At 43.1% G+C, this 133,191-nt stretch overlaps 9 protein-coding genes across 18 annotated transcripts; 7 read left to right on the forward strand and 2 right to left on the reverse strand.

The window, feature by feature from the left end:
• Window positions 1-11,036: 11,036 nt before the first annotated feature.
• Window positions 11,037-12,499, forward strand: rasd2a (RASD family member 2a). Its single transcript, XM_015974775.3, has 2 exons — window positions 11,037-11,736; window positions 11,838-12,499. Exons 1-2 carry the CDS (start codon window positions 11,229-11,231, stop codon window positions 12,356-12,358), a joined length of 1,029 nt encoding a protein of 342 aa, XP_015830261.1. The 5' UTR covers window positions 11,037-11,228; the 3' UTR covers window positions 12,359-12,499.
• Window positions 12,500-14,132: 1,633 nt separating this feature from the next.
• Window positions 14,133-25,576, reverse strand: rsad1 (radical S-adenosyl methionine domain containing 1). 3 transcript variants are annotated; one of them, XM_054737870.2, is made up of 9 exons: window positions 25,224-25,576; window positions 25,019-25,152; window positions 17,379-17,583; window positions 16,929-17,294; window positions 16,526-16,589; window positions 15,432-15,579; window positions 15,121-15,175; window positions 14,926-15,029; window positions 14,133-14,484 (listed from the first exon to the last, which is right to left on the reverse strand). In XM_054737870.2, the coding sequence occupies exons 1-9, from the start codon at window positions 25,350-25,352 to the stop codon at window positions 14,421-14,423; spliced, it is 1,269 nt and encodes a 422-aa protein (XP_054593845.1). In that variant the 5' UTR covers window positions 25,353-25,576; the 3' UTR covers window positions 14,133-14,420. The 3 variants fall into 3 exon arrangements, with proteins under 3 accessions (XP_054593845.1, XP_054593844.1, XP_015830256.1); XM_054737869.2 differs by having other exon boundaries at window positions 14,133-14,502; XM_015974770.3 differs by lacking the exon at window positions 14,133-14,484 and adding an exon at window positions 14,516-14,757.
• Window positions 25,577-29,703: 4,127 nt separating this feature from the next.
• Window positions 29,704-31,161, forward strand: LOC129160829 (GTPase IMAP family member 9). The gene is made up of 2 exons (XM_054737871.2): window positions 29,704-29,722; window positions 29,938-31,161. The coding sequence occupies exons 1-2, from the start codon at window positions 29,704-29,706 to the stop codon at window positions 30,963-30,965; spliced, it is 1,047 nt and encodes a 348-aa protein (XP_054593846.1). The 3' UTR covers window positions 30,966-31,161.
• Window positions 31,162-33,115: 1,954 nt separating this feature from the next.
• btr02 (bloodthirsty-related gene family, member 2) lies at window positions 33,116-37,751 on the forward strand. Its single transcript, XM_015974771.3, has 7 exons — window positions 33,116-33,260; window positions 36,005-36,280; window positions 36,352-36,429; window positions 36,496-36,735; window positions 36,811-36,937; window positions 37,015-37,041; window positions 37,121-37,751. Exons 2-7 carry the CDS (start codon window positions 36,008-36,010, stop codon window positions 37,663-37,665), a joined length of 1,290 nt encoding a protein of 429 aa, XP_015830257.1. The 5' UTR covers window positions 33,116-33,260; window positions 36,005-36,007; the 3' UTR covers window positions 37,666-37,751.
• A 202-nt stretch (window positions 37,752-37,953) lies between these two features.
• cldnk (claudin k) lies at window positions 37,954-39,912 on the forward strand. The gene is made up of 2 exons (XM_015974772.3): window positions 37,954-38,238; window positions 38,868-39,912. The coding sequence occupies exon 2, from the start codon at window positions 39,025-39,027 to the stop codon at window positions 39,670-39,672; it is 648 nt and encodes a 215-aa protein (XP_015830258.1). The 5' UTR covers window positions 37,954-38,238; window positions 38,868-39,024; the 3' UTR covers window positions 39,673-39,912.
• A 5,906-nt stretch (window positions 39,913-45,818) lies between these two features.
• Window positions 45,819-57,505, forward strand: hgs (hepatocyte growth factor-regulated tyrosine kinase substrate). Of its 8 annotated transcripts, none has more exons than XM_015974761.3 (20): window positions 45,819-45,975; window positions 48,694-48,778; window positions 48,872-48,947; window positions 49,109-49,201; window positions 49,970-50,093; window positions 50,230-50,282; window positions 50,385-50,453; window positions 51,385-51,509; window positions 52,293-52,404; window positions 52,485-52,586; window positions 52,669-52,764; window positions 52,839-52,877; window positions 52,977-53,141; window positions 53,229-53,442; window positions 53,527-53,699; window positions 53,787-53,927; window positions 54,003-54,186; window positions 55,521-55,651; window positions 55,735-55,917; window positions 57,281-57,505. In XM_015974761.3, exons 1-20 carry the CDS (start codon window positions 45,939-45,941, stop codon window positions 57,398-57,400), a joined length of 2,322 nt encoding a protein of 773 aa, XP_015830247.1. In that variant the 5' UTR covers window positions 45,819-45,938; the 3' UTR covers window positions 57,401-57,505. The 8 variants fall into 8 exon arrangements, with proteins under 8 accessions (XP_015830247.1, XP_015830250.1, XP_015830248.1 ...); XM_015974764.3 differs by having other exon boundaries at window positions 53,232-53,442; XM_015974762.3 differs by having other exon boundaries at window positions 52,488-52,586.
• Window positions 57,506-59,316: 1,811 nt separating this feature from the next.
• On the reverse strand, window positions 59,317-60,939 carry zgc:103625 (methyltransferase-like 26 B). Its single transcript, XM_015974769.3, has 7 exons — window positions 60,807-60,939; window positions 60,527-60,729; window positions 60,288-60,450; window positions 60,144-60,203; window positions 59,992-60,059; window positions 59,663-59,741; window positions 59,317-59,579 (listed from the first exon to the last, which is right to left on the reverse strand). The coding sequence occupies exons 2-7, from the start codon at window positions 60,727-60,729 to the stop codon at window positions 59,532-59,534; spliced, it is 621 nt and encodes a 206-aa protein (XP_015830255.1). The 5' UTR covers window positions 60,807-60,939; the 3' UTR covers window positions 59,317-59,531.
• A 3,043-nt stretch (window positions 60,940-63,982) lies between these two features.
• mrpl12 (mitochondrial ribosomal protein L12) lies at window positions 63,983-73,095 on the forward strand. The gene is made up of 5 exons (XM_054737868.2): window positions 63,983-64,182; window positions 65,192-65,390; window positions 65,481-65,555; window positions 66,881-67,018; window positions 72,607-73,095. The coding sequence occupies exons 1-5, from the start codon at window positions 64,124-64,126 to the stop codon at window positions 72,721-72,723; spliced, it is 588 nt and encodes a 195-aa protein (XP_054593843.1). The 5' UTR covers window positions 63,983-64,123; the 3' UTR covers window positions 72,724-73,095.
• Window positions 68,863-71,334, forward strand: LOC107383248 (E3 SUMO-protein ligase ZBED1). Its single transcript, XM_015955766.3, has 2 exons — window positions 68,863-69,845; window positions 70,117-71,334. Exons 1-2 carry the CDS (start codon window positions 69,008-69,010, stop codon window positions 71,115-71,117), a joined length of 1,839 nt encoding a protein of 612 aa, XP_015811252.2. The 5' UTR covers window positions 68,863-69,007; the 3' UTR covers window positions 71,118-71,334.
• Window positions 73,096-133,191: the final 60,096 nt, after the last annotated feature.

Here is a 133,191-nt window from a genome sequence, read left to right on the forward strand (position 1 = left end):
GCAGAAAGCAAAGCAATGTGAGTGGATTATGGTTATTGATTTACTGTCATGTGCACTCTACCGCCCCCTAGCAGCCGGGCTGTGAAAAAATCAGATTCACAGATTTTATCTAAGGTTGTTCTGAACTGCTTTGATGTATTTTTCTGATCAGAGTCAAAACTCACAACCATAGTTTAAAACACACACACACACACACACACACACACACACACACACACACACACACACACACACACACACACGCACACACACACACACACACACACACACACACACACACACACACACACACACACACACACACACACACGCACGCACGCACGCACGCACGCACACACACACACACACACACACACACACACACACACACACACACACGTTTGGACCCTCCATTGACCTCCATTCATTTTATTTTTTCATTTCTGTGACTGAACTGTGCCTTACCCAAACCCCAATCCCATCCATAACTAATGCTGTTCTATTCCTAACCCTTACCTGAACTAAAGTTCATTCACACCATATCACTAAAACCACATTTTAGGGTATTTTGTCATTGTGTGGACCAGCCAAATGTCCCCACAATGTGAAAATGTCCACACACCACCGGTTAAAAGTTAAAATGTGTCCACATGGACCTATAAATACAAGTAAAAAATTTGCATAGTAAGAATTTCAGAACAAAATTACTGTAACTTGTCATTTGTGCTACTTTTCCAAAATTGTAAATCAGGATCAAAGACATTTTTTGTCATATTTTGATAGGAAAAGGCCTTGTAAAGGCAGAGCTGTGTAAAAGTATTTGTCCTCTTACAGATGTCTTCTCTGTTTACTGTTTCACTTAGACTTTTTGGATCAGCAAACACATTTCAGTTGAACATAACTTCATTCAGTTCAAATGTATGATGATTGCACTTCAGAAGAAGAAGAAGAAGAAGAAGAAGAAAGTATCATTTCTATAGCGCCTCTCAAGATAGAAATCACGAGGCGCTTCACAAAAAAAAGTAAAAAAGAATTTAGAAAATGGTTAAAAATATATTTAAAATGAGCAAAAATTAGACAATTGTGATTAAAAAAATGTTAAGAAAGCAAGAGAGTGAACAGGAAAGAGGGAAATCAGTGGATCCTGAGGAAGGTGGAATAGGTGGGGAGAGCAGAATAGAGAGAGAGAGGTGAAGAAGGTCATACAAAAGCCAGCTTGAACAAGTGAGTCTTCAGCTGCTTTTTAAAGGAGACCACTGAGTCCACTGGTCTCAGGCTCAGGGGGAGAGAGGTCCAGAGTCTGGGGGCCACAGCAGCAAATGATCTGTCACCTTTGACCTTTAGCCTGGTGCTGCACAACCAGTAGGCTTTGGTCACTGGACCTCAGGGACCTGCTGGAGGTGTAGGTACTAAGAAGTGTGGACATCAAGCCAGCAGTTTCTTATTCCTTTCAACGAGCTGCAAATGCTTTTGGTCATTCCATAAAAACTGTATTTTATAACTTTGTCATTAGCACCTTTCATGTTAAATTTAAATGCTGAATAATCTTTAACTTTAAAAATCAAGTAGTCCTTATTTCATTGCTTGAGTCATTACATACCAGAATATTAACCTAGTTGTCAAAATTTCTGAAGCAAATTTCATGCATTTTTTTATGATTTGTAGACATTTTTAACCCCCTGTGAGAGGGGTCTTAATGGAGGCCATCTGAACAGGATAATGTGAGTTTTTCCAGGATGCACCTTGAAGATTTTGATGCCAACTGGATGAAGGTCTCATGGTCAGATGAGACCAAACTGAACTATTTGGCCTCAACACCAAACGGCACACCCCGCTTAAATCCATCACAGCTCACCATCCTAAACACCATACCTATAGAGCATGGAGGTGGCAGCATCCTGGTGGGGGAAGGGTCCTATGGCTCTCGTTAGGGTAGAAGGACAAATGGAGCAGAATATCGTCCAGTTCTTGAAGGAAAACTGCTTTCATCAGCCAGAAAGTTGAAGATGGGAAGAAGATTCACCTTTCAACATGACACTGACCCGAAGCACACAGCTGACCTGACCACACACTGGCTGGAGGAGGACAAAGGTAACGTCCTCATGAGGCCCGGTCAAAGTCCAGACCTAAACCCCACCGCCGCTCGCCATCCAGGCTGACTGAACTTGAACGGTTCTGTAAAGTAGAGTGGACCGATACGGGTCAGTCTAGATGTGCTGAGATGATGGAGAAGAATCCCTACAGAATCAAGGCTGTTCAACAAACTATTGACACTGGGGGGGGGGGGGGGGGGGATCCTTTAATAATCTCAGTGTTTCTACTGGGGCAGCAGTAGCTCAGGAGGTTGAGTGGCTTGACAAGAAATCAGAATGTTGCAGGTTCGGTCCTGGCTCCAGACAAAGAACTCTGCTGTTGTGTCCTTGGGCGAGACAGATAGAAAAAGTTTCTTTCTGATTTTCAAAGGAATGAAACACCTAGCACTGAACAAGACATGTAGATAAAAAGAAACCATTCATTCACAATGGCCTTGGTTTTGTTCTGAGGAGTACAGAGGGACAAACGTCTTTAGCTGCTCAGTGACTTTACACAACGTCCTTCTACTTACAGTGTTCCTCTGCTCCATCATATTTTAGAATACCCGAACTTTGTCGCACGTCATTGAATTCTTGTTCTTTTTCAGAGTGGGATCCTGTATGAACCCTGCATGTGATTGGATGGAGGTCTGATGCACACAATATGAGCAAGGTGATTGTTCATGGGGGGGGTGGGGGGTGGGGGGGGCGGTATGGAGAAGATTCAGACCCTGTCAATTTTTCACTTTGTGTTATCTTGCAGCCTTTTGCTAAAACCAATAAAAAATATATATTTTTTCCTCATTAATGTACACGCAGCACCCCATATTGAGAGAAAAACACAGAATTTTAGGAATTTCTCTAGAGTTGTTTAAAAAAAAGACAAACTGAAACATCACATGGTCCCAAGTACTCAGACCCTTTGCTGTGACACTCGTATATTTAACCCAGATGCTTTCTGTTTCTTCTGATCATCCTTGAGATGGTCCTACACCTTCGCTGGAGTCCAGCTGTGATTGATTATACTGTTGGACTTGATTAGGAAAGCCACACACCTGTCTAAAAAAGACCTTACAGCTCACAATGCAGGTCAGAGCAGGTGAGAATCATGAGGTCAAAGGAACTTTAACCCAATTGAGCAAAACAGAGAGACCTAAAAATGGCTGTCCGCCAATGTTCACCATCCAACCTGACAGAACTAGAGAGGATCCCCAAATCTTGACCCTAAAGACTCTTGGTTTTATTAGAATAGAATAGAATAGAATAGAATAGAATAGACTTTAGTGATCCCACAGTGGGGAGATGCACTTGTTACAGCAGCACCAACATTTAAGAGAATAATTTGAAGAAAAACAATAACAAAGGTACTTGTATACACATAGGCAGTAGTCTAGTATTGTAACCTTTGACCACTAAAAACCATGAATACACAGCAAAGAGTCTGAATACTTAGAACCATGTGACATGTCAGTTTGTCTTTTTTAATAAATCTGCATAAATGTAATAAATTCTGAGTATTTCTATCAATAAGGGTGCTGTGTGCATTAATGAGGAAAAAATTTATTTGATGGATTTAAGCAATTGGCTGCAATATATACTTTCTGGACCCACTGTATTTTTGGACCTAATTCTCTTCAACACGTGTAGGTTTTGAAGCAGGGTTCCCTTCAGATGTTGTTTATTTACAAATGTTGAACATTTTGATCAGCTTGACAGCTCCAGAGGTGGGAGCTGCCACCAGAAGAAGAACGCTGTGTCCTCTCAGCTGCTGGCGGAGAGTCAATGAAATCTCCATCTTAACTGAGCGGTTTAAAAATCACATCCCTGTTGAAAAAAGTGATTTCACCCATCATGAACGCGAGCATATTTTACCAGAAGTCATTTAAAAATAGATGTAATATATACAGTCCAGGCCAAAAGGTTGGACACACCTTCTCATTCAACGTGTTGTCTTTATTTTCATGACCATTTACATTGGTACATTCTCACTGAAGGCATCAAAACTATGAATGAACACATGTGGCATTATGGACTTAACCAAAAAAGGTGAAATAACTGAAAACATGTTTATATCCTATTTTCTTCTGTAACGTGATGAAGGAGCTATTTCCACCAAGGTTATTTAATCTTGTCCACAGTCCCTTTGACACAGTGCCAGAGTGCATGAAATAGCCTCAAGGTCATGCATTCACTTCTAAACTGTTTACATTCCAGCAATGAAGACAGAAGATGAAGACTGCTTTCTTTTCTTTTATTAAAAGCCAAATAACTCTATTTTCAATAAAGCTGATCAAAACAACTGTTAGTCAAATAATAACCATGTGACCGATCTGTGAAATCACAATATTATGATTAATATGTTTTAATAAGTAAATGACTTATTCTAGTCACTAGACACGCTGATACACTAAGGTAAATAATCACATGACACATTGCTGTCGCTGATCCAATCAGAATCTTCCCCATCTGAAGCAGAGTCTCTGGTGTTTATTTAATCTGTCAGCTTTGATTCGTCCAGAATCATAAACATCCAGATTAATAAAACAGTCCAACGCCATTTTAAGTTCAGTATTCAACAAGATCTCAAGATTCCCTGAAGTTCACCGCATGCTAAGTGGAGTATGGCAAGGCCATCCATACTCCTCTTTTTAAGCTAAGAACTGCCAAGCTGGGAAAACCTGTTGTTATCAACAAAACAACGGTTCCTTCAGAATAAAAGCTGAACCCGCTGACCCAAGGAGGGTCCTTTTTGACGCTGTGTAACACCTGTCGCTTTTTACCTGGAGACTATCCAAAGACTGGTTTGTCGTGCTGTCGGCGCTGTTTCATCGGCTCCAGTACCAGTGGAAGGTCGTGAACCTGGCATCCTGATCTGTACGGGAGTCTCACTGAAGGGTATGTGGATGCGACACAAATGGCGTCTCATGTTTTTATGATCACGGTTCAAACGTTGAGCAGTTAGGAGCAAGACATCATCTCCCACTCAGACTCGCTTCTCCGGAAATGGAGGTTCTGAACTGACATCGCACCAACACACACTCCACCTCACATTTCATTCCAACAAGCATCCATCATTAGAGAGTTAGTCTTGTTAAACTGTTTGAAATCATTTCGATAATACATTTTCCTAAACGTTTGAAAGTCTCTCTCTCTTCTCTGGTCTCTCAGTTCATGCAAAGTTCCCTGTAATAAAAAGAACCACTCTTCTGATTTAAATAACCCAGTGTCCATTAGATGGGATCCATACTCGATATGGATCTTTAATGTCTATGGTCATTAATTAAATTGTAACTCTTTAACACTACACTTCAAAATAGCCACCCTTTGCTCTGATTACTGCTTTACACACTTTTGGCATTCTCTTGATGAGCTTCAAGAGGTAGTTACCTGAAATGGTTTTCCACCAGTCTTGAAGGAGTTCCAAGGTGTGTTTAGCCCTTGTTGGCCCCTTTGTAAATGGTCATGGTCATGGCCTGTACTGTAGATCTGGGCACAGTAGTAGCTCAGGAAGTACAGCAGGTTGTCCAGTAATTGGACTGTTGCAGGTTTGATCCTGGCTCTCATCAGAGAATTCTGCTGTTGTGTCCATGAGCAAAAAGCTTACCCCTCCCTGCCTGCTGCTGGTGGCCAGAGGGAATGATGAGCCTGTGTATGGAAGGCTCGCCTGTGTCAGTGTTTGTAGCTGTGTGGCTACATTGTAGCTCATTCCCACCAGTGTGTGAATGTGTGTGTGTGACAGACTGTAGTGTAAAGCGCTTTGAGTCCTCTGACTCAGAAAGGTTCTGGTTCATCTCACTCATCTCAGCCTTTTACAGCAATACACGAGAATGTCTGCTACAGAGGGGAACAACAGGCCAGTTAGCTGTTCAAGAGAATGAAAATGCTGCAATTTAAAGAGAAACAAAAACCATTTTGATATTATTGGCTGCTATTGAAATTAATATGTAACATCAAAGGTTTTCTGTATTGGTTTTTACTCGTTTGACACAACTTTTGCATATCATGCATATACATTAAACCTTTAAGCCACTTCTCCTCTCACTCCTAATGTCAAAATTTGATAGATCTAAGGTTCTGAGACAATTTAGTTTGTTTCGCACAACTGGCCTAACTTAATTTGGAGTATTTTGGTTAAAGTGCCATAAATTCATCACACACTGGTGAAATTGATCCCTGCATTTGAGAGATGATCCCGACCGGGAATTAAACCCACATCTCCCAGTCCCAGGGAGGACAGGCCACTGAGAAGGTGTTATAAGTTTTAATGGTAGGAGATGTTATTAGTTTTTTAAAACGATTTTGTTTTTTCTTCTTTATGGGGGGAAGGGTGTACAGGGATGTACATAAATCATACTCTGGAAGAAAAAAGCTCAGATGTTCCTGTTTCAATACAGAGAAATACACTGGAAGAGAAAGTAGCCTCAGACAGCGGCATTTGGATTCTTACTTCATGACATTTGGACATCTCGCCTCTGATTAGCTAACAGCAATGTTGATGTTGTACCTCCACAAATCACAGAACGCCTCTCACTAAACTGTCTGCTTGACCCTTACCAATCTGGGTTCAAAAATGTTCACTCTACTGAAACAGCGCTGCATTTGACACTGTCAACCATGGCTTCCTTTTGTCCATACACTAGTATGGACATCACAGGGAAAGCTCACTCCTGGTTTGAATTGTACCTGACAGGACGTTCTTTCAGTGTATCTTAGCTCGGACGATCTTCTGCTGTTCATCATCTTTCCACAGGAGTGCCCCAGGGCTCTGTCCTAGGATCTCTTCTCTTTGCTACATTCACCACCTCACTGGGTGAGATCATTCTATCACATGGCTTCTCCTACCACTGCTATGCCGACAACACCCTGCTCTATCTGTCAAATTCTGCCAGATGACCTCACAGTCTCTGCACTAATCTCGGACTGTCTTTCTGACATATCAACATGGATGAAATCCCACTATCTCCAACAAAACTGAATTACTTGTCATCCCATCGAAACCATCCATACAGCACAATATCTCAATCCAAAGTAATTCTCTATCTCTGGCTCCTTCAAAGGCAATTCGAAACTTGTGTGTTGCGATGACTAGCTGACCTTTAAAGATCATGTTGCCTCTGTTGCTCATTCATGCCACTTTGCGCTGTATAACATACGAAATATCAAACCATACCTAACACCATATACCACCCAGCTCTTTGTGCAATCTACTGTCATCTCCCGCCTCGATTACTGTAATGCCCTTCTAACTGGTCTTCCAGTCTGTACTGTGAGACCTCTTCAAATGGTCCAGAATGCAGCGGCACATCTGGTCTTCAATCAGCCAAAAAGAGCACATGTCACCCCTCTATTCGTTGAGCTTGATTGGCCACCACTAGCAGCACGCATCACATTCAAATCGCAAGCACTAGCATACAAAGTCCTGAATGGTACGGCTCCCATCTACCTGAATCCTCTTGCAAAGGCTTACGTCTCGGCCCGGCCACTCCGGTCATCATGGGATTGTCAGCTAGCAGTGCCTACACCACGCTCAGAACAATCCAGACTCTTCTCATGTGTCATTCCACAGATGTGGAATGACCTACAAAGCACTACTAGAACAGGGGCTTCCTTGTTGGTTTTCAAGAAACTCCTGAAGACCCAGCTGTTCAGAGAGCATCTTCCAAACTAGCACCCTCCCTGCACCTGTCCCCTGCTCTACTGCACACTCCATGTTCACTTCCCTCTATGATTGATTATGCTGCCTCACTGCCAACGAGGACTGACTGAATAGTGTTTGTTGTTAGCCTCAAGGGCAACCTGATGGCTTGATTATCACCTGTAAGTCGTTTTGGACAAAAGCGTCTGCTAAATACATGAACATAGACAAATAACGCAACCATTGAGGAGTTCTGCCATGCGGTGGAGTTGCTGACGCTAATAGTTTGCTTCTACGAGCCAAAACGTTGCTGCTGTTTCCTGGATGCTAAAACAACAACAGCTTTCCCTGTTGTGAATCAAAGATGGGTGAGTCCATAAATTTTAAGTGACAGTGTGACGTAGATCTGTCAGGATTTTCTAATCTAAGAGTTTCATCGTCTATTTTCTGTCAGAAGCTAATGCAGGAGATGGGTGTAGGAGAATATGTTCATGTTCAGCCTGCATGAAAAACTCAGAGTAACAGATTATAATAAAAAATAATAAGTAAGAATATGTTGTTATTGAAGGACGTCTTTAAACAAAATTATTTTAACATTGTTTTGTATCTGATGCAGAAACTTTTAAAATCATCTGATACATAAATTCTACAAAACCAGATGTTTTCCAATATTGGGTAACTGGTCAAATAAATGTGTTAGACTATATAAAGCTAGATAATCTTTTATTGTTAGATTTAGGCTTCATTTACTACAGCATCACTGATGTGAAAAATCACAATAGAAGTTAAACTCTTTTTGCACGAGGATTTTTTGGTTGAATTTTGTTCTTTTATTTTTATATCTGTAATAGCTTGAAGATAGTGCAGTAATAGAAAAAATAAATAAATAACAAATGCAAAATGAAGATTCGTCATCATCGTCTTCCTCCGCTTATCCGGGTCCGGGTCGCGAGGGCAGCATCCCAACTAGGGAGCTCCAGACCGTCCTCTCCCCGGCCTTGTCCACCAGCTCCTCCGGCAGGACCCCAAGGCGTTCCCGGACCAGATTGGAGATGTAACCTCTCCAGCGTGTCCTAGGTCGACCCGGGGGCCTCCTACCGGCAGGACATGCCCGAAACACCTCCCCAGGGAGGCGTCCAGGAGGCATCCTGACCTGATGCCCAAACCACCTCAACTGGCTCCTTTCGATCCGGAGGAGCAGCGGTTCTACTCCGAGTCCATCCTGAATGTCCGAGCTCCTCACCCTATCTCTAAGGCTGAGCCCGGCCACCGTACGGAGGAAACTCATTTCGGCCGCTTGTATCCGCGATCTCGTTCTTTCGGTCATTACCCAAAGCTCATGACCATAGGTGAGGATTGGGACGTAGATCGACCGGTAAATCGAGAGCCTGGCCTTCTGGCTCAGCTCTCTCTTCACCACGACAGATCGGCTCAGCGTCCGCATCACTGCAGACGCCGAACCAATCCGCCTGTCGATCTCCCGATCCCTCCTACCCTCACTCGTGAACAAGACCCCGAGATACTTAAACTCCTCCACTTGAGGTAGGACCTCTCCCCCGACCCGGAGTTGGCAAGCCACCCTTTTCCGGTCGAGAACCATGGTCTCAGATTTGGAGGTGCTGATCCTCATCCCAGCCGCTTCACACTCGGTCGCGAACCTACCCAGCAAGAGCTGAAGGTCAGAGCTGGATGAAGCTAGGAGGACCACATCATCCGCAAAAAGCAGAGACGAGATTCTCCTGCCACCAAACTCGACACACTCCACACCACGGCTGCGTCTAGAAATTCTGTCCATAAAGGTAATGAACAGAACCGGTGACAAAGGGCAGCCCTGGCGGAGTCCAACCCTCACCGGGAACAGGTCCGACTTACTACCGGCTATGCGGACCAAACTCACGCTCCTCTGGTAAAGGGACTGAATGGCCCTTAACAGAAAGCCACCCACCCCATACTCCTGGAGCGTCCCCCACAGGGTGCCCCTGGGGACACGGTCATAAGCCTTCTCCAAATCCACGAAACACAAATGAAGATTATTTCAGGTAATTTTTGTACTCCCTCTGAACCATTTTGAATATTAATTTTAGTTTATTTGTACAGCTGTGGACTGTTTATTTCTTATTCATTACTGGCATGACTGGTATTTGCTTTGCAAGTGTGTGTGTGTGAGTGTGTGTGTGTGTGTGTGTGCGCGCGCGTGCGTGTGTGCGAGTGTGTACCCATGCATGTATGTGTGTGTATGCAGATGTTGGACAAAACAAATGATAATCTTGACAGTGAATCTGTGATATGAAATGAATTTGTGGCCAGTAACATTTGGGATAGGGAAGTCTGCCTTTCTGGTGAAACTGGAATCTCCAGATCCATATAACAGTCCCACTTCCATCACCAGCTTTTCACTACAGCAGTATGCCTGTGGGTGCAGCCTTGATCTCCCTGCAGTCTAAATTATGGGCCATTCCCATCTGTACCGGGTCGGCCCGGGCCGAGTAGCCCCATTCGGCCCCAGCCTGGCCCGGTTGATTCCACACATCCTTGCCTTAAGCCCATGTGGGCTGATTCTACCCACCAATCAGAGGCTTGCTCTAATGGAAGGTGTGCATTTGCTGTCAGCAGTGGGTGTGTTGGCCCTGGTCGGCCTGAAGCAGACCCCCTCGAGAAGAGGGCTGAGAATGAGCCTTGGTTGGCCCGGAAAAATACCAGGCCACCCAGATATGTAAACAACCTACACTACCCGGCCCGGGCCGACCCGGTACAGATGGGAATGGCCCAATAGATTCAGACTTTTATTGTATAAAATAATAATAATAATAAAAAAAGTGTTTTTATTTTCATTTCAATTTAACATGTCTCCCTTACTGCCTAATGTTGCAGAGCGGCCCAACTTACTGAATAATAAAAATATACTTGATATCATTATGTCAAAGCTGGGAGTGCTGCTGAGGACTCCTCTTCAGGTTCTGATTTACAAAACAGAGATTCTGAAGCGTGGGTCGTGATCATAAAATAAATCCTTCAAGGACAAAAACACTGCAGCACTGTTACGTCAGATTCTGCATTTGTTTCCAACAGGATTCGTGTTTCTGTACAAAATGTAATGTGATGATTCAGGTAAAACCCCTACAAACGAAGCAAATGGTGATATTTGTGATTGCACTTCACAGCTGTGTCATGTCTGCAGGGAGATGAGCTGTTTTCTCTCTATCCATTAGTCCATCCATTCAGAATGAGGCAGGAAACGCCCGCACGTTAAAAATGGATCATTGTCTGTAATTACAGGCTGGGACAGAGCAGGGTGCCTTTTATTTATGCAGGTTAAATCCGTTTGTATTAGACTAGTCTGGGATCTGTTGTTTTCCATAAGGAGACTCGTATGGTTCTATAAAAGGCAAAATTTCAGAGTGACACTGATGACGCAGACGCAGTGCCCGCAGTGGTATAAATGAGAGAGCTCTGCTCTCTTCCAGAGGACATGGGGGGCAGCTGAGAGCTGATCAGATCCTGAACGGCTCTCGGTGACTGGAAACGCCTCACAGAGCTGAGGGATGAACACAGCAGTGACGGTGCACTTTCCCGTTGATGGCATCCTCGAAGTGTTCAGCTCTTTCACCGAGCATCAGCAGTCAGCTCTCCATAGCGCAGCGCTATTTCCGCATCAAAAACTCTCAGATATCTCCAAAACGGGCATGGGCGTCATCAAAACTGTTAAAGAGTGCTGGAGACGGCAGGAGATGAAAGTGGTGACGCGTAGGTCCTCAAGTTCTGGAAACCAACAGGCATATCGACCTCCCCCAGAGCCCCGGATTCTGGAGTCAGGGGTGACCAAGCCCAGGAACCGGCACAGAATAGTTGTGCTCGGGGCGCACAAAGTTGGTAAAACCAACCTCATCAGGCGGTTCTTGGGGGGAGAATATGAGGAGCAATATGAAACAACTATCGAGGACTTCTATAGAAAACTGTTCTACATAGAAGGAGAGGCGTACCAGATTGATCTTCTGGATGCAGCAAGGGAAAGAGACTTCCCTGCAAAGAGGAGATTGTCCATACTGACAGGTAGGAGAGATGCTAACAGGAAATTGTAAATGTAGAGATTTTTAAACTAAACAATATGTTTACAGGTAGATGCTTTTCTAAATATGCCCTCTCCTTTCCAGGTGACATATTCCTGCTTGTCTTCAGCTTGGATGACAAAGAATCCTTGAATGAGGTCCGTGCGCTTCTAACCGAGATCAGAGCCACCAAGGCAAAGATACAAAAGCCAACCCAGCCTCTGAAAGCTCCAGTCGTGGTCTGTGGTAACAAAGCGGACCTGGACGCTCAGCGGGTCGTGAGCGGGTTGGAGGCAGGAGAAGTCCTCGGTGAGGACGTCCCATTCTTCGAAACCTCCGCAAAAACCGGCACCGGACTGGAGGCTGTGTTCACTGCTCTTGCCACACTGGGCGGACTACCTGACGAGACCAGGCCGTCTCGGCACGAGATCGTCCCCATCCTGACCTACCAGTCGCTGTGCGTTGGTGAGCGTGGCAGGGGAAGGAGGAGGCACTCGCGGGGAATCGGTGCGCCTTGCGCCGCCGTGGACCCTCTTGCGCGCCGCCCGAGCTTCACCAGCGACCTGCGGATGGTGCTTGGATCAAGCCCCAAACACAAGAAACCCGAGACGTGTCAGGTTCAATGAATCATGAAACGCCTCAGCAACCAAATTGTAGTAGTATGCTACAATGCTGATTAATGTAAGGAGTTATACTCCGTAGCACCTGACCGGTGCGTTATTTCAGTTTGTATATGACTGTTTCATCCTTTAATAAAGCATAGGCTGCTTCTGAATCAGTTCATTTGTTAATCAATGAGATACGATAAAAATAGACAAAAGCAGTCGATTTTTGTTCAGTGGTCATCAGAAGAGTGGGAGGGTGCGTGACTCGAGCATCTCCTTAAACCTCTCCAAATATAATTTGCTCACGATGAAGAGGATGACATCAAACATGATGTTACAAAGTAACATCACTGTGTGTGTGGAAAAAAAACCCAAATATATATATATATATGAATATTTCTCTCTCTCTCATATATATATATTGGGCACTGTCCAAGGTGCTGATTTCATCATATATATATATATATATATATATATATATATATATATATATATATATATATATATATATATATATGTTACGTCTCCTCTGGCGTGTGGTGAAGGGAGAACAGAGTAAAATAAAATGTCAAATAAAAAGGAATGGACAATGATGGATGGTGTCTGTTTGTGATGGGAAAATAAGTGAATGGAAGGAGTTTAACGAAATGGTTGTTTTTCAAAAGGTTTATTTACAAAAGTGGGGTAAGAGGTATTTCATAAATAAACGAAATAAACTCCCTCTGCGTAAAACAGGGAGCAGCAAACCAACAACTTAAAGCGCTCTGTTAACAAGCTGGTGAGAGGAGTCCAAGAAGGGAAAACACGCCTATTTTAAACCAAACCGACCACTAAAGAAACAAAAAGAATAAACCTAAACCATTAACAAAACTAAAACGACCTACAAAACAAAAGCTAGAAATCTCCTTAACTAAAAATCCTCCAAAACAAAACAAAGTCAAGCTAAACTGAGAATTGGGAGATTAAACAATAACAGGAGGCAAAAAGCACAATTTATCTATATCCTTTAACTACATCAAAACTATTAACTCAGGGATACTACCAGCCAACCAATATCTACATCAAAAACTCTAGGACAGTGACAGCAAGCCAAAACCTACGAATGGAGATTGTAGTAACTAGATACAGAGTCTAGGAGAGATCACAGCTTCAACACTGAGTCTCCTCTGTAGCTGTCTCCATGAATGAGGAAGTTGGGTTCAGGAACGGCTGAAGAGTAATTGGATGCAATCTCTGGTGGCCTCTGGTGGTGTGCGACTGGGTTGCAGGACTATATATATATATATATATATATATATATATATATATATATATATATATATATATATATATATATATATATAATGTTAGGAATGAAATCCTTAGTATTCAGATGAAATCAGCACCTTGGACAGTGCCCACTTTAAATCCTGTGACTAATCAGTAAATTTTTATGGAGGCTGTGGCTGAAAGACAAGACTTGATTACATTTCATTGAAGTATTTTTATAACATTGTCCTGTTAGCTGAATGAACCACACTCTTAACTTCCCACAAATTTATTAAAACACATTGCAGTAAGCATGTCTTTTCAGAAATGCTAACAGCAAAACTCATACACAATGCTTGAAAATTAAATTACAGATATGTACTGCTTAGTTTTACACCAACAGAAGTGAGGTCTGAGGAAATTACAGGCTTTCAGAGCAGGCACCACCAAGAAAATCTATTAACCTGCTGGAAATCAAGTAATCACTAAAAACAGAAAGAAAGACAACTTTTATTTAGCACCTCTTAAGATAAAAATCACAAGGGGCTTCATAAGAACAAAAGAAATTTTTATTTAAAAAATTATTAAAAACAAGCTTAAAATAACAAAATATGTATTAAAAGTGTAAGAAAAGGGAGAGAGTATATGAATAAGAAAGAGGGAAATCAGTGGATCCCGGGAAAGGCGGATTAGGAGAGGGTGATGAAGATCACACCAAATCCAGCTTGAACAGGTGAGTCTTCAGCTGCTTTTTAAAGGAGACCACTGAGTCCACTGATCTCAGGCTCAGGGGAGAGAGGTCCAGAGTCTGGGGGCCACAGCAGCAAATGATCTGTCACCTTTGGTCTTTAGCCTGGTGCTGCACAACGAGCAGGTTTTGGTCACTGGACCTCAGGGACCTGCTGGGGGTGTAGGGACTGAGAAGATCAATTAATAGAGAATTTTATTTTAAATGGAAAACTTATGACTCAAACACAAGTAATTTATTTTTATCAAGCAAACATACAAAGTACCAAACTGTTCACACAACTAGAAAAAAACGTCTCGTGTCAGCTAACAGGATTCTTAATCTCTCTGCAGCTCTTTAACAAATCTGCCTTTCTAACTCCACCAGCAAAACAGGAAGTATGCTGTCCAGTACAGCCAAACCGTCCCAGGAACATCTCAGACCCCTGGAGGGAAAAAAAGGTGGTACTTGTAAATCTGTACTCAGCATCTCTTCTCAACTTAACCTACTTTCCTAAACCCATTTTGATGATAGCAGATAGTTGTAGCCATCTATAAGCAGAGCATGTCTGTTTTGGGGAGTACACAATCAAAAACAAACAATAATAAATCACCTGTCATCCATAATCAGATGTCCACTCTGCAGCAGCTCTCTGACACCAACAGACACCCCAAAGATTTCATTAAGACCTAACACAGGGCTGAACAGCTCCCAGTGCTGGAAAAGACCAGAAAATGATGACCATGAGGATTACCTTAAATTTTATTCAGTGCCAGAGACATTTATAGAAAGTGTGTGTGCCTTTCACCTTGTGATTAATGCCCTTGGTCATTCTCATTCCCATCACCAACACCTCCTCCAATCTGCCAAACAAAAACCATTCAGGAGTGAGATCTGCCTCGACAAGGACAAGTCTGATGACAGTGCTTCACAGGGACAGAATGTTCTGGTGAACGAGTACGGAGACCTCCAATACCCGTTTCTCACACTTTCTGCAGTCTGGCTCATACTCTCTGCTGCCACATTTCACATGAGAGGAGAGTTTCTGGAAACTACAGCAGTGTCCTGCTGCCATTACCAAAAATATTTATGATGAAACACTAAAGTGGGACAACTCACAGTTGGAGGTGGCTCAGTTGTATCCGCCTCCGTGTCCCATGTCCTCTCTCCTGGACTTCACGGATCCACACGTCCGGCTCCAGAGTCTGTGTCCGGGCCTCGCGAGAAACACCTCCCTCCCCCAAAGGAACGAACCGCCCATGTGCTCCTGCCCCCCCCCCCCCCCCCCAAAAGGAAATTACTACGAGTAAAAAATACTCGTTGATTTATCAACCAAATCAATTCAATCAAATCAAAGATACTTTATTAATCCCAGAGGGAAATTAGAGTACTTACGAACAGCTCTGTGTGTATTTTGTGAGCATTATGAGGTGTTTACCAATAGGCACTTGTGCGTAGAAATGTTCCTAAATATAAGAACAGCTCTGACCGTCCACACATGTTCCTGACCCATAAAGTATTTTTACACAATAAATAATTAAGTTTTTTGCATAACTGGTGCTAAAACCAATAAAAGACACATGTGACCGACGAGAATCTGACATTATATCATGACTGTTCTGTTGGAGGACTTAGCAGTCTGGAGGGAACTCGTCCTCCGTGAGCGCACTGATCTCCCCGAAGGAGATCCTTCTGGACCTGTGATGTGATTTGTGACCCTTTGTGGAGCGACAGATAAACCGCACAAATCCGATTCCAGTTCATATTTTATTTTACAACTACGAGAACCCCCAAGAACCTCCTCTGCTCCCCGATCATACACGCCGCAATGTCAAGCTAACCAGACTGAGTGACAGCTCAGAAGAGGCTGCACTCGTCAATAAAGTTTTTGGTGTTTCTTCTGGGAAACGCCCAGGGAATTCCCTTGTGTGCTGAGGACGTAGCGTGACCAAATATGGTTACGTCAGGGCGTTTCTGAATGTAAATGACTGAGAACGGACACGAGCAGCTGGGTACGCACAGGTGGGATTTATCATCAGACGATTGCAGAGGAACATGTGCACGAGAGGCCACCGCATGTTCTATAGATCAGGATTTTGACTGTTCGTACACACACTCTAAATGTCATTGGTAGGAAGGAATATAGGACGGTTTCTACAAACGTTTGATAAATGAGGGCTCAGGACTGGATCATTTACTCTTGATGAAATCACCTGGACCAACTCCAATGTACTGTCTTCCTTTCCAGTAGCTCAAGTTGTGAAGACTCCCAGATTTCTGCACAACACAAACACACATGTTACTGTGCTACAAGTGGGCTCCTGCCTTGTTGGAATGAATAAAAATACGTAACACTGAGAGATCCCGAAGCATCCCTTTAGTTATGCTGATGAGCAGTATTGATTTGATTGATACTGTAAATTCATCAGAGAATTTCATTCAGCTAAATTGGTTTAGTTTGAATTGATTTTTAAAACATTTGTTTTGAAAATCAAAATACTTTTTGAAATCTTGGGTTTAGATCATTTTGGATCCTTATATTAAATTTGTATTTTCCTTTCCTTTAATCTTTTACAACCAGGTTTGACTCTAAGTCACTTTCCAGGGAGGACTTACGTTTCTTGCGAAGTTAGACACCTCGTACTGCTGAAAGCCGTGCTGGTGCAGAGTCTTCCTGGCATGCTGGTACATCTCTGACACCACTTCCTCATCGAGCATGGTTACATTTCCCCCCTGGACCTGTTTAAACAGCTGAGTCCCCCGCTCAAGAGTCAGCTGATACAGAGAGACGTGGTCATCACACACCTGCAGCAGCTCAGACAACTCAACTTCCCAGGATTCAAAAGTCTGACTGGGTCGTCCGAACATGACATCTACGGAAACCCGGCCAGGGCAAAGTCTCCTCGCCTCTCTGATGCATTGTAAAGCTTCCGCAGAGCTGTGGTCTCTTCCTAAACGTTTCAAGTCCTCATCCTGCAAAGACTGAAGGGTTTAACATGTGATCAACAAGAGAAAACAACACTTCATCTAAGTATCTGTGCAGGACAGAGCTAGGATTACACAAACCTGGACACCAATAGAGAAGCGGTTCACTCCAGCATGGTGGAAGTCTACTAACTTTGACCTTCCCTCTAGAGTGGGGTTGACCTCCAATGTGACCTCAGCCTGATCATGGAGGCTCGCGTGTTTGGAAATTGTCTCAAGGATAATGCTGATAGTTGAGGGGGGAGCCAGACTCGGAGTCCCACCTCCAAAAAACACGGATGTGATGCTGTAAAAATCAGAAGATAGTGATGAAGAACCTCTAAATTCAATCCCAGCACCCCTTAAATTTGAGATTTTTTTTAAATTCATTTGTTTGTGTCAAACTGGCTAACTTCACCAAACATGTAATGATCTTGTCCCAGTCTCGCCTTGTTTTCACAGCAACACTGCCTGCTCCTCATCAGCCTCATTCATCACCTGCTCCTGCCTCAAGCCTATGCCACTCACCTGCTCCTCCTGTTACTGTCTACTTCCGGCTCTTGGAGAGTACAGATGCTTTTTTCTCCTCTCCCTCCCTACTCTTCCTAAGGCTCTTTTTGTCCTGTCTGCCTGTGCATTGCGCTTCTCTACATTTCTTCTGGAAACTGGAAATTATTAAACATAGATCTGGTCAGTTGGTCTTTCAACGCGATTGACAAAATCTTGTGATCGGGAGAAGGGGCTCCCGGATGCCCCTCTGGGACAGAGCCAGCTGGGCATATCATGGACTCCTGGAAACAGTGGAACTTGATCTGCCTCTCTCAACTGTCTGTAGAGGATTCTGAAGATGTCTGGATATTCGTTGCGTTGGTGTTGGGATTTCTGCTGTTTGGCCTGAGCGGTTACCTGGCTTACCGGAAAATTAACGAGCTTTCGAGGAATACTGGCTTAATCCCGGAGATCAGGGATGGAATGTATCGTGCTGCGAACGCACAAACTCATATAATTGTCGAGATGAGTCATAAGTTTGGAACTTTGGCTGAGATTCAGGATCTGGCACAGAAGGTGGATTCCATCAAGGAGAGAGTTGACGGATCAGCACGGATTAGAATAGATGAATTACGCCATTATTGGACCTGGAGAGGTTGAAGATCGACAGAACTCTAAGGCAGAGAGGAAATTATCTCTGTCTGTACCCAAAACAATTCTTATCTGAATCTGGTGCCCTTGAAGCCTGTTAGGCTGAAGTGAAAACTCCTCCCTCAGAAGAAATGTGGAATGCTGCTGTCGCTATGGAAACTCTTTCCCTATCCCAGCTTGGACGGGACGGGACTGTGACCGGAGAAGGCCGTGGGACCGTACCTACAGAGGTGTGAAAAAACTATTTGCCCCCTTCCTGATTTCTTATTCTTTTGCATGTTTGTCACACAAAATGTTTCCAATCATCAAACACATTTAAACATTAGTCAAAGATAACACAAGTAAACACATAATGCAGTTTTGAAATGATGGTTTTTATTATTTAGGGAGAGAACAAAATCCAAACCTACATTGCCCTGTGTGAAAAAGTACTTGCCCCCTGAACCTAATAACTGGTTGGGCCTCCCATAGCAGCAATAACTGCAATCAAGCGTTTGCGATAACTTGCTACGAGTCTTTTACAGCGCTCTGGAGGAATTTTGGTCCACTCATCTTTGCAGAATTGTTGTAATTCAGCTTTATTTGAGGGTTTTCTAGCATGACCCGCCTTTTTAAGGTCATGCCATAGCATCTCAACAGGATTCAGGTCAGGACTTTGACTAAATGGTAAAATGGTAAATGGCCTGTATTTGATATAGCACCTTCTAGAGTCCTGGAACCCCCCAAGGCGCTTTACAACACAATCAGTCATTCACCCATTCACACACACATTCACACACAGGTGGGGATGAGCTACATTGTAGCCACAGCTGCCCCGGGGCGCACTGACAGAGGCTAGGCTGCCGAGCACTGGCGCCACCGGTCCCTCCGACCACCACCAGCAGGCAAAGTGGGTTAAGTGTCTTGCCCAAGGACACAACGACAGCGACAGACTGAGTGGGGCTCGAACCTGCAACCTTCCGATTACGGGGCGAGGACTTAACTCCTGTGCCATCGTCGTCCCACTAGGCCACTCCAAAGTCTTCATTTTGTTGTTCTTCAGCCACTCAGAGGTGGATTTGCTGGTGTGTTTTGGGTCATTGTCCTGCTGCAGCACCCAAGATGGCTTCAGCTTTGGTTGACGAACAGATGGCCGGACATTCTCCTTCAGGATGTTTTGGTAGACAGTAGAAATCATGGTTCCATTTATCACAGCAAGCCTTCCAGTTCTTGAAGCAGCAAACCAACCCCAGATCATCACACTACCACCACCATATTTTACTGTTGGTATGATGTTCTTTGTCTGAAATGCTGTGTTGCTTCTACGCCAGATGTAACGGGACATTTGCCTTCCAAAAAGTTCTCCTTTTGTCTCATCAGTCCACGAGGTGTTTTCCCAAAAGTCTTGGCAATCATTGAGATGTTTCTTAGCAAAATTGAGACGAGACGAGCCCTATGTTCTTTTTGCTTAACAGTGGTTTGCGTCCTGGAAATCTGCCATGCTGTCCATTTTTGCCCAGTCTCTTTCTTATGGTGGAGTCGTGAACACTGACCTTAATTGAGGCAAGTGAGGCCTGCAGTTCTTTAGAAGTTGTCCTGGGGTCTTTGGTGACCTCTCGGATGAGTTGTCTCTGCGCTCTTGGGGTAATTTTGGTCGGCCGCCCACTCCTGGGAAGGTTCACCACTGTTCCATGTTGTTGCCATTTGTGGATGATGGCTCTCACTGTGGTTCGCTGGAGTCCCAAAGCTTTAGAAATGGCTTTATAACATTTACCAGGCTGGTAGATCTCAAATACTTTTGTTCTAATTTGTTCTTGAATTTCTTTGGATCTTGGCGTGATGTCTAGCTTTTGAGGTGCTTTTGGTCCACTTCTCTGTGTCAGGCAGCTCGTATTTAAGTAATTTCTTGATTGAAACAGGTGTGGCAGTAATCAGGCTTGGAGGTGGCTACAGAAATTGAACTCAGGTGTGAAACAGCACAGTTGGGTTATTTTTTAACAAAGGGGGCAATTACCTTTTCACACAGGGCAATGTAGGTTTGGATTTTGTTCTCTCCCTAAATAATAAAAACCATCATTTCAAAACTGCATTATGTGTTTACTTGCGTTATCTTTGACTAATGGTTAAATGTGTTTGATGATCAGAAACATTTTGTGTGACAAACATGCAAAAGAATAAGAAATCAGGAAGGGGGCAAATAGTTTTTCACACCACTGTAGGAGTCAATGTGCCCTCAAACCCATTATCTCCCACCCCCGTCCAAACGGAGGTGATGAGCGCTGTTCCATGCGGCTGTGCACTCTGAAGTGAGGAGAGTCCCAGAACCCTCCATCCCCACCTAGTGGACACTTATGTTTTGTATCGTCTGAAGTCTGTGTGCATATCTGTCTGAGGTGTTTTGTTGCATAGCAAAGCTATCCTCTCTGTCGGGGGTAACTCTGAAGTGCCTTTTTTCCCTCCCCCTGACTCTATCCTCATATAAACCCTCGTTGATCTATAACGGTAGTGCGACTCGTGTTGCGAATGACCACAGTTACAATTCTTGACATGTGTCTATGTATGTATGTCTGATCTTGGAATTGTTTGTACTGAAACAATTGCCCCTCGGGGACTCTCTGCCCTCTGGGGTGAGTGCTGGGGGGAGGGGTCTTGGTCCACCAGAATGTTGCTTGGCGATTGGACAGGCGGCTAGTGAGTTGCGGTGGGCCTATTGGGAGGTCGGTGGTGCTGGGAGGGCAGCAGTAGCTCAACAGGTTGAGCTGGTTGTCCAGTAACCGGAAGGTTGCAGGTTTGATCCCTGCTCTGGACAGAGAATTCTGCTGTTGTGTCCTTGGGCAAGACACTTAACCCACCTTGCCTGCTGGTAGTGGTCAGAGGGACCGGTGGTGCCTGTGCTCGGCCGCCCCAGCGCGTCAGTGCGCCCCAGGGCAGCTGTAGCTATACTGTAGCTCATCACCACCAGTGTGTGAATGTGTGTATGAATGGATGAATGATACACTGTAGTGTAAAGCACTTTGGAGTCCTCTGACTCTGAAAGGCGCTATACAAGTGCGGGTCATTTATCATTTATGAGCTGCAGGGCCGAGTGGGAGTTTGTGGGTCTGCTCTTCTCTGCAGGAGGAGGGACTCTGTGATTCTGATGAAACTAATTTGGGAGGATGGGGCTGTTGTTAGTGGGGAAGCACACGGATGGTTCATGTAGCTGTGGAGAGCTGGAGATGGTGGGGCACGTCCTCCTGCGTTGTCCCATTTGCTCAGTCGAACTGAAGGTCCTGTTCAGTTTATTGGGTTCTGCTGGTGTTACGGAGTTTAGCCTGTGGGCCTTGTTGGGGGAGAGTGGGAGCGCTGCTGGCTTTTCTGTGGAAAATCGGTGTTTATGAGAGGGTGTGTTCTCACTTGGGTGTAGTTTTGAGGATTCTGTGGCAACAATATGCAAATAGGCGTCTAGCCTGCCTTTTTCATTGAAGAAGACTCTTCCAGATTATTGAAAGCTCTCTGCTACTAAATTCTCCAGCCTTCTCACGCACTTGTTCCACGGATCTTGACCCGCTTTTGCCCTTCTGAATTTCTCCTCCTCACCTGGCCCTTGTTGGATTTTTCCTTTTGCCTCTGGCTCCTGGATCCCGACCTTGGACGGCTCCCTGACTCCTGCTATTGGCCTCTCCCTTGCTGGTTATCTCCTGTTCTCTGCTCCACTGGACTATCAGTTATTGCCTATGCCCTGTCTCCTTCCCATCGTCTCTCGGACCTTTTCCCTTTTTTTACTCCTTAATAAAACTCTTAAGGTGTTTCTGTTTGTTGGTGTGTTTACGGGTCCGCCAGTCATAACAAAACTAGTCAAATATAAAGACATACGGTAGGTTTAAATGTTATATTTTAACAACAAAAATACAGCTAACCCTTCCTGCCTCAAAGTTCATTTGATCCTGCTCAGCTTTTCCGGAGCGCTGCCTTCCTGAGGGCTGATATGTTTATGGGGTCTTTGTGTGGGGCAGTCCTGCATTTCCAGTACTTATCACAGATCCTGCAACTTGAGACACTGTTCCGCATTATTGACGGTCTCCTGTTTCACATTATTATGTGGAGAGATGGTGAATGTGAATAGGAGGCGCAGTTGAGAAGACTGAAGACATTGTAAAGCTGTTCGGGGCGACTCTGACAGTCTTTGTGATGTTCCTCAGTCATTTCTCTGTGTCACAATGCAGGTTAGTGCTAAAGAAGCCCAAAGAACCTTCTATCACAGGTGTTGGGATGAGGCCAAACCCTTTAACCCTCCCACTGTCCTAATGGGTCCATGTGGCAGGGGTGAGGAGTGAGCACCACCTCACCCCTGCCACAAGGACCTCAAGGGATAAAGCATCAATCCTGCTCAGTGGTCAACTTTCCTCGCGGGGTCACCTATAAAGACAGTGGGAGGGTTAAAGCACAGTTGAAAGAACTGATGTGAAGCCTTGATGATTTATTCTGAGAAAACTGATTTTTAAGATTAGATCTGACATTCACTTTTCGGTGACCTTTTTTCCTTCCCAAAATATGTCCTACCAAAGACTTGTTTGAAAAACCATCATTTTATCTCTGTTTTGAAATTAAGAAGGAAAAAAATAAAACTTTTATTAAGAGAGTATGGATACTTTTAAATTGGAAGTAGATATTAGTGGAAATAAGGTAAAAACAAGATAAATCTAAAAATATGGTATTTTAGTGTCATTTTGTTGTTGAAATTCAGATGAAGCTGAAGTTGGTTCCCATCTGATTTCTGATTAGGAAAGGACAATTCTGAATTTTTTTCCACTCATGAGCACTTTTAATCTGCTATTATAAAACGACAGCGCCCGGGCCAGTGTGGGGTCTGTGCTGAAGTTGTGAGGTTACCAAGACTATATTTGTAAAATCTAAAATCCCAATAACACCCAACAGCATCAGACACGAAAAGGGGTCAAAGGTGAAATAGGTGAAAATTTTAGTTAGCAGATGTAATTTCCCACATTCTAGTGCTTTTAACAGGTTAATTATATGTAAATGATTGGTTTTTAAATTAACAACTTAAAAATTAGCTTTAAAAACTAAATAAATTATCAATGAAATAAGATAAATAAATAACATGACATGTCAGACCTGGTTTGTTAATTTGTTTGAACCCAGTGTTTCATTTGAAATGTGACCAAGTACGTTTCTTTACCACCATGGATGGATAATGCTTCGGTGGTTTAAGGTGCGTCCTCATCTCCTCATATTGTGCGGCCAGTCTCTCTCTCTGTCTCTGCTGTCCGAGCGCAACTCATCACCCTCAAATTAAATATCGACCCAAATCTGACCCGACCCGATGGGCTCGCTCTGTTCAAATCGTACGAGCGGAGTTGGAGCTGTCTGGAGATGTATCTAGGAGACCTCTAGACAAGACGCGTTGGTGATTCACCGGTTCCCACGGATTTATTTACCGGTATTTATTTATTGTACTGACAGTGTTGGACACATCCTAAAAATCCTCTTGAATAATTCCCCTTGTGGGTAATATTAAAGGGACTTTACGGAGTTTTGAAATTTTATGCTCGCGATTGCCCCCTCAGGCCAAAAGCGTAACGGCAGCGTCAATAGTAGGCTCGTGCACGAGGCGCGCATGCTGTACGTGCACACTCCATAACGAAAATAACAGCTGAGACAGTCAGCTCCGTGTGTGTGTGTGTGTGTGTGTGTGTGTGTGTGGCCCGGAGGACAGAGGACAGGAGAACGCGCAGCTAATTAATTAAATAATTTGGTTCTGTACCGTTCTCTTCAGCACAGACAAAGGTTTAAGATGGGTCAGTCCTCCTGCATGCTCAGATCATTCCCTTCCCTTGCTTGAAAAATTGTTCCAAAATGAAAGTTGAACCCACATCTTTTTTATCTGTGAAGTTGGCACTGCCTCACTCTCTGCTGCTAAAGCTACTGATAGCAAACGCTACGGGCTATGCCTGAGCATGGACGTGCATGAAGCAGCCTGCTCGACCCGAGCAGCTCTCTTTTTCTGTGATTTTACAGAAAAACAGGCAATCACAGTAAAAATGCCAGGGCTCATTCTACAGGACCAGGGCATTGCAGGAGAACGTATGAAGAAGAAATGTATTATTTCTATACATGTTTTGGCTGTCAGACTTCCATAATGCCCCCTTAAAACTGGTTAAACTGTAAAAACCGGCCTCGCTGTATACCTCCCCCCCCCTCCCCCCCCTATGTTCTCATCGGATCTGTACGAATCACGTAGGTGACCCATTTTGCACTCAAAACAGCTCAATTACTAAAAGGTGAGGGATTTTCATGTCGGCAGTATAAGCAAAACTCTAGGAGTTATAACTATATGTCTGTAAAGGGGGCTGGGGGCTCAAACCTGGACCAGATTATTTATACTGATAGTAGAATCTGTTAAACATAGTTTGTGATTTGTGAAACTTTTGTGATCTGTGAAAATGTGTTTTTCTTTTGTTTCACAAATGTGGGAATATATATTTGTTAAAAGGTACAAAAGAGCTAAATTTATCTTGCCTGGCCGCTGGTGCTTAGCCCCCCTAAACCTTTGATGCTAGGATCGCCCCTGTTACCAGTAATCATGCAGAACCAAAAGCTGGTGATGAGGTAAATCTCCTTACCAGGATACCTGACTGAGCTGCAGCAAAGTCTCTGTTTCCCTCTGAAGACACTCCGCCATGACGTGGCCATTGTTGTCTTTGGGTACGTACTTGTTGAAGTTGCAGTAGGTGCATCTTCTGAGGCAGTAAGGCCACTGAAACGAGGAGGAGATTTAAACAGGTGTCGGTCTGCACTCGAAGTGCTCATCGGGAAAATTGAGCTCACGTGCACGTAAAGAGACGCCTCTTTGGTGAGGTTGTTTGAAGCAGACACATCTTCAGTCACGATGTCTGTGGAGAAGCGGCGCAGCCTGCAGGAGAGGACGCGGCTGGCCGCAGGAAGCGCGCGTCTCATGCTGCTGCTGCCCGATCACCGGGGCGTTCCTCCCTCGGCGCGATCAAACAAGAGCGCCGTGGAGTCCGTCTCCATAGCAACACACACGCTGAACACGTTTCTATGGCAACCAACTACGACATAACAGAACTTCAGCACATTCAGTATCCATTCAATATGACATACAACTAAACCGGATGTACGTCATCAGCTTATTTCCTTCCTTTTTGTTCAATTGTTTGTCCACACGGGGGCGCTGTAGTTCAGACCTGATCAGTACTCGCACTAAAGAGCTGTTTTAGAAGGTATTAATGATGTGCATCGTTGGTATGCAGCAGTTTTTAATGTGTGAGGAAATAACTTCATTTAATATGTTCAACCAGTGAAGTTGTCCTAAACTGTGGATGATGTGAGAGGATTTTATGACCCAACCTCTGCATGATTGTCTGTAAAGCTGCAAACATGATTAACACAGGTCCTACAGCACTGTGCAAAAGATTTAGCAGGTGTGGAAAGGCTGTAAACAAAAAATGATTTCTAAAACATGGGTTTTAATCATTCATACATCAATAAAAAGCAGTAAATGAAAAAAGGACTCTGAATCAAAACAATATTTGGTGTGACCATTCTTTGCCTTAAAAGCAGCATCAGTTCTTCTAGCAACAAACTTCTAGATGAAGGAACTGGGCTGGAGTTGCAGATGTGCCAAAAAGCGACTGGCTGCCAAAAAATGATTAGCCACCGCGGGATCTCGTACGGTTAGGGTAATTGCATTTCTAGACGAAATTCCCCAGGATTTTGCCTTAAAACTCGGCATATCTAGCAATATGGACATTGAGAAAGCAGAGATAACCTCATCTGGTACTTAAACAGATGTTTATCGCGGATATTAGTTTTTTCCAGTTCGGAAGTTGTTTTAAGTGTTGCGATTTGTCTTAAACATTCACAATGAGGATATATTAATCCTTTTTGCAATATTTGCGATTGAATGATGGTTTGTGGTAAGAACCGGTTTTAGCAGTCTTCAAGGACCCGGTGTCGGTACAAGATCTGCTCAGGTGCAAGATCGGCTCGGGGTCCGTCGACTGCCGATGACGTCAAAGTAGTTGATTGGCTGAACATGAACCTTACGGAATTACGTAATCATGTTACGTTGTTATCACGTTACGTTGGTCCAGGCATATCTTTCGGTTGGAAAGATGGACAACTTTTACAAAGAAATCCATCATTACCTCTTTGAAAATACACTTTTAGCATAGAGCTGCAAGTATATTAGGGCTGAAAGATTAACTGCATGTGCAATTAAATTGCGATGTGACAAAAGGAGATTTTCTAATCACAAAGGCTGCAATTTGGCAGCGAGTGGTTAGCACAATGCTAATATACGTGGAAAAACCCATAGGAATGCTAATGCTAATATCACCGATTACATTATTACAAATTATGAATTAGAAACTTGCCAAATGATTACATTTGGAGTCTAATAGAAAGTAAAACTACCATCAATCAAATAAGTACAGACAGGTATTTTAGTAAAGCCAGAAGAGTTTTGGCTAGCAGCTATGAGCGTAACTGAACTACGCATGGACAAGACGTCAAAAAAACACAAAATACTTCAATGAACGGGACACACTTCTTTCCTGCAAATACAATTTCACAGGTGTTGCTAATACCAATGATCCTCCAAGGGATGTGCTCAAAGAGGAGTTCAACATTATGAATACAATATAGTGTTTTATTTACAAATACCATTATAAATACAAACTTACATCTTCAGAAACATTATTTTAATAACGAAACTGCTAAATTCTTTCCAACAGTATAGATGTGTAGTGTATTTTGTCCGAGTGGGTTTGCCGTACTTTGACGTCATCGGCAGTCGAAGGACCCCGAGCCGATCTTGCACCCGAGCAGATCTTGTACCGACACCGGCCTTGCTAGACCGGCGAGGACCTGTACTCATAAGCATCCTTCCTGTGGATTCGGACACACCCTAAGTGTTGACTGGTAGCAATGTTTCGCATTGAATGTGATTTATAATTGGTGGTCTTGATTTGATTTGCTGTTTTTCATAAGATAATATGAAATTATTTTTGTGTGTTATGATTTTGATGGACTTCTTATTTTAGGGGGAAGAAGATGTGAGGTCTTTGCCCTTCGGGCCACCGTAGTTATGTATGACATGGGTACGTCGTTGTTGGTTGCTGAGAAGCTAAGCTATGTAATGTGCCGCTGCTACCAGAATGGATTAAAAGAAGTTCCTAACTCCTATAACCGCCTCATCATTATACTTACCTGAGATAACGGTGCGGAACATAACAAGGACCATCACTTCTGGGACTTCTTGTTGTTCTTTGTGCTGAGGGTAATTCTAAATGAACTTAGCTGTTGGGGTTACCCACTTTAAATTTTGTAAATTGATAAAAAAAAACAATCACTATTTATGTCTGAAAGCAATCTGTCTTTATAGCAGTTTTCCAAACTTGTCTACGCATGGTACTTTAAGTACTTTTGTTTACATTCAAATGAAGCTAGCTTGTACCAGGCTCCTAATAATACCTTCATTTCTTCTTCTAAACAACTATTTTTTTCATTAGGTAAAAAAACACAATGCAAGACCAAATCCCAGCGTTTTGTGTGCAGTTAGCATGTTCTTTCCATGCATGAGTAGGTTTTCTCTGTCATGGTCTGCGTCTTTCCCCATGTGTCTCCTGATGTTCTCCATCCCTCTCTAGACTCCCCTTTTGTGTCTCATAGCGCCCTCATGTGTCCTTTATCTGCATCTCATTTATGTGTCTACTGTTTGTAGCCCTTCAGGTCACCCCCAGTCCCTCCAGTTGTAGCTCCAGCCTCTTTGTCCCCAGCTCGGTGTGTGTGTGTCATTCCCCAGCTCACTGTGTGCGTGTGTTTGTGTGTGTGTGTGTGTGTGTGTGTGTGTGTGTGCGTGTGTGTGTGTGTGTGTGTGTGTGTGTGTGTGTGTGTGTGTGTGTGTGTGTGTGTGTGTGTGTGTGTGTGTGAGTCCTTTCCTCAGTCTTTAGGTTTAGTTTTGTGTTTTATATAGTTTTAGGTTTATCTGCCCTCCTCTGGTTCTGTTTCCCCATTCAGATAATTGTTCTCACCTGCCTTCCCTTCAGCCTCACTCCACACACCTGCTTCCTGTTTCCCTAATTGCTCCTCCCAGTCTATATAAGCCCTATCTTGTCTCTGTGTTGTGTTGGTCCATTTTTGTTTGTCAGCGTTGTTTTTGGTGCTCAGTGTGAGCTTCCTGCCCCGTCCCCAGTTTGTGCTCTAAGTAAGCTTTCTTCTCATGTTTCTGGATTTTTGGATTTTGGCTTCCTGCCTTTTGGATTTATTTTTGTTCTTACAATAAAAGGATTTTTACTTTATATCAACTCCTGCCTCGTGTCGTCTGGGTAATCTGCATATTGGGTCCTAACCATCCTCTCAACGCGACATCCTCTGGGAGGTCCGGTTTCCTCCCACAGACAAAAATATGCATGTCTGGTTAATGGGATCCTCTATTGAACCTGTGTGAGTGTGTGAATGGTTATGTGTCCATTGAGCCCTCTGTCTCTTACCTGATGTTAGAAACCAGCTCCTTGTGACCTTAGTGAGGGAAAGTGGTTCAGAAAATGATTTATAATAATAATAATCAATATACATTTTTATAAATGGGTTCATTTTAATTTTAAATACATTATGGAACAAAGAGGACACATGGGCAACCGAACACCAAACTCAAATCTCTTTTTGAATTAAATGACCCCAAATATCATCTTGGAGCTAGTAGATAATAACAGCATAGATCACTGGCAGCACTAGCCTTCTCTGGAAAAGAGATTTTTGCTGCTCTAATGAGACCTTGTTGGTTAAGGAAAAATCAGAACTGAGGAGCGTTCTCAGTCTATATTTAACAGTGTGGAGTCCCTGTATCCTTTAGTGTACGGATGCTTTGTTAAAGCCCACTAGCTTGCATCTGTCCCCATCCTTTAATGAGTTATTGATGATACAATGACATATCCTCACAGGATAAAGTCAAAACCAGAGCAAACAAATGTACACAATCAAATAAACTGCTCATCTCAGATTTATTTCTGTTAAATAAAAAATAAACTTCCACAACATTCATCTATCAAGCAAAATGGAGCAGAGAAATCTATCCACTAATTAAATAACAGCGTTTGTTCAAAACGGATGTGCTCACTGCTGTTTTCTGACCCAGAGGCCTTTTTCCAATTGATATCAAATCTGATACCCAGTTACCGTGCCAACAGAGGGACAGAAGCAGAGGGGGGAAAGGAAAAACAGAGGGTCTGTGCCTATGAGATGAACCAGTCCAGTTAATCCACATAAAGGAACACATCTGGGTCAGATGGATAAAAAGAAGAAAGGTAAGCTCTCTGATTTAATACTGAAGGAATGCAGCTGATGGAGATGGCATTTCTACCATACCTTAATGTCGAGTTTCTGCAAAAGTAATAATGTGCTAAATGTTGTACCAAGAGAAGCTAATTTTCATTAAAAACTCAGATCCAAGCGTGATGCACATTAATAACAAGCCTAAGATAAAGCAACCATTGCATAAACGATCCAATTGTTCTGACAGGATCTGCTAAGGAGCTCCGACTCATGGTGGTCGGCAGCAGCGGGCCTTCCCAGTTCCAACTGACCAATGCTATACTGGGAAAGGAGGCATTTTCCAAGGATGTCACCAGCATTTCTGCCAGCATGAAGAATAAGGGACAGCTGGGTGGTAGACCAGTGGCTGTAGTTAACGGACCAAATATTTATGATAAAGACATATCTCATCCAAAGAGGGAGATGGAGCTGAGAAGGTCAAAGTGCTTGTGCATACCTGGTCCTCACGCCTTCCTAATTGCTTTTGACCTGGAAAACATCTCCCTCAATGACATGAAAACTCCCAAACTGCTCAAAAAACGCTTCGGTGCCAACTGTCTAAAACACTGCATGGTGCTGTTTGCCTACGAGGGAGATCTGGATGGCGCTGCATTGGAAAACAGGGTGAAGAAGACTGACTGGTACCTGAGAGAACTGATTGAAAAGTATGGTGGTCGTTTTCATGTTTTTAAGAAGAACTGGAGAGGTCGCTGCCAGGAGAAGGAGCTGCTGAGGAAGATCGAAGTGATGGTGGCTTCGCTGGGAGGCGGACACTTCTCTAGCAGGACTTTCCAAAAGGCAGAGGACAGTGTGAGGAAGGAGGAGAGGCGGCTGAGGAAAAAAAGGTCAGAGGAGATAGAGCGGACGTGGAATGAAATGGAGCAGCAGTACATAGCGAAGGATCTGCGCTTGCAGAAGGATGCCTACAATGCCTGCATTGGAGCAGAGATCCAAGCTAAAGCTGAGCTGGACAACGGGTGGCTCAGGACGTCGCTGGTAAGAGGCCTGGGGACAGGCCTGGTGGTTGGAGCTGTGATGGGTGCTCTGTTTGGTGCTATTGAGGGACCAGGAGGGATGGTGCTTTATGGTTTTATAGGGGGGGCAGTTGGTGCGTCTGCAGGAGGAACTGCTCAGGTAGCGATCAAGCATATGGAGAATAGAGTGTACCCACCTGTCAGACTCAACTTCAACTCAATCTTCATCAACCGCTTCTTTGCAGCTTCTCGTAGCTGCTAGATAAACAGTCCAGGCTCACCTGGTCCGTCCCTGAAGGTAAAGTGTAAAAGACCCTTCATCTGGTATGTAACTGACTGTGGAAGCCAGCGGTCTAGTGGAAAAACAAACGCTAATCAGTAAAAATAAAAGATTGCATTTTAAAAAATGTGTGATTGCAGTTTTTTGTTTGTACGTTGGGCCTGTCGTGAGCATGGGCGGCTCCAGTAAATTTTACCAGCAGTTGCTGTTGCTGGGGGGGGGGGGGTCAAACTTCCTGAATATGGCACAACATGAAATTCCAGTGCAACAAAATGAAGCACTGAAAAAGGTGAACATTTTTATCCTGCCTTTCAATATCAATGTCACGTATATATGACAACGCACACACATCACGTTGGGACCCATTTTTTGTTAAAGCTAAAATTAATATCAGTTTCTGCCAACAAAACGGCTCTAAAACAATTCATATGTAAATACTCGGCATATTTATTGCAAAATCTAATTTTTCTGCTGCTTCAGTGCTGCAACAACTGCATATTCATAAGAAATGATTATACCTTGTGTTTTACTACAGCGTTGTTAAAGCTTCAGAATATTAAGAATGCTTGTTTCAGCTGTGAGATTAGTCGATGGGATCAATGAAAAAAAACGTTTGTCACGGACTCCATGGAAACTTTCAGAGAATCCACAAAAAGTGGCTTCAATCGGTTTTGTTACTGACAGATTTGTGTGAGTTTAGAAAAGAAGCAGATGAGACGGTGTGTCCGACAATTTTGTTTTTCATCTGACAATATTAGTATGGGGTGGGGGGGGGGTGGGGGGGGTCTGTTTGTAGCCTGGCCTGCCAGACTCCTCCTCTGTTGGATTCTGGTAACTCACTGCTCCTGCTCCTGCCTCCCTCTGACTATGACTCTCCTCTGCCTCCTGATTAGTTTTATTGGTCTCACCTGCCCCTTGTTAACCTGCCCATGTGTTCCTGCTTTTCCCCTGGGTATGTAAACCTCCCGTCTTGTTTGTGTCAGTGTCGGGTCATTGTTGTTTGTCGTGTTGTTCTTGTTGTTTCCTGCCGTATCCTGCTATTAAATCCATTTTTATGTTATCTGTGCCTGCATTCCTGCCTCCTGGTCAGCTCCACCACACATGGTCCGCCGCCACCCACTCCACATCATGACACTCACAGGCAGAGAGGCACTTGAGAGGCGGGACTAGGCAGCTCAAAAATGACCAATCAGAAAAAAGACGGAAATCCCGACTGTACCGCAAGACTCTGTAGTTTTCTAGTTGTAGTAAAAAAAACAGCGTCTGGCAACGACTCAAACCTACTTTATTTGTTTAGAAGAAATGCTTTTAGCGCTTCTACTTGTGGTTTTAAAGACATCTGTGTCATTTAGAACAGAGGAAGGAGTCGCAGCAAACTCCGCCACTGTCTTTGTTGGTTATGAGAAACTGAGCGTCGCTGTGTGTGACGTCCGCGATGCTGTAGTTTTTTTTTTTAGCTGTAGTAAAAATGGAGTCAGACAACAGCGCAAACATCTTTGTTTAGAAACAAGGCTTTTAGCGCTTCTATTTGTTGTGGTTTTAAAGACATGTTCAAGTCCTTTAGAACAGAGGAAAGAACTCCACTTCAGTCACCATGTTTATGACAAACTCGACGTTGTGGTGTGTGACGTGTGACGTACGATACTCAGCGTTGATTGGCTTGGTTAGAATTCTCACGGGGCGGGGTTATTTGGATAGGAGAGTTCCCAGACTCTTTCTCTGTGCAGAATTAAACAGAGGAGGAGTCTGGCTGGCCAGGCTAGTCTGTTTGGCCTTGGTCCCCAAAATGCCTTGAAACGGCCCTGGGTGTGTGACTGAGTTTTGAAGGTGATCTGTATTGTATCAAAAGCATAAATATGACATGTGGATAACTTGTTTTATACAGGTAAAAACGTGTAGTGGAGATAAATCTACCTACATTTTACTTTCAAACACTTTGTTTTGTTTTCTTGTTTTTATTTAACTGTTTTCCTGTCCTGTCTGTCTCTCATCTTCCTGCATCTCCTCTAAACTCTCCAGAAAATCTGCTGCCTGGATTCTTACTTTTTCACCTCATCAGTTACTTTTGAGCAGACCAAAGATCTCCTGAGCGCAAAGCGGAGAGCGGAGTGCACTTAACCATGAGGGGTGGAGTTTCCACCGCTCTGAGCGCTGCCCTGTCTCTGATAACACACACCTGAGAACACCGGCTCTGAGCAAACAGGTGTTGGTTCCTCTCATGTCACCTGGAACTGTTCAAACAAGCATTTTTGTTCGGAAACAGCTCAGCTAGTAAAGGTAAGACCACCTTTCCTGCCCTTCTTAGCATTTTTTAGCTGTTCCATTAAATCCGACCAGCGTGATGTCATTTCTCTGAGTTATTTCGTGAGACTGCTGCGTAACTACAGCTTTACATGTTCAAGCACGATGGCGTTTAAACGTTTAAAACGCGGGTTTTAGGATTGAAGTTAGATTCTGGAAGGTTTGCGTGTGTGTGTGTGTGTGTGTGTGTGTGTGAACATCTCAGATCGGCCAACCTGCTCGACCACATATTTACCTGCTTCCGTTTATCGGCTTTGATCACAAAGAGCTCAAACACCCAGAACGCGCGGAGCTCTTCGGCACACAGGACCATGATCTGAACACCATGTTCTGATCACCATTCTGCTGAAGTTCACACAGACTCCCTGCGTCATTTACTGACACACACGTCCACGTTTCTGACTAAATATTCCTGACAAGTGCATTTCTCATGTACCATGTTCAGCGCCTTGGGCAGGGTCGCTCCGTCTGAACAGTAAAAGCAGTTTCAGAGCGTGAAGTTAAAAGTCAGGTCACATAAAACAGACAGCTGTGAAAAACACTTTGGGCATTTTGTTCATTCAGGTTTAAATTTGAACTGGAAAATTAACAAAATGTATATGTAATAAAACTTTATTATGATTTAATGGGAAAAATAAACACAGTAAAACTTAGGGTGACCAAATCCCAACGTGCTTAATGTCAGACAGAGACTATATGGGACAACGTGAAGTTCCAATGTAATGAGGAAAAACAAACAAACAAAATGTACTGCATTCCCGGCAGGTGTTAAAATGTGAAGGATGGGGGTAACATAAGAACAGTGGATATTAAAAGGGTTTTATTGTAACAAAAAGGTTCTAAAAACGTGCTAACAGATGATGACGGGCATTATAAAGATAATGCAAAACACAAACTGAACTCTCTAAAAGGTTAACATCACAACAACACCTGGTTAAAACTTTATTAAAAGCTTAACGAACAGAAGGCGTTTTACAGTAAAATCCCGAAGTTGATAAAAGTTGCAAAACAATATTGACCTAAAACACCTGGTAAAACATATTTTAAAAGCTTAACCGAACTGAAGGTGTTTAAAACTGAAGTCAATAAAATTGCACCAAACCAAGTTAACCTTAAAATCAAACTGCAAAAAGATCCCACTGGATCATCCAAAAAACTTATCACGAAGAGTTTAAAACTACCAAAGTTTAAAACTCATCCAAACAGATCCAAACGAAAGGGGTTGAAACCAAAACCGGGAGGACAGCAGAACCCCTGCACTGCTGAAGGCACAGCCTTTTTATGCAGGTGTGATCAGGGAGATTCAGCTCAGCTGTGCTCCTCAGCAGCCTGGGAGAGAGGAGAATGAGGGGCGGTGTCAGGCTGATCACTAGGGCAGGGTGATCCTGGCTCCTGCTCATCACTCAAGGCTGGCGGCCGTGACATGTACATTCTGCCTTTTAGCCCTAACATCACTGTCACATATACATAAAATGATTATTCTTATTATCCTCATATATTTCTTGTATATATTTTATTTGAATTCAACATGAACAAGCCTACAGCAAAAGCTTTACTATGTCACAGTTCCTCTCACGTTACCACAACACAACTCTGTAGTGGCTCTGATCATTTTAATAATATAGATAGGCCCACAATAATAAAAACATGCAGGTTTAAGCTGCTTTTCAGAGTTTTCATTGAATGTTTTCCACAACCAAATGACAGTATAATTACCAGTAATAATTTTAGATCTGTTTATGTTTGTTTTTTATTAATTTTCCATTAAAATCAGCATCGCACAGAAAAAATATCCATACTTTTTGCTATTTTTTTCTTAATTCAGAAACAAAACATTTTTTTAACATGACAACAAATCTCTTCTAGGTTTTAGGCGAGAGAATAAACATCAGCTTCTGATCTCTAAAAAAATCAGATCTAATCTAATAAAAGTTTCTTAGAGTTACTTTTTGCCTCAAATGTCTGAGAATAAGTGGTGAAAGCTTCCATTTATTCTCATTATTTCTTCACTGTGCTTTAAGGGGCTCAGCGTGTACGCAGGTATCTGAAACCGCAGCACCTTGTCTGTGTTTACCATGGACCTGTCTAATTACTGGAAAACCTGCTTTTGACCTCTTCACCTCAGACTCCTCGTCGAGACATGAGAAATGACTCAGAAACAACAAAGACTGTCGACTATCTCTGAACACGTTTCATTCATGAATTTACAGCATTTTCTCCTACGTGCTCGCTCACGCTTGTTTTGATGGTTCGAGCGCGTGCACGCTCCACACACGCTCCTGACCTGCGTTAAAGTCCCGCTCAGTTTGATTGACAGCAGCAGGCAGATTTTTCCAGCTTTTTTCTATAAGACTGAAACTCGACACGGGAAACTGCCAATAATGCGGGTCTTTGCGGGACATGAGTCTCAATTTGCGGGACACGTGAAAAGTAATGAAAATGCAGGACTGTCCCACACAAAGTGGGACATCTGGTCACCCTAAATTAGATCTGACCCCATCAAAGAAAAAAAGTAAGAATGCTTTCATCAGTTAGGCATTAATCTGAAATTATTGTTTGTTAAATATCATTTTATGTAATTTAATTTAAAATTTAATGTACATTATTACAAGTAGCACAGCGTTTATAGGAAAATCATTTATTATTTTGGCAGAAAAGCTTGTAGAAAAGCATCAAGATGACAAAATCAAACTGTTGAGTTTTTCTGTTGTCCTGGTCAGAACATGTCCTCCTCCTCCATCTGCCTCCTCCAAGAGAGACACTTCTTATGCTTGCTGTGCAGAGACGTCTTCACCAGCCCCGTGACAATCCCATGTGGACACAGCTTCTGCTCCTCCTGTCTTGGACAATACTGGACTCAGCGCCCGGTAAAGTACTGTCCCGACTGTAGGAGAGTGTTTCCCAACAGGCCTGACCTCTGTGTCAACCATATTTTGGCCGACATTTCTGAGAAGTACAGGAACACTCGACCTCAGAAGCAACCGGAGGAAGAAGTGGTAAGGTTTCCTTTATCAAACCTTAAATCACAGAAAACCACGATGCTGAAGTCAGTTTTATGTGTTTGCAGGTTTTAGATGTTGAGCAAATGATTCAGGATAGGCAGGACAAGATAGAGAAATTAAAAAACTCCCTGGAGCTTCAAAAGGTGAGTTGACATGTCTTTCAAATAACTTTTCAACATTCTGTTTGACTCATGATCATTTCCAATCAGAGCTCCTACCTCCGCGAGGTGCGGGAGAGTCAAAAGGTTTTCTCTGCCCTCGTGAGCACCATGGAGAAGACTCACAAGGCTGTTGTGTGTGCAATTGACGAGAAACAGAGGGAGGAGGAGAAGAGAGTGGAAACGTTGGTGAAAGAGCTCAAGCTGGAGATCAAGCAGCTGAAGATGCAGTCCAGCGAACCCGAGCTTCAGCCTTCTGATCAAAGTGAAGACATGAGGGATGTTTTATCCGTAAGTGGCCTCATCTACTTCAGACAACATCAGGACCCTGATAATGTCACGCTGAAGAGGTTTTCTATCTTGTAGCTCCCTGAGATGAAAGACTTGTCCAAGGTTTCCATAGAAACGGACCCTTGTGTTGGCGTTACCAGAAGAGCGTTGTCAGACATCCTGGAGAAAATTAAGATGGAAGTGAATAGACTCTCCAAAGCTGGTAATGCAGGGTCCTCTCTCTCATAATGTTGCTTTATAGATTGACAGATAACCTTATCTTCTGTGTTTGTGTCTCAGAACTCAAGAGAATAGAGAAATATACAGGTAAAGCCTAACGGAAAAGGAATGTTTTATGCTGCAGTCCCACAGAAACAGCTTACGTTTTCTTCTTGTTTCCCCCTAGCGGACATCAACCTGAGTGCAAAGACAGCCCACCCCTTCCTGTTTGTCTCAGATGACAGAAAACAGGTTCGGCACACTGGCAAGCTCCAGGAAGTTCCTGATAATCCCAGACGCTTCGACCGTGTGGCCAACGTGCTGGCCAAGGAAAGCTTCAGCAGTGGGAGATGCTACTGGGAGGTGGAAGTCGGGGAAAAGGTGGAATGGACCCTGGGTGTTGCCAGACAGTCCATAAACCGAAAGGGCAAGTTCACTGTCTGCCCTGCTAACGGTTTCTGGACGTTGAGCCTGAAGGCCGGGGGCCAGTACGTTACCAACACCTCTCCGGTCTCCTTTGTGGCTCTGGAGCACCGGCCCAGAAAGGTGGGGGTGTTTGTTGATTACCCTGAAGGACGCGTGTCCTTCTACTGCACAGAATCTGGAGCCCACATTCACACTTTCACAGATAAATTCAACGACAGGATCCATCCTTTCTTCAGTCCCGGCCGGCTGCACGGTGGCAGGAACGCCGCTCCACTAATGATATCATCCAGCTTTTGTAGCATCTGACCTTGTGTGTTTTGTATGTTTTTTCTTTGTATTTATCTTTTTAGAATAATTTATTTACCAAATAAAATGTGTTAGCCCATCTTTAATGAGCTGCATATTTCTTGGCTGAAACTTGAGACAGGTTAGGAGAGGAACAAGGGAGTGAAAGTGGCCCAAGAGGAGATAAAGGGATTGCTGAGGTGGACGGGGCTGCAGAGTTGGGACAGGGGTTGATGTGGAGCTGGGCGGGAGGGCACCAGGAAACAGCGGGGCATTGTGTTTATACACCAGGCACTGGGAGACACACTCAAACACATTCACACACTGACACACACAAGCGCATGCTTCTGCCCACCAGCGCACAGACTCGAGCTGGCATCTCGGAGGGCAGCCTCGTCTCCAGTCCAGGGTGTCGGAGCTGGTTGAGCCTCTCTGCTGCTCGGACACAGGGCCGTCCAACTCTGCCACCTTCCTGCTAACTGCGCTGGATCCTCAGGGCGTTCCCAATTCTAGGACTCTACTGCTGGGAATAAACAAGCAACAAGTGGAACATCTGAAAAGGGAACAGAGAAGCTCCAACAAGCTTCTTTGGAGGTAAATACTAAAAACCTCAAACGAATCTGTCCTCATTGGATTCACTTTGTTATTAAGCTACCCAAATAAAGAAGCTGTGGGTGAGTGTGGGTGGTGTTACTTCATGTAAACTATAATAATATGTACGACGGAGTGAAAATCCAGGGATCCACTGGAAATATTCAGTTAGACTTTTGTTGCATCTGAAATAGTCTGTTCCGCCTCTCTGTGATTATTTATTTGTATGAAATTCTGAAACAATTTTACAGATCATTTGTCAACATGAGACCACAATTAACCAGTATTTTGGTGGAACACATCCTAAACATCTGGACTGATCTTGAGTCCCATACTCAACAGATGCTACAGGTCCTGCTGGCCCACTCCACAGGCTTTCATGAAAGCTGCTTGTGTTCAGAGCTCCTTCATGTTTTTCTGAGATAATCCACTCACCCTGCAGGGCGTAGCTTTACACCCACTGCTGGGTCAAAGAAGGCCATTATCTGCAGCGCTCACTGGAGTCCACCCAACATGGGCCTTTCAGTTTCCAAATATTTCTGTTGCTCAATTAGTCCCTAATGCCATAACTAAGATTCGATGCATTTGTATGAAATCTGGCAACTGATGCAGCTTTGTTTTCTGAATTTCAGCATCCCCTTTCTTGTGAGCTCTCATTAACATCAGCACCACAGACAAAGGACCCAGAAGTGGACTTCAGTGTTTCTTTGTGGGACTGACCTCCTGCAGCAAAGACTGACATCAGCTCAAGACTTCTCCATCGGATTCAAGTTGCATCCTCCTCTCGTCATGGCAACCACAGGCATGCAGCTGCTGGGCCTGATCCTGTCCTTAGTGGGCTGGGTGGGTGGGTTTATTGTCTGCATCATCCCCCTCTGGAGGGTCACAGCTTTCATCGGTAACAACATAGTGACGGCTCAGATTATCTGGGAAGGTCTTTGGATGAATTGCATAGTGCAGAGCACTGGAGAGATCCAGTGTAAGGTGTATGATAGCCTGCTGGCTCTGCCCAGCGACATGCAGGCAGCCAGAGGCCTCACCGTGTTCTCCGTCCTGCTGTGTGGTCTAGCTCTGACCTTGGGGGTACTGGGAGTTAAGTGCACCAAATGCATAGGCATTAACAGCGTCAAGGCCCGCTTTGCTCGCATTTCTGGTGCCCTTTTTGCCATTGCAGGGTTCCTTTACCTTGTGCCTGTCTGCTGGACTGCCCACTCCATCATCAGGGATTTCTACGATCCACACGTGGCGGCTCCGCACAAACGAGAGCTCGGCCCTGCTCTTTACATCGGTTGGGTGGCATCAGCTCTGATGCTCATTGGGGGCTCTCTGCTCTACGTGGGGTCAAGTCCTCCTGGCATCCCAGGCTCCCCCACCTTCAGCAGTGGAGAAAGTAGTCCCCGTAGGGCTCCTGCCACACAGGTCAAAGGTTACGTCTGAAAACCCTCAGATCCACCTTAAACGATGACAAACTTCTTTTATGGCTCCATGTAAATTTGCTCTTTGTCATAATTTTTAAAGTAATGTTACTCCAGTTTACTTTTGTCTTTGTAAATCTGCACAATGCTTTACAGGGAAGTTCACATGTATTTTATAATTTCATACCCAATTTTTTTCTATTAACATGTTTTCTGTTTGTCAGTAAAACACAATAAAAGTTGTTTCCTCTGCTGAGGAAAATGGTGTGGGCACATTTTCACAAAAGCAAACTCCTCCAGCTGCAAGTGTCCAGAGAAATACTGATACACAAATCATAGTAGTAGTAGTACTAGTAGTAGTACTCACCATAGTAGTGTTTAGAAATAAAAACAACTTTTAACAAAATATTAAAACGTCATTGCTGTTGAATGAAAGAATAATAAGGGATGTTTGTACATCTGCCAATGGCACCATATTGTTGAGAAGTGTGTGTGTGTGTGCGCGCGCGCGCGCGTGCACAGTGTAGAAGAGAACACACAAACACACACACACACATATATATAGAGAGAGAGGTCAGCTGATGACTTTATCTCACTCAAACTTAATAAACGTAAAGTTTTCCAATCATTTTAAACATTTATTTTGGTCATTTTAGTTACGTTCAGACATCAACTGCGATCGGTAGAGTTTTGATGCTCATGGTTTTTCTACCCTGATCTGTCTGCTACATGAAACATCCCACGATGCAACAAGGAAAAAAAACTTGCTTCTTGACATTTCAGTCATTTCTCGCGGAAGTTTCATTTAAATGACTCATACAAAAAGTTTCAGAGACATCCATTTCCTCGTTCCTGCGTTGCTCTGTCAGACTGTGTACTCTCCGTTCGCGACAGCAGAAGACAGAGCAGCACAATAACACTTTACAGAACAATACAGCACCATGACAACAATGGCCAGCAGTGTTCCGAGTGCCAGGTAGTGACTCATGCCTGACCTAAGCGAGCCTGTACCAGCGATGGCGGAGCGATGCTGTCAACACTGTAAGGCTCTGCCATTTTAACTGTTAGTTGGAAGCACGGGGAGAGACTGGTGCACCATTTAGATAGTCAATAATCACAGGAGTGTTCCGTAATCGGAAGGTTGCAGGTTCGAGCCACGCTCAGTCTGTCGCTGTCTTTGTGTCCTTGGGCAAGACACTTAGCCCTCCTTGCCTGCTGGTGGTGGTCGGAGGGACCGGTGGCGCCTGTGCTCGGCAGCCTCACCTATGTCAGTGTGCCCCAGGGCAGCTGTGGCTACATGGTAGCTCATCCCCACCAGCGTGTGAATGTGTGTGTGAATGGGTGAATGACTGATTGTGTTGTAAAGCACCTTGGGGGGTTCTAGGACTCTAAAAGGTGCTATATCAAATACAGGCCATTTACCATTTAAAATGACATCAGCAACTCTTGACAGTGAAAATAAACCATCCATCTGAAGCAATCATACAAGTCAGCGTCACTGAGATCACCTGTGAATGACACCCTCGTAATCTCCTCTGACCAATACCCTGTGTTGGTATTTTGTTTGGATTTGAAATCAGAGAATTCATCAAACTAGCAGGCAAGAAATTATATACAATATTACTATTTGTCTGTTTCAAGTGAGAGCTGAGGTTGACTTTAAATGTTTCTACCACTGAAAGCATTGGTGAACAGGTGATTTGCTGCACCTGTAACCACACCTATTTCATTCTGAGGTTCCTGGACAGCAGGAGAAGAATTAAACCTCTGGAGGTTAGGAAAATTAAGGTTCCAGGGTGTGAAGTTACTCTGATCTTTGTGTTTATCATCCCTCTAGAAATTAAGATCACTGTATATAATACTGGGATATGTAAAGTAAATTAGGTTGGCCATGCTAAAATAATTATTCTGTAATTGTAATTGTCGTAGGTCATCTCTAGGGAGACACCACTGTTTCTGAGGCTGCTGAATCTCACAGGTTTCCTTCAACAGTGAAAACATGAGTGTGTCACGCATTACCCAGTGACGGTCATTAATGCGTAATCTCTTCTCAGTGTGAGTTTTCCCAATTAAAACACCTTCAGCATGCATCAGGACAAGACTAAACACAGGAGCAGTGTTTTTGTTACAGTGAGTTTCTGTCTAGTCTGGAATGATCTGATAATAAAGCAACAATCAAATAACAATATTCAGCAGAAGAAACAGGGAACGGCCACAACAATAAAACTGGGATAAACACAGAACTTGCGTTCGTGCCAGTGCTGGATCATGAGGAACTGCTGACTGTCTCCAGTCACTGTGTGAGTGGCAGGTGAACAGGTCGAGCTACACCAATCCTTGTTTTTTCGTACCGTTAACTTTTATTATATGCTCCTTTCTGCGCTGGCTTTAATGCTAGTTACTACATCTCCCAATGATTACCATAGTGTCTCATGGTGTAACTGGTTTTCAATGGTAGCAGTCTTAAAAATACATAAATGGCACGGAGAAAAGAGTTGGATTCCCTACTGCTTCAAGCATCCTCCCATCATTTACATCTGGATACAGTAGAGATCTCACAGGAGGGCCCCAAGCTGCAAAACCACCATCTGATGGGCTGTTCCAGAAAGAGGCCTTTCATCAGTAAAAATGACAACAAGTGTAAAAGATGGAGTGGATTCATCACGCAGCCCATCTGGCACATCCTACCCTCTTAACCTCTCACATTCTGCTCTGCGTTTTACATTTATCTGTGAGCCGTGATAAAACAACACGTCTCGATTCCCGCGCTAAGACTTGATTAAACTGTGTTCTCAGGCGTAGGCACATTTGAGAGGCTTATTGGTGAGTACACAAAACATCAAGTAAATTAGTTGTAAGTGCTCAAAAGAGTAATGGTTACCATCTTTTTATTTAATGGTAAAAACAACTCTGCAATGTAGAAATTTGGGATACAGTTATAGGATTTGAAATAATACATCAATTCAATTCAAGTTTAGTTATAAAGCGTCAAATCACGACAAGAGTCGTCTCAAGGACCTTCACATGGTAAACATTCGAATACAGGTCAGCTCATTAAGCCAATCAGTAAAAGTTTCCTATATAAGGAACCCAGCAGGTTGCATCGAGTCACTGACTAGTGTCAGAGTCTTTACAGCAATCCTCATACTAAACAAGCATGCAGCGACAGTGGAGAGGAAAACTCCCTTTTAACAGGAAGAACCCTCCAGAGAATCCTGGCTCAGTATAAGCAGCCATCCTCCACGACTCACTGGGGATCGAGAAGACAGAGCGCTCGCACACACACACACACACACACACACACACACACACACACACACACACACACACACACACACACACACACACACACACACACACACACACACACACACACACACACAAGTAGTGTTTTTATGGTTACATTGTGATTTCTTAGTAAATATTCTATTTGGTGAGAGATAAACTTTATTGTATTTATCCTAGTGAATCTATAATTAAATTGGTAAACTAGTAGTAGCACATCCAACGTCAAAAAAGGAGAGGGAGAATGTTTCAATGATTAGCAGCAGTGTTCAAGACGATGGCCCCCTCCATGAGGCCACCACAGCTCAGCAGAACACCGTTGTAGCTTCTTCTGGGGAGAAAAACACTTAGAGAGAAAATAACGTTAACAGCTGAAATAGCAGGAAATAATACAGTTAAAGAGCAGATTGTAGAAGAAAGTAGTCGAGTGTGGAAAGTGGTCAGTGTGTCCTCCAGCAGTCTAAGCCTATAGCAGCATAACTATACCTCTGGATAACATGGCCTTTTAGATGGAGGCATGTTGGAGGCAGGGCAAGGACAGGAGAGATGTGATCTCTCTTTTAATTCTCATCTGAACTCTAGCTGCAGCATTTTGGACAGGCTGAAGACTTTATTGTGGACTTCCTGAGAGTGATGAATTACAGTAATCCAGTCTTGATGTAATAAATGCATGAACTAGTTTTTCAGAATCACTCCTGGAAAGGATGCATCTAATCTTAGCGATATTCCAAAGGTGGAAAAAGGAAATCCTACAGACCTGTTTAACCTGGGATTTGAATGACATGTCCTGGTCAAAGATAACACCAAGGTTCCTTACTTTGTTCTAGGAGATTAATGTAATGCCATTCAGGTCAGGTGACTGACTCAGCAGTTTCCTTTTCTGAATTTCAGATCCAAAGATGAGAACTTCAGTCTTGCCTTGATTTAAAAGCAAAAAGTTTAGAGTCATCCAATTTTTTATGTCCTCAAGACAAGCCTGTAATCTACCCAACCGATTAGGTTCATCAGGGTTAATGGAACTGAGTATCGTCAGCATAACAGTGGAAATTTGTCCCACGCTGTCTAATGATTTTACCAATTGGGAGCATATATGTAGTAAAAAGAATTGGTCCAAGCACTGAACCCTGTGCCACTCCACAAGTAACCCTGGAGTAAGATTTAAATTGTTCCAAAGTAAAACAGGAAGAACTATTTGCCCTAACCCACTTTTATTAAAAAGGCCTCACCTCACCTTCTTCCGCTTATCCGGGTCCTTCCCGGGTGTCTGAGTTCCTCGCCCAATCCCTAAGGCTGAACCCGGCTACCCTGCGAAGGAAACCCATTTCAGTCGCTTGTATCCGCGATCTTGTTCTTTTGGTCATCACCCAAAGCTCATGACCATCGGAGAGGACTGACTGGTAAATGGAGAGCTTTGCTTTCCGGCTGAGCTCCCTCTTCACCACGACAGATCAGTTTAGCGTCCGCATCACTGCAGATGCTGCCCCAATCCACCTGTCGATCTCCTGCTCCCTCATTCCCACTTGTGAACAAGACCCTGAGATACTTATACTCCTCCACTTGGGGGAGGACCTCTCTCCCGACCCGCAGTTGGCAAACCACCCTTTTCCGGTCGAGAACCATGGTCTCATACTTGGAGGTACTGATCCTCAACCTCAACCTCATGGTAAATCTAAAATCTGATGGCAAAAGTAGTGGCAGGCCAAAAGTATCGTGGCCAACCAGGAAGTATTGTGGTACTAGCTGTGTCTACTCAAGGCAGCCACAGAAAGTGCTGCTACAGGCTGCCACTGCCGCAATTTGAGCTCGGCCCTGCTGTTAGATTGAGATTCTAATCTGTGCCCCAGAGAAGCTGGTTGGCAAAGTCAGAGACTCTCTTGGTCAGCTTTCTTCTCACACCAAACCCTCTGTCAGAAATCTTGGTTTGACCTTTGACCCAGCTCTCACCCTGGATTCTCATGTCAGTTCTCTTGTTCGCTCTTCCTCCTTCCATCTCAGGAACATTGCTAACCTAAATTTGAGACTGTTTACCACACCTTCATCTCCTCACGCTTAGACTACTGTAACTCTCTTTTCACGTGTCTGAGCAGAACCTCCCTGAACCGTCTACAGGTGGTTCAGAACGCCTGTGCTCGGCTTCTGACCAAGTCCTCCAAATACACCCACATCACCCCGCTTCTCCTCCAGCTTCACTGGCAGCCAGTCAACTTCAGGGTTTATTTCAAGATCCTGGTTCTGGTCTATAAGGCCTTACATGGACAAGCACAATCTTACATTGGTGATCTTCTTAGTCCCTACACCCCCAGCAGGTCCCTGAGGTCCAGTGACCAAAGCCTACTGGTTGTGCAGCACCAGGCTGAAAACAAAGGTGACAGATCATCTGCTGCTGTGGCCCCCAGACTCTGGAACTCTCTCCCCCTGAGTCTGAGATCAGTGGACTCAGTGGACTCCCTTAAAAAGCAGCTGAACTCTCACTTGATCAAGCTGGCTTTTGCGTGACCTTCATTGTCACCCTCTCTTTATTCTGCTCATTCTACCTATTCCACCTTTTCCAGGATCCACATTCATTTTCTCTCTCTCCCTTTCCTTACATTTTTTAAATCACAATTTTTTTTCTCCTCATTTAAAAACATATTTAAATCATTAAACAAATTTAAGTAATTTTTTTGTTTGTATTGTTTTCTATATTTATTTTCTTTCTGTGTTGATAATTACTATAATGCTGATCTGGGCCGTACTGGTGATGGAGATCCCCCCAAAAATTCACAGGTGTTTACTTATTTTTTTCCATTGTCAACTGTTTACCTTTTCACCTGTAAGTGGTTGTTGTTGCACTTACGTTTCCCTGTCACCAGGGGGAGACATTTTCTTAACTGTGGCGGAAGTTAGTAGTCGGAAGCGCACCAGCAGCTAAACTAGCAGAGAAGCTAATAGGTCCTCAGAAGTGAGAATATCCTCAGATCAAACCAAACGCCTCGACCGCCTCCCTGACACTCTCGGATAACTATGGGAAAAGGTGGAGGTACATTTGAGAGGCTTCTCGGTAAGTCAACAGCGCATTTGTCATGTCAGTAGCTGCATTTGTTCAAAGTTACGGTGTTTGTGTCGTTTTGTGTTGACAGGGCTGTGGCTCTTAGGCCAAGCTAGCTTAGCCTGATTTTGTTCGCAGACTCAAACTGACTCGTTTAATTTATCAATGGACAAAAAAGTTCACCGAAGCCGTCCACTTTGGCCTCTGAAACCGGAACTGTACGAATCAGATGGTAAATCAAATTTGTTAGCATGTCATTTCAACATGAGTTCTGGTTATTTGGTTTCCTAAACAATAGTGACGTTTTTGTTCATTTGTTGGCATATCTCCCAAAATGTGAACAAGTCACAAACGTACTAGTGATAAAGCGAACACACCTACTGTAAGACAAGACTGTTTTGTTTGTAGAGCACATTTCAAACACAGGTAATTCGATGTGCTTTACAATTATCAGGACGATATGAAAACAACATAAAAACACAAATTAAAACACACACATATAGTTCAGAACTAAAGGAGAAGAAAAAGTTACAGCGCAGATTCCAGCGGAGATAACGAAACATAAAAAACAAGGCTTTTAAAGTGCTGATGGGTACATTAGGGTTTTAAGTTGGCCACCTCCACCAGCTCCTCCTGCAGGACCCCAAGGCGTTCCTGGGCCAGTTTGGAGATGTACTTTCTCCAACGTGTCCTGGGCCGACCTGGGGGCCTCCTGCCAGCAGGATATGCCTGAAACACCTCCCTGGGGAGGTGTCCAGGAGGCATCCTAACAAAATGCCCAAATCACCTCAACTGACTCCTCTTGCTATGGAGGAGCAGCGGCTCTACTCCGAGTCTCACAAATGTCCGAGCTCCTCACCCTATCCCTAAGGCTGAGCCCAGCCACCCCACGGAGAAAACTCATTTAGGCTGCTTGTATCCGCGATCTTGTTCTTGATCTTGTTCATCACCCAAAGCTCATGACCATAGGTGAGGATTGGGATGCAGACGACCGGTAAATGGAGAGCCTTGCTTTCCGTCTCAGCTCCTTTTTCACCACAACAGGCCGGTTCAACGTCCACATCACTGCAGACACAGCCCCAATCCGCCTGTCGATCTCCCGCTCCTTCCTTCCCTCACTCGTGAACAAGACCGCGAGATACTTGAACTCCTCCACTTGAGGCAGGACCTCTCTCCTGACACAGAGTTGGCAAGCTGCCCTTTTCTGGTCGAGAACCATGGTCTCTGACTTGGAGGTGCTGATCCTCATCACAGCCGCTTCACACTGGGCTGCTAACCTCCCCAGCAGGAGCTGTAGATCAACTCCACACCCTCAACACCATGGCCAAGGCCTGTACTCCTGGAGCCTGTACTCCTGGAGTGCCCTTCACAGGGTGCCCAATGGGGACCTGCTCATAAGCCTTCTCCAAATCCACAAAACACATGTGGATTGGTTGGGCAAACTCCCATGAGTTGAACGGCCACCTAATCGTGGTGGAGGAGTTTGAGTGCCCTAAGGATCTTAGGAGCTGTGTTGTCCGGGGCACTTTGTGCCCCTGGTAGGGTCACCCATGGGAAATTGGGCTTAGGTGATGGGTGAGACAAAGTACGGTTCAGAAGACTCTTCGTGGAAGTTGGGACATTGGGCAACAGAAACCATCAAAATAAAAACAATCTTTTTAGTATTTGTGCTTTATTCGTCCTCAGAAAATAAGATATTTGCACTAAGTAAGCACTGTTTCCTTAAGTTGTTTAGCTCCTCAAAGAAAACCCACCCGACCATAGTTTCAAAGCTGTTTTTGTCTTGAGAAAAACAGAACATGTGGACAGAAATCAACTAATAAATGCTGATTTTATCATTTCTAATCATCAGATGACAACAGCTGGTGAATAAAATCTACATTAATTTTAACATTATCTGCAATAAGTTGTGTAAACATGTGAAGGACTGTAATTATTAAAGGGGCTTGGTGATATTGGAAATTAAAAAAAAAAATTTGCTGTGGGAAATAAGTCAGAAGTTGGATATGTTTTCGCTACAGGACATGTTTTTATGTTTTAGACCGTTTTAATGGAACTGTAGTCGAAAGGCAAATGTATTACAGCTGTCTTTGGTCTGAACCTTAAAGGAAAACAAGTAATCTGACAATTCCACCTTTTCAAAGCGAGATAAAGGTAAAAGTTTGTGATGACCAGATCAACATTTGACCCACCCAAACAGATTTGGAAAGGTCTGAAGGAAAAGGTTCATTTGAATAAACAAATCAGTCTCCCAGAGCTGATACTGGTTAGATTCTGCCCTAAATGGACGTTTAGAAGTGAAACGGTTAAGTAAATGTAAAACGTATCGGTCTCACACACACAATTCTGCTTATGTTAATGTACAACAAGTAAATCAATCATATTGATACTATATCAGGGCTATTCAATTCCGGGCCTCGAGGGAAGAGTATCCAGCACTTTTTGGTTTTAACCATCGACATAAATATACTGGACATCTCCTTTCCATAGGCTCCAATATCACGTTTTTGAGGCCAAACGTTAGTTTAGTGAATGGGCTTACATTTAACCTGCACTTAATGATTTAGAGCCGATTTTAAATGTGAAGATGATTCATGAATAACTGGTTTAGTACTGAGTAATAAAATCTGTATCCACTCCATGCTGAAGGCCTCAGAAACCTCTCATAGCTTAAATATTTAACATATAATCTGTGTAGCATAGACAATCTACATGTCTTGTTATTTACAGACAAAGCCACCAGTCAGCTGCTCCTGGAGACGGACTGGGAGTCCATTCTTCAGATCTGTGATCTCATCAGACAAGGAGACACACAGTGAGTTATTCAGCATTAAAGTCTTCAAATTCAGATATTGCTGCTTGCTGCTGTTGCTAAGTCCCTTCTACATGTGTACTGTTGTCCTCATAGAGCTAAACATGCCATTGGAGCCATAAAAAAGAAGCTGAATGACAAAAATCCTCATGTGGCACTTTATGCATTAGAGGTAAGGCCCGTTTACTCAGGATGGTTATAACCTGGTCAACGGAAAGTAGTACTGTACATCTTTTATTTACCATTACATAGTATCTATTAGTGCGTTATAAGTTTTGGTAGGAGGAGGTAACCAAAGAAAACAAAAGTAAAGAAAGGGACTTTCCTGCTCAGGTCCTGGAGTCGGTGGTGAAGAACTGCGGGCAGACGGTGCACGATGAGGTTGCAAGTAAACAAACGATGGAGGAACTGAAGGAACTCCTTAAGGTGATATCTTAGTACGCTGTTAAACATTTGACTTCTCCTTGGTCTGTTTACCATTGTCCTGTTCATTCAGACTGTCTTTAAAATCAGAATATTGGAGACCCAAGCTTTGTTGTGTTTGAATCTCTAAACTCTAAAACATTTGGGATTGAGAGGAAAAGACATTTCAAGCAAAACATGTACTGTTGAATGCAAAATGGATTGTCAAACACTTTTTGGAACCGAATTAGGACTTAAAAGTCACAGTGGTCACCAGTTTTAACTTGTATTCTTTGTATGTTAACTAAGACAGGCTCGTAGCTGAAAGAAGTTAATATTTAACTCAAATTTGGTTCAGTGCAGATTTGCGTGATGTCTTTATTTTGCTTATACATGTTTAAAACATGGTGGGTTTCCACGTCTCAAACATGGTCTGAGTCGGTTATCGTCTGTATTCTAGCTGAAAGTCTGGTGACCTTTACCTCCTCTGTTACGTCTCAGTGACAGCTCGCAGCTCTCTGGCAGCTGGTTGCATTACAGCATGACCTAGCAGCCTTTGATTGGTTCCTCACTGAGTCATGTGACTCTGGCTCTGCAGCTCCAGCCATTTTCAACTTCCTGGTGATGTCATAGTTTTGTGACAGAAACACGAAGAGTTCCCACCTCTCCTTGTCCTGAGTGTTGCTAAAATGTCTTGGCCTGTCATACAACAGCAGTCAGCTTTGAAACAGGAAGAACTGGGTGCTTTTTTGTATCGTTTTATTCTATTGGGTGTGTTTGTTTAACCACCAGAAGCTGACAGAACCAAATGTCAAAAACAAGATCCTGTACCTGATCCAGGCCTGGGCTCACGCCTTCCGCAATGAGCCCAAATACAAGGTGGTTCAGGACACCTACCAGATCATGAAAGTGGAAGGTAAGTGCTGTTAGTGGGTTGTGTTTTTAACTCAACCTCAAAGGAAGATACTCTGTATTTTAAATTATTCATCATTCATCCCAAATGTTTTTCCACTACTTTCTGCATACCTAATCATTTATTTATATCTCCACAGGTCACGTTTTCCCTGAGTTTAAGGAGAGTGACGCCATGTTTGCTGCAGAGAGGGTGAGTTGAGCTCCACAGATGTACACATTTAGTTATTTGGCTGAACTGGGAGCCAAACACGCTACTTTCTTTGGTTTGTTTTGTGACCTCTGCTCCATGCAGGCCCCAGACTGGGTTGATGCTGAGGAATGCCACAGATGCAGAGTTCAGTTTGGAGTCATGACAAGAAAGGTAGACCGGGCTTTATCCTCCCCATGATCAGGGTTTCCCCCAGTGCTTTAGCTCGGCCCCCGCCAGGATGGAGAGTCACTTATTTATTTCTTTTAATACTTTTTAATGCACAAAATTAACATTTAAAATGTTTAAACGAAAATATGTCTTTAACCTGCAAGTCCAACCTACCGCAGTAGCGTCTTACACTCGACCTCTCAGTCAGCTCCAGCCCCATGCATCCTTATGGCAATTCTAACTGAGCCAATCAGCACTGAGCAGCGTAAGTTACACACACGCTGACTAGTCCCGCCCCTCATGTGCCTCTCTGCCTGTGAGTAACCAGACTAGTTCTCTGTGGGGACAGAGGGCGAGTCTGGCAGGCCAGGCTGGTAGCTAGAAGCATCTCCAGCTCGTCGTCAGAGCAGCCATTCAGCTGCGATGGTGAACATGGAACCAGCAGGTTTAATCCAGAACGGTTAGCTGGGCGTTTAATTGGTGGTTTAAATGCCTTTACTGGCTGCTAAAACCTGACAGGCCCATCATACATGTTATGTGGCTTTACTTGATCTCACCGAGTGACTTGGCTGTGACTACTACTCTGAGCTTCAGGTAAGTTATTTTAGTGTGTATTTTGTGGTGTGGACAGTTTTCAGAGCACTTTTAATTTTAATTGTTATATGAGTCTTTCTATCTTTTTAAACTTTGACATTTATTGTCAATCTACAGAAATAACTATAATAAATGGCTTATAACACCACTCTTTAGTCATAATTGTAAACTTTGACAACTTTTACTTCTACAAAAGCATGGTGGGCTACCCGTGTGCTTCTCTACCGCCGAGCCTGAGTTGTCTGGGGGAAACCCCGCATGAGGCTTCTTCATACTGAAGCTCTTTTGCTTGGAGATCTTGTTTGTAAATGGACTTAAATATGTGCTCTGGGTTTTCCAGCACCACTGTCGATGCTGTGGCCAGATCTTCTGTGGGAAGTGTTCGTCCAAGTACTCCACCATTCCAAAGTTTGGCATTGAGAAGGAAGTGCGTGTTTGTGAGCCCTGCTTTGAGCAGTTAAACAAGTGAGTCCCCCGAGATGATGATGATGATGATGATGCGTGTAGCTGCTCACTCCGCTCAGACTGACTGATTACTACCACTGAGAGAACCTTGGTCCAAACAGATAAGCCATTCACATCAAGGCAAATTCTGTTTCCTGTTTCCTAACATGGTCATAGCTGTGTTTATAAATAAACATCAGTGTTTATTAAAGGGCTGCAGGTCATGTGCCTGTATGCGTCTCTTTTACAGTTCTCTGATGCTGGACAGACATTTGATGGAGCAAATATGATTCATTTGAAAGAAAATGAACTTTTTTAGCTTTATAAGTAAAAGGACCAATCAAATGTGGCTTCTTTACTAAATAATGGTTTATATTTGTTGTTGTACAGCTCCCAGGGCTCCAGCAGGGCTCTAAAGCCACTTTCTTTGCTATATTTATTCTACCATTTGTCATTGTTCTTGTGATTTGTTAAAATGTTTAGTAGAAAAAGAAGTGGATTAAAGGTCTAAGAGCAGCGCTGCAGTGTTTATCATTAAACCTTTTAAACATGCGTTGCTGCATGTCATCCAAGACTCACCTGAGATGATGCTTAACAGCAAAAATTATGTAAACTTAGTAGACACACAGGGTGTGTGTGTGTGTGTGTGTGTGTGTGTGTGTGTCACACACCTGAGGGTAAGTTGTTGACTGTAAACATATTTGATCGTTGTCGGTGGTGTGTTTCTGAGCTGTTCCTGGTGTTTGTGGCACGCTCCTCTCATTCACGAGGTTGTTTGTCCTCCCTGATCCCTTTCCTCACCAGCCACCCCTCCCTCTCTCCTCCTCTTAGAAAGGCCGATGGAAAAGCTCCTTCTACGGGCTCCTCTGAGCTGCCACCCGAGTACCTGACCAGCCCACTGTCCCAGCAGTCGCAAGTAATTATTTAAAAACACACGATCTTCGTTTTCTTTTGCCTCCTGACCACTTTCTGTATCTTCACATCTCTCTTTATAAGCAGATGCCTCCAAAGAGAGATGAGGCAGCTTTGCAGGAGGAGGAGGAGCTCCAGCTGGCTATTGCACTTTCCCAAAGTGAGGCAGAGGAGAAGGAGCGTATGGTGGGTTATGCAGCGGAAATTCTATTTCATCTATTCACGCCGTAATAAAAACCCTGACGTGAAACGTTTCTGTCACTTATAGAGGCAGAAGAACTCGTACTCCATCTACCCCAAAGCTGATCCCACCCCGGTGACGTCTTCTGCACCTCCAGTCAGCACCCTTTACACTTCCCCGGTGGTGAGGACACTCATTTTTATTTTATTCCTAATTAAAATGATTTTGAAGCTTATAAAACGTTTGCATGATTGCAGAACTCCTCTGCTCCATCAGCTGAAGACGTGGACCCTGAGGTACACGTGGTTTACTGCTTCTCAGTTAAACGTTGGTAACATTGTCAGTGGAAAGTTTAACTGTTGAGTTTTTATGTGATTTTTGTGGCATAATTCCAGCTGGCCCGCTACCTGAACAGAACTTATTGGGAGAAAAAGCAAGAGGAAGCTCGAAAGAGTCCCACCCCCTCTGCCCCTGCCCCCGTGCCCTTGGCTGAACCCCCTCAGTCGGTCAGCCAGCCTGTTGAAAGCCACGTCCCAGTCCAGCCCGTCAGCATAGTGGAGGTGTGCTGACAGTAGAAATACTCGTGTGTTTATTGTATTTTTGCTCAGACCTTCTCCTCGTGTGTTCCCCATCACCCCCACCTTTAGCAGCAGTACCAGAACGGTGAGTCCGAGGAGAACCACGAGCAGTTTCTGAAGGCTCTGCAGAACGCCGTCACCACCTTCCTTAACCGCATGAAGAGCAACCACATGCGTGGGCGCAGCATCACGAACGACAGCGCCGTGCTCTCGCTCTTCCAGTCCATCAACAACATGCACCCACAGCTGCTGGACATCCTCAACCAGCTGGATGAAAAAAGATGTGAGTCCTAACGTGAGCAGTTTGTGTAAACCCAGACGTGTCCTTTTATGCCCACTGTCTGAACTGTCTGATGCGTTTTGTCAGTGTACTACGAAGGACTCCAGGATAAGTTGGCCCAGGTGCGCGACGCTCGAGCCGCCCTGAACGCACTCCGAGACGAGCACCGAGAGAAGCTGCGCAGAGCTGCAGAGGAGGCAGAGAGGCAAAGGCAGATCCAGCTGGCACAGAAACTGGAGATCATGAGGCAGAAGAAGCAGGTGATTGACTTGTTTTCTCTAGTAAAGCAGATGCGTTGTTGTAGTGTTTATCACATTGTTGTTTACATGTGAATACTTCAACTTTAGGAGTATTTGGAGATGCAAAGACAGCTTGCTATTCAGCGCCTCCAGGAGCAGGAGAAGGAGAGGCAGATGCGTCTGGAGCAGCAGAAGCACACAGTCCAGATGAGAGCTCAGATGCCTGCTTTCTCTCTGCCCTATGCTCAGGTACACATGGCCTCCGTCACTATTCAGTCCCACTAGAATGTAGTTTTAATGATGACTAAATACGCTGTCGTCCAGATGCAGTCTTTGCCTCCTAATGTTGCTGGAGGAGTGGTGTACCAGCCTGGTGCTCCACCCAGCTACCCAGGAACCTTCAGTCCTGCTGGGTCTGTGGAGGGGTCACCTATGCACAACATGTACATGAATCAGCCCGGGCAGACTGGGCCAGGACAGTACCAGGTCATGCCCGGTGCTGCCACAGGTGAGGGAGTCCATAGAACATGTGATCGGTTGGAGGAAACGTCTGAAAGTCATACTTAGGTTAGGGCTGTCGCGGTAACCGCAAAAATGAAATATCGCGATATGAAGAAGCCCACCGCGCTGCATCATGCGCCACCGCGATTACTGAACTTGGTTCAACTCAATGATGCATGTTGAGAAGGATGGCTGCACTGGTATCAAAACGAAACGTTACTTCGCTCCTGTGGGAGCGCTTTGGTTTTCAGTACATCAGCTGCTGCGCAGCCAGAGTCCTTGGCCGAGACAGAGCTGCCACCAGCGGCAAATAAATAAATAAATAAACGCTCGGAGACCTGCTGAAGTCCCGGACAAGCACTGCTTCTGCAGCCGTCCCAAAGAGAGTTTGAGCCGAGCTGGAGCTCACTCGCTACCTGCAGGAGGAATGCATCCACCCTAAAGAAAACCCCCGTGACATGGTGGAGCAACAAACGGGAGAGATTCCCTTTGCTCGCCAGAGTCGCACGCAGGTACGTGTGTGTTAGTGCAACGAGCACACCATCCGAGAGGGTTTTCAGTGTTGCTGCAAATGTTGCCGCCCCTCTCAGATCCTCTCTCAAACCGTAGTTAACATGCTGGTTTTCCTTGTAGGTAACAAGGACGTGACCGAGCTATAAATCACCGTCATTCGTGTGTGTGAAAGTGAAATGATAGTGCGCCCGCCCCCCGGCGCGCGCGCGCGCGCGCCCGGTACATGTAATTTTTTATGCTTGATTTTAAACAACTAAACAAAATGGGGACTTGTTTCTTATTTGTTAGATGCTGCAGCCAAATTTGCATTTAAAAGTTTAACCTTCTCCTGAATTTTGTTGTTTTTAAGTTCAGTCGGACTCCGACTGTCGGAGAAACAAGCGTTACTGCGATCTGCGTTGTTACTGCCCTTTGATCTGCATTCAGTAAAGTGTTATTAAAGAAGGCACAGCAATTTTTAACCTTTTTTAAATGTGTAAACATTATGTTTAGATAGTACTGCAATAAAAAAGTGCTGCAATAATATCGCACACCGCAATATTAAGCCACCCTGAATCACCGCAGGGGGAATTCCTCAACCGCGACAGCCCTAACTTAGGTCATTGTTTGTCCAGAGGAGCCTGACTAATTCTTATTGATTATGGTTGCCATGTGGTCATCTCTGCAGCTCAAAGTAAAAAAACACCTTTGATATATTTTTTTTAAATAATTTAAAACAAAATGTAATTTCACAACACACATTGTTAGGAGAGGTTATTAAAGCACATTAGGACTCTTCTGAATCATTAGTTGATGGATGTGTGTGCTTCCTTTGTTTGTTTTTGGCAGATCCCAACATGGTTAATGCATACATGTACCAGGCTGCAGGTGCCAATGGGCAACCTCCTCCAGGGCAAGCCCCGCCCACCACTAGTCCACCTTACTCCAACTATCAACCCACACCCACACAGGCCTACCAGGTCAGACTCATCCGCCCGAACAGTTTCTGACCTTTAAATGAACTTTTTTGTCCCACTAAGGGGTCTGTTTGTGTTCTGTGCAGAATGTGGTCTCGCAGGCACAAAGTTTGCCTCCCATGTCGCAGCCTGCCCCCGCCAACGGGATGCCTTACATGAGTTACCAGCCGTACAACATGCAGAACATGATTTCAGCGCTGCCAGGACAGGATCCCAACATGCCCCCCCAACCGCCCTACATGCCCGGCCAGCAGCCCATGTACCAGCAGGTACCACATTATATTTAAATTTGGACAAAATTTAGTGTTACAACAATGTGTACAGCACTGTTGAATTATTATTCATATCTGCCCACCAATTTTCAAAGAAAGGAGAGGAATCCATCTTGTTCACAGCATATTTTTGTTGTGACATGCCAATTTGACCAATCGAAATCGAGACAGCATGCCAACAACAGTTTACACACTGGGGCCAACTTAGTGACTTTGTTGCTATTTCGAATGACTTTTCAGAGCCCCTTAACACCTCACTACACAAACCTAGCGACGTCTCTGACAACCCGTAGCTACTTTCTGAAGAACTTGGGCTACGTTCACACTGCCGGCCTGATGCTCAATTCTGATTTTTTTGAGTAAATCAGATTTTTTTTTGTGTGGCTGTTCACACTATGAGTGAAATGTGACATCAAACTCTCTCCAGTGTGAACGCTTCACAGCCTCAAAGTGACCCGCATGCGCAGAAGACAAGAAGTCATACTCCGTGTAGCCGACACCAGGAGCGGCAGAGTTGTGACGTGAACGTTTTCACTGACGGTTTATCCACAGTGACAGGATTACACCTGTTAATTCTATCGTTTTTGGGCTGGAGACTGTTTTACTCCTTGCTCTTCCTGAATTATTATTCACCAAAAATCTTGTGTTCATTTATTCACGAAGAATCCCCCTCTCATGGAGACCGGTGAGATGCTTTGCTCCAGCAGCACCTCCGGCTCCCGTTCTCTTGCTCTCCTGTATTTGTAATTCCTAAACCTAAAGCAGGAAGTCCAGACAGACTCCTGAACCCATCTGTCAGCGCTTCCACACACGACGCTCACATCTGCTGACTCAGTGACGCAGGAGACGGATTTAATGTGACAAGACCATTCAGACTGCAGTCGCTGTCAAAAACATCAGATATGTGTCAGAATCAGTACCACATATTCAAGCGACACGGATCGCATTTGAAAAAAATCTGATCAGTGCGTTCAGACTGTCATAAAAAAATCAGATATGGCTGCATGAGGGGGAAAAGGCGGATTTGATGTGTTTTGCCTGCAGTGTGAACGTAGCCCAAGTCATCAATGTTAGAAAAACTCAGCCTGCACTCCGGTGGCGGCTGGTGAATATTTTGAGTGGGTCACATTTATGCTCTCTCTTGATGTTAGATGCGCTAACCATATATCACCACTATGAGGCGCCAATTTACTATTCTTATGATAGAATCCACATTTCCTACCTCTTTCATATCGGTATGGTAAAAAGCCATCTGCTAGTTTGATGATGTCATTAGTGATGGCTCTTATCCTCTGCCTCTAGGCTTTTTAATTGTTGGTTCTTTTAAATCTTTTCATTTTCACGTTTCCTTTCCTGCAAGGTTGCTCCCCCTGGTGGCCCTCAGCAGCAACAACAGCAGCAGCCTCAGCAGCAGGTACAACAGCAGGCGCCTCAGGCTGTCCCTGGCAATGCCGAGGCTCAACTCATCTCCTTTGACTGAAAGCCTTCTATGCTGCAGTTTCACACACACACACACACACACTACACCATCCCTCTTCTTTCATCCTCCCCTTCTTCTGGAATCTAATGATGCCCTTTGGGAAAAGTACACAGATTACCCACGTTCCACGTTGCTGTGATGTTGTGGCAAAGTGAAATATTGTGATGATGTTGCAGAACTGTAGCTCTTCTCGTCTCTCCCCTCTGGAAAATGGGAACTGGGAGATGAAGCTGCTATGGAGAGCATCAAAGTCCAAATCCTTTTTCCTCTCTTCCATCCATCAGCTGATATATATGTAGTATTTCTTTATTAAATGAATAATAAGCGCAAGAAAACATGAACAAGAAAATATGATGCTATGATTTAAATGATAAAAAGAGGAAATGCAACCAGTCTGTTTCATATTTTTATAAAAGGCTAAATCAGCATGTTGAATTGAAGGGATTTTCCAGAATGAAACGTAGTGACTCGTTCTGACCGGGGCAGCGATTGGAGGTTGTGGGTTTCTTCTAAACTAGTGCAAACTCTGTTCTGGGAGTTCTTAAAGTGCTCTAACTCAGACATCCATCAGCCTCACAGATGAACATTCCAGTTCAGTCATCCCTCTCATGGACTTTGGGCTCCTTTTTTTTTTTTTTTTGGCCTTTTTGTCGTGTGCTGCTCGGACTGTTGAGCTCGACGTAGTTTTGAGATGAAAGAGTGCTGGAGGGGTGGTACGTGTTACGAGCGTTTGGACAGTTGTGAGATCACTTTCTAATCTTAACTTCATTTTATACAGAAAAAAAATTCATATTCACGCCTAGTTGCCATAAAATATAAATACTACAATTGGTCTGGAAATCCTAACAGCAACACATGCTCCTCACTAAAGTGTACTGTGTTGCCAAACAAAAAGACTCACTACAGAAGTAAAACTAGCTTAGTTTTCTTAAGCCTGTCACCAACTTTAAGTTGCCTTCAGGGGCCAAAATGTACATCTGTTTGGATTTAATTGTCATGGGAAGAGAGCGCCGTAGAAAGCACTCGTTCTCAAGTGTACTTGACTATTTAGAGAAGTGGAAATGCTTTTAGCGTGAATTCGATGTTCTGCATGTATGTATCACACTTCTGGTGATTCTGTAACTCTTCAGTTTCCATCTGTGGACTTCTTTACTCCATCTGACTAATCTGTCCAACTTTAAAGTACTTTTAAAATTATATTTAATAAATATCAGGTTCTTATTGTCCTTTGGCTCCGACTTGTGATTTATTTAAATAACGTTCTACATGGTTGGGTTGAAACATCAGCAATAACAAATTGTATTAATGTAAATACAGATTTGAGTCACTTGTGCATTCATATTTCTGCTAATTTAGTTTGGTTCACACAGAATTGATGTATGACTGGAATAGAATAGACCCATTAACCCCACAGGGGGGAAATACACTTGCTACAGCAGCACATGCACTTAGAGGAAACAGAAGAAAAATAATGTCACAGGTAAACACACCGAGGCAATAAGCTATTATTGAGGTGGGAGCAGCAAAATAAATCTGGTGTGATGCCATTTCCTGAATTCTGGTGTGTTTACACAGGTTATTAAACACGTATTTTACCTGCGGTAGTAAAACCTTAACTCGATAACCTTTTGTTCAACACGGCACTGGAACAGTGGAAACACTGGATGTACAGTTGGATGTCATTTGCATAAAGATGGCAGGTGATTATTTTAAAGGAGGTCTGGAAGAAAAGAAGAGGAAGCAGATAAGAGGAGGAAGAGTAGGGGCCCCAGCACAGAACCTTGAGGGAAACCATGTGTGAGGGATGTGGTAGAGGAATGCTCAGACTAATATGAGGAGAACCAGTCCAGAGCAGATCCTCAGGCAAAGAAATGGGAGCAAAGCTACCTAGGCTGACGGGCCGGGTTGGAGTCGGGAGAGGCAGAGAAAAGGCTGACGGGGAGATGCTAGATCTGACCTTATTGACTTTGTTCACAAAGAGACAGAGTGGATGGAGGCTGTATGAGAGGCGCCTCGTGATTTTTATCTTGAGAGCCGCTATAGAAATGATATTTTCTTCTTCTTAATTGCTCTTCTTATTGACTTTTCACCAAAATTATGTTTGGTGTTCAAACATTTCTAGTCGTATTGTTTAAAGTTTCCTGAAGATGAGGCTTTTATGGTAGTCGTCCATCTCAATCTAGAAAAACAAGATACAAGCCCTTAGACACGTGCTTTTAAAGAAACTGTAGGTGTCACGAGCATCTTCACAGATTTTCTTACCATCCTCTCCAAACGAAGCCCATTCCCATAGGCCAGCTGTCTGAGCACATCGATGTCTGGCAGCCCCCATTCTGGGTTCCTGTGCAGCCGAATCCAGGTAGTGAACAACAGAACCAGATCAGGCCCAGGCTGATTTAGCAAGATTCACCTCCATTGAACAAACATTTACTCTGCGTGTGTTCATTCTCACTTTAAATCACTTCTTTAATATAAATATGCTTAAATGGTGGATTAGTAATTTAAATATGAATTATCTGAATTAAAAATGTTTACTCTCAAACCGAACACACACCTCATCATCCGTAAGAAAAAAGAAATGCTTCACTCACAGTTTTCGGATCTCCTCATCCAGATGTTCGTTACAACTTGGTGCGATGATGCCGTTAACGGCAAATGCCTTGAAAATATTTAGAAATGCCTTTCATTTGTTTAAACCTAACATACCTCTGTATTCTAGAATAAAGCTGCGGCATATACATACCCCATATGTTATCAGAAGGCCATTTTGTCTGAGGATCTGACCTGCTCCACTGAAAACACCCTGTAGGAATCACAGAGACATTATGACTAAATACGTTCATCAAGGAAATGGTTTTAAGCCGCTCTACGAGCTGAACCATTGTACCTGTGCTGTTTTGAAGGAACTGTACTGCAGTAAGTTAATGGCAACAATAAGATCACAGGAGTTTAGCGAGAGACCTGCCCATTTCTCCCAAGGGTCACTGGCATCTAGGAGGACGGGCTGCAGCACAGTTTTCACCTGGGTTGCAGCAATATACGCTCTGATGCTGTAAACAATGGGTACTTTCATCACTGTTCTATTCATTTTAATACATCATGTAGCATGTTGTAATAGACACAAACCTGTCACAGTGTTCCTCTTTAATGTCCGATGGCTGCCAAGTGATAAACGGGATCTTCTGTGCAAACCGTGTGACATGCTGTCCAGTTCCAGAACCGAGCTCTAAAGCAGAAAGCTGCCTGTGAGACTGGTCCTCCAAGACGTCTTCAAGGACAGAACATAGAGCCTCCCAGTTTCTCTCTGCCCGAGGAGACAACAGCATCATCTGATGGAAGGACAAATGGGTCATGATTTCTTTAACGATCCTTCATAGCTGTATTAACTTTGAGGGATTCTTCTTACCTGCTCGTGTGATGGGCTGAAGGGACAAACAAGAAGGTGGCATGTTGGTGTAGAAGAGGTGGATGACTGCAACAGCAGATGGGTGCACAGATTACCCAGCTAAGAGGATTGATTCACCCTTTATGCTCCGACCCTGAACAGTAATAGTTAAAGATAAACATACACAGAAGACAAAAGGCTACTACAAAGTACATTCGCTGGACACTTTATTGGGTATACCTGTTCAACTGCTCGTTAACGCAAATGACTAATCAGCCAATCATATGGTAGCAACTCAATGCTTTTGGCATGTTGACATGGTCAAGATGATCTGCTGCAGTTCAAACCAAGCTTCAGACCGGGGAAGAAAGGTGGTTTAAGCGACTTTGAGTGTGGCATGGTTGTTGGTACCAGACGGGCTGGTCTTCTGGGATTGTCACACACAACCATCTCTAGGGTTTACAGAGGATTAAAAAAAGGAAAACGTCCAGTGAGCGGCAGTTCTTTGGGTGAAAATGCCTTGTTGATGCCAGACGTCAGAGAAGATTGGCCAGACCGGTTCGAGCTGATAGAAAGGCAACAGAAACTGAAATAACCACTCGTTACAACCAAGGTATGCAGAAGAACATCTCTGAACGTACAGCACGTCGAACCTTGAGGCAGATGGGCTACAGCAGCAAGACCACTCCTGTCAGCTAAGAACAGGAAACCGAGGCTACAATTTGCACAAGGTCACCAAATTTGACCAGATTTGGACAATAGAGGATTGGAAAAATGTTGCTGGTCTGATGAGTCTGGATTTCCGCTGCGACATTCAGATGGTAGGGTAAGAATTTGACATTAACAACATGAAAGCATAGATCCATCCCGCTTTGTATCAACGGTTCAGGCTGCTGGTGGTGGTGTGGGGGCATTTTCTTGGCACACTTTGGGCCCCTTAGTACTAATTGTTGTTGCAACGCCAAAGCCATGTCCATTATTTTATGATCACAGTGTACCCATCCTTTGATGGCTACTTCCAACAGGATAATGCTCCATGTCATAAAGCTTTAGTCACCTCAGACTGGTTTCTTGAACATCTCAATGAGTTCACTATCAAATGGCCTCTACAGTCACCAGATCTCTATCCAATAGAGCAGCTGTAGGATGTGGAGAAACGGGAGATTCACATCATGGATTTGTAGCCGACAAATCTGCGGCAACAGCGTGATGGTATCATGTCAATATGAACCAAAATCTCTGAGGAATGTTTCCAGTACCTTGTTGAATCTATGCCACGAAGGATTAAGGCAGTTCTGAAGGCAAAAGGGGGTCCAACTTGGTCCTAGCAAATGGTAAATGACCTGTATTTGATATAGCTCCATCTAGAGTCCTTGAATGCCCCGAGGCGCTTTACAACACAATTAATCAGTCAACCATTCACACACACGTTCACACCCTGGTGGTTCTGAGCTACATTGTAGCCACTGCTGCTCTGAGGCACGCTGATCGAGGTGTACCCAATAAAGTGGCCAGTGAGTGTATATGTTTAGTTGAAATATTTTAGCATGTTTTCTCTCATGTTGATAAGAATAATTTTAAACCAGAGTTCGATATTACTTAGCATCATCAGAAGAGATGTAATTAAATGTATTATATGTATCTTTTCAGGAAAACATACAATCTGATTGTTTCTGGAAAACTTTAAATTCTAGACTGCACAAAAAATGGCAGATCAGGATGGATGTCGATTGATAGCTTCAGATTAGGAGGAGCAATGTGGTTGTCATCCTGGCGGTGGAACACTGGACCAGCGATGCACCCTTAGGGGGGTTCTGGAGGGTGCGTGGGAGTTTTATGGATTTGGAGAAGGCGTTTGACCAGGGGATACTGGGACAGTGGTTCCTATCCTCACCTATGGTGACGAGAGTTGGGTAGTGACAGAGAGAACGAGATGACAGATACAAACAGCCCAAATGAGTTTTCTCTGCAGGGTGACTGCTCTCCCTTGGAGATAGGGTCATCCGGGAGGGGCTCGGAGTAGACCCACTGTTCCTCCACATTGAGAGGAGCCAGTTGAGGTGGCTCAGGCATCTGGTCAGGATGCCTCCAAAACACCTCCCAGGTGAGGTTGTTGAGGCACGTCCAACCGGGAGGAGGAGACCCAAAGTTATACCCAGGGCACGCTGGAGGGACTATGTCTCCCGGCTGGCCATGAAACGCCTTAAGATTCCCCCAGAGGAGCTGGCCCAAGTGGCTGGGGAGAGGAAAGTAAAAAAGAAAGAAAATTATCTTTTATGTAGTAATTCTCAAGATAAAAATCACGAGGTGCTTCATAAAGTAAAGATGACCTTGCTTAAGGCTTATTGTACAAAGCTGTACACGACCCATGGACTAACCATAAGAAATGCAGTATGCGTAGGCTGCAGATTGTCTGTAATGATGCTTTGTGTTTGATACTGAGGAAGCCTAGAGGGACGAGTGCAAGTGAGACTTTTGCAAATGCGAGGGTGAGCACCCTACAAGCTAAGCTGCCTTAAGTAATTTTACTCATACGTTTATCTGTAGGCTGAATTATTCTAAAATGTGATTGTTTTAAATCTGACCAGTACCTGTGTCAGTGCAACACATTACCAGTCAAAGATGTGGAAACACTGGTATAGTCTTTTTATTTTTTAGATTACAGGGAGTTACAATAATTTATGCTTTATAATAGACACTATTGTTATTATATTCTTTTGTTTCTGTTTTTCACGATTATTTGTTTCTTGTACGTTAGTGTGTCATATTGTGCTCATTTCATGTTATCTTACAATGTTTTTCTACTTCTGTGAATTAGACAAGAACAAAAAATTTCTAAATATTAAAAAGGTCTTTAAATTATTAAAAAATATGGATCAAATGAGAAATAAAGAATTGTAATAAAACATTTAAGGAAGGGGAAAGAGGTCTGGGCCTTTGTTTAGGCTGCTGCCCCGCGACCCGACCCCGGACAACCGGATGAAAATGGATGGATGGACAGCACAAAAAACCTTGGAACCTGCTACTCAGCATTTTCATTTCTATAGTTTCACTGTATTTAAATAAAGTCACAAGCTTCAGTCAAGTGATTAAATCAAATACGGGTTGTCCTTTAAAAAAATCCAAATAAACAGTTCCTGGAATGCGAAAGTATGTATTTTTTTCTTTGTGTGCATGTCCCTCGTGAGCTCCTGTAAGCTTTCTAACAGTGCAGTGCATTGTGGGTAGGTCAGTAGCAGAGAGGACGCCATGTGCCTTTGAGGCAGAGGTCTGACTGTGACAGCAGCGGGTTCTCATTCAGCGGTCTTCAGGAGTTCTTCGCTGCGGATAAAGCCGAGATGTACTGCACCAGGCGCTGCCTCCGGACCGCGCTGCGGGCCGCCGGGAGCACACACCGGTACGTAACGGGTAACAACGCTAGCTAGCTAGCTAGCCAACACCGGAACCACCGAACATAGCGGTGTGCTCATTTACTTCAAGGGCAGACAACAGCTCCTGCTCATATTTGATATAAATAAGATATTGTGATTTAAACTTTAGGAAATACTGAATATAGCCTTTGACAACAGTTAAACGTGGGTTTTATATTTGTGGAATTTTCTTAAGTTAGCTTACAGAGATTAATATTGTATTCATGGAGTTGTAGCTTACGTTTCTAAACGTGCCATCAAATGCAATTGTTCCATGTGTGCTGTTTTTCTCTGTCTGGACCACCTTTAGAAGTATTTCCCTGCATAAACAGAGGTCACGTTCAAGAAACTGGAAGTTATTTTATGATAATTAGACACCCAGAGTAGCTGCACCCCTAAAGTCACATGAAAACAACAAAAGCGTTATCTTAGACGTGGTTCATGTTTTAATAAAGCAATAATGTTATTTTTTACCCAGACGGGATTTTAATTTTAAATGTTAGTATTTGTATGGCACCTTCTTAGGGTTTAGCAACCCCCCAAGGTGCTTTACAGCACAGTCAGTCATTCACACACACATTCTCACACTGATGAGCTTCATTGTAGCCACAGCTGCCCCGGGACACACTGATAGAAGCGAGACTGCTGAACACTGGCGCCGCTGGTCCCTCTAACTACCATCAGCAGGCTAGGCGGGTGAAGTATCTAGCCCAAGGACACAACAGCAGCATTCTCTGATGGGAGCCAGGATCGAACCCAGTCTTCCAGTTAGTGGACAACCCACTCTACCTCCAGAGCTACTGCAGAGGATTTTCAAAATGAACCTCCATTCAACAGCTGAGAATCGCTTTTGGAAAGATTTGCATAAACTAGAAAAAGAGCCAAAGAGTTGGGGTTAGAGTGGGTTTTAACAAGATCTACAATTTGCTGACCTGGATTGTATGTGTAAATGTATTCCAGGTGCAGTGATTTAATCACCTTGCATTCATGTTTCAGACAACAGCTTCAGCAGCAGACGCCAGCCTTGTGTGCTCTCAGATATCTGAAAACCAGTCAAGCCACCAGGTCAGATGCCATTGCCACGCCTCCACTAGATGGAGCACCCAAGCAGTATGCTCCAAAAATCCATCAGCTTGTCAACGACATAGCCAGCCTCACTCTGTTAGAGGTGTCAGACCTCAACGAGCTCCTTAAGGTTAGAACACATCTCCTTTAACAACATGCAAGTCTGAGTAACAAATCTGGGGGTGATTTGTGTTGGATAACCACGTTTGGTCCTCCACAGAAAACACTGAACATTCAGGATGTCGGTATGATGCCTATGGGGGCAATGGCTGCATCTGCTGCACCTGCTGCTCAGGTACAAACAGTTTCTCTGATTATGGTTAAAGGAAAAGTCACCAGAACAATATAATATACCGTAAATCCTCTAATACAGGCCGGTATTCAATTAAAGGACGGGTCTCCAATTTTGGCCGGTGTCGGAGTCGGCGGAGGTGAATAAAGGCCGGTCTCTTATTGTGGCCGGGTGGAATGTGGTAACAAGCAAGTGGGGGGGGGGGGGGGTCATGTCTCACTTTTGATTTGCCAGTGATAGACCGCGAGGGTAACTTTAACCGTGCGGAGACAAAGAGGAGGCTGTGCCAGAGCGATGGTACTGACACGCGATCGTTCATGTCTGTTCATTTCCTTTAATGTTTTCTGTCTTTTATTTGCGCCTGATGTGTTTCGCTGCTGTGGAGCGGGGCGCTTCACCTTGTCCTCGGGTGACGCACCGATCACTGATGCGGCCGCCAAGCAGGGAGCGCTCCGCTGTTTTAGCGGTCGGTAGATCTGCCTCCTGAGCACGGCCACAGTAACAATCAGGTGTTGCCAAATTATTTAACACGCGATCGTTCATGTCGGTTCATTTCCTTTGATGTTTTCTGTCTTTTATTTGCGCCTGATGCGTTTTGCTGTGGAGCGGGGCGCATCAACTTGTCATCCGGTGACGCACTGATCACTGATGAGGCCGGCAAGCAGCGAGCACTCCGCTGTTTTTGCGGTCGGTAGATCTTTTAGAACTGCAGTTCAAAGGTAACTCATGAGGTGAATATCTATGAACCCAGGTAGCAGTTTTTCTTTAGGATTGAGAGGAGATGCAGGAAGATAATAAACAGGCAGGACAGAAAAATAGTAAAAAAAAAACAAGTTAGTTTTTGTACCTGCTGGTTGCAACAAACAGACACCATTGAAGGTAATCAGAAGTGAGGAACAGAAAATGAAATAATTATTTTAATGTTTAGAGCAGCAGGAACTCTGAGAGGCTGCAGGCGCATCAGTGAGTTTGCAGCCGCTGCAGCAGGGGGAGGGGGGAGAGGGCTGAAGCAGAAACTACCGTTGTTAAAAGAAATGTGTTTAACTTTGAAAATGTGGGCTCAATTTTAATTGTCAAAAACTCCAACGAACCATTAGTTCATTTTGCTCAAATAGAAATAGAGGCCTGCCTCTAATACTGGCCCTCCTTCCAATAAAGGCCTGGAGCTTGATGAGCTTGAGTCAAATACAGGCCCGGGCCTGTATTAGAGGATTTACGGTAATCTGAAACAACAGGTCAAATCAACAAGTCATGTTTATGTTGAAAAAGTTTGTTTTTGAAGTAGCTAACAAAAGTATCACGTTTTATTTTTCTTCTTGTAAAACAAGGCTGCAGATGATGAGGAGGCTCCCGTCAAAAAGGAGAAGACACAGTTCACAGTAAAACTGACAGAATTTAACGCAGCTGAAAAAGTTAAACTTATAAAAGAAGTAAAGAACTGCATCCAAGGCTTGAACCTGGTGCAGGTAAGTGAAATTCTCTCCTTTTATGTCTCTTGTGGCCGTTTTATCAATTCTCTGCTGTGTCACAATCTAATGGTGTCTGAACTGTGTGCTAAATTAAGCTAAGCTAACCCTAACCCAGGGATTCCCAAAGAGGGGTGCGCGAGGTGAAAAGTGTAATGGCTGCGGAGCTCAGAGAAGTCTGTCAAATGTCACCATTAGCGTAGCCAGAAACTCATTTGTGGGTGGGCCTAAGAAAAAGTAAGTGGGCACAATAAATGTAATTGAAAACAGGTAGATTTTTGCGTGCGCGCGCGCGTGTCCTCCACATGTGCCCTAGCATCATAATAACAACGCGCCGAGCTTCAGCGCCCTGGCCTGCGCACGCCGATATGTTCCGTATTTGATCATTTTTAACGGTGTTGGAGGAATCTGAAGGTGGTGAGTCATTCTGGCAGATTGTAATTAACACCTGTCTCATGCAGGTGTTCTGACTAGGGATGGGTACCTTTGACATTTGAATCGATCCGGTACTAATTCCCGGTACCTACGAATCGATACCGGTACTTAACGGTACCAATTTTCGATACTTTTGAGTGTTTAATATTTGAATTCTCTTTTATAATTAGATATATATTTTTCTCAATGTATAACCATATTTGATAAATATCACGATAAATAACATACAACTGATGTATTTTAACATCGTCCTTGTAGTTTTATAAGCTGATAATTAAACTGAAGCAAACATCTTTACTGTGAACTAAATTTACTGTGTATCTTCATTCCTTTTGCCGTCTTTTTTCATTTGATTTTTCCTACTGGGAAGTTAGAATTTCCGAGGAGAAAGCGAATGCACCATTAGCTGATAACAATGGTGGCAATGGAAGCTAACATATCAAGCTACGTTATCTTAAACAGTTTATTTAGCTGCTGGAACAGATTTAAACGATGATGCCTCACACTTAGATCGTTGTCACTGGTTTCATCTTCACCCAATCACCCGTCGCATTTAGTAAAGTGAAGCCAAACTTTAGAGCGCGTTCATGTTCTTCTAGTCGGAAATTCTGAGTTCCGAGGAGAAAGCGAACGCACCATTAGCGAAACGGAAGCTAACATATCAAGCTACGTTATCTTAAACAGTTTATTTAACTGCTGGAGCAGATTAAAACGATGATGCCTCACACTTAGATCGTTGTCGCTGGTTTCATCTTCACCCAATCACCCGTCGCATTTAGTAAAGTGAAGCCAAACTTTAGAGCGCGTTCATGTTCTTCTAGTCGGAAATTCTGAGTTCCGAGGAGAAAGCGAACGCACCATTAGCGAAACGGAAGCTAACATATCAAGCTAACATTATCTTAAACATTTTATTTCCCTACCGGAGCAGATTAAGATGAGGATATCTCACTTAGATCGTTGTCGCTGGTTTCATCATCACCCAGTTACCCATCACATTTAGTGAAGTGGACCCAAGCTTTAGCGTGCGTTCTTTCTACCATGCTGCTCTGTTTCCAACTGGCTCGCAGCGAGCGATGACATAACGCTCTTGCGCATGCGCAGCTGTCTAGCTCAGTGGACTAGTGGTAGAGTGTCCGCCCTGAGACTGGGAGATCAGGGTTCAATTGCTGGTCGGGTCATACCAAAGACCTTGAAAAAATGGGACCCAATGCCTCCCTGCTTGACACTCAGCAATAAGGGTTGGATTGGGGGGTTAAACCACCAAATGGTTCCCGAGCGCGGCTGTGTCTGCAGCTCACCGCTCCCCCAGGGGATGGGTCAAATGCGGAGAACAAATTTCGCACACACATTAGTGTGTGTGACAACTAGGGCTGGGCAAAAAATTGATTTAATCTATTTATCGATTTTGTAGTTTAAAACGATTTTTATTTTGCAAACTCGAATTTTTTGACACTAAAGTTTTTTTCGGACTTTTCCGCGTTTTGTCCTTGTTTTGTTGCCGTAGCGCGATATGAGCCAGCCGCCGCCCGCCTCTGCCTACACAGTCAAAACAACATGGCAGCGGCAGCGTGTAGCAGAGAACTACTTCCAAAGAAAGGCACAAGTAATTCCGTAATTTGGAACTGGTTTGGTTTTCATCCAGCAGACGAAACACAGACGAAGCCTTGCTGCAAAATATGTTTCAAAACTGTTGCTACTGGAAGCAGCAGTACAACAAATCTTTTTCAGCACCTGAGGAATAAACATCCCGAAGAATGGGAGAAGTGCAGCCGGCTCCGCAGCGACAGCGGCTCCTCTAGCACACCTGCTAAAAAGCAGACTACACTTCCTGAGAGCTTTACAAACTGTGTACCTTATGACAAGAACAGAGCGCGATGGAAAGCGATTACAGAGGCGGTCACTTTTTATATTGCCACAGACATGCTGCCGACTTACTCTGTTGAAAAGCGAGGCTTTAATCACTTGCTGAAAGTGTTGGATGCGAGGTACGTTGTCCCCAGTCGCAAGTATTTCGCCGATGTAGCGCTGCCTCACCTGTACAATACAACCCGGGAAAAGATCCGCAGTGAGCTGGAGGAGATGCAGTTCTACTCAGCCACAACGGACCTGTGGTCCAGCCGGACGATGCAGCCATATCTGAGCCTGACGGTTCACTACATCAACACTAGTTGGACTCTGCGCAGCATCTGCCTTCAGACAGCGTATTTCCCCGACAACCACACTGGTGAAATAATTGCCCATGGCTTAAAAGACGCTCTCAGCTCCTGGGGACTTTCGGAGGAACGACTCGTCTGCATGACAACTGATAGTGGCACCAACATCATAAAAGCTCTTAAGGACAACAACTGGCCCAGCCTGCAGTGTTTTGGCCACAGACTCCACAACGCTATAGGTAAGAGTTGGTGTAAAAATAAATAGGTGCACATACTTGTACATTGTAAAGCACTGTTTGCTTGTAATTTAATAGCCAGAATATGGTATATATTTCAACTGGTTTACACACAGACTGGGTTACATAAATAAACCTGACTTTTCCTTAATCTGCATTATGCATTAAACTGTGTTACAGCTATTAAAATTGTGATAAAAGTACAAAACAATTGTAATGCAGTTTAAGCTTGGCGTGACAAAAAATATACTAAATGTCTTCACATTTATTTCAGAGAGTGGTGTGAAGGATCCAAGGATCGATCGGGCCATAGGGGTCTGCAAAAAAGCTGTATCCGCCTTCTCCTACAGCTGGAAAAAAAGGCGAGACATGACAGAGGTGCAGGCTGAGCTTGGACTTCCCCAGCATCTTTTGATCTCAGAATCCCCAACTCGTTGGGGGTCTCGTCAAAAGATGATTGAGCGCTTTCTTGAGCAAGAGAAGGCAATAACTCGTGTCCTGGGTGCAGACAAGAAAACGCGTCATCTTGTTCCCACGTGGCAAGATTTGGAAGTATTGGAAGCCACCAACAAAGCAGTGAAACCTCTCCAGGACTTCACTGATGCGCTGTCAGGGGAGTCATATGTCAGTGTGTCATGCATCAAACCGGTGCTGCATTTGTTTAAAACAAGTCTCCTCCTGCCAGAGGAGGAAGATTTGGAGCTAACAAAAACAATCAAAGCTAACATCATGCGTTACCTTGAAAGTAAATACTGTGATTTGGAGAAAGAGGAACTTTTGGACATGGCCACACTTTTAGACCCGAGGTTCCGTACAACCTACATTGATGCAAGCAAACTGGAAGTTGTCAAAAAAAGAGCGGTGTCTGAGATCTCTGCTCTCTGCAACTCTACCACAGAGGAAGCTGGTCCCTCAGCTGTTCAAGAGAACACCCCGCCAAAAAAGAAAATGACTCTTGGTGCCTTCTTTAAAAAATCTGCACCATCCACCATGCTACACCCACAATCTGAGAAAACAAAAATTGAGACTGAGCTTGCGACGTATTTACTTATTCCAGACATTGAGCCAGACACAGATCCTCTTGAATGGTGGAAGCTTCATCAGCCCAACTTTCCAAGACTAAGCTTACTGGCTAAAAAATATCTTTCTGTTCCAGCCACTAGTGCCCCCTCAGAGAGAGTATTTAGTGTAGGTGGAGGAATAGTTACCTGCAACCGGGCCTGCCTTAAGCCAGATGTTGTGGACAGGCTCATCTTTCTTGCAAAAAATGTTTAGAATGAGCATGCACAGTTTTTCAGAGATCTAACAAGCACATATTTTGTTGTTATAAACGTTTACAGATTTGTTCATTCTTTGAGCAGGCTATATGTCTGCCACAGGCTTGTTTCATTTTTGTATTCACACTATACTGAGATTTTTATTTTTTTGGTAATTTTATGTTACAAAATTTTTATTAATGTGTTTTCTTGAACAGAAAATTTAAGCTACTGTGAAGCTGTTGCACTTTTGTTTAAACCTGGGTTAAAGCTTGAAATTGTTGAATGACAGAGCCTCATTTACTTTTTGTTTTGGGATTCTACGCAGTTTAACTCTTGAGGACAATCATAGCAATAAAGTTGCACTTTTGACACTATATCTGATGTCTGCAGCCATTTTTTAAGTGCATTGGGGAAAAAAATCGAATCGAAACTCGAATTTTTCTTCAAAAATCGAAGATTTTTTTGGGGGGCAAAATCGCCCAGCCCTAGTGACAACTGATGGGACTTTAACTTTAACTGTCTAGACAAGTTCTCGTTGTGAAGGACGGGTACCGAAACGAGGCACCGTTTCAAATGACGTGAATCGGTGCTCGGTCGGTCGGTACTGTGGAATTCGGTCGGTACCTTAAAAAGTACCGAATTCTGACATTGTAAACCTCACACATAGAACACAGTGGATGTAACATTCAGGCTATTAACAGCCTCATGGCTATATCTTTTATATACATATATATATAGCCATGCCCTGATGTGGGGGCTGGGGGGTGCATAGAAGGGGGTGCGCGGCTAAATAAGTTTGGGAACCACTGCTCTAAGCCATCCTTATCAATTATTTGTTTTGGTTCTAAAAACACATGAATGTGACTTGATGCATCAAAAGTCTACACAATGTACAGCTGTACTGATAGATGGGGGGGGGGGGGGGGGATTTTTACAAAATTATCAAAAGCCAATGAAAACAAAAGTAGAAAATACAAAGCACAGAAACAACAGCCCAATTAACCTGATGGCAAACGGTGAAAATGCTAAATCAACTTTGATTTAAAACTCTGCACTGAAGCAGACCGCCTACTGTCAGGTGGTAGTTGGTCACATGGTCCGGGGGCAAACACAGAGAAAGCCCGGTCCCTCCTGAGTCTTCTGTCTTGTTCTCTGAACCACCAATAAGTCCTGCTCAGGTGGCTGGAGGGTTTTTAGTCACCAGTGAAGAAATGAATGGAGGTGCCGTACCTGGCGGAGACCTGAAGACATGGACCTGTAGTTTGACATAAATCCTGAACTGGACAAGGAGCCATCACGGGAGTCTGTAAGCTTCCCGAGACAAACTGGGTCACATGCTGCACCCGGAGAGTCATATTTGAGCAAAGAATTAGACATAGGTCCGACTCTGTTGAGCTTTATGCAGCATGTTTATAGTGTCAGAGCAACTAGAAGCTGCCCATCTGCCTCCCTGCGGTACTAGCTTGGTAATTTTGTAAAATCTTGTTTCCCTCATTTCTCATCAGGCTAAGAAGCTAGTGGAGTCCCTTCCTCAGGAAATCCGTGCTAACGTATCCAAGGAAGAAGCAGAGAAACTGAAAGCGGCACTGGAGACAGCAGGAGGCACTGTGGTGTTGGAGTAAATTCACTCTGCTGGTTATGTACTTCGTCCTTCATGTCATTGTTCTTTTTTACAAAAACTAAGAAGAGAAAAGGATCATCAGAAACCGAGGAAACAAAGAAATGCCTTTCTTATGTGCATCTTTTAGTAGTGTTTGGTGGGCGGTACAACTCAGACTGATCTTTCTAATGACTACCACGCTGTTTACAGTTCTGATTTACAGCAAACAGGCTACGCAGATTCTGGCCTGGAAACCATCAGCTGGTCGTTCTGTAAAGCTGATCAACTTTTCACTAAAGAACGGTTTGAGCTGTAGGAGCGTGGTTACAGTCCATGTACTATTATATTTGTTAATGTCATTAAAACCAAAACGTCCTTCTAACATCCTCTCTTACATGGTGTGGTGTGCGCTATTTGTGTTGGACTCTAATAAGATGTTACAGGATTATGAAAATGATGCTGTTGCTGCAGTTTGACAACAGTGATTAAGGCTCGAAGGTGACATTGGTGCTGAATTAGAGTTCTGGAGATTATCACAGAATGCCACTAGATGGCGCTGTAGTCTGCACTATAATAAAGTGATTCAGTGGTTTTGTAAAATATTTTTAGCTGTTGGAAACTAAAGTGATTAAGTATGGAGTCAATCACAGAGCACAAAGTAAAATTAGTATCGGTAATTATTAGAAATGTTAAACCAGAACCAAAAAGCTTTTAATGGCACTGTCAGCAAGCAGACAAGGAAACAAGATGAAGTATGTCACTATGTACAACTTTCACTCCTGGTTTATAGGAACAATATAATGTTTTATAATATAAAATCTCTTGAAAATGCCATTGATCAGTATTTAGATGAACGCCTATAAATGCATGAGAAATCGCTTCAATAATGGGTCAATTTAAGGAAGTGTGGATAAACTGGGATTATAACATGGTATATTTTTATATTAGTCAAACACACACACACACACTCCTTCCACAAACCAGCTGCACTTATCTTGGTACAGAAATGTTGAGTAGGTCTGGAGGTTGGGCTGCTCAGCCTTGTGCTCTACCAGAAATGTTCATTCCAGGTATTTATATGATTTCACCACCTGTTGAACAAGTCAAAAAGGGGAAAGTTGTCCTTTTAGGCCTCGTGTGAAATCCATTGAAATCATGATGAAAAAAATGCAACTTTTTTGCGCCATGCAGTTCAGAGAAGGTATTGCAGCTACGGTGGCCCACTCATGAGTTTGAATGTAATCAATTTCCAACCTGTCCTGCCTAACCCACACAAAACTTAAAACTAGCCACTCGACACTCTGGAGATCAAGTAAACAATGCTGACTTGGCCATCAGCTAATTGTGGCTCACGGCTGGCGTGGTGGAGATGGGCATCTCGAGCTACTTGTTAGCATGTAGCAGGGGTAAGAAGTGAGCACCACCGCACCCCTGCTACGTGGACCTCAAGGGATAAACCATCAATCCTGCTCAGTGGTCAACTTTCCTCGCTGGGTCACCCATGAAGACAGTGGGAGGGTTAAGGAGACTCTGAAGTGTTTTTTTTAACAACAAGCAGGAACATCTGATTATGGCGGGTATATTGGTAGAGTCTTCAAGTGCATCTGCCTCCCTAACACACCCTCTGGATTTGATTAAGGTTGGATAGCGAGAGCTGAAGTATTCTGTTGTAACAGACTTTTAGGCCTCACTGATGCACATAGAGGTTTCAAACATGAACATGTGGAATATTTATTTAAGAAAATGTTAATAGAACTACTCAAGGGTGTCAGAAGCATTAAAACGTGTGTGTGTGTGTGTGTGGGGGGGGGGGGGGGGGGGTGTCTGCCTCCCTTGAAATATTCAGTAGAGTAGATGTCATTTTCTGCCTTCTGGTGCATTTTAACAGGTTATTATTGGGTATTGTTTTTAGATCAACAGAAATATGTTAACTTTAAAAACAAACAATTATCAGTAAAATAGCATCAATCTAAAAAACATCATGAAAGGAAATGGTTGGCCTAGTTGGATTTGTTTGAACCCAATGGTCACATTTCTGAAATGTGTTGGCGCATGAAGCAAGTGCAGAAAATGCTGCAACATAAAAAAATTCTGAACTTCCAATAAAATTTGAGACGTTTGTTATTTTCTTGCTAATAACAAAAACACCAGCAGGAGGCTGTGGGCGGAAGCAGGATTTAATGGTTTGATCACTAACCAGCTATCTACAAACCCACTAACCTGTCCTGCGGGGACATTTTGACTTTTGTTATCTCCTTATGTCCTCTGTCTCTCTGGGCAGGAGCTCCAAGTCTACTTTGCCTTGGGCCCCAAAATGTGTTGAAACGGCCCTGGGTGTGGGATCTGAATTGTATCAATATATAAATATTACAAGCTTATAAATGATTGCTTTAGACAGTTAAAACGTGTGGTGGGATAAATGAATTTTTCCTTTTTAATTTTATTTTCTTGATTTAAAAAAAAACTTCCTGTGTCTTTTATCTTCCTGCATTTCCTCTCAGTCCTGCTGAGGCTTCCTACTTTTTCACCTCATGAGTTACCTTTGAACCGAGTAGATCACAGGGATCTACCGGCCACAAAAATAGCGCAGTACGCGTTGCGCCAGTGAGGTGAAGCCACCAGAGCACGGGTGTTGAGCGCCGCAGCAGAGGAGCGCATCAGGCACAAATAAAAGACAGGAAATACCAGATAATATGAGCAGACATGACAGATTGTGTGCTGATTATATATTTTTTGGGTGGCACCACTTTGAGCTGATTACTCTGTGCCCGTGTGCAGGAGCGCATCAACATTCAGCGTTCTCTGTCCTCTCCACTCAATAGAATCCCTCATTTGCTGAGAGTCCAATAGATAAAGTAAGACAGGTAGAAGCATGATCTTTTTTTGGGCTCCCCCAAAACTATAAACTCTAGGACTCCTCCCCCAGCCATGGTGATTGGCTCCTGAACTTTCTGACATGTATGTCAGCATTACTACAAACATTGGTGTCCCTCGTGTCCATCTCTTTATGTCCACAGTGGACACACACATCCAGCAGGATAATGCATCAAGTTCCAAAAATCAGGTCATCTCAAACTGGTTTATACAACATGATGAGTTCACCGTGCTCCAATGGTCACCAGATCTCAATCCAGGCCAGAACCTCTGGGAAGTGGTGGAAAAGGAGAAATCTTCAATACAGATTTTATTTATGGCAACTGGCTGATGCCATCATCTCATTATGAACCAAAAATATCTGAGGAGTGTTTCAAATATCTTGTTGTTTCTATGATATAAGAACAACAAGAACTGCAACGGACTGGAAATCTGTCCAGGGTGTATCCCGCCTGTTTGCCCGGAGACTGCTGATGATAGGCCCCCCGCAACCCTGCATGGATAAGTAGGTATAAAATGAATGGAATAAGAGTAGTAAGTGATCAAATGTTATTTTGTAGAAAGTTTAGACTCATGACTGAACTATTCTGGTTTCACTGGTCAAGCTGTGCACTGGTTTCAGATGGAAACGACTCTTGCTTGTTTCCTGACACCTGCTCAGATGTGCAGCTGTTCTCAGTTCAGGTGTGACTGAGACTCTGCCCATAATTTCCAGGTGCACTTAGAAACGCAGCAGGAGGTGAGGGTGAAGATGATGGAGAGCACTGTGAAGGTGGTGGGAGGTCATCCGGTTATCACCAGTGGCCTTGGTGCCAAGCTAGAATGGAACAGGAATGTTTCTGATATGTTCACATACTTTTTCCCCTTAAGATGAGAGACGACCTATTCTCTGTCACGGTTTGCTGATTTGAACGCATACAGAAACAGGATGAAGAGGACAAACAAAAGTCTCCAACCAGAAAGTCCCACTTGGTGCATTTGGATGCATTTGAATTAAACACATAATTAAAGTTAACTAGTAAATTTATTCAATTATTTTAAATAATGCAATTTCTCCAAAAGGGTTCATAAGAGGCCGAACTGGGACTTCAGCTGTTTTAGAGAAGGTTTAACGAGTTCACTGAACAGATTTATTTATGTCATAATAAAGACGTTTGATCTGCCATGCCACTATAATTTAATTCAGAAGCATTTTTATCCTAATGATGATGATTCTTGCTGATAAAGGATCTATAACTTTTCATTCTCCCATCATGAGACGGTGGCACAGGAGTTAAGTGCTCGCCTCGCAATCGGAAGGTCGCAGGTTCGAGACCCGCTCAGTCTGTCGCTGCTGTTGTGTCCTTGGGCAAGACACTTAACCCACGTTGCCTGCTGGTGGTGGTCGGAGGGACCGGTGGCGCCAGTGCTCGGCAGCCTCGCCTCTGTCAGTGCGCCCCAGGGCAGCTGTGGCTACATCGTAGCTCATCCCCACCAGTGTGTGAATGTGTGTGTGAATGGGTGAATGACTGATTGTGTTGTAAAGCGCCTTGGGGGGTTCCAGGACTCTAGAAGGCGCTATATCAAATACAGGCCATTTACCATTTACCATGCAGGCTGACATAAAGCTGCTGTTAGAACTCAGACCATGTTATAATGAGAACACAGCAGGTTCTCCATAGCTACTGACAATTATACATCCTTTCATATAAGTGGCCACATTAAGCATGTCAGCTATGCTCACATGCCTGATGGACTATCACGACTGTGGAAGGAAGGTGAGATTTGTGAAAGCTGTCTTTCATTTGTTCCACAGGAAATTTTCAGCTAGAAATGAGTAAAATGATCTCTTTAGTTACCCCAAAGATGGCATGTTGACCAGGGTGAATACAGTGCTCAGCATAAATGAGTACACCCCTCTACATTTGTCAAAAAACCTTTAGTTTCCTTTCAGAATCAACATTTTCTATGAGATACCAAACTACTAAATACCCCCACAAATGTGGGCCGTTGATTGCAAACAAGATGTGTTTATTTGCACAAATGAAAAAGTGATTTTCCTAACAAATCCGTTTAAGCGCATGTCGGAAAAATGAGTACACCCCCTTACAGTCTTAGGAGAAAAGCCACACTTGAGACTATAAAATTAGAATGAACTGACATTCAACCACAGGTGAGTCTAATTATTCTTTTAAGAAGTGTCCAGCAGCAGCAGACAGGTGAGAGCATTACTTACCAAAGAAAAGCCCTTCCTATTTCATGCTTTCTGCAATGGCTCCACATGGAAGAGAAACATCAGAAAATATGAGAAATTAAATTATCATCATCATCTTTATTCATGTAGCCTCCGGAAATGGTCTGTTTTTCAATCTACAGGTCACCTCTTCAGTATCGGGCCAAATGGAGACATAAGTCTTAACTGGTGCTTTAATCTGCAAGAAGATACTGCTGCCTCACCAAGGTCTTTCCAAGCTCACTCTTATCTAAGACTGGTTTTTATTCACAGCACAAGACCGATGAACTTTCAAAATTAAATCATATGATGAACAAGACGAGTAAATAATCCTATGGTTGAAGGAACAATAATGATTGAAGGATAATAACAATGTTTTGATTAATCTGTGTTAAATTACTGTGGACAAATATTATGATGTTATGTTTAGTAATTTTTGATTTAACAAGTGAATCACTATCTCTGACAGCTCACACACTCAGACACGTAACGATGACAAGGTTAAGCTAATATCCTGACACATTGCTTTCTGTTCTACCAATCAGAACTCCTGTATCTGACGCGAGGCGTGTTTTCTGAGGTGTGTTGGTAAAACCCTTCTACATGTCATATTCTGATTTGTTAGAAAATCAAAATATGACGATCATTAAAACAAAGCTCACTTCACCATGAGGCATTTCCAGTTCTAGTTCTTGTGAGTTCTTGAGAAAGTTCCGGACCGGCCATCCTGGGCAAACCCTCTTTAACTCAGAGCATCTTTTGACAAGCTGTCAAAAGCCTGTTGCAAGCTACAGCTGACCGCAAATGGTTCCTTCAGAATGAAGCTGAATCAACTTCAACTCCTTAAGAGTTATTCCTAAGATGCAAATAACAACTGTCATGACCTGAAGACAACTCGAGACCGGGAAAGTCGGCACTGCGGTTTCTTCTACGGACTTCGGTACCTCCGGGGTCCCCGGACCTCAACACATTCCGGCTCTACCACGGAGGTCTTCGAGGGTACGTAGACTCAACAGATTGCGTCTCATGTGTTTTTGATAAGAACCAACTTTGTTAGTTTAAGGCAGACCAAATTCACTCCCACTCAGAACTCAGTTTCTCCAGATACGAAGGTTCTGATAACATCACATTCACACATCATCACACCTCACATTCCATCCATTTAAATTCATTCATCACATAAGTTGTCCAGTTGTCATGTTTTTAATTTAGAAAATAAATTTCTTGCTTTTTATAAACTTGACTCCCTTCTTCAATCAATACGAAGTGTCCTACACTCCCTGAATAAACAAAGAATTCTAAATCTTCTGGTTAAACATTCAAAGACCAATCAGACTGGATTTCCATATTTATATGGAAATTCACATCACATTGGTCAAAGTGTTGGGTAGTATATGAAGCTTTAAAAGCACCCAAATACATACAATAATTACCCCATTACATTTATAAAGCACTTTCCATCAATGAGATATTGAACCAAAGCGCTGTACACACAACAAAGATATAAAGTAAAACAACAGCGACCATGCAGTGACTAAGATAAAACAAAATGGATTCAAACAATAAAGATATTGATTAAAAACCTAGATAAGAACGACTAAGAAGGCTCGTGGCATGCCATGGTGTAAAAATGGGTCAACCTGCTCTTAAAAACCTGTAGAGAGGGTGCTTGTCTGATTTCTAATGGAAGGTCATTCCACAATTTGGGGGCCCAGACTGAGAAAGCCCTGCCACCTCTGGTCGAGCACCGCACACACGGAACGACCAACAACTCCTGCTATGATGACCTCAAAGCGCATGATGGAGTGTACGGGGTGATTAAGTCAGAGAGGTATGATGGTGCACGGCCCTGTAGTGACTTGAAAACAAACGCGAGTACCTTGAACTTGACTCTAAAAGAGACTGGAAGCCCATGCAAAAGCGCCAAGATTGGTGTGATGTGTTCATGCCTCCTGGTGCCAGTCGGGAATTTTGCTGCAGCATTTTGTACCATTTGGAGCTGAGCTAGAGCGGCCTTGCTAACTCCAGAGTAGAGGGAGTTGCAGTAATCTATTTGAGAGTTGATGAAAACACGGACTACCGTCTCCATTTGAGTACGTGACACTAATGGCTTAATCCTAGATATGTGGCGGAGATGGAAAAAGCAGCAGCGAACTACACGGTTAATAGGAGCATCCAGCTGTAGTGATGCGCCCAAATTCACAACTAGATTACTAACTAGCTTTTTCTTAAAGGTGGCCAACAAAAAGAGGTCAGTGTCTAGGCCAGAGGCAATATTTATGCTGGGGCTAAAAACAATTACCTCAGTTTTATTCTCATTAAAACTTAAGAAGCTAGAAGCCATCTATGCTCTGACCACCTCCAGACAATCCAGTAAGGCCTAGTTGATCTTGCCTATCCCATTCTCAGGGGAAAGTAAATTTGACAGTCATCAGCATACAGGTGGAAATTAATCTTATGCTTTCAAAAATGTAACCAAGGGGCAACAGATAAAGGGAAAACAGCAAAGGCCCTAGGACAGACCCCTGAGGCATCCCTCAGGAGAGGTTAGCACTGGTGGAAAAGAAGTCACCAAGCTTCACGCAGAAACGTCTCCCTGAGGGGTAGGATCTAACCCACTCCAGTGCACGTACGGTGATTACCACCCACCGTTCAAGCCGATATAACAAACTATTATGGCCCACAGTGTCAAAGCAGCAGAGAGGTCTAATAAGAGCAGAATCACAGGATCGCCTGTGTCATTGGCTAAGAACACATCAGAGGTGGAGAGTACTAAAATTTCCTACTTAAGTACTAGTACCTGTACTTTGATAATTTTTTACTCAATTCCAAGTAAAAGTACTTGCCTAAATTTTTACTCAAGTAAAAGTAAAAAGAATTGTAAATAAAATGTACTCAAAGTAAAAGTTACTTAGTTACATTTTTGTCAGTGTAAAGATGCACACACACACACACACACACACACACACACACACACACACACACACACACACACACACACACACACACACACACACACACACACACACACACACACACACACACACACACACACACACTGCAGCATGTTAGAATCATTTGAATGACTAATTTAACTACACTGAGCTGCTTTTGTAATAATTTAATCTCTTATTCTGGAGTAAAATAAAGAAACAAGCTAAATCATCACAAATCTGTGGCATCAAGGAGCATCTTCTGAGTTCAAACACAGGGATGGAGCACAATGTTTACACCTGAACAGTATCAGGATGTGTTAACTCACAGAGACCTGCAGGTCTTCTGTTTTATGAGCAAAGCGCTGAGAATCCGCTTGTTATGAGCGCTAAATTTTATTTTGCCGCTTCTGTGTGGAGCGGTAGGGAAACACGTTTCAAACACGGAACCGAGTCTGGTTACCGAACCGAGCAGAATTCCAATGACGTAACACCGGTGCGCGAAGGTGCGGGTGAGGAGGGAGAGAGGAGATAAACAGCGAGTGGATCACAGGGATTGAACTGATGTATTTGAGTAAAAATGGCTGTTCTCATTATCAAGGGTGTCCCCCCCGTTTAGATGCGGTGCTCATGCAGGTGTGCAAAAGTGATCCAAAATTTTAAGAAAGATGTAAGTGCAGCCATACTGAGATGACCAGGCCGCCCACCATGGACGTCATTTTCGCTGTAGAAGTGTGTGTGTGTGTGTGTGTGTGTGTGTGGTGGTGGTGGTGGTGGGGGGGGGCATGGGGGGGTATCTTTACAGTATGCTCTAATGGGAAACAGGCTTCAACACAAACGGTTGTTTTCCGCTTGGTCCCAGAGCTCAGCCAGTGTCAATTTAACATAGCGTAATGTTGTATTTGGATGGTAACAAGTGCAGGGGTCAAAACTTGACTTTGAAAAAAGTGTGTGTGTGTGTGTTTGTGGGGGGGGGGGGGGGGGGACGATACATCTGCCCCCTGTCCCCCCCCCCCCCTTCCCCCAAATTCCGTCCATGCCGCCCACGAAAGTTAACATCTCAACAAGAGTGTCTTCTGAAGAGAAGGGTTGAAGAAAGTATCCATACAAGTTCACTGCAGTTAGCTAAAGCAGTAGAAAGCCAAACTGGAGTGACCGTTTCCTGTGACACCATTCAGCACACACTGTAGAAGAATGGCATGCATGCGTATCATCCATGAAGGAAGCCTCTCCTAAAGCCCATGCACAAAAGCATGCCTAGGATTTGCTCTAGAACCCATGCTGAAAGAGGTGAAGACTACTGGGTCTCTGGAGTGATGAGACAAAGATCATTGATTTTGGAACTAATGGTATCTAACAGGGATGTCCCTATACAACTTTTTCACTTCCGATACAATATCGATACCAATATCAATCTGATTCAATATCAGCACCAATCATACTTACTTTTACCTATTTGGTGTGGAATGTATGAAAGGCTTGATCAAATGATATTACTCAATCGGAGAACAAGAACTAATAACAGTAAGTATGAAAAAAATGACACATTTTTCTTGACCATTGGTTGCAAACATGTGAACCTTAACGGACTGCTTATATCGGAGATTTGTGATGCAGTCCGATATAATCTGACACACCGTTTTTGGGCCGATATCGAATTACTTTTGATATCTATATCGGAACGGGACATCCCTAGTTTCTAAACTGTATGGTGTTGTAAAGATGAGGATTTCAAAGAGAAATGCATGGTGACTGCAGTGAAGCATGGTGGTGGTGGTGTCCTTGTGTGGGCTGCATGAGTGCTGCTGGTGTTGCGGAGCTGCATTTCATTGATGGTATCATGAACTCAACAATGCACTGCTCTATACTGAGGGAGACGATGCTGCCATCACTTTGCGCACTTTTCCAACAGGACAATGATCCAAAACACACATCTAATGCTACTGTTGCACCTAAGAAGAAGATCAGGGTGTTGTGGGGTGTATTCATTTTGATTCAACCAATGTTCGTAAAACTGAAGATTTTGTGATCTAAATTAGATTATTAATCTTAATCCCATGTTATGGAGTTAAATAAGTGATCAATAAAACCCAGCCTTGTGAAAATTCTGGAAATTGTACTTTTGGTCATTGAGCTGCTGATTAAATTAGTACTTTTTAAAGGGGGTGTACTCATTTATGCTGAGCACTGTATGTTCTATTCATAATAAAGTCTGACAGATTTTTTTACTTATGTGTTCCTGCACTAACACACAGGGGCTGTAAACTGTTGTACACGAGGGTCTGGGGTCCCAGCTGGGCTGGTGAAGCTTCATGATGAGACAAGTTAACCCTTTATAGGGCCTATATTTAGACACTTTCACTCACATCATAAATGATGTAGGAGTGCCTTTTCACAAACTCTTAAAATTATGGGATTTCATCCAAACAATCATCAGAGATCAAGCTAGTCACAGTTTGCACCATAGCACCCTTTCACCAATCAGTGCAGGGCTAAATGGCACCAAATACTGGTGTGTCTGCAGAGCCAGAAAACTCCTCGGTCTCCTCTCGTGTTTACAGTCAGATCTCTAAAACTAACAATGCTAGGTTTATGAAACTCTCACATTACCAGGTTGACTAGTTGTGCTAAATAAGGATAAATGTGTTGTAAATGTTAAACTCAATGAAGTTGATGAAATCTTAGCATGAATATTAAATCTGCCATATTTGAACATACGCCCTGAACAAGTAAAATAAATTGTGAATTTTTTAGGTAAAATCTGTTGTTTTTAAGACATCATCTTAATATTCTTGGTAACAGTAATTATAGCAAATATGATACTGAATACATTTTGCAGTTGTAAACTAAGATTTCTCTGGGAAATGGAGGACAGTTATTGCACCAACCAATCTCTCCATCAGTGATGATGATGAACAGGAAAAAGATGACATTGAGGCAGATCCTGAAATATAAAATATTCTAATCATCTATATTTAATCAGAAATTGTTTCTATTGTTCAATAACTTCAAAAATATTCCACAATAATCTGTTTTTACAAATGTATTCTATATTATTTAAAAATTGTGGTATTTTCTGTAATTTTGAACAGTGGTATGATGTTCTCAAATTAGCTGGATTATTCTAAAATGTCTTATAATTATCTATGTTTTTAAAATATAATGTTTATTTAATTTGTTTATGTGTTTTATTTTGGGATTTCTTTTACCAGAACAGGGCCAACCTCCATATTTGATCACTTTGTTTTCTCTAATTTTCTGCATGAAAATAAATATTTTGGAAAATTTTAACAACAGAAATTCACTTTGGTTATGGACTACAATAACACCCCGGGGTTGAAAAAAAATACTTCAACGAGTGTCCTATAAAGGGTTGAGGTGGGGAGAAAAGGTTGGAGTTCTCAAGGACAAACTGCAGAATAATAACTATAAATACTGTAAAGCTTGCTTTCATTGCCATGAAATGTTTTAATCTTTACTGAATTCTCACCGAAACTGTTGCACGTAACAACCTGTTAAAACCTGAACCAGAAGTAACAAGAAGAGCATTTCTGAAAAGTGTGCAGCTGAAAAACATTTGGACCCCGGTTCATTTTTGCCGTATGAGAGCATTGCCTCTTAGATATCTTGTATTTTTATGGTACGTGTTTTGCTTCTGCAGCTGTCCTGTTGTGGCCAGTCCAAACATCTGGTTGCATTAACGTCCTCACTCGTTTTCTGGCCAGTGTGTTTGCAGTAGGAGTTTTAAGATTTCAGACAGTAGAATGAAATTGTCCTCTTGCTTTACCTGTTTTTGAACGGAGCGGTTGTGCCGCAGTCAGTCAGCCTCTCGACACTGTCATAACATGATCAATGAATTCAAAAGTATGAGGTGAGTATTCGTACAGAGCATGATATCATCCGTTTTCCTTCTTAGTATGAATGCAAATGCAGAAATGAAGTTTTTTTAGTTCAGTTTAAAAGAAAATGTTTAAAACAGTTAAAGACTGAAACAACTGTAGCCACAACTTGGAGATTTTATACCCAATGGTGAAAATGGCTCTTTTTGCTCAAAGTGAAAGGCATTTAAGAAAACCCTATAAATCAAAACAGAATTAGCAAATAATTACCCACTGGAATTAAATGTAACAGACATTTAGCATGAAACAGGAAAGTCCTCCTATAAATTGTTCATGAGCTAACGGCTGCATGCCAGCCAGTGGGAGCAAATAAAGAGGAAAAGTCAAAAAATTAAGAAAGTCAACAAAGAAGTGAGCCTCATTGTGCTGCCGACCCTGACCAATGAAGAAAGCTTCAGCTGTTTTGGCGACACGGTCTTTTAGATTTTCTCTCACTTGGTTCTGACTTTTTCCTTTTGAAGTTTTTTTTTTGCATTTTGATGTTATTCTTGAAATATTGTTAAGTGGCTGCACGGTGGAGAATCTGGCAGCACAGTTGCCTCACAGCAGGAGGGTTACTGGTTCAAATCCTGCCTGTGGATGTTTTTCTGTGGTCTTCTGTGGGTGCATCAGTTTCCTCCCACAGACCAAAAACATGCCTGTGAGGCTGACTGGAGACTTGTGTGTGTGTGTGTGTGTGTGTGTGTGTGTGCGTGTGTGTGTGTGCGTGTGTGTGTGTGTGTGTGTGTGTGCGTGTGTGTGTGTGTGTGTGTGTGTGTGTGTGTGTGTGTGTGTGTGTGTGTGTGTGTGTGTGTGTGTGTGTGTGTAAATGGTTGCTTGTATCATGTTCTGTGTCCTTTTGGTCCCCAGCCCCCTCCAGGTCTCCCTCATGTTCCCCCTAGTCACTTCATACTTAGTTATCCCATCCCATTTTAGTGTTAGTCTCCCCATAGATTCCCTCTCTTTTGGTTATTGTCTCTTTAGTTTCCCAAGTTAAAGATCTAGTGTTTCTTGTTTGTTCTGGTGTCTAGTTTCAGGTTTATTAGTTCACTTATCTTTAGTTCTCTGTACATTTATATTATCTAGTCAGTATCTCCCTTTAGTGCAATATGTTCCTCCCCCGCTGAGTTATTAAGGCCTAGTCCACACATAGCCGGGTTTTTTTTTAAAAACGAATATCCGCCCCTCCAAAAACTTGCATCCACACCACCTCGTTTAAAAAAACTGTCCACACGTACCCGGATAAATACGTTGTTAAGGACATGCCAGACCTGTAGGCGGCAGTACTTCCCCCGTTCTAACCTCGCCCTTCGTCTGTGGTCTTCCGCAAGGAGCAGTAATTCCTCTTGCAACAACAAACAAGCAAAAAGCGCTTGGACAACTGATAAAGCGAGCGCAGCTCTGAGGGCATCCATGCTGTCGGCTAGTGTAAACACAGGTCGCACACGTGATGTCAGCATTTTTTTGTCGCGGAAAGTGACGTTGCGGACCTTAAAACTCCGGTTTTGTCCGTCCACACGCAGACACCCAAAACGGAGAAAACGCAGATCTTCACTTTGGCCGGAGTTTTTAAAAAGATCCGTTTTCGTGTGAAAAAACTCCGTTTTCGTGTGGATGACAGGCCAAAACGTAGAAAAATATCTACGTTTTGGCAGATCCCCGGCTACGTGTGGACAGGGCCTTAGTCTCTCCTGATCCCTTCAGCTCACACTCCCCACACACCTGTTACCTGTTTCCCTGGTTGCCTCCCTCTGTGTATAAAACCCTGCCTTGTCTCTCGGTGAGTAGTGGTCCATCGTCTTTGTCAGCGTTGTTTCGTCCCTCTTGAGAAACTCTAGGTTCTGGCTCATAAGTGAGCTTTTGTTTTTGTCCTTCAGTGTTTTAGATTTTAGGCTTAGAGTCCAGCACCTTTTGAGTCTGATCATCATCCTAAATAAAAGGAATTTTATTTTTTCAACTGCTCCTGCCTTGAGTAGTTCTGGTGCTCTGCCTTTTGGGCCCAATCCTCCTGCGCTCTCACCGTGACAGCTTGTCTCTGTGGACTGGTGACCTGTTCAGATACATTTTTACTTTTATTCCACACACTCCTTTTTTGGACTCTTTTGCACTAATATGCCATCTCGTATCATCTGCCCTGATTCCCCAAAATCCGAAGATATTTTAGGTTTCTCCTCAGTTTGGCCAAGTGGACATAGAGATGTGTTCTCATGGCTCTGACAAGTATGTTTAATGTATTCACTGTGGGGTGAATTATTCAGCTCGACGTGTCTCCTGTGTGTTAGTGTGCCCTTGATACTGAGTGTGTTTCTCTATTACAACCAGCAAAGCTCGGCCCAGAGGCTTTGCACAAGGTAGACGGCACCCTCTCTGTCTTGGATCTCTCTTCCTGCGGTCACACACGTGAAAAATTATTTGATATGATGGCAACGTCTCCTTCCTGCAGCCATTTGCAGCTTTTCAGTGAGGAGGTCGTCACATGACACCACTCTTGACCTGCTGTGCCTCCTGTAGTTTTCACACTTTGACAACAACAGACAGATTGTTCTGTTCTTACTCAGAAATGAGCAAAGCGGCAAGAAAAGCCCAAAGAAAATGACATCCAAGATGGGCTTCATTTTCCTAATCCACAATCTAAACTCAGAGTGACTGTAGTATTAATATCCAGAGGTATTCTGGACGAGCTGCTGGGGTAAAATAAGATGTGGTGCATTTCTCATTCTTGCACTCCTTTGACTTAAACACAAAATGCTGGTTCACATGTTCACTCTCTGGTTTGAACAGAACAAAGATAAAAGTGACCAAAACAGGAGTTAGAAGTCAACATGCTAAATCGTGTCTAATTTGAGGCGAGGGCCTTCTTTGCCCTGTGGGGGACAGTGTTACTCCAAATACAACAGACAACGGCCTTGTTTACCTGACTGGTTTAACTGGTGCAGATTAAAAAGCTCAGAGCTGCGAGGATTATCAAAAACAGTGAGATGGATTAAAAAGGTCTTTTCAGTGAGAAGACTTGGCTCAGTCCAGCAGCTGTGTGTGTGGGTTTGGGGCTTTGTGTGTTATTTAATATTGCCCTAGTTATTATTTTCCCAAGTATTCCCTAGTAAATTAAAGCACAATCCATCATGCTCAGTTTCAAGGAGTATAGTAATATTTTTTCCATGTCCTCCGATTTCCTTACTTCCTAAATTAGTGTCAGGATTTGACTTATGACTTGTGACATCTCTGTGTTTGATATAAAATAAAACAGAAGATTCTGATAATGCAGCAGGATGCGATCTTGTGAATGAATGAAGCTAATCTGTGTAAAATCACAGCAAAGAAGTCTTTGCATAAGAAAAAAGTCTAAATCAGCTCTTTCAGCGGATTGAACACGTTTTAAGTCAGACTTGTGCAGAAACTCATGGAGTTATATGGTTGTTCTGGAGACTGGTGACATAAGGTAATGATAGATAATGTTCTGCAGGAGATGAAACCTCTAAATCTGTCTGATATTAGTACACATCCTGATTTAGCTGCTTTCTTTGTATCTGAGCTTGAAAACATCTATTATAGATCCAATTATTGACTTTAATGATGCACAAATAGCCAAGGCAACAAGTCACATCCTTCCTCGTTCTAGTAAAATGGAGTTATTTTTGTTTCCAACTTCTGCAGTGAAAAGACGGATTGTTTAAGCTGAAGCTGTGAACAGCACATGCAGTTTGTTTTGAGAATTGAAGTAAAAGACGACCGCCAGGTTTCAGGATTCTTGGATCACCCTGTTGAGTTTCCAATGAGGCATTTCTTGAAAACGACGGTTCTGATTCAAATGTTTACCTGCTTTTTGGGCACAAAACAACCAACTGATTCTTGTAGGAACATTTCACCTTGTGAACGCTGCTCAGAAGAATTAAACATTTCTGGAGTGAAGGTTTTGTTGAGTGATGACCTTGTCGCAGCAGAAAACAAGTCCAGCTCTGATTCCAGGCATCTAAATCTGATGACTTTACAGTTTTTAACACTTTCATTCAATAAAGATACAATAAATGTATGTAAGCTTTGCACACAGTAATGTTGCAGATGGCATAACATTCCAGGAATTTGACTGTTAGCTTTATAGATTTTAGCAGCACATCAGTAAGCATCTTCTGGTGGATGTGGATTAACTAACTGAGCTCTGACTGGAACATAGCTTATGACTGCTATAGGACTCGACCATCATTACATGAGATGAATCCAGTTTTTCTGGACCTTTTCTCCACTCAGGACCGCTGGAGATAGCCCCCCCCCCGCGCGACCCTATGGACAAAGCAGGTTCAGACAATGGATGGATGGTTGGTTGTAGATGGTTTAATTGAGTTTTTCTCCCCACATGAAATCTAAATATATCAGCCCCAAACCCAATAAAACACGTTAAAAGTGATTTTTGTTTATTCTGCATTTTACAAAATATGCCTCATTAAGAAGTTTCTATCTTTTGAGAACATCATCATCATCATCATTTCTCTTTGTGCCAGGAGGCACATAAGGCAAGGACATCGTTTTTCCACAGGGATCGATTTCCAGCTGCACTTCTTGTTGAGTTCCATGAACACCATCCTGCTCTGTTTCTCTCTGCCTCAGCCACTTGCCGCCAAGTTGTTTTAGGTCGGCCTCTTTTCCTTCGACCTTCAGGCGCCCAACCTAGAGCCACAGCGCAGTCGCTCGTCTCCTCCTTTCGCAGCACATGGCCGATCCAGTTCCATCTCCTCCTCCTCACCTCATCGCTGATCCTCTCGGTCTGTGCCATCTCTAGCACTGTCTTGTTGGAAACATGCTGTTGCCACCGGGTCTTAAAGATCCTCCTTAGGCACTTCGTTTGGAAGGCGTCGAGTTTCTTTTCTTCTCCCTTTGTCAGTTTCCATGGCTCACATCCATATAGTAGCACTGACAGTACGAGGCTTTTGAACAGAGAATTCTTTGTCTTTTTGCTGATGTCACTGGCCATCCAGATGTTTGAAAGCTGTTTGTGCCTTGCACTTGCCAATCCAACCCTCCTCTTGATATCCGCTGTGCCTCCACCATCTTTAGTGACACTTGCCCCCAGGTATATGAAGCTCTCCACCTCCTCCACTTCTCTTTCTCCCACTTTCAGCTTATCTTCCCTCTTACTGTTCACCTTCATGATCCTACACTTTCCAGCATTCAGCCTCAGTCCAACTTTAGCTGCATTCTTCTCCAGCCTAGTTGTTTTGTGTTGAAGATGTGCCATTATTGAGGACAGTACGGCAATGTCATCTGCATAGTCTAGGTCCTCCAGTATGGTCATGAAGTTCCATCTGATTCCGGTTCTTTTACCCTCCACAGTTCTCCTCATGACCCAATCTATCACCAGTAGGAACAAAAATCCTGACATACAGCACCCTTGTTTCACTCCTGTTGTCACTGGAAACCAGTCTGTTATTTCATTTTCATCAACGACGCACTGAAAGTCTGCATACAGGATCTTGACCATCTGAATCAGCTTAGGGGGAATTCCATATTGGCGCATGATAGTCCAAAGGCTTTCTCGATGAACGGAGTCGAATGCCTTTTCAAAGTCAACAAAGTGGACGTACAATGTTGCGTTCCATTCATTGACCTGTTCCAAGATATTCCTAAGAATGAATATCTGGTCTACAGCTCCTCTTCCTTTCCTACCGCTGGAGATAGCCCCCCCCCCCCCCCACCCCCCACCCCCCACCCCGCGACCCTACGTGGACAAAGCGGGTTCAGACAATGGATGGATGGTTGGTTGTAGATGGTTTAGTTGAGTTTTTCTCCCAACATGAAATCTAAATATATCAGCCCCAAACCCAATAAAACACGTTAACAGTGATTTTTGTTTATTCTGCATTTTACAAAATATGCCTCATTAAGAAGTTTCTATCTTTTGAGAACAAAGACTCAATAATTTCAGTCAGAAGTTTTCAGTGACCCGTCTGTCAGTCATTTTGCAGGTAAAAGTTCAGATCGCAGCTGCCCCATGGCATCCTCATTGGACTGTGTGGGTTTCATTTTTGTGAACCTGTCCTCCTAACCCACCTTGCATGTCTGCAGGACTTCTGCTCGCATCAGCATGTCATCTTTTCATCACCTGCACCACCCAGGGATAAATTATTAAGTGCTGTGAAACCACTTTTACAAAGTGTTTTAAATGGGCCTCATGACACCAATGCATGCAACAAGGAAGCCATAAATCTAAGAAATTACACCTAAAAGGGAAAATAACCTAAATTGCAGGTCCCATGGTTTTTCTTCTCGCTGAGCAGCTTGTTGCCAGCTCTTCAGTGTGTGGTAACGGCGCTGATGTCCTTGGTTTGGAATGATTACAGGGTTGAGAGAATGAGCGATGGCTTTACATTATGGAAAAGTTTGTGGGATGCAGAGTGGGAGCCAGGCTTTTCTCCTGAGATCTGATTGTGGATGTAAGCCTACGTGCTTTTCCCTCTCTGCTCCGGACTGCTGCAGCCCTCTGCAGCCAGCCAGCTCACAAAAACAGGAGCTAAAGCCAAGAGAGACAATGTCATGAAAATATCTTATATAAGGGTGATAATGGGTGTAGACTGGCCGAGCAGAACATTTGTATCACCTTTTGGACCAGAGGGTAGCACGCAAAAGAAAAACACAGAAACATCACATCTTTTGCAGTTATTCTTATTTAATCTGTAATGTAACCAAAAACCTGTCTGCCAACAAAAAAGCTTTAGTTCTGCTCCAGTTCACTTCCTCTAATGTGAATCTGGGCTAAGTTCTGTTTACCTGCGGGGAACATTACAGCGCACGCTTGCAGGGACCACATGGCATTTTTCACCGTTTTCACATTTACGTTGTAAATGAAGCTCAGCACTGACTGATCTACTGTTATTTTAAAATGTGCATTACCAGTTAGTGTCTTCGAAGATACTTAACCATTTGTAGAGCTCCATTCAGTGAAGACTGGGTCCTGAGACATTTAGATAATAAACACATCCACACATGCGGGCAAAAACATTAGCTTCCACAGGAAAGAGATCACATTACCCTGGATTTAGCTAACTTGTTTGTTAGACTTGTTCTTATTTTCAGAGATTTCAAGTGAACTTTTTTTTGTCTTGCTCCAGCCATCTTCCCGTCATCCATCCTCCTCAGAAAGGTCAGCTCAGACTCCCACATCTGAAACAACAACAGCTGTAATAATGCTGTTATATCCAAAGGTTCACGATTGATTTTTCCTGTCAGAACAATTTCGTCGTCACTTTAATTTCAGCTTATTTTGAGTTGCGTTTGAAAAAGAAAGCCCAAACGGTGTCAGCTGTGGAGTTAACGCTCATTATGATGCCCAACACCGCCGCACGAACTGAAGCTATTAATGGAGGAAGGTAATCATTTTGCTTCTCAGCTCGATTTGGGGTTAGGCTCTGAATCAACCACGAGGAACCCATTTCAGAGATTTTTTAAATAAGAGAAACGTTACTAAAAAGATTCAGAAATTGGAGATTTTAAAACTTTTTTGATGATTTTAATTTGTTGAAAAAGAAAATCTCAGCTGCTGCTTCATCACTGGATTTAAATGTTAAATGAAAGCAATGAATGACTCAGCATTGCTACTGTCTGGTTTTACACAGACGTTTGACTCCGACCTGCAGCCTTCGCAGAGATGTTTTACTGCTCTCGAGGAAATATTCTAAACAGGACCACTGGCTCAATCCTATCGCCTGATCACTAAGAACACAGGAGCTGTTATTAAATAAATTGCTGTTGAATCTGGAGCTTTTACCATTTATTACTTTACTTGAGAGTCTGAGGCTCCAGAGTCAGTTCCTGCTTCTTCAGAAGCAGCCGAGGCGTCGGCCCTGATCTCTCTGGCAGCCCTCTGCTCCTGCGGCGATCGTGAGGTTGCAGCGATCTGCTCTTCCAGAAACTCATTTTCACCACTCAAATGAAATGTTGGTGCTCCACCTTTCTCACGAAACTGTCTTCAAATCTTTGTTGTCAAACCATGTTAAAGCTCAATAAAATATAGTGATATTGTGAAGTTTTTTTATTTGACACAGATTCAAAAATAGAATTGTAATCAGTTTAATGATGCTTCTATCATCCTGGTAACTTTAGGTTTCTGTTGTAAAGCACATTCCTTTTTAAAGGCTGGTCCTTGAAACCATGAGCCATTTTCCAACCCATTCTGGAAACAATCCTATGGATCTTTAGACGGATGGGTTCCACGTTTCAGACAGTACGTATTTCACTTGCACTGGTGTGCAGCATGAAAAACAACCTTGTTCAGACCGATGGTTCAGACTGGAATTCTGACAGCTATTCCATCACAGATTATTTTGATCCAGCATTTAACGACACCAGCTTTATTCTGAAGTGTGCCCTGCTTGCACATGGGTAGGATGCATCCCTGGGGATTTGGGAGGTCATCTGGTGGGTTTTCACACATTTTGGAGAAAAGAGAAAAGCTAATTTTAGAGGTTTTAATTTAGAGGAAAATATTTTAGCATTTAATACTAACTTCAACCTGTTTCGTCTTAGAATTTCTACAAGCTGAAGGGGCTGAGGCTTTTCTGGTCGCAGTCTCCCTCGGGTCCTGTGCTCTGGGGCATCTCCTGGATCTCTGGGACTTGGAGCTCCCTCCATCTTTGAGGGGCAGTTCTGTGGCCCCTCACACTCTCCATTGAACGTTCCTATAGAGAAACCTTACAAATACAAGCGCGTGTACGCACACAGGTGCTCACATGGTGCTGTCACGCTGTGGGTTGGAGGAGTTGGACCCAATGTGCAGACACCCAGAACGACATAAAGCAGGAGAGGATGTAAAATAAAACATTCTTTATTAAGAATGATTTAGCCCCCCAAAAAACCCTGGAACCTAATAGGGCACAAAGCCAAAACCTGGAGACATAATGGAGGAGGGGGTGCGGGGTGGTGGTGGCGGTGGGCAGGATGATTGGGAGATGAGCTGCAGGTGCGTGGGAAGAGAGAAACCTGGTGAAATCAATTTACTAATCAGGGAGAGGAAACTAAGCTGAGGAGGGGAAATAAAACATGACCTATGAATAATAAAACCTAAAGACTAGACAAGACAAATAACTAATGATCTAAGGAGGAAAGGAGAACTAAAACCGGTGGGGAAGGACCAAGGAAGGAACCTAGAAGAAAACCTGAACCAATGAAACTACAGGGAAAAATTAGCTAGATCAAAGAAAACTAAAGAATACGTGAACCTGGGAAACCTGGTGGGAGCTGGAGACAAGCAGGGGCAAGGAAGCTTAGGTACACATGAGGGGGATCCTGGAGGGACATCTAGAGGGGTTGGAGACCTAAAGGGGCACAGAAACCTAAGGGGAGAACCTGGAGTGGGGCTGGGGAAGACAAGGAGACACATAAGGGGAACCTAGAGGCCTAAGTGACCTCTAGGAGACCTAGAGGCTGAAGCTCCTTTCCACAATCCACCTGCCAGCCACTGGGTGGGCAAGAGGTTTTTGGGCTATACCAGGTGCCAGCTTTATCCAACATGGGGCCAAAGAAAGGATTCACAGCTGAAGAAGGAGATGACATTAAAAAAATCCTTGGAATTTATGACAGAGGAAATTTCTACTATTAGAAAGCAGCAGATTACCATTTTGAACTTAGTGGAGGAAGTAAAGACTCTGCGCCTGCAGAATGCTGAAAAAGACAAGCGTCTGTTGTTGTTAGAGACAAAAGTGGCAGAATTGGAGCAGTACACCAGATTAAATGATGTCATTGTCAGTGGTTTACGGATTAAACCCCAAATACGCCCGAGCAGTAGCTAATACCATTAATGGTCAACAGCCTGATGAGGAAGAAAATACTTCCGTGGAACAACAGGTGGTGACCTTCCTCAAGACGAAGGCTATTGAAGTGGACTCTTGCAACATTGAAGCACGTCACCTGCTGTCTCGAAGGAGTAACAGTGAAAAACAAGCTGTGATAATAAGATTTGCCAATAGGAAGCACAAAATGGCTCTCATCAAACAAGGTAAAAAGCTGAAAGGAGCCAATGTCTACATGAACGATCATCTCACAAAACAGAATGCAGATATTGCAAGAAAGGCTAGATACCTCAAAAAAGAAGGAAAAATTCAACATACATGGACTTCAAACTGTAAAATATATATCAAACTGAAGGGAACTCCTGAACAAGCGAAGGTGTTGCATATCAGGAATATGGAGGAGTTGGACAAGTATTAAACCAATGGCATACAAACTGAGATAAATCTTATGGTGGACTCACAATCAACTGATTCAATAGCCACTAATTCTGATAATGTTAATGTTAGTCAGGATACAGATTTTGAGATTTTTCAGTACACTGAATACAGTTTTATGGACATGGAAAGTGACTTGGATCCAGAAAATAATTTTCTTTCAAGGATCTCTTGTTGTAGCAAGTATTACTCAGATGATCGGTTTAACCAGGTTGTAAAGGCTTAGGACAAGTTTTCCATAATTTACTTTAATAGTAGGAGTATTCATGCAAATTTTAATAGAATTAATAGAATATTTGGATGACATCAATGGCACATTTAGCGTAATAGCAATATCAGAAATATGGCAGAAGGATGATTGTGACCATAGATTTGAATTGGATGGCTATGAAGCCAATTATATTAATAGACAAAATAAGAGTGGAGGAGGTGTTGCACTATATGTTGACAAGAATTTAAATTACAAAGTTGTAAAAAAAATGTCATTTTCAGTTGATAATTTATTAGAGTGTATATCTATAGAAATATCAATGTCCAATGTGAAAAACATTGTTGTCAGTTGTGTATACAGGGCACCTGGGTCTGACACGCATGCCTTTTTAAAATGGTGTGAAGGAACCTATTCAACACTTCAGAAGACAATCTTCATTTGTGGTGACTTTAACGTTGATCTCCTAAATCCTAACAAATTGAAGCAAATAGATGAATTCATTAATACAGCATATAGTTTAAGCCTTTAGCCGACAATTACTAAACCAACTAGAGTAACTTCACACTGTGCAACATTAATTGATAACTGGGACGTAATTTTGGGGGGGGACGGGTGGGACATGTCCCCCCCACTTTTTCAAAAGGCAGTTTCGGTCCCCTTCACTTTTTTCCGTCCAAAAACAATGTACGCTCCATTAAATGGATTTGGTTGAGCACTAGGACCGAAACGGAAACCGGTTTCCTATTAGACCCACCCAAAAGCTAATCTATTGGCTCTGCTGATACTTGCTAACGTATTATTGGCTGTTGCTGCTGTCACTCCAAGTAGTAAACAGAACGTGCTCACGTTGTTTTGCTAGTTTGGAGCCGCTAGGGAACACCGGTACTGAGTCACATCGTCAACTAGACGCTGTGTAATATCAGAGCTCAGCTCAGCTTCCATTACACAACATTTGAATAAGTGTTCATTTGTGAGTGTTTGGTAGTTATGCACAGCCAGGCGGCAGCATGTCAAGAAACAAAAGTGGATATAAGAGACTTCTTTCAAAGTCAAAACGTAAGTTGGAACATGTGACAGACCTGCATTAAGCTCAGACTCACCTCCTCCTTCACAAACATACTCAAAACTAACTTTTACAAACTCATCTCCTCCACATAACTGACTCCTCAGACACAATTTATTCGTATTATTATAATTATTATGTTTTTATTATTACTATTATCATCATAATTATTATTACTAGTAGTAGTAGTAGTAGAAGTGTAACTTCAAAACTTTTATCATTTAACTTTATTGTAAACTTATCTATTGCAATGTATATGTTCACATTAAAAAGCTCTGAAAAATGAACAGTATCATCGTCAACAGATTTTTTTAAGCTTAATGTCAAAGATGTACACTTTTCATTAGATTTATCTTATTTTTTCCATTTATTTTTTGTGTGTTGAAATGCAACAACTGTTTAAACACTTTTAAGGGAAAAAACATATTTAATATGTTTTTATACACTCAAATTGGTAATGAATAATTTACACATTATATTAATAATAATTGTGAATCATACTAGAACCATCCTGTAAATATTTCTGTTTGTTCCATTCCAAAATCTCCCACTGTTTATAGTTCATGCATCTTTTTTTCAGGTGACCGACAGAGATGCAGGAGGAGAGACCGGTGAAGGTACAGCAGGAGAGGCTGTAGGAGATGGAGGACGAGAGCCTGGAGGAGATGGAGCAGAGGCTGGAGGCTCACAGGTGAGGTTGAAATAATGAAGATACGATAGACATAAAATTGATCATTGTGACAAATGTTAGGGTGATGATCATGTGTAAAACATTAGTTCAGCATGTCCTCTAACACAGCAAATGAAATAACGGCCAGATCTCAGGAGGGACCGTTTATGTATAAATACTTTTTATACTTTTGACTAGGCCTGGGAAAGTAACAAATTGTGCTGGATGATATTTTGTCCAAAAAAATTGTTGATGATAAACAATATCATTGTCAACATTATCTAGACCAAAATAACCACTAATATAATGTTAATATATCATAATAATGCAAGTACACCCTTTAAAATGCAACAAATAAACCTTCATTTAACATTGAAATGTCCAGAACCAGAACTTCTAAATGAATAAAAATAACAAACAAAAATTAAATAAAAAAAAGAATCTCACTCCCTGTTAGAAAATGTTGCACCAAAAACAATAAAAAAAGACCCAAAACAATAAATACAATAGCCTGTCCATTGTCAACAGCCAAAACTGCACTTCAATAATGATAATAAATATTAATGATAATAGAGTTGTACATTTTTTAACTTTGATATATATATATATATATATATATATATATATATATATATATATTGAGGATGGAAAAATTATTGAGATGGGCATGTGACGTGTCAAAGGGTCTTTACATAACACCCCCACCCCAAATCCGCACAAGCCTGGTGTGTCCCCCCCACTTCTGAAATCAAAATTTCGTCCCTGATTGATAATATACTAACAAATAACATAGAGAATAATATAATAAGTGGTCTCTTAGTTAATGATATTACTGACCACTTACCAATTTTTATAATTTATGATGATAATTATAGGAATAATAATCCAGATAATAGTAAAAGGTACAGATGTATACGAACAGTTAATACAACTAATGCCTTGAAGAACGAATTGATAAGACAGACATGGGAGGAAGTGTACCAGCAAACTGATGTTGACAAGGCTTATGAGACCTTTGTAAGAATATTTATTTCATTGTATGATAAGAATTGTCCCTTAACAAAATTGAGTAGCTCAAAAAAAAAGGGATAATCAACCATGGATGACAAAGGGGATAAAGTGTGCCTGCAAAAAGGAAAATAATTTGTACAGGTTGTTTATAAATAAAAAAACTCCAGAAGCTGAACATAAATATAAAATATATAAGAATAAGCTTACCAATATAATAAGAATATGTAAAAAGGAGTATTACTATAAAAGTTTGAATAAAGCTAAACATGATATTAGAGAAGTGTGGAAAATATTAAATAATGTAGTCCGACCAAATTTAGGTAATGATACATTTCCGAAATATTTTGTTGAAAACAGTATTGTAAAACATGATTATGGTGATGTGGCTGATAGCTTAAAAAAATTCTTTGTAAATATAGGGCCGGCATTGGCAGAAAACATATCTAGCTCTTCAACATCGCGTACACCATTCTTAAAAAAAAATCAAACCTAATCCTAATTCCATGTTTCTTTTTTTTTCATTTTTTTTGCCATGTCCTGTCTGGCTGTGAAGCAAACAGAATTGATGTCTGAATGCTGGAAACAAGCCTTACAGATTTACTCTCAGGTGGAGCATCAAAACATCTGCTTTTAATGTCACGCCTGATACTTAAAACTTTATTGTTGTTGTTTTTGAATGCTTTGCAATTCCGACAAGACACAGAGTCAGAGGTGAAAGAGAAAGGAAAAGACAAAAGGTGGGGAGAGAGGGGGGAAGGGTGTGTGTGTGTGTGTGTGTGTGTGTGTGTGGGGGGGGGGGGGGGGGTCCATAAAAATAAACAATAATTAACAAGAGTCTGCTTCTAGACCTGCAGGAAGAGAAAAAAATGGGACACACAACAATACATCAGGAGCAAGCTATCACTGTGTTAATCTGATGATGAAATATAAAATCAACATTGTTTAACTGAGCAATCACACGATAATAAATCATAGTGCATGTAGTGGCAACGACAGCCTTAAGACATGTGTTGAACGTGTCCAAGCCCATACTTTTGAGAGCACCATGTGAGCACCTGTGTGTGTACACGCGCTTGTTTATGTAAGGTTTCTCTATAGGAGTGTCCAATAGAGAGTGTGAGGGACCACAGATCCGCCCCCCCAAAGATGCATAGGCGCTGCCCCAAAACACAGGAACCCCAAGGAGACTGCAACCAGAAAGGCCCCCGCCCCCCTCAAGAGGCACAGAGGATTGCCCCGGGGGGCCACAACCAGCCGGCAGAGTCCCTGGAGATGTCAGCAGCAAGCCCACAGGCCTGCCCGCAGCCTCCCACCCCCTAGCCGGCCGAGCCCGGGACCCAGCGACCCGGGACCCAGGGGCGACCACCCCCGCTGGGGACCCAGCAGAGCCCAGGGACCCAGACCCCACCAGGCAGCCACCGGGATCTACCAGGCAGGCGCCAAAGATCTTAAACCCCCTGACCCGGGAGCCACGAACACTCAGGCAGACCAAGGCACCACACCCCCACACCAGGTGTGGCAGGGGGAGGGGAGACGAAGATCTATATCATCAAAAGAAGTCCCAGGAGAAGAGAGGAGTCAAAGGCCCCACCTGACATATACAGTCATACACAAACACAGTCACACACTCCCTCCCTCATGCTCACACATGCACATACAACCAAAGACTTACAAAAGTGCATGCCGGACACCCACTCATGCTCCCCATACACACCCTATTCACTCTGGTCCTGGTACTGCTGCACATGGGGTACAACCATCACCGGTTACCAGAGTTCGACCCTTTCTGCTGGGGTGCTGATGAGCAGGCTCCCCCGCCCAACGCCGAGCACAGCAACCCACCACCCCAGACCCCAACCAGACGGCCAGATCTCCCTCCTAGCCTCCAGCCCCAGGAAGCCAAGCAACAACAGAGGTGTGCTAAGACCCCTAGTCTCCCTCCGCCCGCTCCATTATAGTGTTGTGTTTTGATGAGGTGTATTCAATGGCTGTGGTGAGTGGGCAGTGCAGGCATTGTCTGGCCTATGCCAGCTGATGCCACCACACCACCCCACTTACACCCACAGCCCTCGGTGTCTAAGTGCAGTTTAAAATTGGAAGTGGGCACTGGCATGTTTGGGTGTAATCTGCCGCTCTCTTCGATTTCCCTCACCATTCTGAAAAATATTGGAGCCAGAATGATCCAGAATTCTTTGTAGAACTCTGCTGGAAACCCATCTGGACCTGGAGCTTTCCTATTAGTCATGGATTTAAGGGCTTCCTGGAGCTCAGCTGATGTTAGTGGCGAGTCCAGGACTGTAGCTTGGCTGTCTGATAATTTAGGGAGTGTTATCCTGTCAAGGAACTCATTGATCTCATTATCTGATGGGTTTATCTGTGGTGAGTACAACGTTTGGTAAACGTCTCTGAAGGTGTTGTTTATTCTTTCAGGGTCATAAACTATATTCCCGGTTGAGTCTTTAACAGCAGATATGGTAGTTTTCTCTTTATGTTTAACTGGCTAGCTAAAAATTTACCTGATTTATTACTATGTTCAAAGTTTTCTATTCGTAGTCTTTGTGCTAAAAATTGTGTCTTTTTGTCAATAATTCCAAGAAGTTCTAATTTAGCTTTACGTAATTTGCTCAGTAACTCTTCTCCTGTGGATGTCTCTAAAGACTTAATGATTTCTTCTAACTCCTGAATACGTTTGTTTTCTGTTTTTTTCTTATGTGATGAGAAAGAGATTATTTTACCTCTCATCACTGCCTTTCCTGCCTCCCAGAGAATAGACGCTGATGTTCCAGGCAGATCATTATGTTCTAAATATAAAGCCCACTACTTTTTAAAAAAATTCTATAAAATCTTCATCTTTAAGCAGTGATGTATTAAACCTCCAGTTTTTGCTTGGTGGGATTGTCTTCTTGTTTACCAGAGTTAAAGAAACCGGAGCATGGTCGCTGACAGCTATGGGGTGTATCTCGGTCAACAATGAGCTGCTGACTAGAAAATAATCCAATGTGAATGAGAGTGATGGACGTGTGAGAAAAAAGTATGTTCTCTACGGTTAGGATGAAGAGATCACCATGCATCACAAAGCCCATAATCACTCATGTACTGTTTATCTATATTAGTGGATTGCCAATTGTGCTGAGTCCCAGCTGTACTGAGCCTGTCTGTCAAAGAGTTCATCCAAAAATTAAAATCGCCTCCAAGTATAAGTGGACAGTCCAAGTGTTTGGAGAGTACAGAGAAAAAATTATGAAAGAATGAAGGGTCATCAATATTTGGACAGTATATGCTGACAATACATAAGCTTTGGTTCTGTATAGATATTTTTAACATTATAAATCTACCTCTGGATCAAAGACTGTATCCAATACTGTGAATTTGATGTTTTTGTGTATTAAAATAGCTACACCTCTTTGCCCAGAGTTATAGCAGGCAGAGAACATGCTGGGAAACTCAGGTGTTTTAAGTTCATCTGCGGATGTGGCAGATCTATGAGTCTCTTGTAATAATATTACGTCTGCTTGCACTCTCTTTAGCTGATCAAAAATCATTATTCTTTTCTCTATGGATCCAGCTCCATGTACATTCCATGAAACAAACCTTAGTGCACCCATAGATGTGTGTATGAGTAGCTAGAATATGATGCCTTCATGTGAATAAGATGGAATAAGTAACTAAATGTATAAAATAGTATGTTAATAAATAACAGAAAAGTAAATAATAATAATAATAATAATAATAATAAAGATCCAACAGTGTTTATGGTTGTATTATTTGATGCATAAATTATGATGTTGTGCTGTGGATTTAATATATATATTTGTATGTGTGTGTGTGTGTGTGTGTGTGTGTGCGCGGGTGTGTGTACGTGTGTGCTGAGTCTGATGTAGTGTTGGAAAGTTGTGTGGTTGTGCCATGCAGGTGTAAAGGTACAGAAGCAGGAAAAGAGGAAAGGAAAATACAGATACAGGTTAAAAAAGAAGAAAGAACTAAAAAGAAAAGGTGATAGGGGTGTGAGGTGGTGATGAACAGGTGATCTTATCATCTAGAGCAGGGATTCCCAAAGTGTGGTGCGCGCACCCCCGGGGGTGCGCGAGCTGCCGCTAGGGGGTGCGCAAGGTGAAAAGTGTAATGGCTGCGGAGCTCAGAGAAGTCTGTCATATGTCACCATTAGCCTAGCCAGAAACTCATTTGTGGGTGGGCCTAAGAAAAAGTAAGTGGGCCCAATAAATGTAATTGAAAACAAGTATATTTTTGCGCGCGTGTCCTCCACATTTGCCCTTGCTTCATAATAACAATGCGCCGAGCTTCAGCACTCTGGCCTGCGCACGCCGATGTGTTCCATATTTGATCATTTTTAACGGTGTTGGAGGAATCTGAAGGTGGTGAGTCATTCTGGCAGATTGTAATTAACACCTGTCTCATGCAGGTGTTCTGACATTGTAAACCTCTCACACAGAACATTGTGGATGTAACTAAATAAATCAACAAATGATTCCCATTCAGGCTATTAACAGCACGCTGAAGATCTGAAGTTCAGAGTGCGTCTATCAGAGGTCAGACGCGTTCCAGTGGAACCACGGCTCACGGGTGCACAAGTGAGCACATCTAGGCTGGGCATAAGTAGTTTTACAACATTGGTTTAAATAGCGCCGATAACGAGACGCGGTGACTTGAGCGGCTCAAGGAGCTGTGCCGCGCGCGCGCGCACACACACACACACACACACACACACACACACACACACACACACACACACACACACACACACACACACACACACACACACACACACACACAGATTCAATAAGCAGGAATCTTAAAGAGTCACAGTTCCTTTCGAATTCAGATTTCACCGGCCATGAGATGCAACCAGGGTCTGCAGTTTAGACGTTCCACATCTGAGGGGTTGTAGTGTCTGACATCACTGGCAAGCGTTGCAGAGCGACTGTGGCCTTGGGGTTATAAGAGAGAATGGTTCCAAATGCTTGCCCACCTGATCGGCCTAATCGGGAGGTGGCTGGAGAACTGACTAGATCAGGAAGTGATCCTTGTATTTAATAAATGTTGTTGACAAATTTAGACGAATCAGAATTTGACAAGTTTAAAGGCGTTGCCAAAGACCTAAGAGAATCACTCCCTCTGTCAGATACTTAGAGATAAACTCCTAGTGTGAAGTGAAAACGTTAACATCTAATGATAATATAGGGACATTATTGTGTTCATACTTATAGATTAAATTACTAGAATCAATAATTACTGATCTGGTGTGATGAAAGATCTGAAATGAATCATTACAGAAAAAAAATATTCATTTAAACTGACGACTTTGGATTTAAACAAATTGTTCATTCAACAGAATATGAGGTTTTTAAAAAGTAATTTATGACAAGAAAGATAAGCTTTATTCAGAGAGTAAATGTCTCGTCTTCTGCATGAGACCTTGGCTTTCCAGCTAAGAAAGGGCTAGGAGAAGAACTTATTATGGCTCCCATATTCCACAAAAAGGTCGTTGAACAGTGCTTTTCTGGTTTGGAGACCAGACAGAAATGATGTGGCACACCAGTTCACCTCGTCATATCGGCACCATGCTGTCAGATTGTATGGAGAATTAGTTCGGGCCTGCAAGTTAAAGGTTAACTTTTGGTCATTTTGATGAAATACTTGACCTTTTGGTATGCCACACCACTATTTTTTGCGGTCAGTCTCTTTGATCTATTAAGTTCAAAAGTAACTCATAAGGTGAATAAGTAGGATGCCAGGCAACGGTTTTTCTGGAGGATTTAGAGGAAATGCAGGAAGATAAGAGACAGACAGGACAGGAAAATGGTTATGTTAAAAAAATAGTGTAGAAAACATTTAGTCCAAGAAAACAAAACAACAAGCTTGAAAATGAAAAGGTAGGTTGATTTATCCCACCACACATTTCAACGTTATAAAGCCATAATTTATAAGCATTTAATGTTCATAGACTTGACCCCCCCCCCCCCACACACACACACACAGGGCTCCCCTTAGAACCCCTGTATAATTCGTACCTTGCTTGTAGTCCAGTAACAACAAAGCCAGGTCACCATCAGTCTGTGATTCCATAGCCTCCTTCAGCTCCCTTCAAACGAGTGCAGGCCACGCTGATGTCTACTTTAGTTTTAGCTCTTTGTTTCACCTACAAAGACATTTCTCTATTTCTATTTCCAGGCTCAGCCAGGTGGCCAAAAAAATTAAATCAATATTCGTCTTCTTGTGCTTTTTATTGCCAGTCAGTGGACTGAAAAAGCTAACTGCTAGCTTTTATATTAGCTACTGGTACAATAAACAGTTAATAGCCTTAAAGGAGAGACCTAAACTTTTAAGTGCAGTTTCTGGTCACTAGTGGGCTACAGAGTGCTGTCCAGTGGGAAATTACTCAAGTTTATGGCTCAAGAACCACTGAAACCAATTTGAAAACACATTTTAAAGCAGTTATCTGTACTTTCTACCCACTACATTTTCTAAAAAGTTTCCAAATTAAAAGTACTTCAATTTTCATGTTGTCTGCTTATTCAGTAATGTTAGAAAAGAGGCTGTGATTGTAAACCTGAACTAGCAGTAAAACCTGTAAATAAAATTCCTACTTAGATTTTTAATTTGAAGATTGCACTCCTTTCAAGCTTCTGCTCCCAGTTGCGCCATTAACAGTTACTGAGTGATGTTGGGCTTTGACCATTAAAAGCAAAGTCTGATGCAGTAGTGCTGACATCTATTTATTTACTGTACTTTTCCAGTGCTCTGCAGACAGTCATCCTCATTACTCATGTTTTTCACCTCAAAAATGTTTTCATTTACACATAGATATGTCTGAGGCAATTAGGACTGACAAGAGTGACAGTAATGTGGGTGAGATCATTCCCAGGATTTTATTTTATTTGCAAAAACAAGCCAGTTTTTATATAACCAGCACAGCAAATTTGCGTAATGTTTCTAAAAGATTAAATTTAATTAAATTCAGGTTGCTTTTATTTCTCCAGTATCTCATTTCTGGCTCTCTGAAAAGCCTGGGTCATCTTTGTGATTCTTACTAAGAGAAAATGAGATCGTTTCTTTCCGTGTTTATGTAGTTTTCAGAGAACTTGCTTGAATTTGGGCCCTAACAGATTTCTGAATTATAAAGCCACTTTCCCCATCTGTGTGTGTCCCTAAATACATTTTGTTTTGCATAAATATTCCTGCAGATGTTTTGCCTTACCCATGACCATGCAATAACAGTTATTGTTTTGTGGCTGTATTATAAGAGAATTGCCCTTCAGGTTCCATCCCTGTGGCCAAATTGACTTGATTTAAAAGAAACGAGATTTGTCCATGAATGCATATGTAGGATAATAGAAATGACGCCTGACATTATAGCTAATGTGTTTCATTGGCTGCACACTGGAGCAGCTAGCTGCTGGTGTCTTTAGGTTTATCATTTCAAAACCAATATTCCTCCTTTATTAAAGAGCGGAAGAGCAGAGTTAGTAGAATATTGTTTTGCTCACAGCTTAATCTCTGATAAAAGACAGAGCCGATGGACGGATGCTCGTCATTAGATGAGCTGCATGGCATTGACTGAACATTGTCTGCCCAGAATGTGACAGGTCTACAGGTTAGTTGACACGCTGCACCGAGGTACAATAAGCATGGAACAGCCAGTTCAGGTGCTGAATTATTCTGCATCCATTTGGCGAGTCAGGCTTGTTTTCAGCAAAACCAGCTTTAACTTCCTTCTTAGTGTTTAATCTAAAGCATGTAGTTGCTGCAGCCCTGTCCTTTACACATAGAAACCAGCACATTTCTATCAGTTATTTACTCAAGAAATCACGAGTCCAAAATAAAAGCCTGGATTCACAGCAAGGAAGTTGCAGGGTCAAATCTGGTTTTTCTCCACGTTTTATGTCTGCGAGGAGAAACTAGAGAGCCTGGAGTAAACCCATGCCTACACAGGAGAACATGCAAATTCAACACAGCAAGGCAGAAACATGGAAAGGCAGTAGGCAGGCAGAAATCAAACCTGCAACCTCCTTACTGCGAGTCAACATTGCTGCCAACCGTGCCTCCAAGCAGAGGTTGTCAGAAAAACACATCATCTCTCAGGTAGGTTCCAGTTGGAAACCACGCCTTGAGCTGGGCATGATTTAGAAAGAGACCACACACACACACACACACACACACACACACACACACACACACACACACACACACGGGTGTGTGTGTTTCAAACATAGGGACAGCAGTAGCTCAGGAGGTAGTCCACTTGTAGTTGTCCAGTAATCGGAAGGTTGCATGATCGATCGTGGCTCCGACCAGAGAATGCTGCTGTTGTGCCCTGGGGCAAGACACTTAACTCCCTCACCTGTGGTGGTCAGAGCGACCGGTGGTGCCGGTGTTCAGCAGGCCTCGCCTCTGTCAATGCGCCCCAGGGCAGCTGTGTCTACATCGTAGCTCATCCCCACCAGTATGTGGATGTGTGTGAATGACTGATTGTGTTGTGAAGTGCCTTGGGAGGTTGTAGAAACCTAAGAAGGAGCTATAAAATAGAAAATTTCAGGCAAACATTCCAGTTTATTTTGTAATAACAACTTTCTGTGTTCTCGTGGCTGCAGGGGGGTTCAATGGCAAAAAGAAATTTAGAAGGTTTTGATTATGATTGGAACCAAAAAACATAAACTTTAATAGGAAATTTGATTTCTTTAGTCAGGAGACCACATAACCACTGATGGGAGTTTGCTGTTAACAAAGTATAAAGACGTTTAGACCTTTACTTATGAGGTGCAGAAGTCAGGCAACGTCCCAAAAGTGAATCAGAGCTTCAGATCTTTAAACAGGAGTGTCCACAGTCCCGGGCACCAGTCGCACCCTTCTGTCACATCTTTGAAATTTGTCCCTGCAGCTTATTTTTGATTGATGTGTTCTAAACTTTTATGTTCAGAAAATGACCACAAACTTTTCTGGACATATTTTGAGGAATATTTTTTATTTTTAAATCCCCGTGAAAAGAATGTTGCTTCTTTTATTTATTTATTCTTTACCTCAGTGACTATTTTGAAGATTTTGGACATTGTCATGAGAAGTTTGGACCCTTGTCTTAAATGCTCCAAAGTGCCAACAGTGTATGTTTTCTTTCACTTCAATAAAAAAGCTCAAGTGGTAGTTAGGGTGAAAGCATGCACAGACACACAGAGTTTTTTTATTATTTCAGCTTCAGATCTGAAAATCATTTTTGATTTATTGAACAGAAAAAGAGTAAAGGCACTGGTTTAGCTAGGCATCATGAAACCGCTACTGAGGGTTAAATCAGCATGTTATAGAAGTGATGTTAAATCAGTTTGATGAGACCATCTGTCACCCACCATCCTCTGACATACAGTAACCTCCAATCTGCCACAGCTAGTGGAAATATATCGATTAGAAATAACTTTTGCCAAAAACTTTGAAAACATTGAAATTGTTCTTATTTTTAACCTTTGATGTTTTCACTCATTACTGACAAATATCAAGTATTACTCAAAAGTCTTTTTTTACCTAAACATTTTAAACAAAGCCTTCAGAAGATTTTTTATTGTTTTTCATTGTAAACATTCTGCACCCTGTGTGTGACTGAAGCGAAACACACTTTGTGTTGGAACCAGATGTGTCCAAAAAAGGTGAAGGAATGCGGTGGGGTCTGTGTGCATGTTTCCTACCATGGCTGCTTGATGACAGTCATTCAGATACAGGAGAGGCTGGAATGGACGACGTGTGTGTGATTGCTTCTGCTGCTGAAACATCAGCCTCTGCTGTCAGAGGGACTACTCGTCTCTACGGCCGCTGATTCTCAGATGAAAATGTCCCGGGGGAGAGAACAGAGCGAGTAAATGATGCACAGAAATGACACTTGTGAGATATGACAGGGGCACTGAATGGAAATGCTGCCGCTGCTTATCAGGTACAGCCAGTGGAACATGATTACTACCGACTGGCAGTCTAACAAGGTAATTTAAACACTGCCATCCGGATGCAATTTCAGCATGATTTTGCCTGCAGCTTCAGAGCCTCTGGTGAAAACACTGCCTCACCATCAAATAAATGGACCAATTAATCCCAACCAGGAGAGGACAACAAACCTCTTACCTCTCTAATTGATTAATTATCCATGTTCAAACACACGAAGAACATTTGAACAGAGATGGGTTAGAAAAAAATGAAAATAAAAACAAAAGCCTCTCTGCTCTTGATTTGGATTTTGTTTCCCAATATTCTTCCAATTTAAGAACACATCTCTCCACGAGTGTGTGAAAGGAATATAAACTATTGGCGGTCTTCTTCCAGCATTCCCAGCAGATGCCACAAGTTTTCAGTTTTTGTGTGGTTTAGTGAGCAAATGCACCAGCAGGAGTTTCACTGCACGAATGTGGCATGTTTGGGCAGGATGGCAGCTGAAGTTACGTCTCTCTAATACACACTGACTTGCAGATGTTGCAAACCCCACTGACATTTAGAAGGCTATAACCTCATGTGCTTTTTGTAAATCATGCTATGTTAAGCCATTACTTTTGGAAGAATTAGAGAGTTAAATTATGAAAAACCCCCAAGAGAATTTACCTTTTTATTGTTTTATTACATGGAACCAAATTTTAGGAGCTTTCAGAACATAAATGATAAGTGGCCTGTACGTGTTTAACACCTTTCTGTGGTTTTACAACCCCCCAAGGCGCTTCATAACACAATTAGTCATTCACTCACTCACACACTGGTGGTGATGAGCTACAATGTAGCCACAGCTGACGTGGGGTGCACTGACGGAAGCGAGACTGCCAAACACAGGCGCCACCAGTCCCTTTGACCATCACCAGCAGGCAAGGCAGGTTAAATGTCTTGCCCAAGGACACAACAGCAGCATTCTCCGGTCAGAGCCGGGATTGAACCTTCTGATTGCTTGACAACCTGCTCTACCTCCTGAGCTACTGCTGCTCAGTGGATAAGTGGGTTGGTAGGAAGTCTTCATTAATGTAATAGGGGGGAAATGAAATATTAACATAAGAAAAAAAAATGAGAAAAATTTTTAAAGGAACCTTAAACAATACTCAATTTACAGAAACACCAGCTAGAAAAGGAGCTAGTGAGGAGAAAGATGATGAACAGGAGTTCACGCAAAAGCCAGCCTGAACAGATGAGTTTTCAGCTGCTTTTTAAAGGAGAACAAGAATGGGACTCAGCTTAGCAATGTTCCTGAGATGGAAGAAGGAAGAACGAACAAGAGAACTGACATGAGAATCCAGGGTGAGAGCTGGGTCAAAGGTCACATGATTCGGGTCTGGATATGAAGCAAAACAGGAAATGACAAAAATTGCAGTTCCACCCTCATCCGCTAGGGGCTGGTGTCAGAAGCGAGCAAATCCTCATTGACTCCCATGTTAAAAATACCAATTTCACAGCAGAAATAAACATGTTTACAGCCTGGTACCAAAACATGTGTTAGGTTTAATAGATCTAGTTTACACTCATGACAACTCCGAGGGGGGTGGCTTTTTTTTCTCACTCTTCTGTTTAAAGGGACTTTACGGAGTTTAGAATTTTTATGCTCGCGATCGCCCCCTCAGGCCAAAAGCATAACGGCAGCTTCAATAGTAGGCTCGTGCACGAGGCGCACATGTTGTATGTGCACACTCTTAAACGAAAATAACAGCTGAGACAGTCCCTTGTGTGTGATGGTGTGTGTGTGTGATGGTGTGTGTGTGTGTGTGTGTGGGTGTGTGTGTGTGTGTGTGTGTGTGTGTGTGTGTGTGTGTGTGGGTGGCCCGGAGGACAGAGGACAGGAGAACGCGCAGCTAATTAATTAAATATTTTGGTTCTGTACCTTTCTCTTCAACACAGCCGACAAAGGTTTATGATGGGTCAGTCCTCCTGCATGCTCAGATCATTCCCTTCCCTTGCTTGAAAAATTGTTCCAAGATGAAAGTTGAACCCACATCTTTTTTATCTGTGAATTCAATGCCGTTCAGCGAGTCTCAAATAAAAATTTGGGCATCTTACTGTAAAAAAAAATATACCATTAATGTAAAAAAGAAACTCTAAATGAACTATGTTCGCATCCAGAATCGAATCCGGATCTTCTGCACAAAAGTCCAACATCTTACTAGGTGAGCTAAAGCACCAGTGACATCTTGTGTATCTGTAACATTTATATCCTTGATGACAGCTGAAACAATGTTCAAAGAACGGTTCGGAGCGAAAATGGCTATTTTGTTGCTAATTTGCAGGAAATACCGTAAATCCTCTAATACAGGCCGGTATTCAATTAAAGGCCGGGTCTCCAATTTTGGCCGGTGTCGGAGTCAGCGGAGGTGAATAATGGCCGGTCTCTTGTTGTGGCCGGGTGGAATGTGGTAACAAGCAAGTACGAGGGGCGGTTGTGTCATCGTCTCACTTTTGATTTGCGAGTGATAGACCGCGAGGGTAACTTTAACCGTGCGGAGACGAAGAGGAGGCGAAAATTTGATATCAAGTTCAAAGAGAACGTGCTGATTATGCTGCAGAACACTCTGGGGAGCAGTAGCAGGGGTTGTATGAACTAGTCGACTTCACTTTAGTGATTTTTTTATGCCTGTCGTCGACTAGTCGCTGTCACGTGATAATGACCGGCAAGATGCAGCCCTCAGAAAAGACAGCAGCCTGCTGTCAGCAGGTGACAAGCTCCTGCGTTGGGGGGGGACGCGCTGTGCCAGAGCGTCGGTACTGACACGCGATCGTTCATGTCGGTTCATTTCCTTTAATGTTTTCTGTCTTTTATTTGCGCCTGATGTGTTTCGCTGCTGTGGAGTGGGGCACATCACCTTGTCCTCCGACGCACCGATCACTGATGCGGCCGCCAAGCAGCGAGCACTCCGCTGTTTTTGCGGTCAGTAGATCTTTTAGAACTGCAGTTCAAAGGTAACTCATAAGGTGAATATATATGAAGGCAGGTAGCAGTTTCTCTTTAGGATTGAGAGGAGATGCAGGAAGATAATAAACAGGCAGGACAGAAAAATAGTCAAATAAAAACAAGTTAGTTTTTGTACCTGCTGTTGCAACAAACAGACACCATTGAAGGTAATCAGAAGTGAGGAACAGAAAATGAAATAATTATTTTAATGTTTAGAGCAGCAGGAACTCCGAGAGGCTGCAGGCGCATCAGTGAGTTTGCGGCCGCTGCGCAGCGGGAGGGGGGAGAGGGCTGAAGCAGGGGGAGGTGGGAGATGGCTGAAGCAGGGGGAGGGGGGAGAGGGCTGAAGCAGAAACTACCGTTGTTAAAAGAAATGTGTTTAACATTGAAAATGTGGGCTCAATTTTAGTTGTCAAAAACTCCAACGAACCATTAGTTCATTTTGCTCAAATAGAAATAGAGGCCTGCCTCTAATACTGGCCCTCCTTCCGATAAAGGCCTGGAGCTTTATGAGCTTGAGTCAAATACAGGCCCGGGCCTGTATTAGAGTATTTACGGTATCTAGAAGAAAGTTCTACAGAAAGTAGCTAAGGGTCCTCAGAAATGTAGCTAGGTTTGTCACTAGGTGTTAGGAACAGCGACAAAGTCACACTGCCTCTCTCTCTGCTGCTAAAGCTATGGATAGCAAATGCTACGGGCTATGCCTGAGCGTGAACGCGCATGAAGCAGCCTGCTTGACCCGAGGACCCGAGCAGCTCTCTTTTTCTGTGATTTTACAGAAAAAAAAGCAATCACAGTAAAAATGCCAGGGCTCATTCTACAGGACCAGGGAGTTGCAGGAGAATGTATGAAGAAGAAATGTATTATTTCTATACATATTTTGGCTGTCAAACTTCCATAATGCCCCTTTAAGTGTATTAAATGCCTAAAACTCTGAATAATTAATGAGCATCAGACCCACGTGACTGCAGAGCTAGCTCCGGGGAAAGGCCTCAGCCTGAGCCTTGACCTCGCCTGAAAATTATTCCACCATTTTCAGTCTCTCAACTTAGACCATTAGTTGTGTCGTTTGTGTTTTTTTTTTGGATATTGTTTGTGCAATTGTTGGACAAAATGACTTGCTGTGGTATTAATTGCTCTAATAGAGCATCCAAGGATTCTCCACATCATTTTATTCAGTAAGTAAAATTATATTTATGTTGATGATTTTAGGTCACTGCCGCTCTTGCACCAGCTGAGCTTAGATTTTAACATGTACTGTTTACCCATGAAATTTAAATTTAACAGGGTAAAACCCAGTGCATTTAAAATAACGCTACATTTTTGAAAATGGGTTGAAATGTGACATGTTGGTGGAGCTGGGTTCTGACTATCGGTGTGGTCCCCTCCCCTCAGCGGCAGCTCGGCGCATCTCTGACTGCAGCAGTGCCTGTCTGCTGCACGGGCTGCTGACTTGTGGAGCTCTCAGGAGACCTCTGTGTTCCACCCGGTTCTCTCCAGCAGTCAGCCCAGCGTATCTCTGGCTCAGAAGCTCTGGTGTTGTGCACAGTTAGCTCCGGTTGTAGCTAGGTATGTACCTCCGTTAGCTTAGCTCCCACCTCCGCGTTAGCTTTGGGTTAGCTTGCAGCTACATCGCTTCAGTTCGACGGGTTTCGTCATTTGATCCCAGCCTTACAGCCCCACCCTCAGCTCCACCTCTTTTCCCTTTTATGGATATGTCTGGGTGTGATGAGACATGTGACACGGTCAAAATGGTGGTGGTGGCCACCTCCCATTCCGGATTATAAACTTATTATACGATCCTATGGACAGGAATTGTCCAGTATAAATATGTCGATGGTCACACCAAGATTCCTGACGGAAGGTTTGGTGTGAGAAGCAAGCTGACCAAGAGAGTCTCTGACTTTGGGAACCAGCTTGTCTGGGGCACAGATGAGGATCTCAGTCTTATCTTCATTCAGCTGTAGAAAGTTCCCAGCCATCCAGGTTTTAATGGAGTCTAAGCAGGAGTGTAGCAGCTGCAGCTTAAACATCTCATGGGGCTCAAAGGCCCCATGTGGGAAATCTATTGAGATCATGATAAAAAATGCAACTCTTTAGCTCCATGCAGTTCAGAGAAAGTTTTGCAGCTACGGTGGCCCACTCATGAGTTTCCAGTCTCTCTAGCCTAACCCACACAAAGCACATAACTAAACCAGCTAAAAAAAGCATGTTTAATTATGACTGTTTTATCAACCTACCAGTCCTAAAGGATGCAAGCTGGTTCTGTTAGACCTTGAAGCCGTACAATTTACACTCCGAGGAGGGGTGACGCCAGCTGGGAGGTCAGGTGTTGTGAGAAATTGTGTTCCCCTAAAATATTCTGTCCCCCGTGTCGGGAAATCGCACATCAGGCTATCTTCACAACATCTGTGATCGACTTTTATGGGAAAATGATGTAATGTAATGTAATACTGTCATGCTTGTGATGTTTCTATATGTCCTTCTAAAAACAACAAAGAAGGTACAGTAAAAACATTTCTGTTCACTCTTTACAAGCTTATTTATCGTTTTTGAAAGTTATGTAAAAGGATGCAATCTCACTCAGTTTAACCATCTTTTACTCGAGGTTGTTTAGTCATGGTAAATAAGTTCTGTGAATTTGGAAATATTTACTCTTGACTGCCTAAGGGAAACAGAATATTACACAGGAACATCATTTCCCACAACACGTGTTTCACGTGGATGAGAGCAGCGTTGTAAACAAGCTTGCTACCAGCTAATTGATATATATGGAAAAAGAAAGAAAACAATCTTTTATGGAGTGATCACTGGCAGCGCCATGGCTGGCGAAGGAGGGTTAGTGAGCCGGAGACAAACCGTGGAGATCAAGTAAATAATGATGACTTTTAGCCACCAGCTAATCGTGGCTCACACGATGAGTCACAAGTTTGTGAACTGGAAACACAGGACTCACCCCGGCTTTCCACAGCAGCCGTCAGCAGCACGTTACTGCAGCAGCACGTCATAGCTGCTGATAGGAACGGCTGTGGTCAACAGAACCGTTTCCACTGGAGCCGTCGGCAGCCGTCAGCAGTGCGAGTCGGCCGCGTCTCAGGAGCAGCATGTCGCGGCCTTTACGCGCCGGTTCTATTTCCTACGCGCGACGCCTCTGAAACGGGTCAAGTTCGACATTTTTGGGGAAGGAAAGACAGGAAATCGGACGCGGAAATGGAGAGAAGCTCCCGAGATTTTCAGAATAAAGAACGTACTGCCTTCCGGTCGCTTTACTTTAAAAAAAGTTAGTAACTGTGCGTCCCCGTGAGAAGTTATCACCTAGCTAGCGGTCTCCTTTGTTTTTCAGGTCCGTGTTGGCGATTATAAAACGGACAGAACATAAAAACACAAACATTTTGGAGCCATGTTGTAGTTTTCTCCTGCTTGTTGTTGTGTTTACTGACGAAGTCACTCGTGTGACTTCGTACTCTGTCGGTGACAGCTGCTCCCCTGCTGCTTCGCGTCTCTGGTGGGAAGGGCCAAGCAGCAGCTTACGCGAGCAAGACGTGCTGCTGCAGTAACGTGCTGCTGACGGCTCCCGTGGAAACCCGGGGTTATAGTGAACAGGTATTCAACACTGGGGCTTTAAGGAGATGTACAGTTAGATGTCATCTGCATGAAGAAGGAAGGAGATTAATTTGAAAGAGCTCAGGGTGTGCTGAAGAGGAAGCAGATGGAGGAACAGTACAGGTTTGCTTCTCACACCAACCCCTCAGGAATCTTGTTGTGACCTTTGACCCAGCTCTCACCCTACTACGAAGTATTGGGGTCATCTGTATCTATTCTGTATTAATAAAAGTCACACAAACATCTGAGTGAGTTTAACCTGCTGACTCACAACATCCAGCAGTTTTCCATTCAACACATTTTACTGTGTCATTAATCTTCTCATCACCTCCATCTCTCTGAAGTCACTCATTACATCATCTAACCCCATCAATCACTTCCCGTAAGCATCTAGATTTCATTCATGTGATCGATTTAGTGATAAATTTAATTCACACAAAGTTTGAAATTAGTCTGCAACACTTCTTCACTTTTAAACATTGGTTAATAAATGTATCTCTATAGGAGAAGCCTAATGCAAATTAAACATGCTTGTTAAAGCTTTCTTTAATGACTTTATTTGCATTTTCCGCAACAGGAAGAAGTCGAACCGTTCGCTACTAATCACTCTTTGCTCTCGCCGACTGCTGTTTTCATCGAGGTCTTTAGCGTGCCCCTGTTGTTTTTCATAGACTCTGGGCACAGCCAGTCAGAAAGGCAACGGCTACAAGATTAATTACATTATTGAGCCTCTCTCACCTCCATCCCCCAGAGCCTGTTAGCAACACATGGTGCTGAATGAAAATAAAGTGGAAAAAAAAAGCATAATCAGCCAAAGCTTTCAGCTAACAGGGTAATCGTACCTTCAGGGAGAATGTCGATGGCGTGGCACGACCAGCTCTGAAGCATATGAGAAAACAGCCAGAGAAACTATAGCTGAAGCCTCTTTTGAACGATTAAGATGGACGTGGGTCTATGAGAGGTCTTAAGTGGAGGTGAGACAGGACTGCAAATGCACATTGCTGACCTCCGTGTAATAAATGCAGATAAGGAACGCTGGGTGGTTTTAAAGGTAAATGAAAGGTCATCTCACTGTGCTGGGCTGATGTTTGCTGTTTGGTGAGCACAGGCATGTTTCATCAGCACAACACACAGTTATGGGTTAGTGGCAACATTTAAAAGATTTTTACATGTTTAGAAATAAAACATAAAATTCCATGGATTTATTATTATTATTATTATTATTATTATTATTAATGATAATAATAATAATAACAATAATAATAATAATAATAATAATATTGGGGCAGCAGTAGATGTAGGAAGGTTGCAGGTTTAATTCCGGCTCAGGACAGAGAATTCTGGTGTTGTGTCCTTGAGCAAGATACTTAACCCACCTTACCTGCTGGTGATGATGAGAGGGACCGGTAGCGCCAGTGCTCGGCAGCCCCGCCTCTGTCAGTGCGCCCCAGGGCAGCTGTGGCTGCAATAGCTCATCCCCATCAGGGTGTGAATGTGTGTGTGAATGGGTGGATGATACACTGTACTGTAAAGCGCTTCGGAGTCCTCTGACTCTGAACAACGTTATACAAATGTAGGTCATTTGCCATTATGATGATGATGATGATGATGATTATTATTATTAATACGCAATAGCTGTTTAATGAGAAATTGGCGATGTTTGGCAACATGGTCCAGAAGGTCACTACAGCAAAAATGTTAACAATATTCTTATATTTCTACTTCAAACAAACACCTCAAAGACCACCCCCACTTTGTATCCATTACCTCATTCTCTTTGTTCCTCTTGAAGCATTTGGTGTAGATAAGGTGCTCTGCAGCCTGGTTAATCTCATGGTGCTAAATTCAGCAGCACTCTGTTACAACTAGATCTAATTTAAACAGACTAAGAGCTGATCAGAAGCCATCATGCCACTGAGGTTAACATGCTAGACATCTGCTCTCGTCGTTTCCAGGTCAGAGCACACCTCTTAGAAATACCGGTCTCCTTTTTCTGCTGTGTGACTGAAAATGTCCTTCTCACACTGCTAAATGTCTTCATTTCACAGTGTCAGATGATGTCTTTCGCTTCCTGTTGTGACTACTCATAGCTGTGGCAAAAAGCTGCAGAACTAAAGAAATAACAATCACACAAAATTAATCCAGTAAATGTTATGAGATTATCTTTGTAGCATCTTTTAGGTGGATTTGGTTTCCTGGCGTCAGAATGGAGAATGTAATCAATATGACAGTAGAGCTTGATTCATTTATTAATCCGATCTGACATGAAATGTAGAGTGACTTCTATTAAAGTGTTTTCATCCACAAATGTACAGCGAGCAGCTTTAACCTCTCTGGCATTGTTGGTAGTTAACACATGAAAGCAGATAGAAAATTAGTTTTCTCTTTTTTTTTCAAGTATTCTCCACATGGAAAGTGTGTGTGTGTGTGTGTGTGTGTGTGTGTGTGTGTGTGTGTGTGTGTGTGTGTGTGTGTGTGAATGGACTTATCTTATGGTGAGTTTGGATACCTGCTCCTCGAGGGTTCATGGGATTACATGTGGTGTGCCCCAGGGTTCAATTTTAGGCCCAGTGCTTTTTAACCTTTATATGCTCCCTCTTGGCAGGGTCATCAGGAGACATTGGGTGAATTTCCACAGCTACGCTGATGATACACAGTTGTACATCTCCGTTCTCCTGATGACATACAGCCAATGGACGCACTTTTTATCCCTCTCAGGCTCAAAATAACTTTTGATAAAAGGACAAACAACTAAGTCCTTCAGGGGTACTTCTGAGTTAAAAAATGCTCATGAAATACGTATGTGGAGTAACCAGGTAGGTAGGTTTTAACGTTGCAAGTCTGCAACGCCTGCCTCCAGAGGGTTGAGAGCAGGCTTAAGAATCACCTTTTTACCACAGCTTTTAGTTTATATCTGTTTTTTGCTGCAACGCTTGTTTTATTTTTATTTTATTATTTATTATTTAGTTTTATTAGACATTAATGTCTTATTTGCTCTCTTTTAATCACTTTTTTTAAGTTATTTTACCATCCATTCTAGCTCTTATTATTTTTTATGTTACTTATTTGTTCATGCCAGTGTTTTCCTCTGTGGGGCCCTCTGCCTCGGGGGTGGTGGTCGACTGTGCGCCTGGGTGCACCTGGGGGAGTGCTTAGGCGGTGGTGGGCGTTTTCGCCCTCCTTCCTTGGGAACCCTGGGTTGATGCCCTGGCCATTGATTGACTACCACCGAGGCAGATGGCTCACCTGATGCCGTGTCATTCCTTACCTAACCCATCTGAACTCGGCCTAGTGTTTACTTATGATGTATTTCTCTCTCTCTCTCTCTCTCTCTCTCTCTCTCTCTCTCTCTCTCTCTCTCTCTCTATATATATATATATATATATATATATATATATATATATATTATATATATATATATTTTTTTAAAGTTTTGTGTGTGTGCATGTGTGGATTTGCTGTTCGTGTGTGTGGGTGCGTGTTCCTTAGGAAATGGGTTGTGGGATTTTGGGGGGAGGGGGGGGGAACTGTCATTATTATTTTTATGAGTTTGTGGAAATGATGGGATTATGGGTTATATGGGGTGATTTTAACCTGTAAAGCACTTTGAGCTGTATTTTTTGAACATGAGAAGCACTATCCAGATAAAGTCTGATTGATTGATTGATTGATTGATTGTCTAATTAAGACAATGAAGATGTTCTGCACAGATTATAGGGCAGAAAGAATGAAAACACTGATGTAACTTTGTCTGGTTTTACTGTCAGCGGATGAGTTCCTCAGAGATCTGATGACCTTCAGAGTTCCAGACATTTACTGGAAATCATAGTCACTGATGAGTATTTATGTGACAAGATTGTGCAATAAACCTGATTTGTGTGTGTGCGCGTGCACACACACACACACACACACACACACACACACACACACACACACACACACACACACACACACACACACACACACACACACACACACAGAGAGGCGAAGAGTTAGACTGGCAGGACCCACCTGTGACAGCAACAACATTTCATCGTCGTCTCTGTTCTCTCGCCATGTTTGATCAGCTGCTGGACATTATGCTGCTCTACCTTTACCACTCCACACATCCTGGACAGCCTAGCTATTTCCCCTCAGTCGGCAGCGAGGTGTGAACAGCACAATTCTCTGTGTGAGGGCTGACTTGTTGCAGCCTGTCTCCCAAAGATAACTGCTCACTTCTGTTCCTCCTCTGCTTCCTGTTGTCTCATTCTCATCACCGTGTTACTCCCACGTACCTCGAAGTCAAGCTGTCACGGCTTTAAACTCTCGTGGTGTCAGCATAAGGTAAAATATGTACTGTGGAAAAAAGTTTTTGGTCAGGATCCAATTGTCAGGAGATGACAAAGCCAAGAAAATGAGGAGCTTTGAGAAAACATTCAAACACCTGAGTAAAAATAGGAACTTTATGGAGTGACTAATGCATTTTTGTGCATTTCATTAAACCAACAAGCTTCAGCTTTTATTAAATTTAAAACAGGATACAGTAAGCTCACGTTAAAGATCTTTGATTCTCTAGCTTCGACCAGAAAGGAGCTAGCTCTGGTAAAAAATAAAATCTGCACCTTTTCATCAGCTCAACAACGTAAAACCTGACCAATCTGGAGGTCTCATCTTCAGTTGCTCTGAGTACGGTGGAGCCTTATGGTGGAGCTGGAAACACTTTCAGAGGACAGAAGGAGTCTTTTAAAACTGAGGAATACAATCAGATTAATAAAACTTGGTAAAATTATTAATCTTCTAACCTCCCAATCCTTTTTCTCATGTTTGATCTTATATTTTATGATCGTAAAGAACCCATTCATGCCAGAGTTTCTTTGAAAGATGTTTATGGAAAAGGTTAGTTAGCCATCTGTTTGTAATAACCATTAAAACAGAAAGTCAGACCTTATAGTCAATGCAAACTAAGCTCATTTAGGGGAACAGGTGTTAGTGAGTTTAAATAGCTTCCTTAGCTTTCATGCCACAGGAGGGTGAACATGTCTGCCGTTTGGACGTATTTTAAAATGTCCAGCAAAGACAGTGCAACGGCCACTTGTAATGTGTACACTTAGGGTGGAAAATGTACATGTGGTGGAAAAGAGGAGCTGCATTTAACACTACAAATCTACACCACCTTTACAACAAACTTCTCTTTTGTTTTTTTCCTTCAGGCGTCGCCAAAGTGAATCACCTGTAAGCATTTTGTCCTAGACCACGGACGCATGTAGCTGGGTTTCTAGATAATCTAAGATCCTGCCAGCCTAGTCGGCTCCACGCCACCTCATCTTCAGAAAAGAATCCAGTGCATTGTGAAGCGCAGCATGCGGGCGGCAGTAGTTTCCCTAATCGTCGGCCTCTTTGCTGACAAACATTCCTAGGATATGGAATACTTAGGTGGTGGACACTAACCGTCTTCAACTTCGTCCTTCGCCTCCGGTCTACACAGAGCAGCGACTGAAATTTTAAAAACAAGTGAGTTTAAATGCAGGTTGCACATGATGTAATATCAACACAATTCTTTTTCATGTGCCTGCTGAACGAGTGATGTTGCTGGCAGATAAACTAAGAATTGAGTCTCAAATGAATACAGTAAGAAACTTATATATTAATGATAATAAAAAAGGAAAACTTGTAGTCTTCTGTATCAGATTGGGACTCGGTATCAACAGGTACTTAAAATTAAATGACTCGGACCTGAGGGCAAAAAATATGGTGGGAACATCCCTATTTTTAGGTTGTGGTTATGTCATATTGTGGTACTGATTAGTGTTGTGTATACACTATAGTGTTTAGACCTCAACACAAGGGAAACCAAACAACTGCATACACACTGGATTACATTGCCAAATCGATTAAAACAGCAGTTTAAAACTTGACAGGCTACAACTTTATGAACTAGATTGTATCAGAGAGACCTTCATTAATCCCTTAGGGAAGGTTCCTCTTTGAAATGTGAGTTCTGTTTTGCTATCATTGTAATTATGGTTTTAGATTAGATTTGAATTCGATTTTGTGACTTGAGAAAGCTCCTCAGACAAGAAGCAAAACGTCCTCACTAAAGTAAAGAAGGTAAATTAGTATTTGTCTGAACCTACCAACGTGTGTTGAGAGGCAAACACGGATTCATGTCAGGAATTACCACGCTTCCTGTTTATGGCGGCCAGTGATGGTGTGAGGAAGCAAATAAAAAAGTGATGACCGAAAACAAAGTGTCCTTTCGTTGAGAGCTCATGTTGACGATGGATGACCGGCTCCTAAAAGCATCAACTACTCACTGGCACTGCAAGAACCGTGCCAAGTAAATAAGTAGGTCTCTTGTTGGGGATGGATGGTGGAACGTACAACCTTATGAAAGCAGAGATTTGAAGTCCCCTTTCACTCAGGGTGAAAACCACTAAACCCTCTCGGCGGCATTGCACATTTTTTCTTCCACCAGACAGCTTCACTCTCTCCTCCATGCTGCAGTATCATTTTAACATAAGGATCCTGCATGTTTGCACCTCAGCCTGGACGAGTGGTGAGGGAGATGTTCTTTTTTTTAGAAGCAGGAGAGCTGAAGCACTCAAATAAGTATAAATATTTTAATGGTGCAAATAACCAAAACTAACCTTTTGACACCTTACGTGTCTTCATCACTGGTTACATTCTTCATCGATCACTCTGTGCCCGTAAAATATCCAAATATTCTCCTGCAAATCAAAGTGGACTGATATAAAATGTCGAGGATGCAACATGGCACCATATTAATCTGCAAGAAACAATTCTTGTGTGAAAAATCTTTCAACAAAACACTAAAAGTTTCCTTATTAATTCCTCCCATCTGGGCAGATAGCAGATGTGGTATTCAGCCACCATATACAGCTCCAAATGCAGGTGGGATTTGGGATAAAATCTTTGGTGTTTCTGCTCTGAATGTTAATGTGTTCTAATCTTTTCATTATAGATTCTTTCAGCAGACATGGACCTCAGCGAGGAGAGGAGTCTTAGGTCAGGGATTGTGGCTTTATGCTTCTTAGTGATTAGATAGAGTTGAGCGAATGTCTTAGCGATAGTTTGTTTTCCACTCATTTTATCGTCCCTGGCAGGGTTCGTGACATTTAAAGGAAACTAGATTTTCCTTCTGAGAAGATGTTGAATTTTAATGTATTTATTTATTTGGGCCTACATTTTTTACTGATGAGATTGTCACAGTTACTGCAAACAAAATAAGTAGCAAAACATGTTTCATTAAAGGTTTGTCATGTAGTTTCATCCACAGTGTGGGCCTGTTTTATGTTTAGGTTTATTCATTTAGCAGACGCTTTTATCCAAAGCGACTTACAATTTATAACCTATAGGGCATGTTGTGATCTGTGGGGGAAACCGGAGTACCCGGAGGAAACCCACGCATGCATGGGGAGAACACGCAACTCCACACAGAAAGGCCGCAGCCGAGTTTCGAACCTGCAACCTCTGTGCTGTGAGGCAACAGTGCTAACCACTGAGCCACCATGCATGCTGTTGGAGTCGTTTGTACTTTAATGTTAATTCTATGTGGTGTTCACCCACTTGCACACAGTGTTTGTGTAACACTGTGTACTTAGTTACAGAAGTGGCAACTTAGAGAAATGTGCATATATCAAAAGTGTGATAAATGAGCAAATTCATTTCTTAAACTTCACACCAACACCTTTATGTTACCTTTCATCACATATAAACATTTTCTTTTGGTTTTCCTCTCCTCCAACCTCAGCATCCTTCTGCCCATCTCTGGACATGCCCAAGCCATGCCAATCTGGCCTTCCTGACTTTATCTCTGAAACATCTAACATGAACTTCTTCATGTCAATCGCATCTTCATTTTACAGAATTTGGTCTAGCTCACACCCTGAGAAACTTTTTTTCTTGACAAGTTTGCATCATTGTTTGCCGACTCCTTAAAAAGTTCTCTCAGATTTTTTCTGACAGAAACTAATGTGAGCTCCAGATGCCAAATCTGTGACTACTTTAAGAGAAATATTAACTTGCAAACATTTCTGAATTTTTTCATAAGCCCAGCTAAACAAGAGAGAGGCGCTGTGACTCCATCAGGGAAACTGAGTGGGTTCAAGGCATTGTGGCAGTCCCAAACAGTCCTGTGATTTTATGGTTGTAGAGAGTAAAGATGAGTTGGGAACCACCAATAATGCTGATGATTGTGTAATACTGATTATGTCACACATGTACTCAAGCATGATTGGACCACCCAGGACTCATTTGTTCTATGTTTGGTTTTTCTTTTAATTTAAATTTAAATTTTTGGACTGCATACTGGAAATGTGTTGTCTGTTTTGATTTTACCTGTATTTACTTCATGGTTTTCTCAATAAATGCTGCAGTCCTGCCTTTAGACTTTCTGGTCAATATAACATGTGCCTGATGAGCAGAGAAGCAGTAACTTGATCATGTTTGACCTGAAAGTGAGTGACCTGTAAAGCATTACGTTTAGACTTCCACTGCCTGCAACACTCTCCTGCTCAGGTGGAGCCCCCAGCAGAACAGATTTAGAGGTCTCAAAGGACGTGGTTCAAGCGATAACCATTAATGAGCAGAGATATATTCATAGCAGGCAGATTTCAGCCTTTTGCTCTATACAACCTGAACTGGACTGATAGAAAATCCAAATCCAAATGGTAATTATTTAGTTTGTTTACAAGCTCCTGCCTAGGAGATTCAGTGTTGTGTTCTGCATCTGTTCTCTCTCACCTGCAGTTGAGGTAATGAACGCACGGAGAGCTGAGCATGTCGTTTAATCTCCTGGCAGCTTCTGTTCACTGGACCTGACTCTTCTTTGGTATGAAGCAGCAGCAGGAAGTGGATTTGCATGATGCTACAGTGCTTCTGGACAGCTTCAGCAAGTGCAACAAGACCACGGCAGGTCAGTCAGAAGAGTTGAAGCGGGACGTTGAATTTGGTCATTCAGGCAAAGTGGGGACCAGGAAGGTTTCTGCCTGGTCAGAGTTCAATTAGGAAGGTCACACAGATGCCAGGCCGTCTGCTAGAACGTCTTATTGATTTCAAAAGTCAGGAAAATCTATTCAAGCCAGTGTGTTATTGCTCAGTTTGTGGTTTTATCTATGAAGTCCTTCTATATCTGATTCAGAGCTTTTAATAATGAAATCTCATTAACTCCTACATACTTCCTGTTCTTTACCTCTGTAGTGTGGACCCAGGTGCAGTTGCCTGGTGACGCAGAGGAGACAAAAGGTTTCCTTTCCCAGTCCATTATCAGCATCCAAATGAACAGTTAGAAAAGGAGTCAGCAGTCATTTATTACCCCACTCCAAATCAGCAGTTTCACATTTAGTCAATTAACAGATTTACAGCTAAATTTGACAATAATTCTCATGGATGGATTGTCCATCATGAACACCATGTTCAAGCATAAAGGTGTCCATATGTGCTCTTGGCACCAGGATACCTCAGGCCGCAGCTCGATGATCGACTTTGTTGTTGTTTCATCTGATCTGTGGCCGCATGTCTTGGACACTCGGGTGAAATGGGCGGAGCTGTCAACTGACAACTACTTGGTGGTGAGTTGGCTTTGATGGTGGGGGAGGACACCGGTCAGACTTGGCAAGCCTAAAAATATCATGAGGGTCTGCTGGGAATGTCTGGTGGAGTCGCTAGTCAGAAGGTTCTTCAATTTCCACCTCCGACAGAACTTCCAAAAATGTTCCGATGGATGAAGAAGACATTGAGTCCGAGTGGGCCTTGTTCTGTGCTTCCATTGTCGAGATGGCCGACCATAGCTGCGGCCACAAGGTTTTGCCGTGCCTGTCGTGGTCTCAAACCCCAAACCCACTGGTGGACACCAATGGTTAAGGATTCCATCAAACTGAAGAAAGAGTCCTAGTGGGTCTTTGTGGCCTGTGGGACTCCAGTAGCAGCTGATGGACTGGCAGTCCAAGTGGAATGCGGCCCGGGTGGTCGCGAAGGCAAAAACCGGGGTATTGGAGGAATTTGGTGAGACCATGGAGCAAGAATTTCCATATGGCTTTGAGGAGATTCTGGCCCACCATCCAGCATCTCAGGAGGGGAAACCAGTGTGTTACCAACACTGTTTATAGTTGGGATGGTGTGCTACTGACCTCTACTCAGGACATTGTGGATCGGTGGGCGGAATACTTTGAAGATCTCCTCAATCCCATTGGCACATCTTTCAGTGAAGAAACAGGGTCCGAGGACCTTGGGTTGGGCTCTCCAATCTCTGGTGCTGAGGTCACTGAGGTGGTCAAAAAGCTCCTCGGCGGCAAGGCTCCGCGGGTGGATGAGATCTGCCCTGAGTTCCTTAAGGCTCTGGATGTTGTAGGGCTGTGTTGGCTGACGTGACTCTGCAATATTGCGTGGGCATCGAGGGCAGTTCCACTGGACTGGCAGACCAGAGTGGTGGTTCCCCTATTTAAAAAGGGGGACCGCAGGGTGTGTTCCAACTACAGGGGGATCACACTCCTGAGCCTCCCTGGTAAGGTCTATTCAGAGGTTCTGGAGAGGAGGGTCCAATGGATTGTCAAACCTCTGATTCAAGTGGAGCAATGTGGTTTTCGTCCTGGCCGTGGAACACTGGACCAGCTCTATACCCTTAGGAGGTGCGTGGGAGTTAGCCCAACCAATCTACATGTGTTTTGTGAATTTGGAGAAAGCAGTCAACCACGTCCCTGGGGGGCCCTTTGGTGGTTACTTCAGGAGTATGGGGTACCAGGCCCTCTGATAAGTGCTGTTAGGTCCCTGTATGATCGGTGCCAGGGCTTGGTTTGCATCGCTGGCAGTAAGTCGGGCTTGTTTCCGGTGAGAGTTGGACTCCGCCAAGGCTGCCCTTTGTCACCGGTTCTGTTCATAACTTTTATGGGCAGGATTTCTACGTGCAGCCAAGGTGTTTAGGGGATCTGTTTTGGTGGCCTTAGGATTGAGTCTCCTTTTTGCAGATGATGTGGTCCTGTTGGCTTCATCAAACAGTGATCTCCGGCTCTCACTGGAGTGGTTTGCAGCCGAGTGTGAAGCAGGGGGAATGAAATTCCTCTAAATTCGAGACCATGGTCTTTAGTCGGAAAAGGGCAGAATGGATGAATGGGTGATAATTCTCAAGAGCTTAAGAGAAGTTCACAGCAAGGACAGTGTTACTGCTCTCTAAGGTTATTTTTGATGTTTAGTGCAGAATAAAAGGTCATGCTCCAACTGATATTTAACCAGCATTTAACCTCCCATTCACCAGCAAAAACTGAAAATATACAGTGAAATAATTAATTTTAGCTAGATCCTGCTGGAACAAGATATGGGAACTGTCTTATTTTGAAAAGGTGTGTTTTGTTTGGATTTGAGAAGTCTCTGTGCCAATTTTGTCAAACTGACAGCGATTAAATACTGGCGTTTCCCCAGATGGATCTGATTTGCACCACAAACCAAGCTTGTCACACACCATCATCTCTGACTTGCTCTTTCGTAATATTGTTGGACCTCTTTGGCCAAGTTCAGTCCAGTCTCTTATGACGGGTTGAGAGTAGGTAAAGGACACCAGACTGCCACTGAGATGAGGAGTAAAGTGCGGAGCAGGGAGGAGGAGGTGCACCTGTCTGTGATGTGATATATGTATAATAAATACCTGGTGTTTTAGGAGCAAACCAGAAGCCAAAATTATCAAAGTCTGCTGAACTTCCTCAAAATAAATAGCTGTCAGTTAGCAGATTTTAACACTGCTGTTTAAAGAAATTTATTTTTTATATCAGAAACAAATGTAACTGATGTAATTCATGCATTCGTTTTCACCCGCTTGTCAGAGTCCGGGTCTCAGGTGTAGTAGCTCCAGCAGAGAGGCCAAAACTGCCCTTTCTCTGGCAACCTCCAACAGCTCCACTAGATAAAATATAACCCTGGGTCGACCTGGGGTCTTCCTGCTGGCAGGATGCACTTGAAACACCTACCCTGGGGGGTGTCCATGAGGTGTTCTCACCACAGGACCAAACCACCTCAGCTGTCTCCTTTCCACGAGTAGAAGCAGTGACTCTCCTCAAAGTCTTTTCTGAGTGTCAGAGCTCCTCACCCTACTTCTAACCCCTACTTCACACTGGAAGCATCAGCGGTGTGAAATGGCAGCAAAGCGTCACTGCTTCACATAGAATCCAATATAGTCTAAATGGGTGTTTCAAATCAGTCGCAACACGAACATTTTCAGGCGTGTCAGAGAATCTAAAAAAATATAGGATCAGATTCTATTTTTGCAGAGAGCTGCAGTTAACAAAAGGCTAGACAGGAAATCACACACATTTTCAGCGTAAAACCTCTGTAATTTTCAAAACAAGACTATTGCAGCGATGTGATTTCATATCTACATAGATTACGTCAAAGCATTTGGCCTAACGGCTCATTTACTCCCAGCATCCATTGTATGAGAGTGCAACAGTGTGTTTTTATGGCTTTAATCATGGCAGTGGATAGGAACAACATCATATATGACATCAAACAGCAATATCAAGAGTGATTATATATATATTTTTTTGGTTTAATGGTAGATGGCATTAACAAATTGTGACCTTTAAAGTCTCCAGGGATCTTGTGATTTGACGAGTCACAAGAGGAGGATGGCGAAAGTCTCAAGAGATTTTGTGATCTTGCCAGTCAAGCAAGGAACACAGCAGAGAAGCAGCTCCACGGCTGCAATTTACCTGGCTTTTTTGCCGGCGCCAAGTCCCCATAATTCTGTGACAATTATGAAGCCAACACAGAACTGGCAAAAATTGCAGTTCTCCCCTTAACCGCTAGAAGCTGCCGCTAGAAGCGAGTGTTACACCTGTGATGACAGCAAAACTACAAGTAATACAAATAAATGTTTACATATACAGTATGTTACAGCTCCTGAAATGAGAGAAACCATGCACCCATCTGACAAACAAATGTTGCTGTGCCAGTGCGACCAGCTGATTGGCTGCTTCGGATGTCCATGCCCACGCCCCTCTGTCACCATTGGTCTGGCTTTGTGTAGCCTGTCATGACCATGAGAGGCTACACCTGTGGGTGCTGCATAAAAAGCTGTTTGGTGCAACTCCAAAGAGTTGAGAGGGATCAGAGATCTCCTAGATAGCTTTTGCCTGAGAGGCAGTTGGTGAGACCAATGTTCTTTCAGAAAGACTTGAACATGTTGTAAGGATAAAAGGAACAGAGCTAGGCTGGTTTAAATCCTACCTGTCTGATAGATTTAATTTTGTAAATGTACATGACCAGGGGCGGCGTTAGGCCCGGCTACTTGGGCTGAAGCCCCGGATGTTTAATGAAAAGCCCCGGATCTAAATCGCGGAAGTAACATGCAGTACCAAAGTCCAACAGAGAGGGCGCAGCTGGCAGTAGTTTGTATACAGCCTGCCTGAGCCTCCACCACTGAAGAAGAAGCCCTTCAGCAGCCGGCTTCTTCTACACTCTCTGCCTGAAACACATGAGTGAAGATGGACATAAGGACGTTTTTTAGACCAAAAGTACGGCGACAGAACCCCAGCTCTGATGAGACTGGTGTTGACTCAGGTTTGTGAGTCTTATTAGAAAATATTTGTTGTGCTGCTGGTTTGCCTAAAGTTAGCTTACTATCAGGTAAAGTTGTTGGAGAAAGAGCGGGAATATTTACTATCATCTCACACTAAACACTAACAGGAACAATACGCTGCCCTGAATATGCTTCATATGTAAATTCAGATTAAAATGATGTGGTACAAGACAAATATATATGATGTTGACTAGTGCGTGTCACGTGTCACGTGTGTGTGTGCGCATGTGTGTGTGTGTGTGCGTGTGTGTGCGTGCGCGCGTGTGTTAAGCCCCGGATCTTCTTCAGTCCTAAATCCACCCCTGTACATGACAAATCTTCTTCATACTCCAAGGTTACTTGTGGAGTACCACAGGGTTCGGTGCTTGGACCAATTCTTTTTACCATATGTACTGTATTCTCGCAATTGGTAAAATCATTAGACAGCATGGGATAAACTTCCACTGTTATGCTGACGATACTCAGTTATATCTATCCATTAACCCTGATGAACCTAATCGGTTAGTTAGATTACAGGCTTGTCTTGAGGACATAAAAAATTTTATGACTCAAAACTTTCTGCTTTTAAATCAAGTCAAGACTGAAGTTCTCATCTTTGGACCTGACATTCAGAAAAGGAAACTGCTTAGTCAATCACCTGACCTGAATGGCATTACATTAATCTCAGAGAACAAAGTAAGGGACCTTGGTGTTATCTTTGACCAGGACATGTCATTCAAATCCCAGGTTAAACAGGTCTGTAGGATTTCCTCTTTCCTTTTTCAGAATATTGCTAAGATTAGAAGAATCCTTTCCAGGAGTGATGCTGAAAAACTAGTTCATGCATTTATTACATCAAGACTGGATTACTGTAATTCATTACTCTCAGGAAGTCCACAGAATGTAGTTAAAAGTCTTCAGCTTGTCCAAAATGCTGCAGCTAGAGTTCTGATGAAAATTAAAAAGAGAGATCATATCTCTCCTGTCTTAGCTTCCCTACATTGGCTACCTGTTAAATTCAGAATAGATTTTAAGATCCTTCTTCTCACATATAAAGCTCTTAATAATCAAGCTCCATCATACATCAGTGATCTGATTGTTCCATATGTTCCTAACCGAGCACTTTGTTCTCAGACTGTCAGTTTACTGGAGGTTCCCAGAATATCTAAAATTAGGATGGGAGGCAGATCTTTTAGTTATCAGGCTCCTCTCCTGTGGAACCAGCTCCCAGCTTTGGTCCGTGAGGCAGACACCTTGTCTACTTTTAAGACAAGGCTTAAAACATTTTTATTTGATAAGGCTTATGGTTAAAATCTGATGTTAGCCCAGATCTGGACAAGTGGGGGAGTAGAGGGAGGTGGGGTGTACAGTCGGTAAAGACGGCTCTCCCTTGCCCTGACTCCAACATGCCTCCATCTAAAAAGCTAGGTCATCCAGAGTTATCTCTGTAGTTATGCTGCTATAGGCTTAGACTGCTGGAGGATACACTGACCACTTTCCACACTCTACTACTTTCTTCTACAATCTGCTCTTTAACTGTATTATTTCCTGCTATTTCAGCTGTTAACCTAAGTGTTTTTCTCCCCAGAAGAAGCTACAATGATGTTCTGCTGAGCTGTGGTGGCCTCATGGAGGGGGCCATCGGCTAGCACACTGCTGCTAACCACTCAAACATTCTCCCTCTCCTGATAATAACGTCTTACTCTCTTTGACATTGAATGTGCTACTACTAGTTTATCCGTTTAATTATAGATTCACTAGGATAAATACAATAAAGTTTATCTCTCACCAAATAGAATATTTACTAAGACATCACAATGTAACCCTAGAAACACTACTTGGTGTGTGTGTGTGTGTGTGTGTGTGTGTGTGTTTGTGTGTGTGTGTGTGTGTGTGTGTGTGTGTGTGTGTGTGTGTGTGTGTGTGTGTGTGTGTGTGTGTGTGTGTGTGTGTGTGTGTGTGTGTGTGTGTGTGTGTGTGTGTGTGTCTGCTCTGTCTTCTCCATCCCCAGTCAGTCGTGGTGGATGGCTGCTTATACTGAGCCAGGATCCTCTGGAGGTTTCTTCCTGTTAAAAGGGAGTTTTCCTCTCCACTGTCACTAAATGCTTGCTTAGTATGAGGATTGCTGTAAAGACTCTGACACTAGTCAGTGACTCGATGCGACCTGCTGGGTTCCTTATATAGGAAACTTTTTACTGATTGGGTTAATGACCTGACCTGTATTGGAATGTTTACCATGTGAAGTGCCTTGAGACGACTCTTGTCGTGATTTGATGCTGTATAAATAAACTTGAATTGAATTTAATTGGACATTGTACGTACGTATGCATATAGAATGTTTCCAACAAACACCGCTGTTTCAGGCTAAGTCCCAATATGATAACAAATGAAGCAAACATGCCAGTAATGCACTGTAAACACTTGGTGATAATTAGGTTATTGATTCACAACAAAAGGCAACAGACACCTTACCGCTCCAGAGTTTAACTGTTCGTTTCTCGTTTGGTTTGAAGTAAAAAAAAAATTACTCCAACTGTTTAATCCTCATCCTCCGCAGTTCCACGTTACAACACTGAGCTAACTGCCAAAAACATTAGCACTCTACAAGCTATTTGCAGTGAGGACACATGAAAACAGTATCAAACTGTTTACCTGCTGTTTTTGTCGCTGCGTTCCTAAGCTGTTCAAAAAGTAAACCCTTACCTGTGATGAAGTGATCACTGCAAACTGTAACATTTTCTGTCCCCTTTCTGTTCATCTTGCAGCCAGAGATTATGATGCACTATTCTGTCTTAGTTTAGTAAAAAAAAAAGTTTGTTTTTGTCCCGATCGCATGGAATTTAAGCATTTTTACACCCAGTCAACAAAGTAAATAAAGCCTGGGGCACACTGGAGGTGGAAGCACTGCGTCACGCCCGCAATTTTGAGAAGTCAAGTGATCACACAGCACATGCCTCGCCGCACCGCTGGGCCCTTCTTGGGAAGTCATGCGAGAGTCACAACATCATGCAGGATTTGAGAACAGGAAATGGGAAGTGACGATTGTTAATACGTGATCAGACATGCCGTTTTGTTTTGTGAGACTAATTCATTAACAGTGGGTAAGTATGTTATTTATTAAAATCTTTAAGATCAATAGTACTTTAAAGTTAATAAACAGCGGCTGGGTTTGTGCCGTAAAGCTGGCCACTATTAGAGACTGGCCTTTATTTGACAGCGAGGCTGGCTAACGTAGAAGACCCAGCTGGTAATGGAATAAAGGTCAATATTAGATGATTTACGGTATTTTGTGTTTTCTTTGCATTGATGAGAGCCGTTCTTTACTATTAATTAACAAATCCATGCATGACCGACAGGTCTTCAATCTGAACTCTCCTACGTAGGATGAAGTGGGATGATATTTAACTTCCTGCCTTGCCTGAAATTTGTCATTTTGCCGGATGTAACTCATCAAGAAAGACGTGCAGGCTGAGAAAACACTTGATGGTGTTTTCATCTTTATCGCCACCTTTATTAGTTAATGTCTGTGCATTGACAGATTTATAATGTCACCTCAGAGAGAAAGAACGTTTTAGGTCGGAAAAGCTAATTAAACAATCTCACAGTCATAAGCTCTGCTAGTTGAACTGGTGCAGCTTAAAATATGAGAGTCTCCCAGACCATTAAGACTACTGTCATTCCTCCGAAAAACACCAACATGGGTCTGGCGTTCCAAACTAGTCCGCTCGCTGTAATTATCAAACACTCTGCAGAAATATTTAGAAATTCATGCTGAAGCAACGACCCAACAACTTTCCTAAAATCCGATAAAAGCTGAATTTGTTAAATGTTCCAGGACTTCTCTTCTGGCACTCGCAGAGTACAGACGCTTCCCTTTTTGCTCCCTTATCTTTTTTTCCCCAAGGCTCTTTGTCCTGTCAGCCCACAGAGCGCCTCTCTGCACTTCTCCTGAAAATCCCTATTTTTTAGAATGGATTTAATTAATTGGTCATTCAACGCGATTGATAAGATTTTTTCAGCGATGAGAACGGAGCAGGGGGCTCCCACTTGCCCGCAAGGGACACACCCGGCGGGGTATATGCTCGATTCCTGGAAAGAATGGAGGATCGTATGCCTCTCCCAGTTGTCCATTGAGGACGTTGAAGATGTGTGGATGTTTGGCCTGATGATCACTGGATTTCTTCTGATTGGAGTGGGAGGATATCTGGTTTTCTGGAAATTTGGGAAGGCGGGAGCGATTGGAGGGCGACCCGCACCCACGGAAAGCACTGTTCGTGTGGAGACCTCACAGACTGGGACGCTACTCGAGGTGAATCGTAAGCTGGACAATGTTCTAGCTGCGATACCGGTATTAGTGCGCAAAATGGATGTCATCTCGGAGAGGGTCACCGGACGGTGTGGAGATGTTTAAAACCTGAACTGGCTTCACTGGAGGACTTGAATGATCAGTTACAGACCTGTAGGCAGATAGGAAAATTATCTCTGCCTGACCCAAACGAAGTCTTGTTATCCGAATCTGACGCCATGGCAGCCTTGTGAATGCCAACAACAAAACCCCCACGAAGGAATGCAGACAGATGCTGTGAAAACCCGAACCCCCCCCCCCCCCCCCCCCCCCCCGCCTTCGGATTGGTGGACTTCAGCCTGGCGAGGTCATCAACCTGCAGGTGTCAATGTGCTCTGCGCTCCTCCCACGATCTCCCTCCCACCTGTGGCTACAGTGGATGAGCGCCATACAGGGCTGCTCTCGCTGGGGAAACAGGATCCCCCCCGTCTTCCTATCGGAGTCATGTTGTGAACTGTTGATGTTCGTGCTTATATGTTTGAGGCGTTTTTTTTTTTGCATAGTAAATCTACGTCCTGCCAGGAGTAACTCTAAAATGCCTTTTTTCCCTCCCCAATTTATCCTCATGTAATCCCTTTTCATCTAATTGAAATGAGCGCCGTTATGGCTGCTCTCGTGGTCTGCCTGTATCTGTTCTGTCTACATGTGTGTGTGTGTAACCTTGGTCAGGCTGTGCTGCGGAGTCAAGTTCCTATGCTCTGGGTCACTGGAGCGCTGGCAATAAAGCTTTTTCTGATTCTGATACTAAATATTATTCCACATTAGAAACTCATTTAAAAAATAATCAAATAAATCCAACTTTAGTGAGCTATGTCTGACTTTGCTTCTACCTAATCTCATATTCAGGAGTGAGAGGGATTAACTATCCTATCCTAATCACTGGAGACCAGTGGTTCACTGAATTTATTATTGTTTTGAGTCAACAACACAGTTGTCAGTCCATGCCAAAAGCTTCTTTTTCCTGAGGTTTAGGACGGAGGCTCTGTGAAAGCGGTTCCTTATGCTCATCTGTTTGTTGTTTAGTAA

This window comes from Nothobranchius furzeri, chromosome 5, assembly GCF_043380555.1.
Source record: "Nothobranchius furzeri strain GRZ-AD chromosome 5, NfurGRZ-RIMD1, whole genome shotgun sequence".
Taxonomy (NCBI): domain Eukaryota; kingdom Metazoa; phylum Chordata; class Actinopteri; order Cyprinodontiformes; family Nothobranchiidae; genus Nothobranchius; species Nothobranchius furzeri.

Excerpts from the sequence above, each read along its gene's own strand:
- rasd2a (XM_015974775.3), top strand. The coding sequence starts at position 11,229 with ATGAACACAGCAGTGACGGTGCACTTTCCCGTTGATGGCATCCTCGAA. Across the intron at positions 11,737-11,837 it reads GAGATTGTCCATACTGACAG|GTGACATATTCCTGCTTGTC; the intron begins GTAGGAGAGATG and ends TCTCCTTTCCAG.
- rsad1 (XM_015974770.3), bottom strand. The coding sequence starts at position 25,352 with ATGAGACGCGCGCTTCCTGCGGCCAGCCGCGTCCTCTCCTGCAGGCTG. Across the intron at positions 17,295-17,378 it reads GCTTCTCTATTGGTGTCCAG|TCTTTGCAGGATGAGGACTT; the intron begins GTTTGTGTAATC and ends TAAACCCTTCAG. Across the intron at positions 15,030-15,120 it reads CCAAGGGCATTAATCACAAG|CACTGGGAGCTGTTCAGCCC; the intron begins GTGAAAGGCACA and ends GGTCTTTTCCAG.
- btr02 (XM_015974771.3), top strand. The coding sequence starts at position 36,008 with ATGTCCTCCTCCTCCATCTGCCTCCTCCAAGAGAGACACTTCTTATGC. Across the intron at positions 36,281-36,351 it reads AGCAACCGGAGGAAGAAGTG|GTTTTAGATGTTGAGCAAAT; the intron begins GTAAGGTTTCCT and ends ATGTGTTTGCAG. Across the intron at positions 36,430-36,495 it reads ACTCCCTGGAGCTTCAAAAG|AGCTCCTACCTCCGCGAGGT; the intron begins GTGAGTTGACAT and ends ATTTCCAATCAG.
- cldnk (XM_015974772.3), top strand. The coding sequence starts at position 39,025 with ATGGCAACCACAGGCATGCAGCTGCTGGGCCTGATCCTGTCCTTAGTG.
- hgs (XM_015974761.3), top strand. The coding sequence starts at position 45,939 with ATGGGAAAAGGTGGAGGTACATTTGAGAGGCTTCTCG. Across the intron at positions 48,779-48,871 it reads ATCAGACAAGGAGACACACA|AGCTAAACATGCCATTGGAG; the intron begins GTGAGTTATTCA and ends TTGTCCTCATAG. Across the intron at positions 52,765-52,838 it reads CCCTTTACACTTCCCCGGTG|AACTCCTCTGCTCCATCAGC; the intron begins GTGAGGACACTC and ends GCATGATTGCAG.
- zgc:103625 (XM_015974769.3), bottom strand. The coding sequence starts at position 60,729 with ATGATGCTGTTGTCTCCTCGGGCAGAGAGAAACTGGGAGGCTCTATGT. Across the intron at positions 60,451-60,526 it reads AAAGAGGAACACTGTGACAG|CATCAGAGCGTATATTGCTG; the intron begins GTTTGTGTCTAT and ends CATTGTTTACAG. Across the intron at positions 60,204-60,287 it reads GTTCCTTCAAAACAGCACAG|GGTGTTTTCAGTGGAGCAGG; the intron begins GTACAATGGTTC and ends TGATTCCTACAG.
- mrpl12 (XM_054737868.2), top strand. The coding sequence starts at position 64,124 with ATGTACTGCACCAGGCGCTGCCTCCGGACCGCGCTGCGGGCCGCCGGG. Across the intron at positions 65,556-66,880 it reads CTGCTGCACCTGCTGCTCAG|GCTGCAGATGATGAGGAGGC; the intron begins GTACAAACAGTT and ends TTGTAAAACAAG. Across the intron at positions 67,019-72,606 it reads AAGGCTTGAACCTGGTGCAG|GCTAAGAAGCTAGTGGAGTC; the intron begins GTAAGTGAAATT and ends ATTTCTCATCAG.
- LOC107383248 (XM_015955766.3), top strand. The coding sequence starts at position 69,008 with ATGGCAGCGGCAGCGTGTAGCAGAGAACTACTTCCAAAGAAAGGCACA. Across the intron at positions 69,846-70,116 it reads CAGACTCCACAACGCTATAG|AGAGTGGTGTGAAGGATCCA; the intron begins GTAAGAGTTGGT and ends CATTTATTTCAG.